The following is a 136,081-nucleotide window of genomic DNA, read 5'->3' as shown; positions in this document are numbered from 1 at the left end:
GATATTTTTGCTTTTTCTAAACAAAATGTTGCATTTTGAAGAGATAGAATAAAACGCCTGGTGCTATTTACATTTCTCTCCCACATTTTCCCCTGGCTCTGCTTACTGAATTTGACCTAAATCCACAAATCATTTCAGTTTCCATCTTCTCAGCCCATCACAATCTGTCCAAAACACTTCAACTGTCCCTGATCCAGACTTCCAATTTTAGGACCAAGCAATTGCAGTCTTGCTTGGCCACCCTGTCACCCAGGGGTAACTCTAATGTTAATAAAATCCACTGAGAAATAAAACAATATCTTTGCCAACAAAAGTGAGTTTGCAACAGATTTAGCCAATTGGAAAAGTTTCTTTCCCCTTTCCCTCAGGAAACATGAGAGGAAGTGGGCAGGTGATTTAAAAGGTATTAGCAGAAATTAATTAAATTGCTAAATTATTCTGGAATACCTGTGGAATTACGTGTTACATCTCTGCTGGTTCCTTTAAAATACATGTGATTAGCATCAGTGCAATTAACTCCCAAGTATCTAATAACATTCTGCTGCTCTTTTAGGTAATTAATTTATAAGCCTTTGTTTTATAGTTCTTCCCCAGAACTGAGCAGAGGTTTTCTTCAGGGAAACCTCTGGCATGGTGCTGTGAACCCTGGAGGGTGGGACATGCCAATTGAGGCAGTGCCTGGCATCAGACTGAACCCTGATGCAGAGATCTTTTATCCTGGGGATAAAATCAGTGATCTGGTGGGTTACTCTGATGGGTTGGGTGTATTTTTGTTCTGTTTCACCCCGGTAGCTAGCCCTGCATCCTTGCCTTATACTGGAATACATTAATATTCCCTTGAGCCTGAGCTGTTGCCAAGGTTGTTTGGGGTGTCTGGCTGTGCTCCCTGAAGGCAGCTTGCATGGGAAGGGAATATTGCTTTATCCACCTGGTCCCATAACTTCCAAGAAGGTTTAGGAGTCCCCACAAGTTTTTCTTGAGGTTGCAAGACCCTGCTTTCTACTGCTGACGTGAGGTTTTTCTGTGGAGTGGGGTGTCCCTGTGTGGAAGGGCTGCATTAGGAGCTGGAGCAGGAGCAGAGGTCCTGGAGGTGATGCTCACCTGGGATGCACCACATCATTCCCAAAAAGCCACAGGTGCTCGAAGCCCACTCTGGTGAAGGGAGAGGGAAGAGGCTTTTCTCATCTTCTGCTGCTCGTCATCGCGTTCTGCCTCAGCAACACAGCCCTTTCTCTTCAAAGCCACCTTGAAGCAGGAATGACGAGCTGGCGTCTCCTCAGCAGCTGCCAGAGGAAGGCTGGGGAGCAGGAAGGAGTGAGCTGGCTGGGAAAGGCAGAGAGCCAGAGCAGCCAGCAAAGCCCCTGGGGCATGGTGACAGCACAGCAAGGGCAGCACTGCAGCTGTTCTGCCCGCTGCTTGCTGAGGGTGATGCCTCTTCCCCAAAATCCAGCCCTGCCAGCACAGACAAGACTCTTGGGAGCCATGGAACCAGAAGGAGGGTTGGCACAGTGGCTGGGCAGGGTGGCTGGCTCCCAGCCTGGCTGGTTGTTAGGGGAAGGTGATATTTTGCTGTGGGCAATGAGAACTAAAGGAAACAATTAAAACTAAATAGGCTGGAACCGACCAATTTTTCAGCTTTCTGCTGAGAAGGAAAAGAGCTCCTTTGTGAACAGTGAAATCCTCCTGGCAAGCTGTAGAATCCCACCTGATGAAGCAAAAGCTGCACAATTACAATGCAGAAGGGATCCCTGTGCTCCAGTGGAAAATCCACGGGGGTGTTGTCCCTTGCTGCCATCAGAACCAGGCCACGAGCACAAGGCAGCCGTGCCCTTGGCAGGGGAGGCTGGTGGTGCTTTGGGGACAAGGCTGGTGCTGTCCTACCTATTACCAGCCCACTGGTCAGTGCTGAGGCTGCTCCTCCTTCCAAGTGACAACCCCTGGAGGAGCCAGGTCCACGCTGTAGCTTGCAGGGCACATCAGAGTCGTGGCACCCTCTGGAGATGCAAGCCCCGAGCCCCCTGAGCCTTCCTGTCAGGCTGGTCCCAAGGGTCAGCAAACTGGCCAGTCCTGCAGAGGCACAGAGGAGCTGATATTGCCTGCTGGGCAGTGGCAAAGGGCTGGGCTGTACCCACTCGTGTCCCAGGCATTGTGGCACTGCAAAACAGGAGCTCCCAAGTGGAGCAAAGTGCGCCATGCAGGCTGTTAGAATGCATCTAGCCCAGACAAGCCCACCTGGGTCCTGTCCTGCTGTGCAAAATTTGGGCAAAGTGGCAGCAAGGGGCTTGAACTGCTGCATGCCAGACACTGTCTGTGAAAAGAGCCCAGACCCAGCTCCCGTGCCCCAACAGCCTCGTGGTGCCTGCAGTACCTCCTCGCTGCCTTGGGCTGAACCACAGGTTTTTACCCTCCTGGAGGTCGCATGCAGCCCACGGCAGCCCAAGCCTCTTGCTGCTGCATTCAGCTGTGTGCTGGGGGGTGCTGAGTGGGGCTCGAGCTTGTAGCTTTTCTTTCCCAAGGTCCTGGCACCCCCCACATGTCCTGCTTGTCCTCACCTCCTTTTGGCAGGTGAAAATCTCTGATGCTGCAGCCTCTGTGCAAGGCTGGAGGTGGGTTCAGTCACTGAGCTGAAAGCACCCCACGGTTCTGCTGCCAGATTCTCCATGTGAGCACGGCTCTGGTGACTTTGCAGGGCCCAAAAGGGCTTGGAAGGATTTGGGAGAAGAAATCCACCCACCAGGGCCATGCAGCATGAGGATGGACTCTCTGCAGTGCCACCCAGTGCAGCTCCATGCACTGTCCCCTGGAACCATACATAAATAAGGATTTTTTTTTTCCTTTGGATCGGTCTGGGTTAATTTGATGAGCAGAGACAGACTAAACTTTCATGCCAATAACTGTTTTCTTCCTGCCTGCCCTATATTTGCTTCACTTTTATAGCTCAGGCCAATGCTGCAATAGAAAACACAGGGCAGGTGTCGAGAGCACCTCGACAGCAATTCCCATCCTCCTAAATTCCTCCTGCCCAGGAACTGTGGCAAAAGTTTGAGTTTCACACCAATTTAATCCTAACTGAATGCTCTGAATTCTTCAGTTGTGTCTAGTTTTTAGGTCTGGCATCCTTGAAGAACAATATCCATTTAAATTGCTGATTTGGGCTTGCTCATTTAATTTCATCTTAATAAAGATTTTATGTGGCTTTGACATATTCAGAGTCTCGAGTGTATTGACACGGCAGCCTGAAGAAGCATTATGACCATAATGGCTCAAAAAGCATTAAAAAGACCCTGGCAAGGTTTATTGATTGCCCTCTTTTACAGCTGCTTGAACACAAAGACCAGTCATAGGCAAGAGCGAATACTGTGTTTTGTTTTTATGTGAGCTTCCCGATGTTACAACAGAAGGCAATTGCAAACAAATGTCTGCAAGCTCTTCATCAAGACATGAAGAAGCAGCAGTCATGTTGCTGGAATGTTGTTTGGAGGGCGATTTTAAAGGAAAAGTCCTGCAGATAGCAGAAAAGTCACCTCCAAGGAAGGAATGTCAAAGTGTAAATAAATAAGTGGTGAAGATGCCCAGGTCCTCCCCACTGGTGTATCCCAGAGGAAAAGTCCTCGTGCCTCACTGGGGACTTGCTGTAGCATGTTGATGGAAAGGATAAATCATCTGCCAACCTCTGTCCTCAGAGCTGTGGGTTTCTCCATGGAGTCTTCCCAGCTAATTTACCCCAATGTCTGTGTGAAAACACAAATGCATTGTGGGCATTATATGCTGAGTGCAACAAAGATAAAAATTAGTAGAATGATCCATTGGCAAGGTAGGAATGTGCTCGAGATGGGAGAGCAGAATAATTATCTCCTCATGGCCAACATTTGCATACTGAGATGCACCCAAGAGGCCCTTGCACAGCCACCTGCCCAATTTCTGATGGGAGGATTTTTTTAAAGACAGTTTGCTAATTGCAACCCATTTCCTCCAGCCCAGGCAGGGGTGCCTTCTGTTCAACGGAGCCGTGCACCGAGGAAGAAAACAGCTGCACCAATGAGCAGCAGCTCTGCCTGTGTGGCCAGGAGATGTGCTGCTGGGTGGTGCCAGGCTGGCTCTGCCCTCTGCAGCGTGCAGCTGCACGAGCCAGAACTTGGCTTCTGGGTAAGGCACAGGGAAGGAGCAAAAAGCTTCCTGGTGTCCCAGGAAGCAAGGGAACAAAACACATCCAGTGGTGACTGGTGCAGACTGAGGTCGAAGGAAGGACCTTCCTTCTCCACCCTTGAAGAGATGTTGCGACGACATCAAATCAATTCCGTGCCATGAAGCCAGCAGACACGAGGTCTGCAGGGTTCTGCAGCCACAAATACATTTTCTAGTGCCTTTCCATGGCTGTAGGTGAGTCATCACCCTTTTCTTGCTCTCCAGGGCTCCCCTGCTTCTTCAAATCTGCCGTGAAACAGCAACTCATCACTCACGGGGCTGAGGATGCTGAGAACCAGAGCACAGCACCTTGAGCATGACAGACACATCCTCCTGCACCCCAGGTGGGCCAGGCCAGCAGGCAGCTAAAAACCCAGCATCTCAGCTCCCAGGGCTGCTCACATGAAGCTGGCTCTGCCCAGCAGAATAAGTACCTCAAGCAGAAAAAGGCACTGTTTCCCTTTCCTGTGCTGGTGCCAGGGAGAACTTAGTATTCAAAAACTGTTTTCGGATGTTTCACTTCACAGCTGGTGAATGAACTCTGAGAACTCAATAAACCTCTTTGTGAGGCATCATCTCTGATTAATCTCTCAAATGAGGCTGGCACCTGGAATTGCATAAATCTTTACCTGCACATTGTAGGAAACAGGGGAATGGGCCATCATCAGAAAGTGTGTTATAATGGGAGAGTCCCAAACAGCAAATAAAGAAGAAAGACTTGTAAAAATTTCCCCTTGATCTCCTCCTGGCAAGAGGACATCAACTTTTGGAGGAGATGCCTCCTTGGAGGAAGAGATGTTAGGAGGAGCAAGGGCAGCACAAGGGCTTTCAGCAGCCTGCAGGTGTTCCGGGGGCACCGCCTTTCCATCGGGCATCTCAGGAAATGTCTGAAAATTTTAAATGGTGCTGCCAGCTCAGGAGCAAACTGCTTCACAAGAACCGCCAGCTGCAGATCCCTGCCTGATCCCAACTAGCTGTTCTGGACACGATGTGGTTTGTGCCTCATCCTTCTCCTGGCAGTAAGCTGGACTGGCTGTGCTGGAGCACGTGAACCTCCAGCATGTGCCATCGCACTCCTACGAGTGGGACACAGCCACCAAAGCCACCTCCCTGAGGCAAGACAGCTCTGAAAAATGGTTGGAAAGGAGAGATGATTTAGCAAGTCTTGAACAGCTTGATGTAGAAATAGCATCCAGAGTGTTCTCCCTTGCAGGGGATTTTGAAATTTATTTGGGCATCCTTTGCTTTGGTGCAACAGATGGTAGGGAGGCATGGTGGCCTGGAATACTAATGCTTCCTCCAGCATCCATGTCCTCAGAGCAACTGGCAGCTCCTTGGTTTTGGTGAGCCTCATGCAGCCTCATCTATCTCGTGTCGCTGTTGAGGCAGGGACGGGAATAATGAGACTCCAAGTTCAGAAGGCAAAGAATGAGCGTTTATTCAAAGTACATCTCTCTTTTATAGAGAACACAGTGAAGACTAATTTCATTGGTCTTAAAATAAAAACATTTCACCCATTGGTACACTGGACTTAGGTCAGTGTGGTAGAACATATCTATAAACAATATGAATGGAAAACAAGGTAACAGATGGTTTACATTCCTCTCGGACTTTTTCCCAGACTTAGCCTGGCAGAAATCTTTCTCCATTTCTCTCTGACTGAACTGAGAATATCCACAATCCTGGGACCTGGCTCTTCCTACATTAGCTAGGAATTAAAATCTGTGGCTCTGCCCACAGTGGCCCCCTCAGGGGTGGGGCATTTTGCATCAGGAAAGCTTCAGGGCAAAGGCTGGGGCTGGGAAGCAGGGATGTGGTTATGGCAGGGATACCACCCACTTTGCTCAAATGGGAAAGTTAGGAAAAAATAAAAATGCAGTGAAGCAAATCTGTTCTGTGACTGTAACCACCACCATCCTCTGGAAAGGGTATTCAGCCCAGATTTTAAGACTTGTCTTTTATTGATGCCTAATGTTCCATAACCAGTGTCCAACGAGGAGCAATTAAGCATTTCCTTAGATAAAATGTATGTCTTCAGGCGATAACCAGGCAAAGGATCTTCTACTGCTATGTCAAGATGTGGCTTTGTACCATGGAACTGAATGCATCATAAAAATCCCTCTGCTGCCCTGCAAGGGCTGCTTTCTCCCCGTTCCTGGAATGTTGCAGCAGTTCCCTGCATGCTGGAGCTGGGGAGCATTGCCTGCCTCAACTTCCCAGCTCCCAGCTGGCTGGTGAGCAGTGCTGAGCTCAGCCTGCCGTGGTGCTTCTGACAGCTCCACCTGGCAGGCCGCGGGCCCTTCAGGAAGGACGCAATTACACAGCTGCACAGTTTAATAACACGAGCCCCAGCAATCACACAGGTAAATCTAATGGCTCCCACTCAGAGACCTGCTGGCCGAGCTGCAATGTTTGATGGGGATGCTGAGTAGCACGCCAGTCTTTCTCAGATCCAGGGAGGCCTATAAAAGCCAGCAGGATGTGGACCAGCATTTCAGCCCCCTCCAGGGCTGCGTAGGGAGGAGCTGGCCTGATGCTGCCATGGATCTTTGCCCTCTCAAGCATGATGCTGTCAGCAGGCCAGGTGTTTTCTGCTGGGAAGACAATGCAATCAGTCTGGTGGCTCGTGCCATCCCTGCTTTGGCCTGCTGGGACTTCTGAGCATTGCTTCCCTGGCTGGCTCTGTCTGGCATGCTCATCTCTCTCATGCTTCACACCTCTGTCAGGCACTTCCCAGGGGCTCTGCCTGATGGAGCTCTTCCTTTATTTTTCTTACAAGTAGAAAATTACATCTATACTAGTAAGTGCAAAGAACACGAGTGCTGTGCGGCTCAGGGTTTCAAAGGCAGCGTGTAGTCATGGCTGCTGTGCCTGTGCCATCCTAACACTCACTCCTTGATTCTTTGTGTTAAGAAGGGCAGCACCAAGGCTCAGGGCACCTTGACTTGCAAGAGGAGGGGCGTGCTTCAATGGCTGGCTCTGCTCTTCTTCCCTGGGTTCACGTGGGATCCTGGAAATGCTGCCAATGCCCACAGTCAGCTAAAATCTGGAGGCTTGTGGAGACAGCAGCAGCAGTGCTGGGAATGCCCTGGCTGCAGCAGGTCTCCTTGCTTCCAAACCCAACCTTTCCAAAGGACATACCTTGGGAATTTGCCTTGGTCAGAATCAACCTTAAGACAGGTTTCTGCTTCTTCTTCTTTTTCCCTGACATCCCACTGAACACTACCCAGTGGCCCTTATCACTTTTCCAGTCTGGAGGAAATCCTGCCCTTCTTCTTCTTAAGCCTTGCCATGATGACCCTTTAATCCCTCCTTTCCTGGGCTGAGCATCTTGCTATACCCATCTCCTTCAGCCCCAGCTTTTGCAAACACATGCCAAGGAGCACAACAGCTCCAGGAGGGGTGGGACGAACCCAGCCCAGTTTTCAGGAGCACGGGAACAAGCTTGGCACTTAATGTGCTGTAGCCCCAAGTAGGATTTAGCAAAAGATCTACCTGTAATTGTCAGTGCCTAAAGGAATATTAAATATGTCCTTTAACTGGTTTCTGAAGGACTTGTACTATTTTAATAAGCATCTCAAGAAAGAAAAGCTCTCTGTGAAGCATTAGCTCTGAGATCCAAAAGCAATCTCACTAGCATACAATATCAAGTTTGATTGACAAGGCCAATACCCATAAACCATGCTGATTGACACTAATTAGCCTGCCAGCCTTTAATTGCTTCTGATCATGTTCTACAACACTCTGATTAAAAAAATTAGTCCTATGCAAAAAAATCAATGCAGCAGGGGGTGGTTTGAGATCTCGGCTGAGTCCTGAGACTTCACGCTGCCTCTGTTCACAGAGCATGGACACATCATTTCAAAGGGACATCAAGGAGAAGGCAGGGAAGAACCCTGTTAGAACAAACCCCTCCTGCTCGGGGCAGGTTTTCTTTGGAGGATCCCAAATGCAGGAAGAAGGGGAGAGCAGCTAAGCAGGCAAGGTGAGGCCAAGCCAGCGGTCTGAGCTGCAGCATTATGGGCAGCAGGAGCGGGGGGGCAGGCAGGACTGAGCTGAGGAGCTGAGGGGATGATGGCCAGGCTGTCCCTTGTCCCCTTGGCCACGCATAGCCTTGATTCCCCACAAGCCCTGCTCTGAGACTGGAGCTGGATCTCTTGCCACAGAAAGACAGGACCACACTTGGCAGAGGAGCCTTCTTTTCACCGAGTCCTCCTGATCCCCGTGGATCCCATGTCCCTGCAGCTGCCCCTCATGCCCGTGGGAGTGCACACCCACTGTGCCATCTTCTGATCCTCAGAGAGCCTGCAACCTCCCGTCAGGCTTGGAACACCAACCATGGCCAGGACCGAGCCATGTTTTTCTCTCCTGTCTCTTCTTTCTTCCCATGTGACTGCCTTGGCAAGCGCATCCTGCCCTGCTCGCAGGGTGGGTGTGGGGGCAGGCTCCAGCCCCCGCTGTCCCCTCCTGCTGCTGCCCACCTCCCCACCTGGCATTTCTGGGGTGTGGCAGCTGCAGGACCCAGGAAATGCCTTCCCTATGCTACTGCTCTCACTCCCCTCGGATAACTTTCAGGAAGCCTCTGTTTTTCACATCCCCCAGAGGCGCAGGGCAGCAGGATGAGCTCCTGTGGGCTGCTCAGCTGGGGACAGTGGGTTTGGTCCTGAGGACAGCACAGCATGGGGCAAATGCTGGTCCATCCCACACTCACATGCAAGCTGTGAGTGTCCTCCCTGTTCTTTTCTGCTTTCCTTCTCTGCCACTCTTGGTTTTGCCCAGCCTGGATCCACTGAGGGCGTTGGTGAGCAGCAAGAATCAAGAGTGGAGGGCAATAGGAGATGGACACCAGTGCTGAAGAGCAGCCTTGTTCAGGAAAGAGGGGATGAAAACATCCCAATGGATGAGTGTCTGAGGGGAACCCCTCCTTGCGAAGCCAAGGACATCCCACGGGTTCATCACCTCTCTCCTGACCTCCTTTTGATGCCTACAATCAGAGCTGAGGAGCTTTGTGAAAAACACTGTTCCCATGGCAGCCAGCAGCAGCTCCCAGACCAATAAAAGCCAAGATATGATCACACTCTATTAGTTTGATAATATCATTTATAGTTGACTTAGAACTGCATCCTATCTAATTAAAAGGGAGCTGCTTGTGAAAAGCACAAGAGCAGAAAAAGGCAGAGAGGATCCTTGCCCTGAGCTCCGTGCCTGTGCAGATGTCTTGTCAGTGAATGGCTTTTTATTTCCTGTTCCACATTGGAGCTAATTTCATCCATCACCAGAACCAATGTGACTCATGCCCCCAGCAAGAGACAGATGCAATAAGTGAGCACCGAGAGGGAGGGGGAAGCGCTGCTCTCCAGAGCCAGTGTCATCTGGAGCTCCTCTCTTCCTTAATTACACTCCTCTGTCTCCTGGGCTTTTCAGGGACTCCTGTTTCTGCAAAGTCAGGGAAAAGCAGGAGCAAAACCACAAAATCCAGCCCAAATCCTCCTCCTCTTCCTCACTGCAAGCAGGCAAGCAGAGGGAGGATGGTACAGGGCTGGCTCAGCACTCTGCTTGAAAGTGTTCAGCTGGAGGCATAGGAGAGGGCATGGATTCCTCACAGAGATATATCTTCTTGGCAAACCATCAATTCTTGTGCAAAACAAAATGCCACATTTTCTCTTACAGTCGTAATGTCAGAAATCCCCAGAATGCCCCCAAATTAGGAGAGGAAAACGAGAACTTGTGTGCTCGAATAAGTAAGGGCTGACGGTGTGCTATTTTCCACCTGTGGCCTGCATTTTTGAGGCAGTTCTCAGCTGCTGGAGCAGTCTGGATGGTGTGTTTGCTCCCTGAACTGACAGTGAACAGAGCCCACATCAGTGTGTGGCCTGGCGAATAACCATCCACCCCTCCCTAGATCGTGGTTGGTCTCCTCTGCTGGAGCTGGCAAGGAGCTAAAACACATCTGGGAGCTACCTGAAGCTTGCCTTAGCTGGGAAGGCAGATGAGAATCTCCTGAATTTCACAGCAGGACTCTGCACATCTTTGTGAGTGTGGAGCAGCCCAGCTGCCCTACTACAAAAGTCATCCTGGGCAAGAGCACTGCTGCTTTCACAGGCAACTGATTGCCAGAGCTGGAGAGGGGCGGGAAAAGATTTGGAGGATGCAGGTGATGGTGATGAGGGAAATGCAGCGAGGGAGGTCCCTGGCAGTTCATGGCCCCACGGAGCCACTGCAGCCGCCGTGGCCGTGGCCTTCCTGTGAGGGGAAGGAGGGACAGCAGGACATGGAGCCTGCTCGGGTCCCACCACCTAGCACTGGTGCTGGGGGTGTTTGTGAGACTGGGGACATCACCGGCTCCTCAGCTGTTTAGGTGCTCTTGGAAGATTTGCCCGCTGTCCCTGGGCAAAGGCACTGAAAGAACTTCCAGCCTGAAGGGTCCAGAGCTGCTGTGGCTGAGTTCCCTCTTGCATCCCAGAGCATCTCCAGAGAATTTCTGATGCTGTGCAGCACCGGCAAGGAGCTCCTGCCCGTGCTCCCCGCTGCCAGTCCAGGAGAACCCCTCTGGCCAGCAGCATTCACAGCACAAGCTGCTGTCCCAGCCTGCCCCTGAGGGTTTGCAAAGGCCTGGCAGCACTAATCACAGCTATCTGAGAATTCCAAGGGAATACAAGCTGCTGCTTTTCTTCAAGATGTGATTGCTGGAGCACTTTCCAAGGAGAAAGCTATGCAGAATGCTGAAGGCAGAAGGGCAGCTTGCTCAGGGACTCACTCACGGGAGAGGGGAAACAGCAAACCCTCTTGTCCAGTGTCCACCCTGTGCAGGGACCTGTGCAGACCACAGTCCCTGCAGCCTGGGCACAAGCTCTTCCCTGTTCACCCCCAGGCTGCTCCCAGAGCAGGGGGATTTCCTCTGAGCAGGGCTTTCCCCAGATAAGTCAAGGAGTGCAGCGTCCTGCTGTCTGTCCTTCAAGGTTATCACCAGCGTCTCACAGCATCATTGCCCGGCTGCTCCTGCTGCACCTGCCCTTACAGGTGAGATTTTCTGGGCCATCAAAGCATGCAGGGCTGGCCAGGAGTCCTCATTTAGAGAGTAGAGATCCGCTTGCCTTTCAGAGAGTGATAATGGAGCTGTGAAATTTCATCTGCTTTATTCTGTAGGCAGCCTCCAGCACACTGGTGTTCCCCCAGACTGCCAAGTTGTCTGTTCTCACACCACACTAGCTGTGCTTGCTGCAGGCTCTCACCTCTCCGTGTGAGCGCCAGCATCTCCCTGGTGGCTGCAGGATCTGCTCCTCAAAAGTCAAGCTGCCTGCCCTCAGTGCTCACACAAAATCCAGATTTCTAGGTGCTAAATCCTATTCTTGTAGGCTTTGCACTTCCTGAAATTCAGGTCCCAGTGAGCCTTTCCCTGTCAGAAAGATGCTACTGGCAGCCTCTGGCTTGTTCCCCACTGAGGAGCTTGGGGACCAGCTCCCAGCAGAGCTGCACAGCCCTTGGCACAGGGACTTTGCCACAGCACCCTTCCCTGCTTGCCTGGGCTGGGGCTTCTCACTCGAAACCCAGAACTTCGATGTTGCATTAAAATTCTTCTTCATTGCACATTCCATCTCATCTGTGGAGGACCTCTTATCAAGACTCAGGGCCACCTCTCCATTTCGTTTGAGTCCATCACCAGACTTCGTCTTACAGTTTCCAACTGGCTTTCAGCACGGTGCTGCCACTGTCCTGCCAGGAAGCAGAGCCGCAGGAGCTGCCTCCCAGGAAAGCTGGACTGGCTGTGTCACACCCCGGGCAGGCTGCACGTGGCGGGGAGGTTGCATTCTCCAAGCCTGCTGCTCTTGCACGCCGCCTCTGCTGGCTCCATCCTGACACTTTCAGGGGACTCGCCGAGATCCTGGCTCATACCAGGAACAGACCCAGAGTTATTGCAGCTCTGTCCCTACCAGTTGCTTTCCCTGGAGCCTGGTGGCAGCTCTGCTGATGGGGCAGAGGCCAATGATGCCTTAAGTTCAAGCTTTCATATTTTCCAGATTCTGTACTGCGTTAGTTAATAACTCTGGACTGCATATAAAGTGTTGGCGAGTTCTCCTCACAGCTCAGGCACACAAAACAATCCTTTTCACAAAACAATCCTTTTCCAGCCCAGAACCAAGGACACCGCTGCAGCTTCAGCCCAAAAAGTGCAAACAACAGGGAATTGAGGAGAGCAGACTGGGAGGATGGGACTGCATCACCTGGAGCTGGAATTGGACAATGAACCCCAAGATGGAAATGGACCAAAACTTATAAAAGCGTGAAAACTCATGACCTGGGGTCCATCTTGGCTGTAACCACAGCCGGGCTCTTGTACTGCCCAAGGTGTATCCTTTGAAGGCCTTTTAATAAATCCCTCTTTATTCCTTTAACTCTGCCCAGGCTCTGGTCTAGGTAGGCTCTTTAGGCATCACCACAGGTGGGATTTTGCAGCTTGTGGCTGGTCTCTGCTGCTACGTTCCCCTGTCAAACACTGACACGAGGAGCACAGTCAATAACTGGAGCTGATGAACTGCTTAAAGCAAAGACTCTTACCCCATGTTAACACACAGCACCAGGATGCAGGAAAATTAGGCAAACTCATGAAGCAGAAGCCAAATTATCTCCAAATGGGTTTTCTTTCCAGAGGTGTCAGTCACATTTCAAATTATTTTCCCTAGCTGGGGATGATGAGGGAAGACATCTGGGATAAAGGTGCCTTCTGCTGCTGTCATGCAGAGCAGCTGTGTGACAGCCTCTCCACCTGACAGGCCTGAAGAATCAGAAAATTTCTCTGTAAAATCAGCTTTCACAGTGATGTCCCTGGGAGCCGAGGATGACAGGCTGGCAAGGAGCAAGTAGCCATGGCAGGATGAAAGCCAGCAAGGGGCAGAGCAGCTGGAAAAGCCCGTGAGAGCAGCCGGGCCAGTGGTCCATGTGCTTTAATGGAAAATGAATTCCAGTCCATACATTTAAACAAAAAATGAATCCTGTCAAACCCTGTGTGTTTTTCCCACCTAGTTACAAGGTTGATGGATAAAAGTAAACGTGGTGATATTGCACATAGGCACCTGTCATAGTATCACCCACCGGCCTCATTAATACCCAAAGGTGTGCAGGCGTGCAGTTTATAGTCTGAAATTGTCTCACAGAGGGATATCAAAGTGCCTGGGAATGGAAAACCTTCACCCAGTGGTGGTAATTCTGTGGCACCCCTCAGACAGCAGTCTTCTGTTGCATTATTTTCTTATTGAGATGATTCAAAGAGAGCAGGAATGGGTTTATTTAAATAATAAGCAGGCAGGGCTGGGAGCTGCTCTGCAAAGCTCCACACTTACCTCCCCCTCGAGCTGCTGCCTGCAGCACCCATTGCTCAGCCAGCAGGATGCTGCAGGTCAGGCTATGCTGCAGGGCAATGCTCTTCCCCTAAAGTCCCCTCTGGCCTGGAGAGCTCTGACACAACCTCTGAACTGCAAATCAAAGCAGCAGCATCAAAGGAGACAGCAGTGGGGAAGAAGGAAGCCTTCAAAGGCTGCTGGGCACGGTGCCAAAGAGAATCTATTTTTCATTACTTCCTCCTGCCCGTTGCACTGGGCTCTCCCTGCCGGAGGCATGCAGTGAGCGAGGGCCATGCGTGCTGCCACTGGAGCCAGCAAAGCTGGAGAGCAAGAGATGCTACCCAGGGCCAAGGACCCGTGAGGAGTTAAGCCCATAGAAATAAGAGGTCCCTGAACTTCCCTGGAGAGTGAAGGCTCTGGGCAGCTGGGGTGCTCCTGCCTCCTCCAGCTGTGCCTTGGGGGCAGCCGCTCCTGCCCGTGGTGGGATGATCCCTGCAGCATCCAGCCCTGACAAAGCAGAGGCAGCAGAGCTTTTCACCAGTCACACCAGGAGGCATTTTCCCTTGGGAATTACTCCTGACAGGCAGCTTGCTTCCTTTGGATGCACATGTGCTGCTTCTGTTCTTCCTCCTGCCACCCTGGCTGTGGTCTGCACCTGCTCAGGATTTCCTCACATTTATGGGCTGCTTCTGAGATTGGTCACCCTCTGCCACATAATTCCTCCGAAAATCCCACTCAGGACCAAACTCAGATGTGAGACCAAAAGCATCCAAGCCAGGGTTCAAGATGCTCTTGAACAATCCTGCCCAAGAAGCCGTCACCCTCATCAAATGGGGTGAATAAAATGATTGCATCTGCAAAGTTATTGCAGAAGAACCCAGCTGCTTTGCCTTTTCAATATCTATGACCCTTTTTATTTGTGAATGCTCAAAAATAACAGCTTATGCTCACGTTGGTGGAAAGGAAATGCATCACGTCTGTTTAAGAGCAGAAAATAAGGAGGGACTCTTCCTGCCATATGGAAAAACTCCTTTTATTGACTGTATAATAATTGCACAGACTTGCAGTCTGCAGATAATTTGCAGAAGACAAGGTGCTCTCACTAAGGATAAAAACTCATCAAAAATAAACCTCTTTTGCCAGAAAAATATTTAATTTGGCTTTGGGTCAGGGTTTCAAGCTCATGCGAAGTGGCTTTGCGAATCACCCCCCACACACATGGCACCACCTTTCTGATGAGCACAATGAATGTATGCATCTCCAGGATTCAAAGGAATTCACTGTTTGCAACATCAAGACATTTCCTGACAGTTTTTCAGCTGAAGCACAGAGGTTCTTTGTAAATGCTTGATCTCTCAGAGCACAAGGGCATTTTGCTAAGCCCCGTGATTTCTTTTTGGATGTCCACCATGCATCCATGGGCCAACAGCTGAGAACACACCTGGGGGTGATAACTGGCAGTGCATTTATGGAGAAGGCAGCTTCAAGTGCTCCAGAAGATGGAGACCACGCAGTCTAGACATGTCTACCTTGGGCCAAAGGCAGCTGGGAGCTGGTCTGTGTGCCAGGACCTTGCTGGGCCAGCCTGGACAATCCCTCACCAATGTCCTGCTTTGTTTCATATGTAGATTTGTTTCATATATAGATTTCTTTAAGGAATAAGCAGGCATTCATGCAGCATCCTGGCACCACAACATGCAGCATTCTGATGTGCCAGGGTGAGGGGTCCTGCTGAGGGCAGGCTGTTCCTCGTGTGTGCTGCTGGCCCTGTATTGTAAACGCAGGTGGACCCGGTGGGAGGAAATGCTGATGTGTGACTGCAGTTCAGAAGGCTGAATGATTTCTTTATTATAACCATGCTATAATACATTAATATACTATTTAAAGAAGATACTAAAGCTACAAACCTACTTGTTCTAACTACCATATCTAACTAACTCTCAACTGGTGATCCTCTCTGAGAGGGCAGCCACAGGTGGATTGGATTGGCCACCAGGCTCAAACAATCCTCACCAGAATCCACTCAAGCAATCACCCCAGGTGAACAATTCTCCAAACACATTCCACGTGCGAAAAATGAGGAGCAGAAATAGAAATTGTTTTCTCTTTCTTTCCTCTGTGCTGCTCTATGAAAAATCCTGAAAGAAAGAAGAATGTCCCTGCGACAGCCCTGCATCCTCCACTGCTCAGCTTCCACCCACCAACACCAGCCCTGATTTCCCCAAGGCCCCCACCAGCCAGCGGCTGTTTCCTTCCTCTTCTGCTTCCAAATCAGTGTGAAGCAGAAAGCAGCAGGAAAGATTTCCATTTGAACGCTTCGAGGCTGATTACACTGGAAAAGTAACTGGGAATAGGGCAAACATAATCACAGGTAGCAGTGTGAGCATCATTAAATCAGGCACTGAAAAAGCAGCCTCTTCCAAAAAACTCTAATTCCTGCCTTTTGCCAGGCTGGTGAGGTATTTATAGCACCTCGTTTGGTATTAAAATCCCTGCAGATGCCATCCACGGAGCAGCACTCGGACTTGGCACCTGATTAATGGCAACCTGTCACAGGTGTCACCCCTCCTGGCCTGGCAGGCAGGGCTCAGCCCTCCTGCTCTGCAGAGGGGAGGCACCTCAGAGCTTCTCCCCAGAGCTGGCAGTTTGTTTATGTGTTCCCTGGGAAGGGAAATTCTGGGGAGGCAACAAGCTTACAGGAGAACAAAGCAAAGGCTTTCTTCATCATGGCAAGGAAAAGCCCTTACACACGGAGGTTGTCAAAAGGATGGCCTGAATTATTTAGGGGGAGTTCTGTGATGCCTTCACAGAGTGCAGCAAACTGCTGTATCTACAAGGTGTGTGGGAAGCAGCTGCTCTGGCATCTGACACTGAACATCAGGAGAGGGCCCAGACTGGAATTGCTGGTTTTACAGCATTAATTGAGGATGCTGCCCCAAGCATCCCCCAGCAGATACCCTCTGCTTGGATCTGTGCTTCTCCGTGAGATACACTACAACATCAGCCTGCTCCAGGGAAAGACAAGCCTAACGAGCAGGTGGAAGGGTGCAGGGGCAGCACAAGAACTCCTTGGATGAGGCTGGTGGGCTCAGTAGTTACATGGATTTATTTTTCAGATGTGTCCTTTCGCAGGGATGCACCAGCATGGCCAGGGTACAGGAACGCCTCTGCTCCTGGGTTTGGGTGGGTTCAGTTCACTTGAGTATTTCAGACCTTCCTTTTCTTTTCTAAATGTATGCTAAACCCTCAGCAGATAGGATCTCTCCTACTTCAGCATTTTCATGTAAGCTTAATTCTTGATGTTACTAGAAGCTGGTGTTCTCTCAGAGTTGCCATAGCTACTGATGCATGCGTTTTTGATTTCACACGCGAATGACTGTCCCAACCTCTTGTTTGTGGAATAAACTATGTAACCCTGAAAGCAACATGAAATATTAAAGCACTTACAGTTCAGAAAGCAGACATTATGAATCCGCAATTGGAATTAATTGCATTATCAAGCCTGGATTAAAATAATCCAAGCCTCTAGGTCAACCAAGAGATGAGGACAGCCCCCAAACCAGATTGTCAGGGGATGCGCCAGGTCTGAGAGGCAGTGTGTTGTTGTGGGGAGTGTCAGCCTGTCCCCACACACCAAGATTACCCAGGCAGTGCTTCCAGCTTTGCCGCTGCATGAAATGATGGAGAGATTTGGCAGCCTGGCATCAGAGGGACAGGTGCAGAAGCTGTGCCCTGGAGCAGGCTATCCTGAAGAGCAACATCACTATGTGAGGGACCAACCCCACTTGCAATATTTTCTTCCTGCCCCAAGGAAAGAGGAGAAGCAGATGTTCTGGATAGCACTAGATAGCACCCAGAGTGGCGTGGGGATGGGTGAAGCAATGTCCATGCAGCAAAGCCCAGCCCTGCAGCCTGGCTCTTGAGTGTCCTAGTGGCCTCCGTAGCTCTGACTCCCACCTGGAAGGCTGATAAGGCCCTCCTACCACCCAAAGCTGCCATCTCTGCCTGCTCCCACAGCACAGCCATGCCCTGGGGACTGCCAGAAGTTCTCATCCATCCCTGTGCTAGCCCTGCTAGCCCCAATCCTGATAGTGGCTCTGTCCTCAGAGAGGTCACAGGTCAGGAAGGTGCCCCTGTCAGAGGCATTTTCTTCACCTGAAGACACATGGGGTCGGTGAGCAGTGGGTGACAGGCCAGAACTGCCTTTCCCTATGCCCGTGCTGATACAACTCATTACACACTTGACTGGCTTGAGACTAAATTATAATAAATGCATAATAAAATATTTCCTTTTCCAGCATGCAAATTTCAATTTCCACCATGGGGTGGAAGTGCAGCATTCCCCTGCCAATGCCAAGCTCTGCCAACAGTGTCTCTTTCCCCTGGCACTGAGGGGCCATTGCCTTGTCCTGCAGCACCCCTGTGTCCCTGGCAGCTCCCAGGGATCCCATTCTCCCGGGCACGGCAGCTCGTGCTGGAACCCACTGTGGTGTGCTGACCTTGGCTGGCTGGCAATTAAAATAGATTTAGATAGTCACAATTAAAACAAACACCGATTAAAGCCGAGGCAGGCTGGGCAGCAGCAGCAGTGTCCTGCCCTTGACACTCCTGCTGGGTCTGTGTGCACGTGTCACGCAGGGAGCTGGGCCAGCACTGCCCCCTCCATGTGTTGGACAAGAATCCACCCCCCCTGGCAGGACAGAGCCTGCCAGCCTTGGGCCGGAATCCTGACCCAGAGCCCAAATGCAAGTGACCCTTCCAAAGGCTGGCCTGTCCCTGGCACACACCCTGTCCCTTTCCACCACTTGGGAGCACGGCCGAGCTCTGTCTGGGAGAAGTTTCATTCTCTGTCCCATGGATGCAGGGTTACTTTTAGCCCCCTCTCAGCTCTGGCAGATGCCAGCTTTGGCAGGAGATCTTTGCCGTGTCCCAGTGCCAGGCTAAGCTGGGGTACATCCCTCTGGGTGGCACTGCTGGAGGCTGGGATAACCAGCAGCTCTCTTGGGCTGCAGCTGCACATGTGCTGGGCAGGGTCCCTTTGGGAGAGCCCCAGCTCCGAGCCAGGCCACTCCTCTTGCCATCTTGGCCACTGTGGGCTGGGCAGGACGCAGGGAGAGCAGCAGGGAGGCTCCTTCCAAAGGCTCCCTCACTCAGTGCCAGGCAGACAGCAAAGGGAGGTGACGGCGGGCACTGGACCCTGGGGGCTTTGGCACGCCAGGGCAAGGGGAGTGCCCTATGCCCGGTGGATGCTGCTTGTGCTGGAGCCCTCATCCTGCTCTTGGGCCAAGGCAGCAGGGAAGTCAGGGGTTCCTTACCCTGGTGGGTGCAGCGAGGTGCAGTGGGGAGGAGGTTCATCCTGGAGCCAGCTGTTCTCTGCAGCTCCTGCAGTGGGGAATCCCCAGGGGATCCTGAGGATTCTTCTTTCTGTCAAGGAGCTCTCCACAGCCAGGCCAGTTGCTCATCACACTCCACTGTGTGCTCACCCCAGGCTGGCTGCTGTCAGCTCCCAACCCACACCTCCCTCTGTGGGCTGTCAGCACTGGGAGGGGCACGCGATGAACCCATGGCTAACCAGTGTCTGGGCACAAGGGCCCCCCTGCTACACCTGGGGGGCTACAACTGCCAGGTCCCTGCATCCAGGAGGTTTCCAGCTTGCTTTTCCCTGGTACTGAGCCCCTTGGACAAATAGGGTTGCAATAGGTTGAGATGAGGAGGAGAGGATAGGATGGGAATCACAGACAGACAGACAGACAAGCAATAGGCACACAGTGCACTGAGTGCTGTTTTCTGTAGGAAGCCAGGATAAAATCACTTCTGCCAAGCTGTGATCACGTTGCTCTGTGTCCCAAATCCTGACTCCAAGGAAATTAGCCCTTCAACCACCTTTACACCAAAGAGTGACTTAAGGAGCTCAGTTTGTCTCGCTTATTAAAGAGCTGGGTAAAGAATAAACATGTCCACACTCTTTAAGCACCTGTCCATGGAGACGATGTATGACATTAAATACGTTTTCGCAGGAGATGATGAAGACAGCACAGTGTCCAGCACAGAAAACTCAGCAAATTTCAAGCAGAAAATGCAATGACCATTTTGCTTGCAGGAGCAGCTGACTGTCCAGGGGATTACCAAGACCTGATGGGCTCGGTGCCACTCATAGTAGGGTCACCCACAAATTGTTGGCATCCTCTGGATGAGCAGGGAAACCCTCTCACCCAGACATATGCAGGTGCCTGAATGAGAAAGCCTTCACAAATCCTTCTTGCCCCAAATCTGCATGTGAGCACAGAAGGGCTGCCCTGAGCAGGGGATGGTGGATGGACAGGTCTTGGGAGAACACGAGCACTGCGTGGAGCAGGAGGACAATCTGTGAATGAAGACAAGAGATAAAAGAACCAAAACTAGAGAAGGAGGCTGAGCAGGAGTCCTTTAGAAAAGGCACAGGAGAGTGTGTATTCTGGGCAGGCTTTGACAGTGTGCTCTATAATGGGCATATTCCCAAGAAATACACTGAAATAATGGCTTTCCTCATCCCTGCTGTGGACACCAGTGTATGCTTTGAGTTGTCCCATCATTGCCACTTCCAGTTCTTCAGCTTCCCTCTGAATTGCAGCCTTACCTTATCTTTCTAAGTACAATAGAAGAAAGAAATTGTGAAAGGAGGAAAGCAACTAATAATATTAATGTTTTTATTAAGTTGTTGAAAAGGCAAAACTGATGTAGTTCCTTAGCACAGCATATGCTCAGAAAAGACACAGAGCAAGGATGTGGAAATACGTGATGGCCACAGCACCCTCATGTGATGGCGTGGAGCTGGCCATGTCTCGCAGGTCCTGGCTCCTGGCTCCTATCTTTGTGGAAACCCAGAGGTCCACAACACCAAAGGACCCTGAAGGAGATGTAAAGCAGCATATAGAATCATAGGAAGGCTTGGGTTGGGAGGGAACTTAAAGATCATCCAGTTCAAACTCCCCTGCCATGGGCAGGGACACCTTCCACTACACCAGGTTGCTCCAAGCCCCGTCCAACCTGGCTTTGGACACTTCCAGGGATGCAAGGGCATCCACAGCTTCCCTGGAGAACCAGCACCAGGGCCTCCCCACCTCCACAGGGAAGAATTCCTTTCTAACATCTGACCTGAATCTCTCCTCTCTTGGAAGTGACACATTTTGTGAGACAGCCCAAGATGCACCAGGTACTTGGTGCTCCCGCCAGCCACAGCCATGAGGCTTTGCAGATCAGGGTGGGGGTTCAGGTTTCTGAGCTGCTCTCACAGGGCCCTGGGGATGGTGGTGAGCATCAAAAGCATTCAGACACCTTTTCTGTTCCATACCCTGGGAGCCTGCACTCCTGGCTATCTGCCTGGAGCAGCAACTCAGTCCAGAGATTCCTCAGTAATCTGGGGAGGTGTTTACTTTACTGCTTCATATTATGTATTTGCATACATCCAATTTACATTTCCCATCATTGAGCTGCCTCAGTAATTGGGCAGCTGGTCTCAGAAATGCTGATTTACTGCACTGCTGATGACATAATATGTGCTTGTGCTTGCAAGAGGCAGCCAGAAAAATCCCTCTCCCCTGAACTGAATCCCACTATTGATTGTTTCTATTGCATTCATATCACCATGAGCTGCTTCCTTCGTCAGCACATTTGATACACTGGCAAGAATGTGCCCATGCAGGTCTTTTGCCACAAACTGAGTTTCCTGCATGGGACATGTACATCTCCCCTCTCTTGGCACTCTTGCAAGGGAATAACAATCCCTGACCACTGGGAACAGGAACAAGACTGCAGAGAGTGCAAACAGTGAATATCACCTTGAGATGTTTATGGTTGTGTTGGGTTTTGCTCTGCCAACGCCTCCCGGGCTGGGAATAAATTCCTGCTGCCTCTGCAAAACTCACGGAATGGTTTGGGTTGGAAGGGACCTTAAAGATCATCTTGTTCCAACCCTCCTGCCATGGGCAGGGACACCTTCCATTAGGTCAGGTTGCTCAGAGCGCCAGCCAACCTGGCCTTGAACACTTCCAGGCATGGCTCATCTCACCCTGTCCATCACCAGATCTGGCCTGGTAGCAAAGCAACGGGTTTTGCGTGGCTGCTGAACTCTGAGCATCAAATGTCACCAGCACTGGCAGCAGTAGAGATGCCCAAGCTGCCCACCCCATATCAGCAGAGCTGACTCAAGGAGGACGATGTGCAGGACAAATGGAAATGGCAACAAAGCGTTCCCACTGCAGAGCAGGAGCACTGCAAGCCAGCTTCCCACACGGCCAACTGTCTCCTGTGCTTTTTACGTTTGGTTTCTGTCCAGCCTGAAATAAGAGCAGTCTCCACAGGGAGGCATTTGTCTCTGCCCAAGAGGACTTGCAAGCAAGGTCAGCCTGGACTGCTGCTGCAGCATGACTTGATGCTGCCTTGCTCTGGAGAAGGGCATGAATACCCTGTCCCTAAACATTCATCCACATTCCCTTTCAGCCTCCTGAAGCACAGCAAAGGAATCAGCTGCAGTACACACTCAACAAAAGTAAAAAGAGCAAGAATACAATTTTGCTTGTAGACAAAATTGTATTTTTACAATTTTACAAAATTATTATTACAGCCTGAATGAATATTTTTTTCCCTGTAGCTGGTAATTCCTGTAATTTCTCATTTCTTAAAGGAAAGCTTTCTCTTTGAAAGCAGAAATGACAAGTGCTGGTGCTAGGTCCACGCTGTGCTTCAGAGGCTTGCACATCCCTGGCACAGCAAAGAGCTCCTACTGGGGGGACACGGAGTCACTTTGCATCACCCACCAGCTTGGGGCATCCAGCAGCACAGGGCAAGGAGCTTTGAAAATTTCTGTGCAGTCCTTATGTACTGTCACTTACAAGACCCTCTTTTTCCAGCACTACACAACACAATGGATTCATACATTCCCCTCCATGTGTATTTTTGGGTAGCAGAAAACAGGCACCAGGAGGATAAATGCAAGTGAGCGAACAACAAGGAGAATGTCACAAAAAATGAAAAAAATGAAATGCGCTGGAAGAGAACAATTGCAAACAGCAATCTGAGTCTGCCTGGAGGGGACTGGGGAGCAGATCTGCACCTCTCTGATGGGAGCAGCCCCACGCCAATGAGTCCCAATCCCCAACTCCACACAGCAGGTGGGCTCGAGCAGATTAAAATGCCAGTCTCCCCACTTCACCCATGCTAATTTTCTCCTGTCTCTTAGTAACTGGTTGGTACAGGTTATGTTAATATGGATTTATATTCTCCAAAGAGCAGAAAATTAAAGGAAATTATGAATCAATTTACATTTCATCTGATTCATAAACCTACACACTCTACAAAATGAGTTGATTTGAGATAATTAAGGTTAAGAATGTCCTCATCACCTCTTCAATACTCCTACTAGATGCACTGCATCTTCCCTGTCTACTCCTGTTCTCTTTAGCATTTCAAATTACATGTCCTCTATTGTTTTTTTCCAAGATACTGCAAATTTACCAGGCAATTAAATAGTGATATGTAATAATAATAATAATAATAACAGCAAAGCCAATAAGGATGGCAGCAGGCTGTGTTTGCAGCAGGAGGAGTAGAATGCAGAAGGGAGGGAGACAGATGGGGAATTCCTGCTTAGATACAGTCCTGGCAGAGCAGCCCCAGCACATGCAGTTTGGGAATCAGGTTATTTATCAGCCCTGTGACGTGTGAAAGCGGGGCATAGCAGTGGGACTCCTCTGCAGGCAGGCTTTGCCCGCAGCTTCAAACCCTCCCCAGCCAGCAGCCCCTGACTTCAGCAAACATCTTCCCCAGAGAGCAGGTGGAGGCCTCATCCTAGAAACATTCAAGATCAGACTGGACAGAGTTCTGAGCAACCTGCTGTAGTTGAAGATGTCTTTTCTCATTGCAAGGGGATTAGACTAGATGGCTTTTAAAGGTCCCTTCCAACCCAAACCATCCTGGGATTCTGTGATCTGCATTTCCCTAGCAGACATCCATGCTCTGCTGTCAGAATTCCTTCTGCAGAGCTGTGAGGACAGTCATTCCAATCCTCTTAAGGATTTCTCATTAAGGTAATTTTTTTCCCAGCAGGTTTTACTGTCAGGATGATACATTTAAATCAGCTCCACCACAGCTGACTCACATGTGAATAGCAGAACCCACTCACCACGCAGAAATTTTAAGTGGAAATAGAGAAGGGACTTTTCCATCACCTCAGAACTGGGAGGCCATCTGTGTGGGAAGGTGACCCGGCTGAGTCTGAGGCCCCACAGAGCAAATGTGTGGCAATTTTCTTCGCCTATTGAAGGTAAAAGAGGGAGAATGGCAGTTCTTGTGGTTGTATTTTTTGGCAATGGGATGACGTGCTCCAGTATGTGCTTGCTTCCATTGCTGCTTTTTATTGGCAATTATAGATTTGTCAGTGATTACAGTAATTCTCCTCATTGGGAAATAAACATCAGCCACATGCAGCTCTGTGGTGGCAGCAGTATTTCTCTCCAACATACAAGTCCTTTCTGTCCAGATTGTTCCAGCCATAAAGCAGAAGGAAAATGTCATGTACCTCCAATACTGCTTCCAAGGCTCTCCAGGGAGTGAGATGTGTCTTTCTCCACCCGATCTCAGAAAAGCATTATGGCAGGGATTTGCAGGCAGGAAATTCCCCAGTTCCCTGCTTGGAGTCAGGATGCAGCAGGCAGAAGGGTTCCTGAGGAGCAGGGCCCGTTGCCACGAGGAGGCAGTGCTTGATGCCAGCTGAAGGGCTCTGCAGCACTTCCAAGGGAGCAGAAGGGCTCTGCAGGCACCAACGTTACATAGAAGTGAATCGTGTCTTTCCTTGGCTTGGCTTGGCTTGCTGAACCCTTCGGTGCTTTGCAAGGGGCTGGGTTGGATTGGAGTGATGCAGAAGCTCAGCTTCCTCCTCTGTGCACTGACCCAGCTTCACCCACTGCCAGCCAGAGCATTTGCTCCACAGTGGATCGCCCTGTGGCTGGTGGCTAGCTCTCTGACATCTCTGGGAGGACAAGGATTTGTGTCTTCCTCCTCAGAAACGGGCCCGCAGGCATGCCAGTCTGCACATGCTTGGCAGGGCAAGGCAGCCACGTCCTGGCCTACTTCAGGAGGAACAAGGCCAGGAGATGAAGGGGACTTGCTACCCTCCTCTGCTTGGTGCTGGCAAGGCTGCATCTGAAACAGAGCTGGTTTGGGTCCCTGCCCCCAGGTCAGGAGAAACCTGGAGAAACCAAAGGCAACTAAAATGGTCAGGGCCAGATGCAGGACTGGTGATAGCCCTGTCCTGAGCCAGGGGCTGGACTGGGGCCAAACAGCCAACTTCAGTGATTCTGGGGTTCAACACACAAAGCCTTCCCTGGAGGGGAAGGACCGTGATGTCTTTGGGGAGACAAGCACGTCGCCTCTTGTCATGCTGCGGAGACAAGCTGAAGATACTGAACCCCTGTGAGCAGCAGCCTGGATTTCAGCCCTGCCAAACTGACTCAGCTGCATTTGAATGGCGAGACAAATGTCCAGGGGGATGTCAGAGCCTGGGAAATGCAGAGCAATTACAGCAGCCCTGCTGACGAGGCAAGCCTGTGGCTGGGGAGAGCAGCTCCGCTCTTCTCTTCCTGCCTTGCAGTCCGTGTTGTGCCTTGGGAAACATTGCTAATATTCCTCCTCTTCCTCCCTGCAGTGAGGACCGGCAGCCTGGATCCCACTTGTTGACACAGCTGTAAATCACTCTTGACAAGTTTTACAGTGACTCAAGGGCAGCAAGGAATCAGCAAAGAACGGATGTTGTTCCTAACAAAACTGAGTGCGTGGCCAGGTGCTTCCCCCACGGCCACCTGCGCCCAGCTCCTGGGAACACGTGTCCACCACGGCCAGAAAGGTCACTGACCCCGCTCAGAGGTAAAATGCCAAATCCCAGCTGACATTTAACTTACACTCCTCTTACTGAGTGTGCTGCAACAGGCAGCGGAGGCTGCTGCGGGCAGGCTGTGCCAGCCAGGCACAGGGAGCCGCCGGCACTCCTGCAGCTGGGCTCTGCTCCGTGGATGTTGGAGACTGGGAGTGCTGCCATCCCCAGGAGCTAATGGCCACAGGCAGCACAAGTCCTGCTTGAACCTCCCCTGCAAGCTGCGGCCCTCCACTGCAGGGAGGGATCATCCCCTGGGTGCTGCTGGCTGGCAGGGGCTCCCACCCAGGCATCCTGCAGAACAGCCTGTCTCTCATGCCAGGCTGCCAGCAAAGCAAGGGCTGAGGTTTCTCCTGGCAAAGGGGCTGGAGGTGGAGCCACAGCTGGCTGTGCCAGTAATTCCCTTGGGGGGGCTGCAGGTTACTTCTCTCCTAAATAAAACCATGGGGTTCAATCAGCCCCACAGCCCAGTAGCCTGGATGGCACATGCCCCTCTGCTCCCTGCTCCAGTCCTCAATGGCACATCCAGAGCGCACAGTGAGCAGCCCAGAGTGGGTCCTGGGGACCTACAGCCAGGAGGGTCTCTGACATCCCCCTCCAGCAGCACCAAATCTGGCACTTGCCTACCAGGCTGCCCGGCTCTTACTGCCCGTGCCTGAAGCCACCCATTCCCACTGGCCTCGGGGCAGGGCTTTTCACCAGCTGCAGGAGGTTGTGGAAGGATTTGTTCTGCCTTGATTTGCATGTTCTGCTCTGCACACCCCTGGGGCTTGGGTGCTCAGTGTGCTCCCAGCAGGACTGTGCCAGCTGGAGAGGCAGGCAGGGCTGTTTGCATGGATAGTAGGAGACATGATGGGAGGGAATAGCAAGCTGTCATCCCCGTCATCTTGTGGCCAAGGTAACGGTGGGAAGTGGGTTCGCCTTGTTGAATCCCTCTTCAGATGAAAAACAGCGAGCATCAAGCTGCTCTTGTTCACAGATTCCTCCTGTTCGGTTTCTAATACAACGATCCAATTTGCTCAACACAGCTGCAGTTTTTGGGCTCCTTCCAGCTTCCGTGTGTGATACAGTAACGCTGGCTGCTGCACAGAAATGAGCTGTCCCCTTCCCCTTGCAGTGCTCCCTGAACACACCGTCCCCCACGCCCCAGGAATGGGTACACACAGGAATCTTCCCTTTCCTTTGAAGGATTTGCTGCCCATGGCACTGAGTTTGAAGAGTGCAGACCAGAGAGGGGATGCCCACACTGACACTGTGCAGTCACATCATCCCCTTTTTTACCCACAGCTCTTTCCCAAGGCGCTGGGACCTCTCCCTTGCACAGAGGTAGTTTGGTCCCTGAACTCTTCTGCTGCAAGATTAAGATGTGTGGCAAAGAAGCAGAGCGGTCCAGATGGAGTGGCTCCGGGACCTGCTTGCCCAGGTGCAGAGGCAGCAGAGATCCCTACATCAGCTGGAGGGGGCACCAAACACTCCCTGGGCTGCTCCACTTCTCTGCATCATCCCAGTCCTGCAGGAGAGGAGGCTAACATGGAAGGGGATGCCCCCATCCTCCCTACAGGGCTCTGTGCAGACAGCTCAGAGCTTACTCTTCTTACCTGCGGATTTTCTCCCCCTGAGCGGCAGCGTGGGTCAGCAGAGCCCCCTGCTCACGCCATACCGCCTGTGGGTGGGATTCCTTTCCCATCCCTGCCCAGAGCCCTACTCTGACATGGCTTCCAGGGGGAAGCCAGCGTGCTTGGGTATCCAACCATCTTCCCTCTGCTTCGGCAGCAACCCTCCAAAATACAGCCTTGCCCTGGGAGGGGCCTGCCAGGCTTCCCGGGTGCTGTGGGAGCTGTGGGGCTGTGAAAGCCACGGGAGGGCTGCCAGGCCCTGCCCATGGGGCTCAGCACCCACAGCTGGACACGTGCTGCGGCGGTTCTGGGGCTGCTCTGGCAGTCAGACCCCTCTGACAGCCCCCATCCCGCTGAGCAGCCCTGGGAGGGGATGTATCCCCCCTCATCTATATCCTCCCACAGCAGGACAGCAACCTCTGCACCTCGTCCTGTCCGTGCCAGGCCCCAGGAGTGGAGCTCGGGTTAGGGTGCAGACTGACCCGTGCAGAGGGGGCACGCAGGGGGCAGAGCAAACCCTGCTCCTCTGCTGCCAGGGCCAGGCAGGCACAGGGCCCTGCCACTGCCCAGGGGTGGCTGATGCCACCCAAGGGTCATTCCTGCTGTGCTGGCAGCGAGAGCAGAGCGGGGCAGGAAGGGGAGCAGGCAGGGGCACTGTGCTCATGCAGCTCCGGTCAGCTTCTTGAAAATGTTGTCCTACTTATTTAATCTTTGGGAAAGATGCTTGATGGGTTTTATAAAGTGTCTGAGTGCGGTTTATGCTCTTGTGTTGCAGGAAATTAAATGCCTTTTGGTTGTCTCTGAGGGTAGTAAAGAAAGAGTTCAGGAGCCTTATTGGGCTTCATTTCCATTTCTCTCCATGTTGATGGAATACTAAATAACTTCATCTTGGTGGACTTGAAGTATCTGTCATTTCCTTATCTGCAGGACAAGCCACAGTATAGAGTATTACAAGACCAAAATGGAAAAATCATCTTACTCATTTTCCCATTTACTTTATTTTTCACTTTTTTTCCCCTACCCATCATCCTGCAATTGTAAACAACTTGGGCAGCTGAAATACTGCTTCTCTCCAGTTCCACTGCCTTGACTCCAGTCCCTGAGACTCCCTGTAGAAATCCAGACACGCAGTGGCTCCCACAAGTTCTTATGCTGGGCTTACAGTTCTCAATTAGAAGTCTCCAGGAAAAAGTGCATCACATTTCATCTTCATTCTGGGCTCAGAAGAGCTTTTCTCCCATGCATTTTGGATCTTTTCCTCTCAACAGAGCAGCCTGAGGAGAGCCAGGCACAAAGCAAGTGCAGGATGAAGCCTCCCAGTGACTGAACCTGCCTTTAAACTGGCCCCTTAATTCTTCTCCTGATTTGTTGCACCCAGGAAGGCTCTGAGCTCTCAGGACTCCAGGAAACGGAAAGAAAGGGAATAATTGACCTCCAGTGAGGAAAGGCAGCTTTCTCTTGGGCTGCTGTCTGACTCTACACCCCTGCTTGTACCATGACTTCTCAGGGCTACTGAGCAGGTAGTCGGGGTTAGTGAGAGGTGGGTGGAACTCAGGTCAGGGAACAAAGCTCCTGGGAAGCAGGAGGGGGCTGTTCCTCCTTTTCCTAAAACCAGCACAAAAAGCCACTTGCTGACTTACTGTAAGAAATGGAATTTATGCTTCTTCGACATTTTTGTTTCCATGGGACATTCCTCTTTCATATTCTGTGTATTAAAATATATTTCAAATGATTGTTATGTCACAGGGAAATGGCACAGCTATTTTCATAATGATCTGATTTATAGATTCATAAGCTTTAGGGCCAGAAAGGACTATTATGATCTGCAGAGCTGTGGCCAGAGTCACTTGCCTGATGATTCCCTGCTTCAAGCCCAGCGTTTCTGGCCAAGTGACAATCCATCTTCGCAGAGAGAAACCCTGTCAGAACCAGAAAGCACCAAATGCTGGAGAATTCACATCACCTGCAGACACCCCACAGCTGTGTGGAGTGCTTGGCAGCTGTCCCCAGCTGCCCCCAAAGCTCCACTATGGCCAGCTCCCAGCTCACTCTCCTTTAACACAGAGCTCTGTTCATACCAGGGCAGAAACCCTGCTTCAGCCGTTTCCTTGCAGAAGTCTGGAGCAGTTTCAGAGGCAGGCTGGGCCGGGGCTTGGCTGTGGCTCTGATTCAGTTGGCAGCTGCCATTGGGCCAGGAACATGCACAGGCTCCCCTCCTCACCCTGTCCATCACCTGCCTCGTCCCCACAGGCCTGAGCCTGTCACATCTAGGGCAGCACAGTCAGACATCACAGACTCTGCCAGAGTCCCTGAGCATTTCATTTATTTTCCTTTCCTTTGAGCAGAAATGCCTGGGCGTGGGACGTGGGGTCTTTGCAGAGGTTGCTGCTCCAGCCCTGGGGGTTGTGAGGACACTGAGGAATTTCCCTGATGTGAGTTGTCCGTCTGCTACCTCCAAACCTCCATGGAATTTTAGAAGTGAAGTGGGCAAAGATCAACTCATTCCCCACATCCTGGGGCTGCACTGGAGCCACCAGCCCCAGTGCCAAGTCCCTTGGACTCGCTGAAGCAGCTGCAGGCCGCTGTGGCACCATGAACTGTTTCACCTGCACGCACAGCGGGGCACCAGGAATTAAGTGGACTCCAGTTTTATTGTCAGGGTTCATTAGGTTAATTAATACTGTGGACACACTCTGTTAATCAGCTTTGCAATGGGAGAGTGATTTCAGCAGGAGTCGAGGAGCTGCTCAGAAGCCGCTCTGCTAATGGTGCTAAATCCAATTTCATGCAAGGGCACGGTGCAGGGAGATGATTAATGGGTTTCATGTCTCCCCAGCTGTGGGCACTGTCCCCAGGTCCCCTGAAGCCAGAGGGACCAGGTCGTTGCTGGCTTTGCAGAGCCCCCTTTGCTACTTGAAACAATGTCAGGATATGGGCAAGGAAGAGAAGAAGTTTTTCAGTACTGGTATCTGCATCCCAGTGCCAGGCAGGGCCAGCCCAGCTACTCAGGTGAGCTCAGTCGGGCACCTGGAAGTGCCAGCCCCCCATTCCCACTGAGCTTCCAGCCAGCAGGGAGATGCTGATTCTGACAGCAGAGAGCACTCCAGCACAGCACTGAGGCAGGGCATGTTTTCAGGGACTGGTAACAAATTTACCACGCAAATATAATGCTGGATTCAAAGGTCTAATGGCATTTGGAAAGGATTTGCATTTTCATATGTCTGAAAGGAAGATTAGAAACACCACCTTCAAAAAAGCTCTCATGGGCTATTCCCTCCTCCTTGGAACATAAAAAGTGACTTTGAAATATGAAACAGCATTGACTGCAAATAAGTTGAAATAAAAGTACTCGTTATGTGACCCAAAGGATTTCCTGGTGGGGAAAGCTATCACCTGAACAAGTAGGAGGATGTGATGGTGCTGGCTTGGAGCCTGGGCTGCCTGCAGAGCAGTGACACAGCTGTCCCCGTGACAAGGGATGGCCCCAGGCTGCTGAGCTCAAGCACCAGGAGGGAGGGTGATGGGAAATAAGTGTCTTTTTCCACATGGCATGAGAAGGAGGAGAGGAGAGGAGAGGTGGGCATCAGTGCTTGCTGCAGCTAGGCACATCGATTGAAGGGCCATAAAGGTGCTGGTGAAGGGCTGGTGCTGGGGATAGAAACCCTGAGAACTTCATCCCAATAGGTAAGGGGCATGTTTACTGGTATTCAGTGGGTTTAGAGTGGGCGATAGGGAGAAAACTCATCCCCATCCTCTGACTTTTGCAGGGACTCTGTGCACATCAGATAATTCTGATGTTGTTCTTTGATGAGATCATGTCTTTGGCTGGTAAAGGTAACAGCACAGATACAGTGAAACACTTTGGTTTTCCTGGCATTTGAGTTGGGTCAGCCTGGCACTGTGATTTTAAAAGTTATCAGGAAAAGACACATTATGTGAATTAAAATGTGGCTGACAGGCTCACTTTTAGAAGGCAGCTGAGCCAGAAGCCCTCAGCTGACAGCATTTGTGGGGTCAGGGCTTGGCATTTCTGTCAGTGACATCACTGCTGGCAGCATTCATCCCTTGATGAGGATGGGCAGAGTGGACAGGGCTGAGCTTTGCAGGCTGTGCCAAGCACAGGGGCCCGAGCACAGGGACAGAGGCCTCCCCTTCCCTGGGCTCAGCCAACGTCATTCCCATCTCCTCCATGTACAGCCCGTGCTGCTGGGCTGGCTGGCATGGTGGCATCAGTGGGGTTCCTCCAGGGTGTTCCTGTCCTTGTGCCGGGGAGTCCAAGCAGCTGCACACTGGCATTTCCCCCCGTCACCACAGAGACTCGGGCCACGGCGCTGTTCTGGAGGCACAAACACATCCGCGTGCGCTTGTCCTACAGGCAGTCGTTTCAGCCTCTGTTCGGGCTGCAGAAGCACCTTGTAGCACTGGAATCGTGTGCTCTGATATTTGTTCGAGTGCAGGATTATTTTCCATTGATTTCAGGCTAATCACACAAAGAAAAGCAACATCTGCTGAGTGAATGGGCTCCCAAGGAGAATTAACTGCTCTCACACACAAAAGAATGGGAAAGAGTTGAACCAGCAAGATTCTCTTTAGCAAGAAGAACATTTATTTTTAGCGCCTCGTGTGGCCCAATCCCTCCCTCCCTCCTTTCTGCCAGCACCAGTTGGAAGTGGGAAAATACCACTGGCACTGGCTTTTCTTCTTCCTCCCCATTATCCCCATCCTCACATCCTGACCCCCTCACTGACTGAGCCACTCAGGATAAAATGTAGTTTCTAGCAGGCCATCCAACTGCAGAGCACATAAACCTATTCACCAGTAAAATGAGAGCAACTGAGATGATTTGAATCCATGCCAGGGTTCCCCATAACACACAAGTCAGCTGCACAAAGGTGGAGTGGGGAGCCTGGGTAATAAAATGGAAGCAGTGGAGAAAAGTATCCTAACAAGAGTGTGGTAATTAGGATTGGACTGCTTGTTTCCCTTCCCAGGAAGAGGCAAGCCATAAATCAGGGAGGCATCTGCCGTGCAGGATCCAAGGGCTCTCAAAGCAGTAGGAAAAAGCCATCCATCACTGTTAGCAGAAGGAGGATTCGAGTTTAAATTACAGATACTCGAACTATGCATTTGCAATTATTTGGAAACAAAGTTTTCCTTAATTTCTTCCCTGACTCTGGGAGGGGGCTGAGCCAGCTACAGTGGGGTTCAGCTGACACCTAATCAGGCCCTAAAAGGAGCAGAAAGGAAAAATTAGGTGGGGACCCCAGGGCTCTGGGGTGTAGCTGCTGCCCTCCCCCTGAGCCCCTGCACCCGCTCTCACCCTCCTTGCCGCCTTCTCTTTGTGGGCATTTTTCCACAGTACGTTTCCAAAATAACCTGGTCCTTGAAACCGAGAGAGGGACAATCTCGAGAGCTTTCTTCCCGCTGAACACTCCCTCTGGCACGTGTCCCATCCCACTGACCTCTGTGTGCTTCCCTGCCTGCAGGGAAGCAGCTCCTGCATGCCCAAGGAAAGCAGGCTCCTTCCCCACACCAGGCACCTGCTCACAGCCCAGGGCAAATCCCTGCCCCCTGATTTTGGACAGATGCCGGTCCCTGGGTGCTATCTTCAGCTAAGGCTGTGAAAATGGTTCCAATTGTATCCTAGCTCCCATCTCCTCCTGTGAGGCTTGGTTATCCCCCTGTGCCCACCCCGCAGCCTGCTGCCACATACCTGTTCCTGACTCTTACCCCACTGGCACGCCCAGCACATTGCCACATCTCTTCCCATACCTCCAACCATCCATGTGTCCATTTGTCCTGGCAGCAGCAAGCACCTGAGCCCCCAGGCACTCACCTGAGCTGCTCATCCCTCCTTTCCCCGGTGTCCAGGTGCAACGGAATTATGCAAATTCCACAGGACTATTAACTGTGCTGCTTTAATTCTCCCCTGGTATTTACAGTCATTGGGATTTGGGAGCTGATATATATTATTGTTTCATCTGAATAGATCTCCAGGCAAGAAAGTTGAGCTGCAAGCACAGAAATGTTCATTGCCCAGATACGAGAGGTCCCTTAAGAGAATATATCAGAGCTACAGCATTAGCATATAAAATATGTGGGAGTGGGAGTGAAATATTGCCTTTGCTGGCCAGCACCTACCAACGGGAAGGGCAGTGGGAGAAAGGCAGAGCTGGGAGAGGTTTCCCAGCTGGGGGTAGGGATTGGCACATGTCCCCAGGAGTGCATACGAGTGCCACGCTAGGGGTTTGCTGCGGACTCTGCCCCAGCACGGGGAGTGTTCCCGGGAATGCTGCACCCATCGGCAGGGCACCTGCCTGTACCGCAGGCACCCTGTGTTCTGCGCCCCTGGGGCATTTCCGCATGCCCTTGCCCCGGGAAAGGTGTGCAACCACTCCCACCGAGCCAGAAGGATCCTGCCCCAGCCCGCTGGGCTCCACAGGGGTGTCCCAGCCCTCGCCTCATCTCCCTCCTAAGTGACCATGTGTCAATCCCCGGATAAATGCAGGCTTGTGGCAGAATTCATCATTCTGGCAGTTTATAAGGCAATTAAAGAAGGGGCCACGTGTCTGATTATACAGCAAATAAGCCTTGGCGAATTACAAACGTATCAAAGGTAGTTCCAATTAACTGCAGTGATCCATGGGAGAGAGCAAACAGGATATTGCCTCCTCCTCTGGTTGGTGTTCTGCACTTGGGAACTGAGCAGTAACACGTGTGAAGATCGACAGCTGCATTCCCACATGAAGAATGCCAAGTATTGTATTTATTTATCAGCCAAAAGTGGGGGATTGCTACCAGAAGCCTGAACAGCTAGGCACTGCAATTAACATATTATTTGAATATGGCTACATGCTTGCCACACAAATGAAGATGTTCTTCTTGCTCCTTAGAAGCTGAGAAAAACCATATTCCTTTTTATCTCTGCTGCAACATAAAAGCCATGGACAACATCGCATCCTCAGGACTGGGATCGCAGGGACAAGATTAGCCTGGAACTTCTGGTGCCTTGAGCACTTCCTGCAGAGATGGGAGGTCTTGCTGTACAAATTCCTCCACCTAGAGACAAAAACAACCTCAAGACTTTTCTTTCTGCAGTGATTCCATCTTCAGAACAGCATTGTGACAAAGCGGGAATGAAGTTCAGATGATGTCGTGCCCCTGGAGTGGCTGCACATGCCAGCCCATGGCACCAGGCTCTCACTGCAAGGAGCATCTGTTTTTGCAGTTACTGATTAGTTCACTGACAATTACTACAGCTGATAAAGCTGGGAACGGTCAAGAGTGATGATTATGCAGAGTGTGTTTCCCATAACACCATATAGGGGTGTTTAATGGGCCAGTGAGATAAGAGCAAGAGGAATGTTGAATGGGATGGCTCCCGTAAGGCTGTGAGATGTTCAGGGGATGTGGACACTGCTCCAGCTTGCTGTGGGAATACTCCTGCTCCATATGTGGAACCCTGTGGGAAGTTCCTAGGGATGGGCTCCCACTGCCACCAGCTCCCTGCCATGGCAGTGGGACTCTGGGTGCCCCAAACCTTCCAGGCTCTCACAGCTGTCCTGCAGGCTATGGTGGGGCTGGTAGCAAGCAGTGTTAATTTTAGCCAGCACCTGCTCTGCTGCAGGGAGTGTATTTATTTCAGAAGCACCAAGTGTTTGTTTTTCTGAAACAAAAATGTTTCAAGACTTGGGGTTTGTGGAGAACTTCCAAAGACTTGGGATAATTTCAAATGGAAAGGAAACCATGGTGCAAAGATTCAAAATGTCTATGAAGACAAAATCTGAGTTTTCAGGTGGTTTGATTAGGTAGTCTGTCTGCACCCCACTGGGTATCAAAGATGCGTCTGTATTTTCAAAACCAGCTCTGAAGCTGTTTCCAGGCCCACCTCTAAAATAAATAAATGCCTACATAAGTGTGTGCCTGCTGAGAATGAGCTCTGCCAGCTCATCAGAATGAAATGTCAGCAAATGCCAGCAAGTTCCTGACCTTAATTCCATCAGGCTTGCTTTCCTCCCCTTTCTGAAGTTATTTGCTTCCTTTCCAGACCTTGCTATTTAGATGTTGATCACCATGTTTTAACGGGCAGAAAAGGCTGATGGTGCACACCTCGCTTGGTGCTTCTGCCACCTGGGGCTGTGCGAGTGACTGGAGGGTGACTCCCAGCCCGAGCCCACCACGGGCTCACAGGTGGTGGCAAGCTTTGGGATGCCCTGATGCCACACATGTGGCTGTAGTGCGCTCTCTGATTACAGGGCCATGATCCTAAAAGAATTTGCCACTGTAGGATTTTGTGGAAGGACATCAAAGCAATGGGGAGTGCCGACCTGTGAGCTGGATCCCACCATTGCTGTGTGACTGCCTGCCTAAGGGCCAATTTGCTTTATGAATTACTGTGCAGAGCTGCAAAGTCTGCCATGCCCTGTGATGTTTCCCATTCCCACCTGCATCCAGCACAGCAAAAAATATTTGCGTTCCTGGCCAAAAGCGAGGAGTTATTTCTCTGGGAGGAGGAACCTCCTAGGCACAAGCAGTGTGTGGGGTATGTTCCCTGAAGCCACTGTGCTGTGCTGCATGAATGACAGTACATTAAATCCCTTGTTTGGAGAACACAGGCAGCAAGGGAAGGGGGTACCAGCCTCCTGGGGCTGGGGTATGTGCTCACCATTGCCGCCTTTGAGGGCAGCTATCTTCTCCTCCCACAATGCTGTGGCACAGGAGTTGTGGGGAAAGTTTTGGGGAAGGTTGCAGCTTCATTGTGCTGGCACCAACAGTGTTGGAAGTACAAAGTGCTCTGCAAACATTGCATTTTAGGTTAGATAAAAGAGGTTCCTGCTATAGACTGTGAATATTACAGGAATATGTAGGACTTTCTGGTGGAAAAATGTGGTATGTTCACCGTGGTTTTTTATAAGTGTGAGACTAGGTGGTGCAGGCTGACACTCACAGGCCAGGTCGCATTTATAACATATTTGTACAATATGATCTCTTTTCTAGCTCTGAGACCTGCCAAGACTTTGGGATGCTTTTGGACAAACTCAAACCACCCTGACCAGCTCTTTTGGGTCCTTTGCTGCTAGGGTGTGTGGCTCACTGCAGACCAAGGCACAGGCGTGTTCCCAGGTGGGACGACGATCATCTCTCCCCGCTGCACCCCATGACACCCCAGATGCTGCTGCTGGGGGGCTCACGGCTGGAGACAGCCCCTCAGCGGGAACACCACGACCCGGGTTTTATCTTCTGATCGCGTCAGCTCCGCTAGAACATCCTCTCGACTTCACAGGATGCCAAAGGCAGCCTGTGAATGGCAGGTGGGGCTGGTTTCCCCGGGGCTCTGGTGCAGAGCAAGGGGGGAACAGCCTACACACACGCACACCCCGAACGCTGGGGAGAGGCTGAAGAAGGCGATCGCCTCCGACCAGTTTGGGTTTTCCGTGCCGCATTTCTCGGCCTTCCCAGGAGATGGCAGGCCAGCCTTACAAATCCACGTCCCGCAGCTCCCGGGAGAGCCGGCACCGGCACCGAGCCGTCGTTCCCGCCCGCTGCCGCCGGCGCCGCGGGGCTGCTCGGAGGGGTCACGGCTGAGTTCGTGGAAATGCCCCAGCCGTGGCTCAGGGTCGCAGAGCCGTGTCCCCTGCCATCCGAACCCCGGCCCTGGTGGGGTCCCCTCGGGCTCGGGGGACACCTCAGCCTACGAACGGCGGGCGCAGACGGGCGAGCCCCGGTCCCGCCACCGGGTGGGGACAGACGGGGATGCGACAACGAGCAAACCGGTTACACAACCTCGACGGGTTATTCCAGGGCTTCTAATTATTGATTTTGAATGGGAGGAGACAGGTTCTGGACTTGTAGGCCAAACACGAGTGTGAGAGTTAATTTGGCTCCCTGGCCTTCCCGGATCTCCTGTACCTTGCGGTGCTGGGGAGCTCAGCTCGACACGCTGGGCTCGGCAGCCCGGAAAGGCTCTTCCAGCAAGAGACGGTGGTTTGCCAGGGAGGTGTAAGGTCACTGATCGAAGCGGGGAAAGAAAAAGATAAAAAAGAGACCCCGCTGATTTTTGTAACACAACGAGAAGGTGGAATCACGTGAAGTGTCCTAAGCTGCCTGTGCGAATGGCTGGAGCCCTGCCTGATGCAGTGAGTATCCCCCGGTCACACTGGGGCATCAGGCAGGTGGGTTTGGGACAAAGCGGTCGCAGCAGAGCTGCTGTCCCCCACGCTTTTGTTTCCCATGCCTGTGGTGCAAAAGACCAACTAGTAACTGCAGGGGGAGGCTTGTCCTTTGGTCCAACCCCAATATTTTAAGAGCTGGCTCCAGGCACTGCAGCAGGCAGTGAGAACAGCCACTACACTGTGGGAGAAACCAGAGGAGCAGGCTATGGACTGCCGAGGGCATCTGCAAGGAACTCCAGTGCTGCCAGGCAAACCCACTGGGACTGCCTGGAAGGAGCTGGTTTGTTCCCCAGGCTCTGAAGGCTTTCCATCAAATGCCCATGCCTGCACCTGGGGGAACACCTCCCCGAGGGCACCCTTCACTGGAGAGATGCTTGCAAGCCTTCCCACACGGGATTCAGTTCTTCCCCAAATCCACGGGGCTTTGCAGGCTGTGGAAATTCTACAGTCTGCAAGGATGTGTGTCTGTAATTAAATTTAGCACAGGAACAGGCCTCCAGAGAGGCTATGGGATCTCTGTCCCTGGGGATACTTGCAATATGCCGACACAGCCCTAAGCTGCTGCTCTAGTCTCAAAGTTGAAACTTACCCTGCTTGGAGCAGGCGTTGGACGAGAGACTCTCCGGGGACTTATGTGGTGTCTGTATCATTCCCAGCACCTGTGACTTCCATGCTGTCAGCCAAACCTTTGCTAAACAGAAATCTTCAGCAAGAACCATGGAGCAGATCCAGGCTCAAGAATGTTCCAGCACCAGCTTCTGCCTGTCCTAGGCTGAAGTGAGTTCAAGCAGATGTTCAGTTCTCTGCACCGTTTTCCCCCATGGATCCCTGCAGGTGCAGTCACAACTGCAACACACAGCACTGATCCCCTGCCCTCTCCCGAAACCAGGAGTAAAAGGTTTCAAGAGCCCAGGGCTTGCTCGTGTCTTGATTTCAGTGGGAAATCATCCCTTGATTCACTTGTCCAAGCACTGACACCTCTGTGAAATCCCACCCTGGGCCTGGCACGGGGAAACCGGCAGCACAACAGCTGTTCACATACACCTCTCATGGCACGATGGAGCACAGGGATTTCTCAGCTTGTCATGTAATTGTCTGTGCCCAGACTGTCAGCCGAGCCTCTGGGGGTGGGGGGAAGCCCACTCCGTTTTGAGTGGGCTTTTTCAGATGTGGCTGAAGTGTTGTGGCTGGCACTGAACTGTCTTATAAACTCAAAGGAAGCTTCACCACATCGATTCAGGCTGAAAAATCAATGGCCCTGGATCTGTTCTGCCTGGGGAAGGATCAACAATCAGTGCTGCTCTTTGCACTACAGTCATTTGGAACCCAGAGGGAAGCGGGCTCTGGCTGTAGGAGCCCTACCTGAGAGTACACTGCGTGTGGGGGTAAGGGATGCAACAGCCTGGACTTGAGGTCAGATCTATGTGAGCTGCTCCCTGGACAGCTGGAAAGAAGCTCTGGGCTGCTTTTGGTGGGTGGGAAGCTTATTCACAGCTTTCGGGACTGTGGTAAGTGGAAGACTTCGGGTCTGGTCTCAAGAGCTGGCCTTTCTTTAAGTGCAAGACAGAGAGTTTCCACTTCCAACGTGTTTGGTTTCCACCGTGTTCGGCGTTGAGACAAAGCTCTGCGTGCGGAGTTGCTTGGCGCGGCTCCCCAGCCCGGAGGAGTGCGCCCCGGCTCCCAGCAGCGGCCTTGCCACGTGCTGCCCGAGGGGGCGGCGGGCGCTGCCCAGCCTCCCCGAGCCGTTCCCGAGGCATCGTTTCCCATTATCCCTTCTTTGGTTTTCCATGTATTTGAAGTTTGACGGCGGGGCGCAAGCCCGGCCCCGCGCACTGGGTGTCAGCCGCTGCCGGCCGCGGAGGGGGCGCGCAGCCTCCGCCGCCCGCTCGCTCCGGGGCCGGGGCCGGGGCCGGGGCCGGGGCCGGGGCCGGGGCCGGGGCCGGGGCCGGGGCCGGGGCGCGGAGCCTCCGCCCCCGCCCCGCTCGCTCCGCGCGGGCGCGTCCCCGCCCCGGGGCCGGGCGGGGCGGGCCGGCGGCGGCGGCAGGGCCGGGCGCGCTGCAGGGCTGCCCGGCCGCGGGGCCGCCATGCCCGCCAAGTCCAAGTACAACCTGGTGGACGACCGGCACGACCTCCGCATCCCCCTGCACAACGAGGACGCCTTCCAGCACGGCATCTGCTTCGAGGCCAAGGTGGGCGGCGGGCGCGGGGGAGCCGCGGGGGTCGCTGCCCGGTGCTGCACCCCGACGCTCCGGGATGCCCGGTTTTCCAGCTCTCTTTTGGCATAGCTTTCTGCTTTCCCCGGAGCCCTTCCCCTTGGCGTTGCCTGGTCTCCCCTAAACTCAGCTGCGGAGTCGGGCGAGGCTTCCCGCCTGTCCGGTAGGGATGCCCAGACTGGTGGGATGGGTCAGGCTGGAGTGGGGTCACCCTCCTGCTTCACCCCAGCATCCCTCCCTGGCCCTGCATCCCTCCAGGGCTCCGCGTGGCGTTGCTCGGGGCCGCTGGCCCCCAAAGCGGGGTCCGTGTGCATCTTCCCAGGCAGGGAGGAGCAGAGGGCTCGGCTCGGGCTGTGCTCTGCGGCTCCAGCGCTGTGGGCAGTGCCGGAGCGCCGCTGGGATGGGGCGCGGGTGGTTGGGGTCTGCAGGATGCCTCGGACCCTGGCGCTCCTCTGCTGTGAGCGGCCGGATGAACTAACTGTGTGCCGTGTGCGGTGCAGGCGGTCAGGGACACACACCCGAAATAAACGCTTGCTATTTCTCTTTATGCATATAAACCGTCCTTGCTAGTGGATTTGGCACGGAGTGCTCCTAGCTTTTCATCTTTTCTTTTCCGTTGGGACTTTTCATTCTCTCGCTCCACGTCGGCTGTGGCTTCCCGCAGGCTGGCGCTTGCCACCTCGCAGCAGGCTGGCAAAAGCCAAGCTACCAAGCAAGGCACGCTGGCCAGCAGGAAATTGGCAAGGAGCTGGCCAGGAGATTTGGAAAAGGGAAACATAAAATTCTGCCCCGTTTTCTTCTCTTGAGGAATACGGCTATCATGCTGACGGAGGTACTCAAGTGAGGTTTTCTTAGGAGAAAAGCCTGGTGTAAAACCGTTTTGAGCGGCAGGAAGGCAAGCGTCTGTCACACATTGTTGTCTTCGGAGAACATGTGCTGTCAGGGGAAGAAAATTTGGCATCTAATTGTGTGCGATGCCCTCGGGGCAAAGGCTGCGGCTCGTAGGAAGGTGTCAAAGTGCTATTTTCCGCCTTTTCTCGGGGCCGGGAGGGTTCCTCTGCAGAGGCCATCACCTGCCCGATGGCAGGCACTGTGCTGCAGAGAGCAAAGCAGTTGTTTATGGAGCAAACTTAAACCTGCCTTGCAACTATTTCCTGGGAAAGGCTGTTCAAGCTCAACTTTGCAGCCTTTTGCTCCTGGGTGATCGGAGCCGATTGCTGTTTTACTGCCAGCACCTTCTCACCCCTCACCTGCGGGGAGGCTGCAAAGCATCTCACCTTCTAAATCCTGTGTGCCTCTTCCATGCCAGCTTCGGGTGACCCGGCTTGGAGGCTGGGCAGTGGGACGGGGCGTCAGCAGCCCCTGGGTGTGCTCATGGCTCATCTCTGCTCCACGCTGCTGGTCTGGCTGCGTTAATGCAGTGCTGCATATTAGCCTTTGTTAGCTCCTCTTTCTCTTATTTGGTATCCGGTGGCACGCGCAAATGCCAAACACAATCCGTACGAAACCCAGCTTCCGAATTCCTGGGTTTCTCCAGCAGCCCTTGATGCCAGATTCAGAATGCAGATGGCTCAGGCAATTACTTTATCCTTTTATTAGATTGCTCGAGATTAATTAAATGCTTACATTCCTTTACTTCCTTTTATCCCCAAGAATCCCAAGCGCTTACACCGGCACAGCTCTTGTTACAGCCAGGCACCCAGCACGAGTCACAAAAATGTGGAACTCTGATTTAGAGCAGAACTTTGGGGGAAGATTAAACCAAAAGAATGCTTGTCTGTGATGTCGGGACTCGAGAGGCTGTCTCCTCAAATCCTCCTGGGATAGCTGATAAGTGTGGGCAGCGGGGATCCCGGTGTTACAGCTCAGCACTGGACCAGTGCTCTCTGCTCCAGCAGCCTGAGATTCCTGACGGGCTTGCTTGGGGCTCACTGCAGGGGGCTAGTGTGGGCCTGAGGCAGTGAGTGCTGATTTATTGCTTTAATTTTTAATTGTATTTTTACACTTGGACCTGCTGCTGTCTTTAAGTGGCACATGTGGTGGATGTAGTGCATGTTTTGGTCCATCAGTAGCAGCTGGCATCAGTGCTGCTGTCCTCCTTGTTCCTCTCCTGAGGGAGTCTTGGCATCCTGGGTGACTGGGTGGCCACAGGCAGTCAGAATTTGAACCTTTGTCAAGCAGAGGATGATGGACTTGGTGTGAGGCGAGCGGTGCTGTCGCTTGAGCTGTGATGCCATTGGGAGGCTTGTGCCTCTTGTCCCCACTGGAGCCACTTGCAGCCATATGTGCTGGCACAGGGTCGCCGAGTCAGAGCAAAGTGTCCCCTAAGGATTATGTTAATCCATTTTCTGGAGCTAAATCAAAAAGATGGAAAATCCCACTCCATCTTCTTAGGAACAGTAATGCATTTCACACTTTTGGATCTGTTTTCGTTGGCCACTTCTCTTGGCACCAAACCCTGCTGTATCCCAGAGATGCCTTGGTCAGGCTGCAGGGAATCAGAGGAGCTGGCTACAAGGGGAGGCAGGATGTTTGTTTTCTTCTGTGTCTTGCAGTCTGAATTGTTGATTAAAATCAAAAGCCTGGCCTCTTGGGTTAGCTGAAACGTTTGGATGAAAGAACTGGGAGCTGCAGCATGGTGCAGGGGAATGGGCAGAAACTCCCAGTTGTGCAGTGGTTTTCTGGTTAAATGAATGGGGATGTAGAGAGGAAAGACCTTCTGTTCTCCTCCACCTCCACGAGAAGGAGACGGATGTGAGCTTACTCCTTATCTTCCCAAAGCCCTGGTGCTGCAGGACAAAACCCAAGGGCCACCTTGTGCAACACCAGCAATTCTGTGTATTCAGAAATTATGACTCAAGCTACTCCCAGGCCTCCAGAGAGAGCAGCAGGCAGAGGGAATGGAGTGGGGTGGTGGAGCCTGGCACTGGACTGCCAGACCCTCATCTGCTGGAGTGCTGGCTGCTGCTGGGATTGCTCAGGGAAGTCATTATTGTCCCTCTCCTGGGAGCTGGTGCTGGGCTGGGCTGGAGTTTCCCTCCTGCTCCAGAGGTCTTGTGTTCCAGAGCCAGGTCCCACCTACTGAATGCCCATTATTTGGAAACAGCTGTTAATCCTTCAGTCCCATTAATCCCTTCACAGTGCCTTGATGTACATGGTTTCCAAAGAAGGGGCAGGTGGGTGTGAGGACCCTCTCTGCTGGTCCCCCCTGTGCAGGCAAGGGGAGAAGTGGCTGCCCAAACACATCTCAATCCTTGGTGGACCCAGTGCCTGTGGTCTGGGACTGACAGGTGCCTGGGCATCCCATGTGCTGAAACCTTCTGTTCCTGATACCAGACTTGCTCACAGGTAAGGGTGGGACTGGAAGTTCGGGAGGGTTGCTGTTCCTCTGTGCAGCAGGTGGGGTTTTTGTGTTTGGCTGGTGGGGTGGGTTTTTTTCGCTTAAGTGGTCTTGGTAACCAGGCACTTTCTCTCATTTTTGTCAGTGCTTTTCTCCGCTTCTGTGCGTGGGAAACTCAAGTTGAACTGAGCATCTGCTGCTGTCTATGTTTGGAGATGGGACATGGAGGAGACTTAAGTCTGATCCCTTATGTCCCTTCCTCTGAACCTCTCCAGCCCACCTGCCTGCCACCTTCCAGGGGCTGCGAGCGCTGGCAGGCACTGCCAGTTGCTCCAAAGCAAAATCATTTATCGGGAAAATGATTATAGCCTCAGGTGAACACTAAACAGGGAGTACATGTGTGTTTCCACTCGTGTGTATATTTTTATGTACATAGGGGCTGCAAATAACAGCACTGGAATTGAACTGAATTGCAGGCAGCCCTGATCGAGGTTTCGGTTCCCCTCCACTGCTTCAGGCTCCCTTCCCAGCAAGGGTCCCTTTCCTGGAGGGCTGGGAACCCAGAGACAGGTTGTGTGATGCTCTGCACCAGTTTGGCTGGCTGGGAGAGAGTTGGCAGCTCTCTCTGGGGGCTGTTTGTACTGGCAGCTCTGATGTGCTCTGTAGGGGCTGCTCAGCCCAGAGCAAAGCTGCAGTGAGCCTGAGCCCGGGATTGCTCGCCCCAGGCTATAAATAACCTTCCCAATTCTACAAAGGTTCTCGTCTGAAACAGTGGCATATTTCTGCCATACTTGTTTAATCGGTTCATAGGCTGCTTAGTGGAGCTCTTAGCAAAGAAAACTCCGTCTGGCTCTGGCAAAGCCGTGTGTGCCCAGGCTGTGGGTCCCAGGCACGTGGGCTCTGCAGATGCCCAGAGGTCCCACGGGAGCAGCAGCGGGGCTGGGATGCTGCCAGCCCTGCTTTCTGCAGTGCTCTGGGCTTGCACATCCCTGGTGTAGCTGGGCGGAGGTGCGCGAAGCTCAGGCCCAGTGTGGGGGCAGCCTGCCTGGGTGGGGATGGACACATGGCAAGAGGACAGTCCTGCTTCGCTGGCCTGGAAAACCTTCATCCCTCAGCACCTGCTGGGCCTGGGCCCTGCTGGCTCTGCTGCAGCGTCATCTGCAGCACAGGTGTGTCCCCTTTTCAGGTGAGCCCTGTTTTGGCTGGTGGGAGGGGAGAGTGGGTGTGGCGAGTGTCCTGGAGCCCCCAGAGCTCTGTGTTTCTGGCCCTGGAGCCTCGGGGCAGCTCCTAAGCTGGGCAAGTGCTGCTGGGACCAGCAGACTCATGGGCACTGGTGTCCTTAAGGGCTCTGCCTGCCTGCTCTGAGGTCCCTGTTGTGTCAGTGCCCATTGTCCAGCTCCGAAACACTGCCTCAGGCTCCCTGGCTGCCCGGGCTGGATGTGTTGTCCTCGGGGTGCAGAGCCCTGCTCAGGGGGGAACTGGGCAAGGCTGAGGTGCCCAGCTTGGCAGAGCACCCATCTGCTGGACTCGGAATAGAAGCCGGGGCCTTTTTCCGTTAAAGTCGGCCGGCATTGTGAATTTTCCATCCCCTTTGGCCTCTGAGCCTGCACCACCACAATCTGAGTAAACTTCCCCCTTTCCACCCGGCAAGGCAGGGTGTTCCTGAGGTGCAGGGCAGAGCATGCCAGCCCAGATCCTTGGCTCCCTGGGCTGAGGCCACGCATGGGCAACTGGAGAGCAGGAACAGTGGGACAGCCTGGGAATGGATTTCTCCCTGCTTTCCCTGACAGCAGCAGCCTGGGGAGAAACCCTTATCAGACAGACTCTAGACAGACTGGGTGTTCCCCGGGTGCTGGAGAAATAAGGAGGTTTCAGACTGGTGCCCAAGCACTTTGTCCCTTTGTGGCACAGCCACATGTGGCAGGGTCAATGTCCCAGTACCTGGTGCAGCCTCACACCACCCTGGACTCTGTAGAAATCTGGAGACCCTTGTGCCCCGCATCTGGTGTCTCCCATCTGGCTGCTGGTACCTCTGGTAACCCCTCCCTAACCCGGGGGCAGGGCCCCTTGCCCGGACAGAGCTCTCCTGGCCCTGAAGGTGGCCTGGGGCTGGCGCCAGCGTGTCCCTCCACCCTACTGCCTGCCTGCAGCTCCTGTAAAGAAGCGGTGGCTCCTCATGTGTGGCGGGGTCTCTGGCTCAGGGTGGCTCTGGAAGCTGGAAAGGGGCAGCCAGCCAATGCAGGCTCCCCTGTAAGCCAGGGATGATTCAGCCCTGACCTTTGCACGCAGTACTGGGCTGTCGGAGCAGCAGGAAGGCAGCATCTCCTCCCCAGGAAGGCTTTGGCTGCCCACCTCTGCCCACCACCGATCTCATCAACACCCCTTCCAAGGTGTCCCCTGGCAGTGATGCGATTGGCCTTCAGTTTTCCGAAAATATCTGCCACCTGCTGTCACAGAAAAAGCAACTTCTCAAGAAAAATCGTTTCTGACAGAGCAGAAAACGAGCAGTATTCAACAGCCTCGAGGAAAAATGAGAAACTGAGTGACTTGTGCAAACAGTGCTTTGGCAAAGTGCTCCCCTTTGTTTTCTGTTTAAAAAACAAATTTAGTTTTTTCCCTGGCATTTCCCAGAACTGGGCAGATCTTTTGTAAGCCGTGGGCAGAGGGTGCAGTGGTGTAGGCCGTATGCAGGGGCCCCTGTCCACCGAGAGCCTGTTTGCATGGGGAGAGGACAGCAAACAGAGTCCCTGTGGCTGCTGAGAAGCCTGATGGGTGCTGCCACCTCCCACGGCAAGGGGAGGGACTGCCCTTTGGGGCCCTGGAAGGATGGATGGACGGCTGGATCCCAACACGGGGATCAGGAGCAGCGGGGCATATGAAGGACCAAAAGCACCCTACAAAAGAGGTGCTTAGTGCTGGCATCACAGCCTTGAGCAGCGCTGGCCGTTGGCAGTGTGAGGGCTGCCTTGGTGGGGCTGCCTGGGCGCCAGGGACCCCCTTGGCTGCTCATTCACCCAGCGGGTGGCCTTTCTTCCCCTAATTGGACTGGGGAGGAGGAGGCTGCCCAGGACAGCCCGTGGGGATTTGTGGCTCCCTGATCCCACTTGGCTCTTGGGTGTGGGTAGGGGACTCCGGTTCTGTCCCTCTGTCCCTTGGCAGGGTGGTGGGGCCATGGATCTGGAGGCCATTATTTGGAAAAGCCACATCCTTTCCAAAGTACACATGTTCTCCCCCTTGGTTTGCGGGGCTTGGGGAGGGCGAGTTCTTTCACGGGTTTATTTTCTTTGTCAGCTCTTTTGCACAGCTTTATTTTCTTCCCTTTTGTCTCAGGCACCTTCCTTTCTCCTTCCTGCCTCTTTTTGCTGTGGGGTCAGCTCGCTGGCATGGATGCTGGCCTGAGCCTTGGGAGCCAGGACAATGGCCCCTGCAGTGGCTGGGACCACCGCTGTGTGCCTGGCACCTCGCTGGGGGCACGTGTGTGTTAAAGGAAGGCAAAAATCTGTGCTGGGAGTGCCCATGCTTGGGGGTCTCTGAGCTCCTGCCCTGGCAGAGAGGGAGCTCAGTCTCAGGGGTGGGGTGAATGGGAAGTATTGCACTGTGGAAGCTCTGGCTGCTTTGCTTATCCTTGTCTTTGCCTCACCTGCTTGTTCCCACACCTATTCCCATAATTGAAATTGGTGCTGTGAGTAGGAGGGCTGGAGGAGAGTGGAGCAGGAGCAGCCCTTGTTGCCTGCAAATTACTGCTGAATATGGGTGGCTTCTCAGACCATCCCCCCAGCTCGCCTGGAAAGTTGTTTAGCTGGAAGACCAACCCCCAAGTCCACATTTTGGGGGGGATATTCACCACATTGTGGAGGGTTACTCTTCTGCAGCACACTTGTCACATGTGATTTCTGCCCTGAAGGCAAAAATAATCTGGAGAGACTTTGTCCATCTGCTGAGTTGTGTGAAATGTGTAAAAAATACCTGCCTCCGGAGTGGAGGGAGAGTGGGGTGTTTTTGGAGCTGTGAGCGTGGTCATTGTGTGCAGTGAGCCCACGCTGGGGTGGATGTGCTGTGGGCTCTGGTGGGAGCACCCATGGGCTGTGGGATACAGCAGGATGCTCTGGAAACCAGGCTGGGGAGCCAAGGTGGATCCTGCAGGCTTTGTGACCCATGTCCCTCGGTTTGGGTACATGTGGACATGAGCTGAGTACAGAAAGGACAGCATCAAGACAGCCCTACTGCTGATGCTGATTCTCAGGAGGCCAATCCAAAAGGTGGTGCCTGGCCCAAGGTGGTGTCTGGTTGTGCTTGCAGGGCACCCCGGCCCTGCCAGCCTCGCACACTCAGTTGTGGCTGGGAGGTTGTGCTGAGCAGCCAGGGATGGCTGGAGTTGGCATGGCTGGAATTCCTGTGGCCATGGGAGCCAGCTCTCCTGCCCAGCTGGCACTGCCTGCCTTGTCCTTGGCCATGGCTGTGTTCTGCACCTGCCTGGCCAAGGAGAGCACAGGGGAAGGAAAGGGATTTCCAGGCAGTGACCTCATGCAGCTGGGAATTGCTGGAGGAAGATGGGCTTCCTCTGGCTGCAAAAGTTTGCTCTTCTCATATAGGATAAGAATCCTACTTCCCCAGGTGGTCCCTGGCAGAAAAGTGATGTGGGAAGGCTTAGTGGGGAAGTACAACAGGGATGTTTGCCTGGCAGAGCAGGATGAGGAAAGGCTTCTTCCTTAGGTGCTGCATGGTGACTGCAGGTTCAGGGCTCCAGCTGCCTCTGCCCTCCTCCTCAGCTCCTGCTTTTTCCTGATGGTTTCCAGGCCTTACCTCAGAAAAGGCAATGTACTGATGTCTGAGATGCCTCTCTCAGATGACCTGCCCCTTTGAAGAGGTGGCAGACTCTGTGCAGGGGATGTGACAGGGAACTGCTCGGAGCTGTGTGCTCTCAGCGGGGTGGTGAGGGGCTGGGTGTCCTGGGCTGTAATTCCCAGTTACGTAAGGCTGCCCTGCTCTGCACAGCCTGCATGGCACGTGATGGACACGCCAGCTGTTTGGGGTTATTTTTATATCCTCTCTCTGCACATCTCCTCTCCGACTGCCCCATGCTGGTCACTGGACACTGCCTCTGTGTCCCCCCAGGCAGGAGCTGCGTGTCTGGGGATGGCCTGGCTGAGCTGCCGGGTTGGCTGCAGGGTCTTAGCAAGGAGGGCTCTCAGAAACACGGGGCTCCCTGAGCTTCTGTCCCAGAGGGCCCTCTGGGACAGCTCACACGCAGAGCCCACGCGTGGTTGTGCATCCCCTGCACTGTGCCATCCCTCCTTAGCGGTGGCAATCCCAGTGCAGGGGAGCTGGAAGTCTCTCAGCGTTGCTGGGAGAGAAATAAGCCCTCTCAGCAGCCTCTGCCTGAGCACTTGTTCAGACACTTAGGCACCCATGTCGGTGCTGCTGCTGGGAACCAGCCACCTGGGCTTCCATGGTGTCAGCAGAGGTTGTGGCCGTATTCCCAGGAACACGTAGCCAGGCCTGCTGGGTTTGGTGCCCGTGCTGTGCTGCCGAGGGTTACGTCAGCCCTTGTGTCGAGATGAAGCGTGGGAGCACAGAGGGCCAGTAAATAGGCTCAAAACGCTTTTCTTCTAACTACACGTTTTTAGCGCTCAGCATTGACTCTTCATTGCTTGTCTGTTTTCTGATCCTTCTTCAGAATCTGCCCTCTTCCATTTTATTTTTAAAAAGGTTTTTGTTCCGCGTCTCTCCGTGCTGGGTCGCAGTGGCGCTGCCTTTGGTCCTCTTTGAATAGCAAAGCGGCTCCTTTATTCCGGAGGCTTGGCCTGGAGGCTCAGCATTCCTGCAAAAACAGCCACGGGTTTGGCAGGGCTGCAATTAAATAATGGAGGGCCTGTCACAGGACAGGTTGGTCTGGCTATTTTAGGGATATTCCAATATCCAGGTCTGTAATAGATGACTCACTGCAGCCAAGGGGATATTTGCTTATACCTGTGTGCTTTGATCATGGCCTAGATGAGCGAGTCCTGCTGGCCTGACAGCTGAAGTTATTTTATTGCTAGAAAAAGGGTTTTTGACTACTTGCAGTGGTGTGATGAGGGAACAGCTTCGTGGCTGGAGGCATGCAAGCATTCAGGCGCAGCAGGCAAATTGCTGCTCGTTCCCCACAAGTGACCCTGGGTTCCCTCTGTGGATACCAGTGAGGCCCTGGTGGGACCATGGGGTTTCCAGGGCTGTAGGAACTGGACTAATCTCCTTTCTTTCCTTGCAGTACATCGGGAGCCTGGATGTGCCGCGGCCAAACAGCCGCGTGGAGATCGTGACGGCCATGCGGCGCATCAGGGTGAGTGTGGCCAGGCTGCTCCTTCCCCTTCCCCATCCCAGGCCTGGCCTTCTCCTCCATCTGCACCTGCAGCTTTGTCTTGCATGAGTCCCGTCCTCCGGTGTATTCATAACTCTGTTTTTCACTGTCCCTGTCTCCTCTGCCCTCTCGGTGTCGCCTGGGCACGGTGCCCGCAGGCTGAGAGTGGCACAGAGTCCTGTTTGCAGCACGGCTGCCCCCGTGGTACCCGGGCACCCCGCGCGCCGTGGCCGCAGCCGAGCAGCAGCGGGGCTGTGTGTGCGCTCACGGCGCTGCGCTGCGGAGGCAGGGACGGGCTGGAAGGTGGATGTGGCGCCCGATGGCAACTGTAGCGTGCCCGTGGTTGGGAGCATTTCCTCATTTGTCAGTGCCAATAACAAAGTAACAACAAGTTACTTGTGCAAGAGGTTCCTTAGGGTTTTACTGCTTGTGTAAGAGGTTCAGCAGCGTGAAAATTCAGGTGCTGCCTGGATGCGGCAGCAGGTTGGTGCTAGATGGCAGTGTGCAAGGTGAAGTGCAGAATTACAAGCTCTGGGGCTGGCCAGCAGTGAGCTTGTTTCAGGGTGAGTAGGTCAGGGGGTATGATCTGGTGATGAAGTCATCTGGCTTCCCAAAGCACTTGCAGCCAGGATATGGGACACCCTTGCTGTATAATGCTTGGCCCATAGCCAAGAGAGGAGCTTTTCTTCTGCTCCCCAGCCTCTGGCCAGCACAAGTGCAAGGTGTTCAGAGGGGGCTGGGAGGGGAGCAAAGCATGCACCCCATAACTCGCTGAAAGGGGTGAAAAAGGCAGGAGCTTGACTGCTCTTCAGCAGGGGACAGCCCTTGGGGCCCAGCTGGCCCTGGGTGTGGTGTCTGCAGGCACAGGTGGTTTGGTCTGTCCTTGGGCCACAGCAAGGAGTGTGCCCTGTCCTCCAGAGATGGCTCTCCCCTGGGAATAACACCCTGAACTGGAAGGGCCTGAAGGCACTTGCAGGGACATTGGGTAAGGGATGAGCTGTCTTTCTGCTGGTCTCATGGGATCACATAAGCACCAAAGCTGCTCCTGTCGCTCAGCAGCTGCACCAGAGCTCTGCTCCTCTCAACCCCTCATGCAGACTCTTGCTATAATCTCATGTTCTCTTTCACCAGAGGAGGAGAAGAGGATCGTATCCCAAGATAAGGAGTATCACAGTTAAAGGACAGACATTTTGAGGCTCTTCTAGTTCAAACTTTCAGGCTGTAAATAGTTTGTGGCCTTTACTCAACATCTTTCCTACCTGCTCTCCTGTCCTCTCCTTGGGGGTTAATGTTGTGACTGGGGCATGAGATGGGAAGGCCTTTATGGCATTAAGTTTGCTCACCTTGTGTCCAGACAGTTTGGGACAGAACAACTATTATGTCATCAAGAGCTCTCATAAGCAGCAGTTTCCTTCGTTGCCTTTCAAGATAAGACTTTTGAACAAATGCACCTCCAGCCCCAAAATCACAGAATTCCACCTTGGTGTGGAAGGACTGGCACAACTTCAAGGGTTTAAGTAAACCCTGGGGGAAAAATAAGAACACCAGAATGTCCTTGTTGACCAGTATAAATAAACTTAAGCACAGTCTAGAAATTTCATAGGTACAGCTCTGAGTGGCAGTGAAAGGACACAGAATAGGGTAAAATAATGGTTTCTCGTGCTGAATGATGTGTTTGAAGCATGTGCTCAGGCTTTCTTTACCTAGTGTAAGACAGGAGAGATGCAAGTCATGAAAGGCAATGACTTTGCAGATCAGATCTGCCAGAGATACTTCGAATGTCTGTTTATTTGTCAGGGGGTGCTTTTTGTGAGTGGGATGCCAGGATGGTTGGATGGATGGCTGTCTACATGCAAAGCCCTCCCCTGGTGTGCTGTGCTTTGCCATGGCTGTGTGCCTGGCAGCAGGAGAGACCACAGCATTGCTGAGGACAGTTGTGGCCAGGCTGGGTGCCGGGGGCTCCTTTCAGTTTGGCTGGAGCTGAAGTAATGCATGTTCTCCTTACAGAGCACAGCTACCCTTCGGCTTTAAGGCATAAAAGAATCCCATAATACTGGCATGGGGAAACCAGAGGAAGAAAAAAGTTTATTTAGGCACAGAAAGCAAGCAGTGGGAGATCAAGTGCAAGCAGCAGCAGTTTTGTGTGTAGGGTGTGAAGCAGCTGCTGACCCTGAGGTTTGTGTGGTTTTTAATGCAGTCCCTGGTTTAGGGGCAAGGTGCTCTGTCTCAGTTTGTTGCAAGTTCGTCACTGCTGATGAAGGTGGGGGACCCTCACCATCCCCTCTGCTGCCTCAACTCCCCTTTCTCATTGCTGCCTTCGCCATAGCTGCTCTCTGGGCTTTGCCTCTATTTACTAAGCGATTTAAAGAATGACCCTGCAAAGAAGTGAGGATGCTGTCTGCCCAAGAGTGGGGATCCCAATGGGGAGAATGCCCTGGAAGCCCCCTGTGACTGCCTGTGCTGGTCTGGGAGCAGGGAGGGGCTGGGACAGCAGCAGCACTGCCTTCCTTCTACTCCCCCACACTGGGGCCTGGCGAGTGCTGGCTTCCTGTTTAGATGGAGACCTGACCCTCTGGGGGCACAGAGGAGGACAGTGCATAGCTGACATTGCTGGGATGCCTGTCCCAGGCAGGCCCACCCTGCAGAGCAGAGCCATGGCTGTGGGCAGGACAGCTCCACCTGAGCAAGAGGGGTAGGTTAAGCCCAAAGCTGGGCTTAACCTTTTGTGGGTCAGGGGTGAGAGGAACTTTAAACAGGGGGTTTGTGTTGCAGACCACCCCCACGGATGCCATCCCCTTCTCCCCATTGCTGAAGGGCTGGTGATGCCATGGCCGTCCTCATGGTCCTGGCCGGAGGGAGTTTCTGTCCAGAAGCAGGAGAATGTGGAGAATTCCCGGGATTCTCACAGCTCAGGATGAGGAGGGAAGGGGAGGTGCTCAGCTGACTGTCTCTGCTTTTCCTTCCTGCATGGGCTGGGCTTGCTGGGAACACAGCCCTCTCTGCACTGCACCTTGGTGTAAATCCCTGACCCTGAAATGACTCGGTGGAATGGGACATTAGCCATGCTGAAGGTGCACTTGGAGAGCAATTTTGTGAGCATCTGCTGCAGCTTTCTTCCAAACCCTACATGTGTCCTGCAGACAGGTATGTCTGCATACATATCTGTATGTGGCCATGTTATGTATGGGCACATACATAATAAATACAGTAGACCAGGGCTTGTTTCCTGGGCAAGCAGGGGGGCTTCTGTTGGTACAACTGGCTCCTGTCTCCTGCTCACCCCAAACAGGGTGACACAGTCCACGTTGCTTCATGCCCTGAACTGCTGGAGTAGGTTGGCTTTCCAAATGCCCCTTGGCTCCCCTGGATGCAAGATACAAGGAACTGATCTGTAAGTCCAGGAAGTCACCTGAGCATCCAGAAATCCCAAACCAAGAGTGGTGTGTCTTCCCAACCCTAAGGATTATGAGCTGTTGCAGATTTCAGTTGAAAGTACCTGAGCAGGTGGCAAGATATCTTTTTCCTTCCCCTCCCGTCCCAGTGAGCTCATGGGCCCTAAAGGACAATAACAACTGTATATTTTTTGCATTGTCATGATGTAAATTCATGCAAGTGCCTTCCTCTCCATGCCCCTGGCATGTCTCCAGGGCAGCCAGTGCTGCCTGGCTGGGGCTTGGTGCTGTGGTTCTAGAGAATTTGGAATCAGCCCTTTTGGATTGCCAAGTGCAGCTTTGATCCAGGTTTTCTTTGGAGCCAGAAAGGATGAGAACCTATATAGGCATTTCTTAAAAACCGTGGAAGTCTTCTGCAAGGCTGTTTCTGGAAAGTGTCCAGCTGAGTTTTGCAGGCTGAAAACAGGGAGGCATTCCAAGCACTTGAAAATCTTTCTTCTCTACACCTCCTACTCTGTCAGGTACATCTGATTTTGTGGGACTTCTGCTGCTTTGCGTAGCTGAGCTCAATTTTAGCGAATTGGCACAATTGCTGAATTTCTACAAGCTTGTGTAAAGCAAGATTTCACATCCTCTGCAGGCCACAGGTGCAGATGGACTGGTGTAAAAATTGATGTGTGTAGCCAGTTACTGGTGTAGAGCTCCTGGTGTAACTCTGAGCTCATTTAATTAGAATATTTCTCAGCTATCCCTGCTCCTGCCATGGTGAGTTTTTAAAAGCATGAGGCCATTTACAGTGATGCCTTCCTTTTTTTTTTTTTTTCTTCTTTTCTCTCCCTGTCTCTCTTCTGCAAAAAGGAGCAGGATTTGGGAGCAAGCTGGCCCTGCATGCCTGGGGCAGCCCACCTCTGTCTGTCTGTGAGGACCAGCACAGTGGGAAGTGGGCTGGCCAGGAGATGCTCAGGTTTTGGCCATCTGAAGAGCACAGCCTGCTTCCTGCCAAGTCATGGCACTTGGTGCAAGGTGAATTATTGACAAGCTAATGACTTGATGTGGTTATCCAAGATGAACAAGATTATGTTGTATTAGATCTGGGAGGAACTGAAAGGATGTCTGTAATAATTTCAGTTGCTCTTGCAGTGCTCTGACAGGCACAGTAAAGGGGTGAAGCCTTCTGGGCATGCTTGTATTTCTCCTGGCATCACCAGTGTCATCATGAAATAATGGCTGGTGTGGTATTGCTACCAGCATGGCGTGAAATAGGCCAGGGTCTCATCCTGTGGTTAGTATTTAATCAAAAAGCTAGTTAAATTAGTACCCAGATTGATTGGAGCAGCCTTTTGGCCAAGACTGCCCATGTTTCAGGAGAGTTGGCCAAAGCGTGGTGACTCTGCCTGCCTTTGTGCCATGGCCAGGGCAGGGCGAGTGCTTTCCAGTGGAGCTGTGGGCTCCAGTGGAGCAGTGAGTAGTGAGTTACAATGCACACACAGTAAAATGAGGAGGTCAGGGAGGTAAATGACTCTGTGTGGCAGAAGACAGGCATCTGGCCTGTTGAAGAGGTGGAAGTGTGAGCCATTAATGCTGGAAAGCAAGGCCTGAGCCCTGGGGTAAGGCAGCGAGGGATGGAGCATGGGACACTGCTTGCTGGAGATGCTTTGGAAAGGCACCGAGGGCACTGAGACAGCAAGCCCTGCCTGTGTGGCTGTCTCCTGAGCGTGCTGGCTCATGCAGGAATGACTGGGCTCAGCCAGACATGTGACCCCATGGGTGCTGAGGACATGAGGAACAGGCATGCTCCTGGCCCCTGCTAGCTGCCTGCATAAATTAGTCGTGATAAGCTTATCGCCTTTCAGCTTCCAGCAATGTCCAAGAGTTCTCTGCCAAACCTGCGACAGCAGCGTGTCCCTCGTGGCCAGGCCCCAAAATAGGGTGGGGTGGCCAGGCTGGGGCAGGAAAGAGCAGGGGGTTCCCAGCTGGATGGACAGCATGGTCGTGGAGCCAGTGAAGATGAAGGAAACCGTAACCAGGTGAGGCGGCGTGGTTTGGGAAAGCTCCTGAGCCAGGAGGCGCAGCCATGTGTGGTCTTCCTGCATGTCCTGCGTCCTGGAGGAGCTCAGCTCTTCTGCCAGGGCTCTGGCAGGACTCATCGGCTGGCACTGGGCGTGCCAGCACAGGCAGCAGTGTTCCTGGTGGGTGATGCTGGCCTGGAGCCAGCCCAGTGCCTTGGAGAGGACTGGAAGCCAAGTAGGCACCAAGCCCAGGGCAGGACTGGATCTGCTGGCAAAAAGCTGGGAGGCAGCAGTGCCTTCTGTCCTCTCTGGCCTGTCACACATCCTTGCCCTCCGTGTGCTTGGGCTGGACTCTGCTCCTTCTCCGGGAGCCTGGGGTGTCTCCCTGTGATTCATCTCCCTCTCTGCCTGGGGGCTTTTCCCTCCGTGCTCCCACTGAATCACTTTGCTGCCTTGCCATGCCACTGTCTGAGCCATCAGCAAACGTCCACAGGGAGCTCAGGGGAGAGGTGGGGGATGGTGTCTGCCAGCCTCCCTGATCGTGGCAGAGGGCAGACCTCTGCTGTCACTCCTTCCCAGCTAGGGAATGCTCTGCTGGCTCCCACCCCTCTCTAAGTTCATGGCCAGCATGTAAAGCCATTACACCAACGCCCATCCTCTGTGTGTCCTTGTGCTTCCTCCTCTTCCTCCTGCTTCCCACTCGTTCTTCCCCCGAAATGGTCCTTCCAGCATGTTTGAAGGACTGCTCTGGTGGGTTGCACTAGCTGTGGGGCACAGCATGCAGGCCAGGTAGCCCTGGCTTTCCTGGCTCCTGCCTGTGTTGCACAGATGGTTCTGGCAGGGCAGCAGGCTGAGCCCAGTGTCAGGGCTCAGCTGCACAAGAAGCAGGGGAATGTGGAGCTGCAAACCCTGCTCCTGGAGCCCAGGCACACGTGGAGTCTGTGGGACTGCAGATGCCACGGGAGCTGCCAATGGGGCTCTCCTGCTCCGGCTTTTCCTCTTGCCTAGAAAGAAAGGATTTGTTGCACGCTCTGCTTCCCAGGCATGAATGGATTCAAGGTGTCGAGGTGAGGTCTGCAGCTTGTTCTGGGAGATGTGGGGTCGTGTTAGCACTGGTGATTGCTGTTTCTGAGGGTTCGAAGAGTTCCTACTCCTCATCCTTGGATAGCCTTCTGCAAGATGACAGAGCTTCCTTTGATGGGCTGAGCCTCAGGCTTGCATAAACCTCTGCTGAAGGTGTTGTTACTGTGGGAAAGGGCTGTGTTCAGTGTCACTACCTGCCACACACCCAGCTCAGTGCACAGCAGCCCCACCACTGTCACCAAGAGGGGACAGTCTCTACTGCTGCTGGCAGGTTGCTGGTGACGATAGCCATCTGCACTTCCCTTTGCATTTTGGAGTAAATTTCTAACAGTGCCTAGGAATAAGCTCCTGGCTACCTGAGAGGCTGTTGATAAGAAAAAATAGGTTTGAGAGAGGTGTGCTGAGGTTTGGCTGATTTCAGGCTCTCCCTGAGTTTGTCTCTCCTCTCACCCTTGGCATTGCTTTTATTTGGAGGTTTTTTCCCTTCTTATTTACTACAACATGGAATTTCCATGTTTTTTTTAATAAATCAGTGCTTTCATCAATTTTCTGCCGTCATGGCAATATTTTACTCTTGGGATGGAATGGGACCAAATGCTCCCAGGTGCTGAGTGCTGATGCTGCTTGGGCCTGAGCAGGGGAGATGCAGGCAGCCGTATTCTGGGCAGCCAGATCTTCCAGCCGGGCTTGAGTGTGTCCAGAGACAATAGCTCACTCGTGCTCCATGGCTAAAGGGAGAAATAACCTCCGAAAAAGAGACCAAAGAGTTACTAAAGCTCACAAGCAGGAGTCAAGCAATATTTGGTATCCATTTTATGGGTGAGAACCTAAGATGCAGGGAGGCTGTGACTTGTCAGACACCTTCAGAGGGAGACATCTCTGTGCAGGGAACCGGGCTGAATTAAAGTCAAACCAAACTGAAGTCAGCTTTGAATGCCACTCTTGTGTATGATCCTTTCTGCTCTTGTGCTTCCCTGCTGCTCCTCAAAGGACAAGGACCCTTTAATTTAATCTGTTGTGGTGTTCTTTGCTGCATCACCTCAGAAGAGAGACAAAAGCCTGGGGCTGCAGCCTTCCAAAAAAATGCCACATGCCCCAGTTTCTTCCCTGCTAAAATTAATTCTTGGTGGTTTTGGCTTGGTGCAGCAGGAAGGTGTTCCAAGGGACGCTGTGCCCCGGGGAGGCGCAGAGTCAGAGCCTGCCCCGCTTCCTGCAGCAAGGTGAGAGGGATTTTGGGTGTCACTGCAGCAAGCTGAGAGGGATTTTGGGTGTCACGGGTGTTCCTGCCCTGGGCGGGAGCAGAGGAAAGCAGCTGGTTAAAAGGAGAGGTTGCAAAATCTATTGTGTGAGCTGGTCTGTGGAATGGGAGTTTAATCAGGGAGTGGGAGGAAAGGATGTATCTATTCTGGAGCAGCAGTGGAGCAAGCACTGCCCAGAACAAGGGAAAGGAGCCAAGCACTCTTTCCATCCCAGCAGAGGAGGCTGGAGCCTACAGAGCATGCTGAAATCCCTGGACATTCCCTGCCTCCTCCTGCCTGCTCCTTATCACCTCACAGGGCTGCTGCTGCTCCACGTGGCACTGTGGCCGTGGCTACGCCGGTGTCTCTGCAGACCATAGTTGGTAGGTGATCTGCTTCAACTGGGATTTTTGGAAGGCACAGACTTTCCCATCTGGAGTAAAGTGTACCCAGGGCAAAGACTCTAGACAAAGAATTTTCAGAGTAGAAAATGTTTCCTTCTGAGCCAGTCTTCCCTGATGCAGCACGAGGATCCCAGTGATTCTTAATTTGTCGCTTGCTTGTCAGCAGTGGGAATGTAACGTGATAGGGAAAAATCCCCAACCAAACCAGTTCCCCATGTAATGGGCTTGTATATGGAAACTGCTGATCTGTTCCAGCAGAAGCTGCAGAAGCCAGCCTGAAGTGTGTATTTGCCACAGGAAACTTCAGATGAGATGGCTAAATTTCAGCTTAATTCTTTAAGAGGAAACAGCCAGACCTCTGATGTTTGAGTGTTGTTGTTGGATTGCAGTAGTGATATGCATCTGAGAGAGCCATCTCTTTCTTTTTGTCTCCAAGGCCTTCAGTTTTGTTTTAGCATTTTGCTCCAATGACATTTTCTTATTCCCTCTTAACATGATGGATGGGACTGGTCTGGACTCCTTCAAACATTCCCTGATCCTTGGGAACTTGGGGGACGTGTGTGTATTTCCAGCACAAAAAGCACATCTGTGCTGACCTCTAGTTACGTGCTAAGAAATGCACATTATCTAAAAGGAGAAGAGAAATCCAGAATAATTGGCCAAAGCAGTTGGTGAGTGTGACTTGGGGTGCAGGTCCCTTTGAGCTCTCTGTGAAAAAGACCTGTCTTTCTGTGGTTTGAGTTGATCCAACTCCTAGCTGGCTGATTTTGTGCATTTGCTTAAAGTCAGAGCCTTTGATGTGAGGAAGCTCTTCCCAAGTCCCAAGTCTGGGCTGCGGAGAAGTGCCCACCGAGCCTGCTCTGTGGATAAGCCAAATACGGAGAATTTGTTTTAACCTCTGGGATGTAGGGGTCTGGGGAAACTGCCTCATGTTCTTGTTGATTTTTTTCTGAACTGTTTTCTGTTTCTTCTTTGAAGCCTACGATAAAGCAGAGGATGTTCTGTATGAATGGATTGTATTGGTAGTGATTTCAGTGGTGCCATGGTTTGAGATAATGTCACCTTTCTGTTTTGCTGCACATTGCCCAGGACCACGTGTCTTCATAGTGCCCTTTGAACTAGGATGACACCTTGCAATGCCTCCAGGGTCTTTTTAGGATACATTTCTGCATCTTGGCAGATGCAGCTTCTGTTCCTTTTTCCTGTGAGAGGCTGCTTGGCCAATGCCATATAAAATCATCCTGAAATTAGTAGATGCCAGATTCCTGTACACTTGGCCTGGATAGCAAATACTCTTTTTTTTTTTTTTTCCAGCCCTGCATAGATGTGAGCATTGCTGTGCTCTCCTCACTGGGGCTTCCTGGAAGCACAGTGGCATTCTGTCCTATGTTTCTCATTGCTTCATCTGGGGCTCTGCTGCTGAGGTGGATTTCAAAACCTCATTTCTAACTCCACCTAAAACCTTGATACTTTTATTACTTGGACATTTTTTCTGTGATTCTGTCTAATTCACTCTAAAGGACATTATTCTTGTTGCCTTTAACATGTAGAATTTGGTGAATGGGTTTTAATACCTGCATTAGTTATTGTGAAGGAACTGTGAAGCAAGAGTGATATGAATAATTGCCTCTTTTCTCCTGTTACAACCCAGAAACATTGTTGAGCACTGCCAGCATCTTAAGAGCCCCACAGGGCTGGCTTGTTTCTGATGCACCAAGCGTTTAATGCTGCTGCTCATTCATTCTTTATGAATTGTCTGAATTTCATAATTGCTGATTTAGTTACAGTATTACCAGCCTGCCTTCCTTGGCGTGTCACTGCTTCTCTGCCTGGCTATTCTCATTTGCCTTCTCAACTGATCTTACTCAAGCTTTTTATGCAACAGTGGGAGAGCAGCTCTGTGGTGAGCAGTAAAACAGAATACCAAAATAAATCCTGTATTTCACAACTTGGGGCATAAATATCACCATGCTGCGATTTGGCTCGCTTTGCTGAGCTGACACCTTTCTGAAGTGCTGTGTGGGTATCTTCTTAGGCTGCCCCTTGCTTTGTCACCTGCCCTCAGGGTAGATTTGGGGTGACTTTGTGCTCCTCTGCGGTATCAGCCCACGTGGGCAAGGATTACCTCAGCTGCCGTGAGGCAGGGTCTGTCTTTGAAAGGATGCATTTGGGGGAGAGAGCTAATTTTGAACACAGGAATTCTGTTTTCCTTCTCAGATGGAGGGAGGAGCTGGGCTGGACATTGCCAGTACTACTTGGTCCTGGGGTCCTCTGAGGCATCAGGACTGGCTGGTGCCAGAGAGGGACAGGAGTTTATCAGGGGTTACTGTAAAGGGGCATGACTGAACTGCTGCAAATGGCAGTGCTGCTCTTTAAGCCAAGCTTGTTCCAGCACAGGGGTTCAAACCCACTCTGGGCTGGAAAAACAGAAGCCATTTCCAGGCTCTTGTAGTTCCTCACCTTCTTCAAAGGGTGGTTGCGCCAAAGAGCTTGTGCTGCCTCTGCCTGCATAGGTCAAACCAATGCATGTCTAATTAAAAATACCACAAATTCCAGTCAGATGCGGGCTTTCCAAGGAATGCACTTCTGCTTATTCTAGCAGCAGGTGGTAAATATTAAAACGTGCACAGCTCATTTCTTGTGTTCTCCCTCCGGGGCTGTGAAAAGCAGTGCGAGAGCAGTGCCTGCAGATGCACACAGAGCCCGTCCTTGTTTGCCTGGGCTGCAGGAAGCAGCTCAGAGCCCGGCTGTTATTTCTGTAACCAGTTTGACCAGTATCCCACACGCACCCACATACCGGTCCTTCGCACCCTGGCGTGGTCACCAGAGATGGCAGCATGTGAAGGCAGGGAAGAGCTTGCCACCTCCCACGCGGGTCCAGCCCATGCTGTTGTCACTTCCTTGGATTTCTGAAAGGAGATTGGAGATGTTTCCAAGGCTGGGGTACAGTGTGTTGCAGGGTCTCCACCGACCTTCATGCCTGGCTGAGAGGTGCTGTTTTTCCCAGTCTGTAAGCACTGCTCCCACTCAGAGTTGTCACTGAATTTCTCCTCCCAGGCTGGAGGAGAAATTATATGGCTAGGCTGGAGTCCCCAGCTTTCTTTCATAAGCTTGGTATTAGTCAAGCCCCATGGAGTGAACAGTAACACTTGCACAAGGACCTTGGTGGCTTTGGTGAGCAGGTGGTGGAACTGGGATGTAGCTGGGAAGTGTGCTTCTGCTCCAGGACCTGCATCCCTCATGACACAGTGCTGCTGCTGACTCCCCCGTGGGCTTCCGTGGCACACAGCAAGCTGCTGGTGTGCCTCAGGCCTCCTTTGAACCTCTGATTTAAGGGTGTTTAAAAAAAAAATGCACAGAGAGGTGTGGAATGCCTGAGGTATGAAATCTTGCAAATGGAAGTCTTCAAAAGAAGGAGTTAGCATAAGTTGTTGCCTGTTAACTTTCTCCATTTAACCCTGTGACTGATATTGATTTAATTCTTACCAGTTCTGATTTCTCTGAGCTTCCTGTGAAGCTGCTTCTCCTGCAGATGGCTCGTGAGTGTGTCCCAGTTTGCCACCTCAACTTGTGAAATTCGGAGGTAGTGAGGGGAGGCTGGAGGAAGCGGATGGAGGCAGCTCTCTGGGAGGAAATAGCAAACTGAGCAGAAGGCAATTATTATGAAGCATTTGATGTTATTGGAAAACATATTTTGTGTGATAGATGGGTATGCTGCAATCCTGGGGTAGTTTTGAAGCAGCAACCTTAACTTCGCTCTACTGCTCTCACAACACGGGTATTTTTAGCCTAATTCCCATTTATAACCATCAGTACACACAACCATTGCAGACGGTTACCAAAATTAAACCTGAAGTTGGATGGGAAAATAGGCACTGACCTTGTCAATGCAAACCAAAATCACATCTATTTCAGACAAACACATGTACCTCAGAGCTGCATTTCCCATATGTGCAAATGCAAACTCCAAGGAACTGTGGAAGAGTTTTAAAAAGCATCATTAAGCCCAAGAACAAGCATCCAGTTCTTCATTATTCTTCCCCACTTCCAAATTACCGTGGCATTAAATTTAAGTCCAGCTCATGCCAAAACCACCAGCAGTGGGGTGTAGGCAGGAGGACAGGGGAAATTTAATCCTGAGGAATAGTTTAAACCCAAACTATCACAATAGCAGAGGTGTCCAGCATGTTTGGCCATGCAGTCTGCCAATGGAATGGCTGAGAACCTTCATCCTGGCCCCAGATATCTCCATGTTTCTGTGCCCCACAGTGGGACCCATCTCTGCTCCAAGTGTGAGTGCCGTAGGCTGGTTTTGTCCTCAGATTTGGTGGCAGGAGCAGGGAGCCCAAGCAAAATGACCACACTGAGGAGATCCCCAAATTTCCCTGTTTTTCTTATCTTTTTGTATCCCAGCTCCTGGAGGGAGCAGGGAGGTGCTGCTGGCATCCCATGGCAAGCACCCTGCTCATGTGTGGAGCATGGGCATAGTCGTGGCCAGATTTACAGATGCTCAGAGGAATTGGGGTGCAATGGGATCCCGCAGTGAAGGGCATGGGAGTCCTCAGACACAGGCAGCAGCGCAGCACTTTGGTAGGATGGCTCTTAGCAGTGTTTTAAAAATGGCTTTCATTCTGTTTATTGCTGATCACATTAGTAGGCTAAGCAGGTATTTCAGTGTGCTCCCCTTCAACAAGCCTGAGTCCCCTGAGGGCATAAAGTGCAGCCCAGAGCAGCGGACTGTCAGGTACTCTGGAGCCTTGTTCAGAAATGTCTTTTGGATGAAGCTGTCTGCCCTCCTGGGAGGTGCCCTGCTTTCCAGCCATTTCATCCCCTCACACCTGCTGCTGCTTCCCCAGCAGGGCTGGAGGAGCCATGGGCAGGCTGGCAGGTGCCTTTCTGTTCTGGGGGCAGCAGGCTGCAGCAGCAGGGAGTGATGGATGCTGCATGGCTGGGGACCCTCTGGCAGGACTCTGGCTCTCTGCCGTCCTACCCTTCTGACCCTGGGCTCTGGGCAGAGCCAGTGCTGCCTCTGCTCCCTGCCCAGCTGGCTGCTGGACACCACACAGTATTACACTCGCATGGTTGTGACTCTTACGACCTGCGAGACTGCTTCTGGCCAGGTTAGATCCGTCTGCTACTTTTTAAATCCAAAGCTGTATCTAAAATCATTCCCTTCTCTCCAGTGTTGTTTTCTTTCAGTTATCTGAAAGGCACACTTCTCCTCCAGTTAACCAGAAGGAAAAAGGAAGGCAAGAGGTGTTCTGGCTGCAGTCTGCTCCTGGTGCTTTGGCAGGACCCTGGCACCGAGCTTGGGCTGTTGGTTACCACACCAAGGGCTCGAGGGAAGCTGGTGCTGCTTTCCTGCTCCTCTTGCTTTCCCTGCCCAACCCCAGGGTGGCTTGGCACCCCTAGCCAGGATAAAAGGGCCTTTTCCTCGCAGGTTCCTGTTCCCACACAGCCCACCAGTGGCTTCTGAGTCATTCCAGGGCACTGGGGCTGCTGCCATTTCTTTGTGTGGTTCAGTAAAGCGAAATCCTCCTGCCCTGTGCGGAGCTGTGTTTGCCGTTCCTCCCAATTATGGCTGTTAGGATCCCAGCAAGGTTTCTCAGGCTTCCCTCCTGGGCAGCTCCTGGACGGTTCTGAGGTTGCTGTCATTCCCATGTTTTCAGCAGCAGGAATTGTGAGGCATGTGCCTCCCCCAGCCGTTAATTCCTGGCGCTGTGGAGCCCGTGCCCATTGAACTCGATCCTGGCTGTCATTTTGTAATGAGTTAATTCTTCATCAAGAGCACAGCACCGCTCCTCCCCCCGAGTGCTGGGAAAGCAGCGCTGGTCCGGCACGTCTGTCATTAGCCCGGGCTGACCTGGGGTTAAAATCTAACTCGGGAGGTATTTTATTAGCTGTTCTGTGAGCTGCTGTGGCAGCCAGCTGCAGGAGGAGCTGGGGGGCAGGCCAGGGGCAGAGGAGCTCGGAGCTGAGGATGCTCCCAGCAGGTCCTGCCCAGCCAGCCCCCTGCATTCGGCACAGCCGCCTCAGGGGGACCCGGCTTCGCTCACAGCTCCGTGTCCTCTCTGCATAAACACGCAGAGGTACAGCCTTCTGGCAGAAATTACATCCTCTTCTGTGCTCTTTCTTATGGCCGATTTTCATCTCCTGCCTCCCAGGCTAGCAGAGCAGCATTGAGTTTTGTGGCAATTACTTTTTCCCTGTTAACTGAATTCTCAAAACACTGTTCTCTCCCCAGTACAAGGTACAAGCTTGTAACCTTTTTCCTTTTTTTGTGTGTGTTTTTTGTGGTTTTTTTTTTCTTTTTTTTTTTTTTTTTTGTTTTTTTGAGGAGGGGGTTAGAGGGTGTATGAGAACAGGGGCAGCTTGATGCACTTAGAGCAACTTCCTTTAAAAAATACTCTGTTTATTTGTATTCTCTTGCCACAATGTGACCATAAAGCATTCGTGATACATTCCCTTACTTACAGACAGTGCTAGTGGGCAGACTTAAATTGTCTTTGAAGGAGCACCTCCCTGCTCCCTCCAGGAGCTGGGATACAAAAAGATAAGAAAAACAGGGAAATTTGGGGATCTCCTCAGTGTGGTCATTTTGCTTGGGCTCCCTGCTCCTGCCACCAAATCTGAGGACAAATTTATTTGTATTCTCCTGCCACAATGTGACCATAAAGCATTCCTGATACATTCCCTTACTTACAGACAGTGCTAGTGGGCAGACTTAAATTGTACCTGAGGCAGTTTTAGATGGGCTGGAATCAAATGAGGGCATTTTTATTCAGGTTAACATTTTTCAGATGCTTGTGAATGTGGGGGGATGATGGATCTAGAAAGACATCATCTCTCCTCCTCAGAGTCTGAGTTGCCTGACCTTGCGTGCAGTGTGTGGTTACAAGTTTTCTCACACTTCTGCTGTGTGGACTCAGCCCGATAAGGATGGGTAGCATCTTTCTAGGGATGCTGAGTTTTCCCTGCTTTTCACACATACCCATCGCTCTCGGATTCATACATAACTTTACTCCAAGCTGACAAGGTTACATGTGCTCTCTATTAAGCAACATATGTTAACTCAGTTCTCCAGAAAGGGCAATTTTAATACTCTGCCAGTAGGAGTGCGTTGCGCAATGATGCATACACCAGCTGGCTTCTTTTCCTTCCAAAGTTCTTTGAATACTCAACTCTGCACAAAAGACAGATGTTGAAAATAGACTCCCACTAACCTGAGGTCAATGGGAAGGCTCCTGTGCTCTGATGGAGTAGATGTTTCTCTTCCATTTGAAAAGATGAATGTGTTTTTTTTTGTGAGCGGGGTAAAATTAAGGGATAATCTTTGTTCACTTGGTTGGATTTTTTGAGTGATCTTGTACTTCTTTTGCTTTACTGAAACCACCTTTGATTTTCTTCTCAAATAGTTGCGAGGGTTTTTAACTGATGTATCTCAGATGTCCATTTTCAGTCTTTCCTCAAAAATGTTAATGCAGCTCTTAGAGCTTCAGTGGGAGACCAACTGTGGAGCTGTGCAAATCCGGGAACAGATGATTTTGTTGTTTCCTTTTCTATTTTCTGTGTATTTCCCTGAAATTAATTCTTCTCTTTCTTCTGGCATTGCCACATTGCTATAAACAAGAATTGATATAAGCTTGTAGTATTATTACAAGTATTTAAAGGTCCAGAAACATATCCAAGATGGGCAAAATGGCTGGGTTGAAAGCTAAGAAAGCTCTTCTGTTACGGCATTTAATTGGTTATAAGTAGTACAGTGAAATCCTGCATGGTGTGCAGCCAAAGGGGATCATGGGAATGCTGTGCAAATCCTCTTTCCTTTCTTGATTTCAAGCTGGATAATTATTTCTGTATCAGTTCTTTATTAAGCCGTAGGCTAGGATTCAGCTATCCAAGATGGAGCCATGGGTGGGTGAGCTTATCACGTATGAAATGTGGTTTCTCTCCTGAGGCAGTCGCCAAATCCCAGCGCAGTGCCCAGCGAGCGTGGGGTGAATTACTGCCACCCAGCTCCCTGCACCCAAACGTTCCTATTGCACATCTTTGGGAATGCAGGATATGCTCCCAGCGAGGACTGGGTGGCAGTGGAAACATGTGGGTTTCCTTTTCCTGTGGGTCAGCCAGTGCCCGCTTGTTTGGGTGCAGCAGCAGTGGCTGTGGATGTGCAGACCATCTCAGAGACCCTTCGGTGGCATTTCCAACCCTGCTATCATCACCTCTGCTCTCCTCCCAGCGGCAAGAACAGCTAAATCCTAAGGCTTTGCAACCCTCTTAAGCTTTGTCTCTTTGTTTTGCAGCAGAAGGAGGAATGTTAACAACATGGGCAGGCACAGCAGATCTCTGTGCTGGGGCAGAGTAGTCGTCAAGAACAACTCCAAGCCAAGGAGGTTCTGATCAGTTGTACAGAGATGTTCTTCAATGGCCCCGTTAAGTAAAGGGTTTTAGTTTCACCCCTTGCAGTCTCTGTGGCTCTGCTCTCCCTCAGAGGAACTGCACAAAGCTGACACTTCCTTAGAGCAAATTAGGAAGCCCCTCAAAATCATGGATGGCATCTCCTGGCCAGTGGGACCCAGCATGCTTTCCCTGCAGAGCCCCTGGATGTGAGAGGCAGCTGGGCTGAATTGCTGTCCTGTTGAATGCTCCTCCTGGCTGATTTGTTACCAAATGATGGTTGGTGTTGCATTAGAGCCCCACTGGGCTGGAGTTCATTAGCGTTCTGCTGCCTGGAGCCCGTCCCAGAGCCACTGGGCTTGCTGGGCTGATTGCTCTGCTGACCTCTGGGTGGGCTGGGATGGGCAGCAGCTCTCTAAGCACGCGGCTCAGGCTTGCAAAGGAGCTTGCCTCTCCAGTTGGCATCAGGATAAAGGCCTGGATTTATGGAAGGGCTTTACAAATCTGTCTGTTTGGTCCTTCTGAGAATTTGACTTCTTTGCTTCCAGTGGGTTTTGCTGGAGTTTTGCCGTGACCCAGGCACAAGGGGGTTTTGGCTTCAGCACGGCAGAGGCTCAGCAGCTCTTCCCACAGCACTCCCCAGTGCCAGGCTCAGGGCGAGCCCAGTCAGAATCCTTTGCCTGCAGCCAGGGATTGTGGAAGGCTCTCCAAGGAGCTCTACATGATTCTGTCCCTGAAATGTGCCAGAGCTGGGTAGCATCTTTGCTGAAACCTCTTGGCTTGTCTGCATTGCTGTCCTGGGGCTGTTACTCGCTCAAAAAAACATACTAAAAATAGCCTGTCTTACCCTGAGATATTTTTCTCTCTTCCAAGCCCACATCAGCTGCACTTGGGGTAGCCCAGAGTAGAAACCCCACAGCACCAGGAGCTCTAAAATACAACTGGATGTGTGTAATCAGTGATTGTTAAACCAATAAATCAGACATCAGCACCCAAGGTGTCATGCAGTCACCCTGGATGCTGCGGAGAGCTTCCAGATCAGCCTGCAGCTCCTGGAAAATCACATGCAGAGCCTCAGAAAGGACTGGGATAATTACTGCAAGGTAGTCAGGCCAAAGCTCACCTTTTCAGGGCTAAATCAAGACATTTCTTTAGTGTTAGGTGCCAGGCACCAGTGTAGTGTCCTGACAAGACACAAAGAAGGGGCTCTTGAATGCAGTTTCATCTCTGCTGTAATGATGGGGATGCCACTTGGAAGCCTACACCGGTGGGTTCTTTGGTGAGACCCTTCTCCATGAGGAATAAGCCATGCAAGCAGCATATGGGGATGTGCTGGGGGCTTTGAGGCTGACCAAAGCCACGGTGGGAGCCTGACCTCAGTTTTCTCCAGCCCGTCACCATGGCTTCAGCCCCAGTGTGGGTGGGCTTGCCTGGTCAGTGCTTGGGGAGGGCGGAGCTGCATTCCCCTGCAGTGTTTCCCAAGCCTTCTGAATCTCCCTTCCCCTTCAGCCATTTTAAATGGCTTTGAGGAATTGCACTTTCAGGTCTTTTATCATTTGATCACAGGTCAGGGCCAGCAGCTTTTCCTGCCTGCTGGCTCTGGCTGCCAGAGCTGATGCATCACGCGGTGCTGGAAATGTCACAGCGAGGCTGGCACGGGCTGCAGGCAGGGCACCGCTCCCTCTGCAGAGACACTGCCGAAATGGTGAGAGGATAAATCAAATCCTCTGCCTCAAGCAGGCGAGGGGCAGGATGCAGGGCTTTATCTGGGCACAGAGGGTCTGTGCTCATGGCTGTGCACAGCTCCCTGCAAGTGGGACCAGCATATCAGGTGCCTGGTGTGGCTGTACCTGTGGCAAACCAGTCACGGGAATCCTCAAAAGTCCCACAGCAGGATCAGCCCAAATGGCTTCTTTAGCCTACTCCTCTGCGAGCCTTCTCCCCACTTGTAACACTCTGAATGCCAAAGTGGGTGGAATCTCATTCTCTCCCCAGGCCAGAGCAGAGTTTTGTGTTTAGTCACTGATCTTCGGAAGTTCCTGTTGGGATTTTTTCCTGTCCGGTAACTTCTAATTGAGGTGGGTAATTGCATTATCCCATCTCCCCTGAAAGGGTTCACTGAATCCTCAGCAATCAACTTCAGTTTTATACTGAGCCCAAAAATACCCAACTCAAAATGGCATTTCACTTTCCAGAGCTCAGCAATGGCCACAAGCCAGCAGGGCAAGCACAGCCGGGCTGCGGATCCTTGGAGGCGTGGTGGTCCCTCTCTGGGGAGGCACAGCCCTTCAGAAGGGCAGACCAAGTGTCTTTGAAACACAAGCTAACATTCCCAGCAGCATCCTGTACTGGGTAAAGCATTATCCACATCCAGGGGCTGGATTGCTTCGGTGTGTGCTCCTCCAGATGCTGGGCGCAGGGACACTGCAGGGCAAAAAGACCCCTTGTCCTGTCCTAGCATGGATGTATAGGTTGATGTGGGATCAGGAGAACCTGCCCCTGTCCCTCTTGCCCCTTCCTGTCGGGGCCTCTTCATCCCTCCCTGGGGCTGTCCTGGCACAGGAAGGCTAATTCAGGTGTTTTCTTCCGTCTCCCGCAGTATGAGTTTAAAGCCAAGAATATCAAGAAGAAGAAAGTGAATCTCATCGTGTCAGTGGACGGCGTGAAGGTCATTCTGAAGAAGAAGAAGAAGGTAGGCAGCACTGGTCCCTGGGGGAGCAGTGCCTCAGCAGCAGAACCCCTCCCCTCCTGGTGCAAGGACCTTGCAGCATCCTTGAACTTCTGGGAAACTCTGGTGGGCTGGAAGAGGGAGGCATGGGCTGGGGTCAGCCTTGTGTGAGTCATGTTCCTGCAGGGTGGCTGAGGCAGTCCTGCTGTGGTGCGGAAGGGGCTCGGGGGGCCCTGTGGGAGGTGATGTGGGATGTGGCTGGTCCTCAACAGGACCCGACCCTGGCCAAAGGGTTGCAGGGGAGCAGCAGCAGAGCTATGACAAGAGCTTCCCAAGTATGTCCCTGGACTCTCTCTCTGCCCTGTCCTTGTTCTCAAGGACAGCATCTGACGTACTCATTTTCAGCTTCTTTCATTGCAGAAAAAAGAATGGGCCTGGGACGAGAACAAAATGCTCGTTATGCATGATCCCATCTACAGGTAAGGCTGTTGGGTGAGGGGACAGAGGCTTGCGTGGCTCTGCCGTGCTCCTTACCCACACCACATCAGCACCCTGCTGGGCACTGGAGAGCCGCCACCATCCTGCGGAGGGCAGCTCATGGAGCTTCCCGAAGCCTCCAGCTCTCCTCCTCCATCTTCTTCCCAAAAGCCAAGAGCAGGGGCTGTCTGTCCCAGGGAGGCCAAACTGGAGCGAGAGAGGCCCCCAGCCATGCTGGGGCTGGGGAGGGGTGGCAGGCACCTGGGCAAGGCATCCTGGGCAAGGCTCTGTGAGCAGGCCAGGAGTGGAGTTTGCTCTTCTCCATCCCTGGAGGGCTCCTGGGCCACTGATGCTGTCCCTGGGGGCTGAGCAGAGAAGTCATGTGCTGCCTTTGCAAAATGTTTGCTGCTGTTGAATCAGCAGGCAAATTTTCCCAGCTGAGGTAAAACCACTGCCAAAAAAATTTCTGATGGGCTTTAGCAGGGGTGTGCTGCAGAGGTTGGGCATCTGCAGCACCCATGCCATGGGAAGCATTGGTTGTGGCCTTGGCAGTCTCCTGGGCATGTGGGTAATGTGTATGCTTATATCCTCCATTCCATTCTGTCCTTGCAGGATATTCTATGTATCTCATGACTCCCAGGACCTAAAGATCTTTAGCTACATTGCCAGGGATGGGTCTAGCAATGTCTTCAGGTGCAACGTCTTCAAGTCCAAGAAGAAGGTAAAGGTGCCAGGATGCACATCTCGTCCTGGTGTACTCTGGGTGGATCAGCTGGGGCAGGACCCCATGGATCTGAGACCCTGAGGCAGCACAGAGACCCCTGAGAGCTGTGCCTGCCGGGGGGGGTCACCATGCAGAGGCAGCCCAGCTGAAGCTACGTCTCCCCTCCCCTCCCCGGCAGAGCCAAGCCATGCGCATCGTGCGGACAGTGGGGCAGGCGTTCGAGGTGTGCCACAAGCTGAGCCTGCAGCACACCCAGCAAAACGCCGACGGCCAGGAGGACGCAGACAGCGAGAGGAACGGAGATGACCTGGACGTCCCAGGTATTCCCCAAAGGTGGAGGTGTGGGGGTGGCGTGGGGCCCCCAGAGCCTGGCAGATGTGGTTCACGGAGGCACTGTCTTCCCATACTGCCCCTTGATGGCTGGCACCTCTGGGCAATGGATTTGCACAGCAATCTGGCCTGCTGTGCTGCAGGCTCAAGCTGGGATCTGGCCCAGCAAGGAACCTTCTCTAGGTGTTAGCCATGATCCTCTCAGACATCCCCCTTGCTGAGAGCCCATTAGCAGTGCCCGGGGCTCTGCTCTGTGCTTGGCTGCACACGCTGCAAACATTCCCTCACGTTCCCTCGCTGCTTCCGCACAAGGGGCCCCAAGCACATACCTTCCTCGTGTCCTCTCTGCAATTCCCAGAATGGACATAGCTGTGTTTGTGCTCTCCCATCAATCTGTCCGGGCTGCAGGCAGGCTGCAGACCCTGCTCCTTCTCAGCCCTGTGGGTAGAGGCTTCAGGGATGCCTGGCTGGGGGGCTGCTGGTCCAGCCCCATCACCCTGAGCTGTGCAGGGTCCCAGGGAGCAGCCTTGCTCCTTGGCACCGGTACCTGTGCTGGAGGGGAGGCAGAAGTTCTATATGAGGCTAGTCAAACCCTTCCAGTGCCAGGTGGGACACTGGCAGGTCCCGCTGCCTGTCTGTGTGTGGATTCCCTGCCCTGCCCTGCCCTGTCCTGCTCTGCCATGCTGTGGGCTGGATCCCCCGCATCCCAGCCTGCCTGCCTGGGCTGGGCTGTGGTTTCCTGCTTGCCTCTGTAACCAGTGCTGTCCTGATGACCTAATCATTGGGCTGCCCTGGACCGGTCATTGTTTGGTTTTCCTCCACACAATGTCCCGGCCACAATATGCAGCTCCCTGGGGAATTCAGAACATCTGTTTTTTGTTATTCTTTCCCTTAATCTCTTGTTTACCTTTCTTCAGCTTTATCTGTGTTTTCTGTTCTTGGTGGCCCGTTTGTCCCACATCAGGGCTTTTGGCAGCCGTTGCCCAGGTTTGGTGTGTGGGGCTGGATGTGTTTTTAGCTGCAAGCCTCCTCCCAAGCAGCAGCAGGAAGAGCAACCATGTCTCTCTGTACCTGCTTCCCGCCAGGGCCGGAGGGTGGGTGGCACGGGGGTGGTGAGGACCCACGGTGGGTATCGCTGCCCACGCCACGGGAGAACTCCAGGGGCAGGCAGGCCGTGCCCTGCCCTGACCCTGCTCCCGCAGCCTGTCGCCTCTCCGGCGTGGAGAGAGCGGCTACCTCCGCCGAGGAGACCGACATCGACGCCGTGGAGCTGCCGCTGCCTGGAGCCGACATCCTGGACTTCAGCCGCGGCGTCACCGACCTCGATGCTGTGGGCAAGGAGGTGGGTGCCACACCGAGCCCAGGGTCCCTGCCCTTCACTCTCAGGGGGTGGCACCGCCCCAGCCCCACAACTCTGACTGCATCCTGAGGGCCCAGGGGTCGGGAGGGATTGTGCAGCATTCCTCAGCTTCCAGATCAAAGCCATCTGCCGCTGCAGGGCTGCCCTTTGGCTGGGGCCCAGGGGAGAGCTATGTGCAGCCACACGGAAAGGGTTTGGGGCAGAGCTGATAGGGACTTTTTTTCCACCAAAACCACAAAAATAGAGCACTTGTTTGGTACAGTGGAAATTCCCATGGGAAGTGTCAGCCTTTTTGAGAATTTTCTACAAAAGTAAGTGGGTTGTTGTTGAAACTGAAAAAGTACTGTTTTCAAAGGTTGTGAGCACCCTCAGCAAAGTGTGCATTAGCTGTGAGTGCAGCTGCTTCTTTTCTGGGTATTTAGCGTGGCTGCTCTGTGCCAAAGCTCATGTGTGCCTGGTGGCTTTCTGAGGTGAGTGCCAGGGGATCACATCTTCAACACTGGTGTTTTGCAGAGCTGCCTCCATCCCGAAGATATCCTGACAGCATCACCCAAGATGCTGCTGCCCTCGTCTGCCCAGCTGCCCGACCTGGGAACACCCCTCTCTGCCCACCACCAGATGCAGCTTCTTCAGCAGCTCCTGCAGCAGCAGCAGCAGCAGACACAAGTGGCCGTGGCACAGGTTCGCCCCTCCATTCTTTCCCAGGGGCAGTGGCAGGGCTGGGGTACACTACTGAGCCCCTTGGTGCTGCTGGAGTCTCCTGCCTGGAGGCAGCGTTGAAGGCAGGCAGCTCCATGGGGAGGGAGCTCCATGCGGTGCTTGCCACCAGGTGTCTGGGGCCTTTGGCCCCTGTCTGCTCGCCAGTGCCCTGCCCTGGTGACTGGTGTGCCTGGACTGTGCAGCTGGCAGCTCGTTCTCCATGCAGCTGTTTCTCATTGGAGCAGCTCTGGCCGCTTTATCCGACTCATTACCTGAGATTTACTTGTTCCCTGACCCTGCTCTGAGCTCACTGCAATTCATCAGCTTTTTTCATGGCCCAAGCGATGGGCTCCAGCAGCCTTTCTGTGCTGCCCCATGGCTTTGCTCCTCTCGCATCAGTAGATCAGTATTTGTTGATCAGTTCTGGCTGAGCTGCTGCCTCCAGAGCCCACATGCCTTTTGGGATCACAGACTGCCAAGTTGCTTTCCCCTCTGGAAGAGGGACCTGCATTATTGGGGAATCCTTTGTGTCCGTCCAAGTATAGTGTTGATCACAATCCAAAAGGCTCCATGGTGCCTGCTTAAAGTGTAAAATATTGCACCCTTGCTCTTGGTCTGGCTTGGCAGAAAGCTGTAAATCCCAGTCCTTTGCCTGGTCTCCTGTCACTCCCAGGCTCGCTGTGCTTTAGCTCGGCTCTGCCAAGGACACTGCTGTGCCACCTTGCTGGCCACATTTGGGCAGCAGCTCCCTGCCTCCCAGTACCCATCTGTGGGGGCAGGTGGCCCCCAGCTGGGCAGATCCAGGGGCCCTGCAGCTGCAGCAGCAGCTCACAGCTTGGCAGGTAGAGAGAGCTTCCTCTTCTTCCTCAAGGTCACTTTCTGGGCCACAGTAAAATAGCCTTTTGTGTTTGGTGGGGCTATTTTTGTTTTTGGGTTATTTTTGGTTTTGAATTTTTTTTGTTTGATTTTTTTGTTTTGTTTTGTTTTTTTTTGTTTGGTTGTAAATCCATGCTTTCCTGGTTCCAGTCCTTGCTGGAGCAGTTGTAGGAGCGTTGGGTGGGTGCCAGGATGGGTTGCTGAGCCAAAGTGGCCCCCAGGTCACTACTGTTGCCTGTGCAGTGTATGTTTCTGGGGTTCTCCCTGCTCGAATGCAGATCAGAGAGCTGCCCTGGGCAGGAGCTCTCAGCTGTCTGCCCTCGGGGGCATGCTTCTAGGGACACAGATGTTTGCACAGAGGTACTTGTGCTGAAATCAGTGGTGGTCTTGCCTGTGGGCTCCCCGCAGGCATTACTTCCCAGAGCCAGGCTAAGCAGTCAGCTCGTACCCCAGAGCCAGCCCCCTCAGCAGCACCCTGTCATCTGTGGTGCTCCAGCCCCTGCTTGCGACAGAGGCCACTGGTTGGGCCCTGTTTGTGGGAAAGCTGCTCAAAAAGACAGCTTTTCCAGGGTCAGCTCCACTACACAGCTGTGCCCTCACGCACCTGCAGCACCATCCGCTCAGTCAAGCGCGTCTCCTCTGCTGCATCCATCTGGCTCCTCCTGGGCTGCCCTTTCCATGCACATCTGCAGCTCACACATACCACTGACAGTTCGGCCAATGCTGCCCGCCTAGCCTTGAGCTTTTCCATCAGGGAGGCCAGGGGACAATGTGCTGAGTCCTGGTGTGACACCACCCACATGCTCCCCATCACATCTGCAGTACCTGCAGGGAGTGGCTGCTTCATCACACCATGGGTTGGGATGCTGGTGAGCCCTGGGAGATGAGCAGGGATGGCCAAAGTTGAAGCCCTCAAGCCTCGAGTAGCATCTGCCGTGCTCACCCGCTGTATCCTGTCCAGGTCCACCTGCTGAAGGACCAGCTGGCAGCAGAAGCAGCGGCACGGCTGGAGGCCCAGGCTCGTGTGCACCAGCTCCTGCTCCAGAACAAGGACTTGCTGCAGCACATCTCACTCCTGGTCAAACAGGTGCAGGAGCTGGAGCTGAAGCTGGCGGGGAACACGACCAGTAAGCACTGCCGCCCATTCCTCTCCCCTCGCAGCTAGCCAGGGCTATGGGGGACATGCATGCGGGTATTTTGCTGGGGGGTTTTTGTGCACTTCCAGTTACTTTGTTCAGAAGGATATTTGTGCCTGCCTGGCTTGTGTGTGTGCAGCAGGGTGCTTGCGTGCAGCATGGGAAGGGGCTTGGGGAGGGCTGTATGGACAGGTAGTCACCTACCTCCATCAGCTGTATGTCCACTTTCCCCAGTGGCTGCATGCTCCAGGCCAGCTCCATACCTGCCCAAGAGCCCTGTTTGACCTTCCTCTCCAACAGATGTGGCCATCAGCTCTTTGCAGGAGCTGGGCTTGTCCTGGAGAATTGGCCCTTTGTTGGGCAGCAGCAGCTCCTGGCATTAGTGACGCCAAATAAGCCCCTCAAAACAGCAAGAGTGGAGAGGTTGATGCCCAAATGACCCAGACTGTCCTCCTCTGGCCGGTGTGCAGCCAGCCGTGGTGGCCAGGGGATGCCCAGGCAAACTGGGCCTCTTAGCCGTGCTCTTCTTTTGCAGCAGGCTCCCAGGACAGTCTGCTGGAGATCACCTTCCGCTCCAACGTCCTCCCCGTCCTCTGCGACCCGACCACCCCGCAGCCTGAGGACACCCACCCGCCACCGCTGGGCCCCAGCTCGGCTTTCCCCAGCACCATGGGCAGCCCCATAGGTAGGAACGACTGTCTGGTGAAGCTGGAGTGCTACCGCTTTCTGCCGGACTCGGGGCCGCCCGCCCCGGAGCCAGCCCTGGGCAGCCTGGAGCTCATCAAGTTCCGCGAGTCGGGCATCGCCTCCGAGTACGAGTCCAACACGGACGAGAGCGAGGAGCGCGACTCCTGGTCCCAGGAGGAACCCCCGCGCCTGCTCCACGTCCAGCCCAGGCAGGACCTGGGCGACAGCCTGGAGGACGAGATCGCGGTGTAGGGGTCAGCAGGAGGTGGTGCAGAGCAGCCAGGACCTGGTGGAGCTGGGAAGGACCCTGGCCGCAGCCCCATGGCCCTGGCAGGGACGGGACAGCCCAGAGGGAGAGGGGGCAGAGGAGGGAGCAGGAGGATTCCAGCACCCAGTCGGGAGTGTCTGGAGGTGAGGCTGGAGCCGTGCCCAGGGCCTGCGCCGGGCGTGCTGTGCTCCGGCGCATGTGGGCTTGTGTGCTGAGCTGCAGCATCTCTCCTTTGCAGCAGACAGAGCTGACAGCTCCTTGTGCTCCCCCCTGGCCCTGTCTCCCTTCAAACTGTGTGTCAAGGTCAGGCAGGGGTAAGGGAGTTCTGCTGGATTAACCTCTGCTGCTGCTGGGGAAAGCAGAGGAAGGGTTTTGCTGGGGGAATGGGAGAGCAGTCTAGGGCGGTGAGCAGGGACAAGAGGGACTGAGAAGGCAGCTCCGAGGTCGTGAGCAAGGACAGAGCAGCTGGTCTGGCTGTCTGTGTGGTAGGCAGGGTGGGGGACAAGTACAGGGCCATGCTAACATGGTGACAGTGCACTGTCAGAGTGGGTCTGTGAGTGAGAAGTGAAGCATTGAGGGACAGTGGGGATGAGCCTGGAAAGGATTTGAAGGGGTGAGATGAGATTGCACAGGCTGGCCAGGTGCAGGTAGTGGTTGGCAGGGGGATGTGGCACTTTCAGGACAAGGGTTATCTGTGCCAAGGCAGGTGGAGGGCTTCCGGGCAGAGCCCACTCCTCTGCCAGGCTGTGGAGCAGAGAGGAAGGCACAGCACAGTGTGGAGCAGGGAGCCAGGGCATGCAGCATCAAGCTGTGGAGTGTCCTCCTCCTCATCTAATCATTTGGCTCCTTGGCACAGCTGCCAGGTTTCAAAGCCTTTTTCATGCTCTCAAGGCACATTTTCAAGCACTTCTGATCACCACAAACTGCCTGCTTTGCTTTATAGACAAACCCTCCCATTTCCAAGCAGTTGTTTTGCCCCAGACCAAGGCTGGGAGCTGCAGTGCTGGCATTGGCAACTTCAGGGATGAGCACACTTCCAGCCTTCAATGGGGAGTAAACTGCTGGTGTCTGCAGGGGTGCTTCTTCACACCTCTGGTTTGCACCCTCTGGAAAAGTGAATCCAGGATCTCAGGGGCTCCCCACCAGCCCTCGAAACACTTATGGCTGAAAGCCATCTGTGGGGCCCTCCAAGGGATCCAGACCTTGTTCCTTTCCTGCAAACACTTTTGTCACCTGCCTGGTGCTGAGCCTCTAAGAGGCCAAGATTGGAAGGGGTATGAACCAAAGTCCTGATGTCCACCCTGCTTCATGTGGAAGCACTTGATGAGGTGGGGATTTGGCACAGTTGTCTTCCTCCCCATCCCCCCTCCTATCCTGCTTCTGCTTTGCTTTGTTGCTTCCTTGCTGCTCTCACCTTCACCAGCTCTGTCTCTGCTCAATCTGTCTGCAACTAACCCCTGGCTGACACCACCTCTTGCTCTCCTCCAGGGCTTAGCCTGGCTGCTGAGGAAAGTCCATCGCTTCTCTCTGCCCTGGTCCCCTTGGGACTGAGCTGCTGAGGAGTGTGTGGATTAGACCCCGGGGGTCAGCACGAGCTGTGCTATGCACCTTCCACCACGTGACGGGACTGGGTGGACTTAAGGAGCTACGAGGGTCTAATGGGAAGGAAAGAAGGACATGTTTCAGTGTCCCCAGCAGTGCCCTGGTGTCCAGGGGAGCTGGGCACCAGCCACAGAGCAGGCAGAGTGGGAGAGGGTGCTGTTTGGTTACGTGGTGCTCCTGTCCTCTAGGCACCACTGCCTCCAAATGCCCTGTCCCACATGGCTGTGGGGACAGCTGTGTGCCAGCCCCTCTGCTGGGGACCCGACATGCCACTGCCAGCTCGCAGCAGTTGAAGGTGAAAGCAAGGGGTGCAAGGTTGGTCCAGCTAGGAGGAAGAAGTGGGCATGACAGCACGCACAAGGCATGGCACTTACAGGGTAGGGATGGTAGAGCTTGGACAGGGGTTTCCACGTGGGCAGAGAGATCGTTCAGGGGAAAGAACAGCAGGAGCTCAGTTGTACACACAGGGCAGATGAAGGGAGAGCCTAAGAGGAGCAAGAGCAGGCCAGAGGTCTCTTCCAGGCCGGGCTGCCTCAGGAAGCAGGTGGAGGGAGCCATCTCCTGAGCCACCGCTCCAGTCCATCCCTGCTGCACACACAGAGCTCAGGCCGTGTCCCGTGAGGGGCTGGCAGGACCAGATGTGGCCTCGGGCTCCTGCCCCATGCTCTGCCCACAGGGGACAGGGGCAGGTGCCCCACAGGCCGAGGGGGTGCTGCTGGGGCTGGGTGGGATCCTGCCAGCCTCATGCTGCACCATGGGTGTACACGTGTAAATGACCCTTCCTAAGTCAGCGCTGCCTCCAAGACTCCTCTCTAGCCTCTCACTTTTGTTATGGACCTTGACAGGGGTTTTATAGCTATATTTTTTGTCCTTTCTTTTCCTACAACTGTCGTATTACTAACTGTTGACTCAATCTATCTGGGAAGCCAATCTGTCAATGTAAGTGCACTTAACCCTTGGGTGTTGTCATTAGTCAACTGGCTTTTGCTAAATAAATCTTTCTATTTCTCAAGGCTTTCTGTTGTCTCTTTCTTCTCACTGACTCTCTCTTTCTGTACTTCCTTCCCTCTCCATGCTGGGTGCCAGCACCAGCAGTGGCATCCTCTGGCCTTGCAGAGACCCCCTCCAACCTAAGCTTCCTCTCCTGTGGGACCCCTGCTTGTGGTGCTAGCCACAGGATGCCCACGAGAGTAAGGTGCCCAGAATATTGCTGGGAGTAGAGGTGTTTCAGTCTTGCCCTTCAGCCACTGCACTGCTTGTCTCAGGGCTGCTGATCCAACAGCTGGAGGGTGCCAGGGGCTTCCTGGCATCTGCAGAGCTCCCCACAGAGATGCTAATCCACATTTCCAGAGGCTCGGGCAATTTTTGGCAGCTGGAGAAGGAAAAATAGGGAAGAGCCTCTCTTAAAGGATGGCAGAAGTGTTGTGTAGGCAAAAGCAGCGCACAGGCAGGAGCTGACTGCTCCTGAAACAATTCATTCTGCTGCTGGCAGGAGTGATGGAGCAGTGCCCTCCAGTGGCAGCCGCCTGGCTGCTGGGGCTGCTCGGACACCCCGGGAGCTGCAGCCTCCTGTGCCTTGAGCTCCTGCTCCCCGAGGACCTCAGGCCTGCCGTAGAACCCCTTGCAGCTGTAGCCCTCCTGGGAGCTGTGCTGGATCTGGGTCTTGAGCAGCCACGGTGTGGGGAAGATGGGGCAGCACAACATGCACTGGTAGCCACGCTGGAGCACAGGCTGGCACTTGGAAGCAGTGAGTTTGTCCTGGACCATAATGCTGGCTCTGCTGCTAGCCAGCATCTCCTTCTCAGGGGCTGGAAGTCATCTGAGGAGCCAGAAGAGAGCTCTCCAAGAGGTTAGCAGGCTGCTCACACTCCCGAGAGCTGGTGTCCAGGCTGGAGGAGAGGCTGTCCAGGCACTGCTGGGTGGCTCTCTTGGTGCAGATGAATAGCTGTAGGATGAACCCCAGGGCTGGTAGATGCTGCAGGTGCAGGCAGGAAGCTCGCTGTTTAGCAGGACTTTGGGGCCACAAAATGCAGAGGAAAGGACCTGCAGTGACCTGGGGGGTCCCTGTAAGAGTCCAGCCCACCATGAGGTTGGAGCAGTGCTGGGAACCCTTCTTCTCTGGGAAGGGTTCCATGGGATGTGGAGGTGGTTGTCTCTGTCCCAGTACGTGCCTCCGGGATGCAGAGGTAGAGTTGGGCAGAGGATGCTGATGGACAGCAAGGCCCCAGTACAGCACCAGGCTCACCCAGGAACTAGCTGGAGCCATCACACGGACCCACTCTGACATGGAGACAGCCACAGGGGTTTGAGATCCTGGGAGCAGCCCCCATAGCTTCAAAGGCTCTTGCTGGGAAGACATGGTGGAGAAGCCAGTGTAGCTCAGAGGTGGGGTTTGATTGCAGAGCCCTTTCCTCTGCAAGCACCTGCTGCCATCCACCACAGAGACCCAGCCTGGGCTGAGCTGGGGGAGCCATGGTGGGGTGGGCAGTGCAGAGCCCATGCCGTGGGTGTCCCGAGAGAAGGCCCTGTGGCTTTACCAGGGTGTGGCTGACAAGGGACCTCCATGTGAGTCCCATCTCTTCAGGCAGCATGACATATCTGAGCAGGGTGTTGGCAGCACGCCTCACCTGGCAGTGTGGAAGGGACAGGCCTCTTCCCTTGCCGTTCCCCTGGTAAATGCTCGCTCGCTCTCTCTTTTTCCACAACCTGCTTCCCAAGTCGCTTGGTGTCAGGTAAGAGAAGCTCTCTGTGTGTTGGCAGTGCCAGCGTGGGGCCCTGGGCTCACTGCTACCGTCTCTTGCCCCACACTGGTCCCCTGTGCATGCACTGCCCTGTGCTCACATCCTCTCTGTTCCCTCCAGTGGACCAAAGCATGTTTGAGAACGCCAGCGCCAGCACGGCACCCACGCCACGGGCACAGCACATCCCTGCCACGGTGGGCACCCTGGCCCAGCCCTGCCGGCCCGCTGGCAGCCAGCACCTCCGCAACCTGGGCAAGGCCGTGGGCGCCAAGGTGAATGACCTCCTGCGCCGCAAGGAGCCGGCCAGCCTGCCCGCCGTGGGAGCCATGGAGGTGAATGCCAGCGCGGGCGCTGTGCTGGGCACAGGACAGCCGGCTGCTGAGGACGGGTGAGTGTCCCTGCAGTGTGCACCCCCTGCCAGGGCCATTGGGACAGGCTGGAGAGCCCCAGCATGGGGCTGTAGGCAACTGTCCCTCTGTGCTTGCAGGGCCGTGGGGCTGGATGCCTTTCCCCGGCTGGAACCGCCGCCCCCCATCACCAAGAAGCGGACACCACGCGCCCTGAAGACCCCCCAGGACATGCTCATTGCTCCACAGCCGGAGGGGACCAGCACAAGGAGTGGCACTGAGGAGCCTTCCGAACCACCCACAGCTCACTCTGAGCCCACAGAGGAGCAGCCGGGGATGGGGGACCCATCTCCTCCAGAATGCCCTGGTGTCCTCAGTGTGATGGGTACCCCAGAGCCCAGCGGGGACCAGCCTACCAGTGCCTTACCCGTGCCTGACCTCATCCATAAGGGCAGCCAGGAGAGCCAGTGGCAAGTGGGTGAGAGGGCCACTGAGATGTCACCCAGCACAGAGAAGCCCTCATGGAGACCGGGGCTGGAGCACGAGCCACCAGGGAGCACAGGGTGGCCAGAGCCACGTACCCCTGGCTGGGAGGTGGAGGGGGCCCATCCCGACTTACTGTCCTTTGAGTAGCAGTGGGTAGCTGTGACAGGGGTGCCATGGGGGCTGGCTCTCCCAGACTTGTCTCTCACTGCCACTTGCCTTTTTTGGGGTGATTATTTTGGAAAGGGGGAAGACTCAGAGTAGGAGCCATCATTGCCTGGTATGGGCTCTGGGGAGCCATGACAACCTGCTTCTCCCCAAATTCCCAGGAGGGGCACAGCCTGTCCTGCCATGGCTGCTGCAGCCCTATTCTGTCCCCTATTCACCCTGGTAAGTGCCAGGCTCCTGTCCTGCTACAGTGGCACTGCCGCCCTGTGTGCAGCCGGGAGCCTTGCTGAACTGGGAACCCAGGGGGTGTGTGGGGGTAGAAGTGCCAGCCTGCCCCAAACCCCATTGGCTCTGCTGGAGCGAGCATCCTGTGAGCATCCCACAAGCACTAAACACTTCCCCATGTCTGCACTGGCTGCCTTGGTCCAGAGGATTTCCCAGCTAATACTATGTGCTTGCTGAGATACCCCATGCTGGGGTACCAGCAGGCTCAGCCAGCTCTAGTGCCAGTGAGCCAGGACAGCAGATGTGTCCAGGGCCTTCTCCAGGTGCTGACCTGGTGGTGTCACTCTGCTGAGGGCCATCTCCTTGCAGTGGAGCCCCAGATGCAGGAGAACTGGGCTCTGTCAGGGCGCAGGGCTGGGCACCTGGGACTGCACAGCTGCTAGCCGGTGGGCTCTGGCAGGGAGCTGAGCTCTCTGTGAGACCCCCTTCCAGCTCCTGCTTGTTTCCTGGTCTCGTCCCAGCCACCATGGACAACTGTCCAGGCAGGCAGCCCTCTCTGTGTGAGTCAGTGTCACAGCTCCCCTTTATCTCCTGGGACAGTGGTCTCTGCGAGACTGGGACACACGAAGCCACGTGTCCTCGGATACTGCTGTATGATGTTTCGCCATGGATTACAGGAGGGGTTAGCCAGCCTGGCGACATCTATGCCAATGCAAGGCAGCAGCTGTGAGATGGAACTTTTTGCTTAGAGCTTTTATGTACAACCTCACCACAAAGGTGGTTTTCAGAGGAAAAGCTCTAAAGCCCCAGGCTGGGTTGGAGGAACCCAGGAGCTCATGGATGGGCCTGCTCACAGCTCCTTCTGGGCCACACAGGGTGTTTGGGCTGAAGAAATGTCTTCCCCCGCCCAAAGCCACGCTATCCCAGTGAAGGAAGGAAGCTGTGAGCATGGATCCGATTGCCCTGGGAGCAGCCACCCATGTCCTTGCCGTTGGTGTGGTGGTGGCACGGGGGCCCCGCAGCTCTCCACTCTGGGAAAGCCCTGCTCAAGAGTGAAGGGATGCAGAGTTGCACAGAGCAACTCCGTGCTGAGGTGTCACACACCCTGTGAGAATGCGATCACGCTGTGCATGGCCACCTCCACCCTCGGACACAGGGGGTGTGTGTGCTGCCCAGATCTGCACTGCAATGTAGGTGTCGATGGAAACCAGGACTGGTAGCCCCTCTCTGAAGAACCAGCATCTTCAATCGCTGTCATCCCAAGGGAGCCTTCCCCTTGAGCGTTGTCACTCACAGCTGTTCCAGTCCCTCTATTTATGTTGCCAGGGTGCGTATGTGTGGTTTGGGACAAGAGATGCAGATTGCACAATAAACTTTTTTTTCCTTTTGTACCCACTGATGTGTGGCATTCCCTTGATGGGAGAGGACACCCTGCACGACCCTGGCGCCGTCCTGGTGGGGAGCCAGGGGGCGGAGGGGGAGCTTGGTGGTGTCCAGACTGGGTGGAGAACGTGGCTGCCCTGCTCTGCTCGGCACCACTGGGCGGTGGCTGGGCTGAGGGCGCTGGAGCCCGCCTGTGCCCAGGCACAGGGCACCGGATGCCGCGGGTGCTGCGGTGATGGGAGCCCGCCGGTGCCCGGGCTGAGGGGACAGAACTCCGGGGCTATTGAGGGTACTGGAGCCCGCCGGTGCCCGGGCTGAGGGGACAGAACTCCGAGGCTATTGAGGGTACTGGAGCCCGCCGGTGCCCGGGCTGAGGGGACAGAACTCCGAGGCTATTGAGGGTACTGGAGCCCGCCGGTGCCCGGGCTGAGGGGACAGAACTGCGAGGCTAGTGAGGGTACTGGAGCCCGCCGGTGCCCGGGCTGAGGGGACAGAACTCCGGGGCTATTGAGGGTACTGGAGCCCGCCGGTGCCCGGGCTGAGGGGACAGAACTCCGAGGCTAGTGAGGGTACTGGAGCCCGCCGGTGCCCGGGCTGAGGGGACAGAACTCCGGGGCTATTGAGGGTACTGGAGCCCGCCGGTGCCCGGGCTGAGGGGACAGAACTCCGGGGCTATTGAGGGTACTGGAGCCCGCCGGTGCCCGGGCTGAGGGGACAGAACTCCGAGGCTATTGAGGGTACTGGAGCCCGCCGGTGCCCGGGCTGAGGGGACAGAACTCCGAGGCTAGTGAGGGTACTGGAGCCCGCCGGTGCCCGGGCTGAGGGCGTGCGACCCCCGGGCTTGCTGAGGGCGCTGGAGCCCGCCCGCACCGGGGCAGCGGGCCCCGGCCCCGGGGCACCGAGGGCCCCGCCCCGCCGGGGGCGGTGCCGCCGCCGTGCCGCCCCGTTTCCGGTGTCATGGCGGCCGGAGCGCGGCGGAGGCAGGGGCCGGGGCCGGGGCCGATGCCGGGGCAGCGGCGGGGCGGCGGCGGGACGGCGATGTGAGGCGGGACGGCGCCATGTCGGGGTGCGCGTGGGGCGCGGCGCCGCCGCTGCTGGAGGCGCTGGGCCGGCTGTGGGAGGTGCAGACGCCGCTGGGCAGCGGCTCCTCGGCCTCGGTGTACCGGGTGCGCTGCTGCGGGGACCCTCGGGCTCCCCCCGGCGCCGTCAAGGAGTTCGTGCCGCCCCCGGGGCCGCGGCCCGGGCCCGCTCGCCGCCCCGGCGCCCGCCCGCCCGCCGCCGACTGCGCCGAGTACGGGTTCCGCAAGGAGCGCGCCGCGCTGGAGCAGCTCCGCGGGCACCGCAACATCGGTAACGGCACCCCTGCACCGCACCCCGCAGCCTCGGCAGCCCTGCCCCCGTCCCCCGATCCCCACACACCCCTGCTCGGGCACCCTCTGTCCCTAGAGCACCCCCAGGGCAATCTCCCCCGGCCAAACTGGTGTCTCCAGACCGCCCTCCCAGCCAGGGAGGGGAGCTCCCAGCTGCTTTGGGAATACAGGCAGCCTCACTCCCAAACGCATCCCCAGGCCAGTGTGCCCCTCACATTGGCACCCCTGGGTGGGCAGATTTGAGGGCCTCTAGCCTGGACACCCCAAAGCAGCTTCCCTGCCCTGGGTGCTCCTGGGTACCCCACCCCTTCCCTGGGTGGGAGCTCTGCAGGTGACATCCCCAGGGTGGGCAGGAGGCATGGGCAGAGCGGGTCCCGGCAGGCAGGGCACCCCCGAGTCCTCCTTTGGGCAGGGTGCCAGAGCCCCAGCAAGGACTGGGTTCCCTGCGGGACAGCCGTGGGACTGTGTTCCCACTGTGCTACAGCTCCAGGGCTGCCTTCGTGGGTGGGAATGAGCAGGGGAAGGGAGGAAGCCTGTGTGTCAGAGATGATTGCTGGAAGTACCAAAGTTCACCCACCACTGATACTTTTTGTCGGCTGAGAAATGCTTTGTGAAATGCTTTTTAATGCCATAGTGTGCCTGGACACCCAGACAGCACATGGGTTCCCACTCTGCAAAGTTTGTCTGTCACGGGGTGAGATTGACGTGTCTCTAAAGAGCGGCACTGTGTCCAGTTTGTCTGCTGGGATGTGCTCATCCATGTCCCAGAGACTGTCCTTCTGAGCAGGAGCACTCAGCCCTGTCACGTTAGCACAGCCTGGGGAGTGTTGTGAGACCAGCCTGTCCTCTGAAGCTTGTAGGGGTGACATGGCTGCTTTTCCCTTGCTTCTTCCTTCCTCCCTGGTTCTCCATCTCTCTGATCACCACCCGTTGCAAAACATCTGAGCTGCCTGCCACAGCTTTTGTGGTGTGGAGCAGTGGAAGGTGCTGGCTGCGTGCTCATTACCGATGCCTGTCCCTGTGTCTCGTTGTAGTGACACTCTATGGCGTGTTCACCAACCACTACTCTGCCAATGGCCCGTCTCGCTGTCTGCTGCTGGAGCTGCTGGACATCAGCGTGTCCGAGCTGCTGCTGCACTCCAGCAACCAGGGCTGCTCCATGTGGATGATCCAGCACTGCGCCCGAGATGTCCTGGAAGCCCTGGCTTTCCTGCACCACAAAGGCTATGTGCACGCAGACCTCAAGCCACGCAACATCCTGTGGAGCGCAGAAGAGGAGTGCTTTAAGCTCATTGACTTTGGACTTAGCTTCAAAGAGGGGAATCAGGTTTGGAATGTGCTACTCTTGAGGCAAGATGGCTCTGTGTTGAGTTGTGTGGCTCTGTGATGTTTCCCAAGTGACTTGATCAGAACAGGAGCTGAGCTGGTGCTGAGGGTTAACTGGAAAGGCTGATATGATGTCTGCCCCAGACAGTGAAACTGTTACCATTCTGCTTGCATGTCTCTGGTTTCTGTTGATGTCTTAGCCTTTGTGCTACAAATTCCAATGTAAATGATGCATTGAGAAAAGTGGTGTCTCAGCTTCCTGGAACGTTTGCTAGTTTTTATGTGGTCAGACGAGTGGGAGCATCCAGAAATGTAGAATTCCCTTTTATCATCCTTTATCGTGTGTCGTAGTAATCCAGGCTTTGCCATCAGCCTCCCTAGCCAAGTGTGTTATCTCTGGCAGTGTCCTTGTGCTTGCCTTTACTTTCACCCTATCTTCAGCAGCCTCCCTTCCTTGGGAAGTCTGGATGTTTCTTTCCCACACGTATCAAAAGTCCGTGATCTGGTCCTGGTGGGCAGTGTCTGTTCTTTACTGACACAGACAATCTCTGCCTGTTCTACTCTTTGTCCCATGTGCTGGTCTCCTGCTCAGTCTTCTTGCTGCCGCTTTTGTTTTGGTGATACTGAATTCTTTGTCCTTGCCCATTTTATTCTCTTCCATGGCTTTTGATGGAAGCAGAGAGCCTCAGGAGGTTCTGCTGTTGGCTTGATAGATCTTCCTTTCATTCCTCCCTCTCTCAGTAGCGGCCTGTGAGGAGTCTCAGTAAAGCTTTTCCATCAGGTAACCTTGTAGCACACTTGCCTTTAATCACTGGGTGATAGATGTTAATTTTTTGTGTGCCTTCCTGCAGTGTCCTGGTTTGTCCCTATTCTACGCACTTTACCTGCTTAGCAGTTTTAAATTTACATACTTTTATACTGGTTCACCTGGTATTGACAGCACAGCCCACTGATTGTGAATAATAGAGGGTTGTGTGGGTGACCTATCACTGAATTCTTTGGTACAGGAGTTGTTTTTAATGTTTGGACTTCTTGACTCCCCCGTGTTGTCTTCAGCTCTCCCACATTCTTGGCTGAGTGTCTGGTGGTAATCTGTTGCTGTCTATGAGCAAAATACATGCTCCTGGTGTCCTGTGTCTAATGCAGGTATTTTTATTTAATTCAGGTCTGTGTTTTGCTGCTTGCTGTGTGATTTGCCTCATAATAGTTGATGGGGTGTTTTATTTGCTTCCATGATTTCTTCCAATTTGCTTTCTTTGGGCTGAGTTTCCTTTGCCCTTTCTCAAAAACACACTGGTTATATGGGTGAACCTTCTGACCTTGCTCTGAATGTGCACCAGGTACCAGTGTCCCGTCCTCACCCCTGCCTTGGGCCGCAGCCTGCATGCATAATTTCCTTATCTGAGTCAAAGACCATGCTATTTTATTTATGACAGCCCTGCCAAGCTTATCCTTAGACAAATTTTCCCACCACTGCTGTTTAACAGGGAATGGTTGTACACAGAGCAAGGTCTCAACCACTTACAGCTCTCAAAATGCTTTAGGTGGTAGGAGTGAAATTCCCTCTTGCTCTTTTTGCTGGTGCCATTGATCACAGTGTTTTCTCTATCTCTAAACGTTTGGGAGGCTGCCAAGTTGCTGCTATTGCCATGCTGGAGGTTCTGTTCCCTACTGATAGGAAGAGGGACAAGATTGAGCAGTTTGTGTATAATTTTTAAGTTCATAAACCACTTTTGAGCTCTGTTGCTGGAAGATGTCTTCTGTAAACTTTATTTTCAGTCAGAGAACCACATAATCTTGGTCTGAATATATTCTCATGGTAAGAATTCCTAATCCTATGCCTTATCCAGGAGGAAGTAGGCTTGCATATTCTTCTGTCATTCCTTGTGTTGCATCACTGTGTCTAAAATGAGCCCCCACATGTTAAAAAGACCCAGCATGCAGTTTGTCTTAGGACACAGAAGACTTGGCTGGACAAAGCTACAGCTGACTGACCAGGTATTGCCTGAAAGCTGGAGACTGGCCTGGAGCCTTCAGAGCAGCCCCTCCAGCCAGTACTTGTGTGATTCTATAATTCCCTAATTTCTTTGGAGCAGGCAGCGTGTGGGCATTTCCTCTCGCTGTGCCAGCCACGGCAGCTGAGCAGGTACTGATTGTGCAGCAGTTGAGGCTTCAAGGGGAGATGGAAGAGGTGCATGGGAAGTGCCTTTGATGATTTCCTTGTCTGAGCATTTAGCTGCCTGCTTCCAGAGAAGATCGCTGGACCAATGGCAGCAGCTCCTGATGCTCACTGCTCAGACAGGGCTGTCTGTGCTCTCAGGCAGCCGATGTGGGAGCGTATTGTGGGTGTGCAACCCTCATTCCAAAATTTCTGGCATCATCTGCATGTAGGAGAGGTTAAAGGGCCACTCCACAGGGACATCCAGCCCCTTCCTCCCAGCAGTGCTGTGTTTCAGAGCTCAGATGTTAGTGCTGTTTTGCTGGAAGATGTTTTTCTTCCAGACAGTCCTGGTTTTCCCTCAGCACAGCAGTATAGGGAGCTGAACTGCCTGCCTTGCACAACTGGCTTTACAGTAGTATTTTGGGGACCTCCTCTTTGAAGGATATCAGAACTGATGTAAGGATAGAGTGGAGAACCTGAGTGTGGAAAATCAACTTTCCGTGTGTTTGGTCTCCTGTAGGATGTGAAATATATTCAAACAGACGGGTATCGGGCTCCAGAGGCAGAACTGCAGAACTGCCTGGCGCAGGCAGGGCTCCAGAGTGAGACTGAGTGTACCTCTGCTGTGGATCTGTGGAGTCTGGGAATCGTTTTACTGGAAATGTTCTCAGGAATGAAACTGAAACATACAGTCCAATCTCAGGAATGGAAGGTGAGATAGTTCTTGCTTGCACCAAATGAATCCTTCTGCTTCTTGTTCATAATCTGGATTTGTGAGGTAGCACCTGGCAACTAGGTAGTGTTTCCAGGGTGTTTATCTAATCCTCTTGTCTTGAGAATTAAGATTCCTGAGCCTTAAAGACCCACCTGCCCTATGGGACTGGCTTGCCTGAATGCTACTTGTGTTCAGGTTACTGAAATAGGAGTATTCCAGGAGTCTCTGTTTGGAGCCTGTGCCTTGCCTAGATTTGGTAGGCAAGCTGTGCTGGCTGTAGTTGTGACCTAGGAAGAAGAACAAAATCAATGGCTGATGTCTGTCAGCTAGTTCAGCAGCACAATGGCAGAGGAATTATTTGCTGGGTATAGTTTAATGTTAACTGTAATTTGGGGATCTTCTTGTAAGTCTGTATCCTGAGAAAACTAGAGGAAAGCTCTGTATTGTGAGCCTGGAACCTGACTGTCCTCTGTTCTGTGTGAAATAACTTTTTGTGCTCCTCTTCCCAGAAAGAGTATCCTTTCAGCATCAGAATCTCCACAGCAACAGAAAAGTTACTTGCATGTGGAAATTTCCAGTTTTTGCTGGCAAATGGGAAAAAGTTGATTTGATGTGAGCCTTCTGGTTTAACATGTGAGGCTTGGGCATTGGGGTTCTCTCACAAAACCCCAGAGAACCACAGCTCTCTGCATCCACTCTGGAAAATGATAGGATATTGCAAGCTTTGCACAGTCTGGTTTTTACCTCCCTAATCACTGTTCCTTTTTCTTTCCAGACAAACAGTTCTGCCATCATTGATCGCATATTTGCCAGCGAGGGGGTGGTTAATTCAGCCATTCCAGCTTATCACCTCAGAGACCTTATCAAAAGGTACTGTAGCATATTTGATAACTGTTGCTTAAATATGTGCTCTGTAAAGTCAAGCCTTGCTCTTAGCAACTTAGAGCCTACAGCTAACACTTCTTTTTTTTTAATTTTTTTAATCTCCTATGCTGGTAACAAGTGCAAGCATTAGCTTTTAGATGTTTCAGTTCCTCTGATTTTGGCACAATTTGGAGTAAGCACATAGAGAATGTCAGTGATCATGATGTTGATCATTTGCTGTTTCAGTGCTTTGCACTTGCAGCCGAGAGATTGTATTTTGAGAAAGCTGCAGACTTTGCTGCTTTTGGGGATTGTATCATAAAAATGAGGGAAGAGGCAGAAAGTGCTGCTCTCCTCTGCTGCCAAGATTCAAAGGCACTTTTGCAACTCTCCTGAGGAGTCTGCTGGGGGGGTTGTTTTCACTGTCTTGTGACTGTGCTCTGAGGCTACAGAGGGAAGAAAACACAACTTGGCACAAATAGCATTGGGAGCCCTGGTAAAGCCAAGTTAGGGATATTCTCAGGCAAGCTCTGGGTTATTACCTGCTTTGAATCCCATTTGTGAAAAGATGTGGGAGCACCTTGGAGTGTGATCGCTCTCATGAGACTGCATGTATGCCTGAGATGTGGGATGAATGGCCTGAGGATGTGGAGCTGGAACATGCTGTGCTCCTTGTAGACTTGTAAGTGAGCAATTTTCATTACTTGGTGCTGAGAGACATCAAGAAGGAAAGCCTGCTCTGCCATCTACCCAAAATGCTTTCAGGGGATCCTTCTGGTGTGCTTCAGCTGCAAATTGCAAGATGTACTTCCCACTCTTTTCCTTGTACCATAACCACCCCGAAGATAGGGTGTTCCTTTATGCTAGCTTCCAGCCTGAGTGGAATGTGTCAGTGCAGGAATGTCACATGCATGAACATAAAGGTATCTTCTCTTACAGCATGCTTCATTGTGACCAAGGAAAGCGAGCCTCTGCTGAGAAGGCTTTATGCAGCCCATTCTTCAGCATTCCCTTCGGTAAGCTGTGGCTGTGGCCCCTGCTCAGGACTCTGACAGCATGTGTTGGAAGCAGCACAGAGGGCAGTTAACTGTTGTTTCTTGGTCTGGCCTCGTCGCTGCTTCTCTGTGGCACTTGCCAGCTCTCCATGGTGCCACAGGAGGGAGGTCAGAGTGATGCCTGTGCTCTCAGTGCTGCCCTACTCCTCCGGCCCCACAGGCTGTCACTTTTTCCTAGCTGGACTCTGATTAACCTCTGCCCTCAAGAGCGTAGTGGCAGCAGCATTCATCTGAGGGCACAGAAATAACCAGGAAATTTACCTAACATTCTGACTGTTGAGGTGCTTTTGAAGAGTGCAGTGCTATTTATGGTGAATGGATGGGTTTTCTTACACCAGCTGTTTCCCAGTTCAGAAATCTCCAGGAACGTGAGCACCTTGGGCATGGGCTGATGGTGGCATCTGCTGCTGCCTCTGTACACGTGCTTTGTGGTGGCAGCCTGTTTCTGCAGTGACTGGCCTGCAGTAACCTGCGTGGCAGATCATGGATGTCACTGTCACTGTCATCTAGTGCTGTCCCTTTGATTTAATAAAATAGTGGTGTTTCCTCAAGACTTCCCCATGTGCGTTGCAGGCAGTTAGCAAAGGTGGGCTGTTTAGGCTTGTGTCCCTCCTTGTTTTCTTTTCCAAATACAACTGAGTAACATTCTCCAGAGCTTGTCTGCTTTCAAGAGCACCAGTGAGGAGCTGTGCATTCAGGTTTTCTGAAGCATAAATTAATGCTTCAGGCTGAGCTAGCATTTCCCCTTGGATCTTAGCCCTGCTTTTCTTAAGCTCCTTGGTGCACCTTGCAGCCAAGATTATTAAGTATAGCTTCTTATAGATACTGATATTTCTGTATGTCAGGCAAAGGTTAACAAACTCATTCCTGTTTTCTAACTTCACATGTGTCTTAGAAGCTGGGGCTGTTCTAATCAAAGCTGCCTTCCGTGGCTGAACCTTGCAGCCAGTACTGCTTTAGAGCAGAGGGAATTGTACATTGGCTGTGCTTTCTGGGCTGGTTTTAAACACACAGACCTCTAACTGTACCGAGGAAGGTGCTTCTGTGGTTAGTGCTTGGAGTTTATATAACAGCTTCCATTTTTCTTAGTTCTCTTTGCTGCTTCTTTTCTTGCACATATGCTTGTCTGCACAAAGAAGCATTTACTGCTGCTTTCCCGGCAAGTCAGAAAATGACCTGTCATTGCCTTTCACTTGGACACAGCTTTTCTGTTTAGAGCAAAGACAGCTGAGAATAGCTTTCCTTGTCATATACAGCTAACTCTTGACTTTCCAGTTCATCAAGTTCTTTCCTGTGTTGTCAGTGTGGTTGGCGTCACCTGGCATTTGCAGAGGAGCTGGGCAGAAAGTACCTCCTAGGGCAGAGGGGGATTGCCAGAAATGTGTTTGTCACTTGAGTACAAGAAGACCAGGTGTCTCAGTTCCAGGGGTTGGTTTGTCTCCCTCTCTGGAAAAAGACATATGAAGATGAAGGACAGATTTACTTTAGTGTCTGTCTTTTCTCCCAGGCAGCTAGTGACAGGACTAGAAGAAAAAGCCTCAGGTTCCACCAGAGGAGATTTAGATTGGTTGTTAGGAAAAATTTCTTCAGCGAAAGCGTTGTCAAACATTGGAACAGGCTGCCCAGAGAAGTGATGGAGTCACTATGCCCATTAAAAGATGTGTAGATGTGGCACATCTGGGGACATTGTTTAGCAATGGGCTTGGCCATGCCAGGTTGGAGTTCATAATTTAAAAGGTCTTTTCCAGCCTAAACGATTCTATGATTCTGCAAATAAAAGGAGTAGCATATAAGACCATGGTGACACTTAAATGTCCTTTCAGTCTTCGGTTCATCTGACGTGTCTTGGTTGCCAATAGTCCTATGGGAGAATAGTTCTAGAGGCACACCAGGAGCTGGATCATGCCTGGTTATCTGAAGACAGCACCTTTCTTCAAAGGACTGCCCCTGAGAGCTGTCTGGGAATCATCTGTACTGATAAGGCCTTTCACACTCTGAGCTTTTCCTAAGGGCTCTTCCATGATAGGCAGGAAATTTACAGCATCTGTGCTTGCCTTGCATCTCTTCTTGCACTGTAAGATCAACATCTGACTGTGCCTGGCAGAGATGTCAGCTCCCTCGCAGGCATTGTGTGCTTAGCTGGGAAGAGTATTTCCTAGAAAATAACAGCTCACTTACAGGCATGGTCAGAAGGCTCAGACTGGAGAAATGAAGCCATTTCCCTTTTCTCTCCCCTCTCAATGTAAAGTGGCAGAGCTGTGAGGTCCTGCTGTTACGTTCAGTTGCTGTAACTGCCAGAAAAAAATAAACACATCAGCACTCTCCAAGTACTGCAAGTTGGGTGCCCAGATCTTAAATTCATTAATGGCCTGTCACTAGTGTACAGGAACATAAAATAAAGCTTTTTTTCCTGCAGAAGTGACACTGTCCCTGTGGCTTTGGGTTTCTAGAGGGCTGATTATCCTCAAAATGTGACTCTCATAGCTTGTCATAAGCCTTTTCTCCTTGGCTGTTGTCTTCTCCCGCAGTGGCATCTGTGCTACCCTGCTCCAGGATGGCCTGGAGCCGCTTGTTTTCTAGAGCCAAGTGCCCCATGTCCAGCACCCAAAGGGTTTTATTTCTGCTTCTGTGAAGTCCTTCAAGGATCACTGCTCACACACCTTGTGACCATGCCTGATTCTACAGCATTGCATTGTTTAGGAAGCTTAAGTATGGTGGTCTTCAAAACAGTGGATTGCAGTTGGATTTTGAGGGGAGGAGGGTTTATGTGGTGTGAGCTAAAAGATACTCTAAGGAGATCTGAGGCCTGTGCCTTACTACAGCTGAAGAATTGGAATTAGGGAAGCTGGCCAGCCTGTTTTTAGCTTGTCTGGGAGCAGTGGCAGGAGAGGCAGTTGCAGAGTATTCCTTTGATCTTCTCACATCTTCATATATATATGGGGTAGTTTGTTCAACTAGCATAGTTCTTGAGGTCACATCAGTTTTTGAGACTGGGCTAAGTAGACACAATTCTAGCTTTAATTTGAAAAGCAATTTCAGATGCTAGCCTCAGAATAACTGCAGAGTGCACTGAACCCTTTGGAAGAGTCTCTCAGTACACAGGTAAAGATAAGATGGAAATGGAGAAATCAGACTATAAATACAGTTAATAGTGGAGAGAAACAAAACTGTACTGCCAAGAGCAGTAAGTGCTTGAGTATCACAATGCATATTGAGTCAGCTTCCTGTTTGCTTGCTCCTTTGACATTGACTTTGTTTCTTTAATTCTGTGGGTGTCAAACAGCTCCCCATATTGAAGACTTGGTGATGCTCCCCACACCTGTGCTGAGGCTGCTAAATGTTCTAAGTGATGCTTCTCTGCAGTGTGAAGAAGAGTATGAAGGTTGGTGCAATTCCCATATAGCAATATTGTCTTACAGACTTTGTTTTCGGTGGCTCTGGGGAATGTGAGAGCAAGCAGGTGAGCAATTAATAGGCACAGAGCTGCCCAGCTGAGCTTTGGTTGCAAGGGGTCAACTGCACCAGCAGAGAATAGACTGAGATTGAGAGAGAAAGCAGAGCTTGTAGGGAATTCTTGAAGAATCCCAGATTAAAAAAAAAAAAAAAAAAAAAAAGAATAATTTTTTTTCTTTGGTTAGATGCCTGCCAAATTCACAATGTGTTTGTGGCTCTGAGCTTCTGCTGGATATGTACAGCACAGATCCTTAAAAACTTGCTAATGAACTTTCCCAAGATCTCAGCAGAGAACTAAAATTTCTCACTGGAGTTCCTAAAGCGTGGTGGATGGCAGGCATAGTGGTGGGATTTGCATTTCTGCGTGCTGTGAAATCCATGAGTGGCACAAACGAGAGCACTCTGGGGACACGAGTTGAAAGGCCGAGTTCTGCTCACAGAAAGAAAGGTTTGTGCCAGCTCCTTCAGTTCCCCTCCTCCAAGTGCCGTAGCAGGCACTCCTAAATCCCCAGTGTTTTAGCTACTGGAACCTGCTGCTGGAGGTTCATTGCCTGCAGGTCTCTGTTACTGAGCCTCAGTTCAGACACTTCCATCTCATTATGTGGCCTTTAACCAGTGTCAGCTTCTGCTCCGTCACCCCATGCTTGTTTATTTTAAATGGAGAGGAAAGGAATATTTGTTGTCCAGCTGTTCTTGATGTGTTCATCTCGCCTTCGCTTGTTTCTTGGCTCACCATAGTTTGCAAAGTGAAAGACAACCAGCTCTTTCCCTTCCCAGATATCCTGGAAGACATAAGGGAGGAGTGTCAGAAATACGGACCCGTGGTTTCCTTGCTTATTCCTAAGGAGAATCCTGGTAAAGGCCAAGTAAGTGAATGGGGGGAAGAAGCTGCGTGTTCCTGTGTACACTCCATGTGCTGCAGGACTGCTGCTCAGTGCCTGGAAATCTGGCTGATGGCAGTGCTAAAAATAAATGGCTGTTTGGAAGGACAGCACAGGTTCCTTCCTGGTTATGTAAGGTTACCTAACCTGGGAGGTGCCCAATCAGCTTTAGCATGAATGGAAGGAATGAAGAGGAGAAGCCAGTGGGTGGGAGAGAAATTGTTCAGGGTATAGACCACCAGCATACTTTCTCCCACCTTACTAAATGGAGGAGCAGGAGAAGAAATCCCAGTTTAGAGATTCAACTCTTAGCTCCAGTGCTCTCTGCTCAACCAAGGATGGAGGGGAAAAATTTGTTTAGGAATGGTTTCCCCCATTGCAGAGGTGGGAGGGCGCAAGTGGCATGGTGCACTGGAAGTCCTACTTCTCCTCTCTCTCTTTCAGGTCTTTGTTGAATATGCAAATGCTGGTGATTCCAAAGCTGCCCAAAAAATGCTGACTGGAAAGATTTTTGATGGCAAGTTTGTTGTGGCTACGTTTTACCCACTGAGTGCCTATAAGAGAGGATATCTGTACCAAAACTTGCTGTAGGCAGTAGCAACAATCCAGAGAGTTGACTTGCTCCTCTTCCTCACATGTTTTAAAATTGAATGTGCAGAAGAGCTTCCTAGCCCTGCTTCTGAGTCATCTGTGAAGGAGAGGTGCAAAGGACTTGAATGGGCTTTGAAACTTTACTGCTGCTTTGTGATGTGCTGAGGAGGCCGGGACCTTTCAGCCTTGCTTGTGTGTGTGCTGTGCTTGCTCATTTACAGGGAGTGTGGCTCTGCCCGGGGGCATCTGGGGGCGGGAGTGTGGACAGGGGGAGCCCTGGAGGCCAAGCAGATCCTGGCAAGGGTTTCTCAGTGATTTGAAGCGAGACCAAAGTCTTGGCCTTAGCGCCGGGCTTGTCTCCGGGGAGAGGATTTCTTTGTTAAGCTTTCCTATAACCAAATCCTCCTCTCCAGGGTTGGAGGAGGAGGAAGGCTTGCCTGCTTTTTGTTGATACCTGTTATAAATAAAGAAGCAGAAACACCATACTCTCTAAACCAGACCAGGAGGACTTTTGAGTCTTCTCCTCACATAGAGCAGAGAGAGGCAATGAAATTGGATCTGCTGAGCCTGTGGATTTACCCTGTCCTTGTGACCTGAGCAGAGCCATGCAGCTGATGCTGGGCTGGGCAGTGACGTGTGGATGATGCTGCCTGTGGGGAGCTGAGCTTGCTTGTATGCCTGGGGTGGGCTGGGACTGATGGTGGAGATCTGGTCAGAGCAGTGCCAGCCTCAGTCCCAACACAACCTGTAAGCACTTTGTAGCCTGAGTAGATGTGAAAACCCTGCCGTATGGATTCATCTTTCTAGCACATACCCTGTGCTGGCACTGATGCTCCCTAGCTCTGATGCCAAATTATCTGTGATATGTAAGCGTCTTTCGGTGATATTTTTGGAAAGGAGTGCTACAGCACACAGTATTCTTTGTGTCACAGCAGGACCCCTGCCTAAGGAGTCTTATAAGAACAAATATTTGTCTGTTGTAGGTCCCACGCTTGCTTTTCTGTGTTGTGCGTTTTGGTTTTGCATTAACCCATTCAGACTTGTAGATTAGAAGCACTGACACTTTTGGTCCTTCAAAGGTTACAAAAAGGGCTTGAGGCAATCTGAGATCCTGTAGGGAAAGGGCTTAATCAGTCATCAGACTGGACTGGCCAGGAGAAGGTCTTTCACAGTGTCAGGGACAACAGCCACATGCCTTTGGGGAAGACACTGTGGTGAGCAGCATCACTTCCCCCCAGAGCACGCTCTGCTCCCGTGGCTTCAGTCAGCTGCTGCCATGGGGAAGGCAGAGTCTGTTTCCCAGGGATTTCCAAACCCGTGCACCCGGCAGAGCCTCTCCCTCCGGGGTGGGCACTCTGCTCCTGATGGGCACAGTGTGAAACAGTCCTGTTTAGAGAGTCACCAGTGTATTCTGGCTTGTAGTCTTGGTCCCAGTTTTAGTGAGGAGGAAAGCCCTCCTGAATTCTTTTCTCCAGATGAAATACTTGCGGACAGCTGCCTGAACCATCCCTGACCATCCCTGGAATAATACCTGAATTACCGTGCAGTTTACTGTTTGCATCTTGCTGATGCTGGACTTGATGGAATCCTACACTTAAAAAGTTCCTCTTGATTTTTTGCCCTGTGTGTGGTGTGTCAGGAGAGCCAATGTCTGTAGCATTTCATGAGTCTGAGTTGCTCTCTGTGCTGGTGTATAGTGCTGTCTACTGTGGCCCTTACCAAACTCCCTCAGAAAGGACCAATCTGAATTCTTCTGTTGCCTTTGAGATGGTGGGCTTGCCAGGGAAAAGGAAAAAAAAATAAAATCCCACAATGAGTTTTAAGGTGTGATTTGCTGATCAGATTTTTCTGGGAACGATGCTGCTTTGGTGTACGTAGCTGTTCAGCAGCCTTTGCATAGGTGGGGTGTGTGATTCATTGCTTTTAATTTAACTGTCCTTTGAGTGAAGCACCTTTTAGTGTCTGGGAGGAATTGAATGGTAACTGGGTGAGGGTTTTTCCTGTGTGGAGAGCAGTGTTTAAAGTATGGTTGGGTCTTGGCTGACCTCCTCAGCTCTGCACTACTGCTATCCCTGCGAGTTGAGCCAGGGGTCAAAGCGCTTTGGTCCAGACATGCACGTGTTGAATGCCACCATGTCAGCAGCACTGAGCTGGCAGGAGCAGCCCAAAGCTCCTGCTCTGCTAAGTGCCAGCCCAGGTGGGGCCACAGGGCGCTCCCTGGGTGCAGAGTGTGAGGTCTGTCACCTACAGCAACACTGGGACAGGGAGATGCTGGGATGCAGGTATGCAACTTAAATGTGTTCAAAGTTCTCACATGCACTTGTCTAGGATTGTGAGCTCCTCTGTCATCTTTCAAGCATGACTTTTTCAGTCACAATTCTTTCAACTAAAGATAGAGCTGTGCCAGGACTGATCTTCAGAGAGGATCTACAGCTTGTTCCTGCAGCATGGCAGCTCTTCCACCAGCGTTGGGCTGGGGTTTTGTTTAGCTTCTTTTAACAGGGGCTAAATAGATCCTCATGATGCAAACTCCTGCTACCAGACATTTTTCTCCAGATGTTCATTGACCAGGCTTGAGCACTGAGTTGGGTAAAAAAACCCAAAGCTGCTTTTCTTTATATTCCTCCTGACAAGAGTTGAAGATGTTGATCTCTGTCCTGTCACTGGATCCACCCTTGTGCAGGCTGTGGGGTACAGGGAGGTTTAGAAGCATTGTATTTTTACTCCTCACGCTCTGCCTTCAAAGACCTTTTTCTATCAAGATGAAGCTCACTCTGGTGTCTCGGTGACCTGTTGGTGTCTTGGCATAAGTTTTAGCACTGCTAAAACCTTTGAGTTCCTTAACTCTAGATTGTATCTGAAGTGTGCATGTTAATTCAGTCCAAGGTGCCTGTTGTGGTGTGTCTGGGATGGGCCTGGCTTTCCTCATCTTCAGATTACTGCTTGCTTGAGGTGCACAAGTGTTGAGGCTTTCCACTCAGATGCTCGCTGGGTTCCTGGCCTGTGCCAATAACCCTCAGCGTGGCACCGACCTACACAGTCCTACCCTAGTTGTAGGGTAACTAGTGTTTAAATCACTGGCCAAAGCACAGGTCAGCTCCAATCTTAGCTGTATTCCTAATTTTGTTCCGACTGCTCTTCAGCCTCGTAACAACATAGCCTGAGCACCGTGCTGTAGCCAGGTTCTTTCCAGAGGGCTCAGTACACTTCCTGCTGCTGTGCCAGATCCTGTAAGCTCGTGCCTCCCTTCAGGTTAGATGTCAGTTGTGGTATCCCATCACGCACCATTGCTGAGCAGATGTGTGCTTGATACAGGTGATTAATAAACGATGCTTCAGTACGAGGTGGTTGTCCAGCGTGCCCTTCTTGTGGGACACCGAAATGTCATGTAGCTGAGCAAGTTCTCTGTCACCAAGCACCAGCGCCTCGGTTTTGGGGGACAGGACTGTGACCCGGCCACAGCAGCCTTGGTGTTTGTGCTTGGAGACCGTGGCTGTCAGAACTCCTTGCAGTTTCAGTGAGGGGTGGTCGTAGCTTGGAGGCGGGGAACCGTGGGATGGAGGGGGCTGTTAACATTATTATTGGGCTTTAACGAAGCAAGTTTATCTAAGGAGGGGGATTTCACCACAGCTGTTGGCTCAGCAGCAGGACATCTTCCCTTTTCTTCTGTGGTTGACAGGGGCTACGCAAAGTAAAGTACCATCGAGTTCCCCCTCCCTGCGAGGATTTCCACAGTGTGCTGCCTCCACTTGCTTCCCCACTCCACTCCACCCCCCTTAGCATGTGTCTGTATGGGAAATCGTCTTGGAATATGTTTCAATTCATGCCAACTGCACTCCATCCAGGGAGCAGTAACTGTGATTTACCCTGTAATTTCCGTACTGTTATAACTCCTGTTAAGACACTAATAAAAATCTTCACATTCCTCTAATTGTACTCCCAGTTAGCTGTCCACAGCGTCCCCGGGCAACCTCCCCAGCCCCACAGGCCGGGGTGGCCTCTGCGTGGCCGGAGCCCACCGTGTCCCCTCCCGGTCACTCGGGGCTGCGCTTCCTGCGGCAGCACCGCTTACTCACGCCCCACCGGGGCTCGTCCCACCCTGGCGCTGGCCTGAGGGTTCCCGGAATGATGCTATCCACAGGCGAACCGCCTGGTACCGCAGAGTCCGCCCGGGAGAGCTGCGGGTTGCACAACGCCCGGGGCCGCTGCCGGCGGCACGCGTGGGCCGAGGCGGCCACGGGTGAGCAGTTTTCTGGCTGCAGCCCGCTCTGACACTGGCCCGTCCCGGCTCCGAGCCTGGCAGAGCTCCAGCGGCGTTTGGGCTCAGGCTGTGGCTCCTGGGGGTGCCCTGCGCAGGGCCGGCGGCTGGACTCGGTGTCCCTGAGGGTCCCTTCCAATCCAGCACATCCCGTCGCTCTGGGATACCACTCCACCCCGATGACGGCACGAGCGGTGGTGCGTGTGTCATCGCTGCTGACGCCTCAAGGCTCCCGGGCCTGGCCGGGCCGGCCCCTCCTCCGCAGGGCCCTCGCCGGCTCCTTTTGGGGTGGATTTGGGGTTTTTCCCTCCCCTCCCGCCGCCCCCGATCCCGCCGGGGCCGCGCGCTGACGTGGCGCGCGTTGCCATGGCAGCCAGCGGCGCGCGCCCCCACCGGCACCGCAGCGGCCGCTCCGATTGGCGGGGGTGCCGCCCCTCCCCCGGCGCCCATTGGGCGAGCGGCGCGCACCACGTGGCACGGGCCCCGGCCATTGGCCGGCGGGAGGCTATAAGGGGCGGCGGGGGGCGGCGGCGGCGGGCGGGATGGAGGCGGCCGGCGCTGAGGGGGATGCCGCGGCGGCGGAGCTGCGGGCGCGGCTGGCGGCGGGCGGGCAGGACCATGTGCTGCGCTTCTGGCCCGAGCTAGACGGCGCGGCCCGCCGGGCGCTGGCGGCCGAGCTGTGCCACATGGACGTGGCCGAGATCAACCGCTTCTTCCGCCGCGCCCGCGGGGACGGCGGCGGGGCGGCGGCGGCGGCGGCGGCGGCGGGGCTGGACGCGCGCATGGAGCCGGTGCCGCGGGACGTGCTGGGCAGCGCCTCCCGCGACCGCGGGCTGGTGCCGCGCTGGGAGAGCCGCGGTAGGTGCGCGGGGCGGCGGGGCGCGGCGCGGAGCCGGCGCGGCGGGCCCCATGCGTGTCTGCTCCCCCAGGGCTGGCGGAGATCGCGGGGAGCCGTGTGGCCGCGCTGCTGCTGGCCGGCGGGCAGGGCACCCGCCTCGGCGTCCCCTACCCCAAGGGCATGTGCGACGTGGGGCTGCCGTCCCGCAAGACCCTCTTCCACCTCCAGGCCCAGCGCCTGCGGCGGCTGCAGCAGATGGCGGAGGAGCAGCACGGCGCTCCCTGCCACATCCCCTGGTGAGCCCCGGCCTCGGGGGCACAGAGCTCGTGGGGTGGTGTCGGCAGGGTCCGGCTGGCACTGCTGGGTCAGGGTCCTGTAGATTGGCATAGCCCTCTGGGTGGCAGCGGCCCGCGGTCCGCTGGGTTGGTGCCGTTCCCTTTGGCAGCCCGAGGTTAGCCTGGATTGCTGCGGTTCCCCCTTGCAGCCCCTGGGTTGATGCAGTAGCCCCTCTCGATGTCAACGCCTTGCAATGGGCGTAGCCGCTTAGAGCGAGTGGTTCAAGGCTCAGGGTGGCACTGGCAGGTCCCACGTTGTCAGACCACGGCTCTTTGGGAAAGGTTTTCATGTCCCCATGCAGGGTGGGAGGTGGGGAGATGAGCTGCTGGGGTGCTTTATAGGCAAGGCAAGAGCTGGCCACCGCAGCTGGGTATCCCATGCACGGTGTCGTATGGTTGTGGAGACACGTGTTGCAAGGAAGGGTGAAACCCTTCATTGGCTTGTCAAAATGTTGGTACCACTGCAGATCAGATCCTCCTAAGTGTGGGAGGGGGAAAAGCATGTCCTGGGTGTTCCCCACATTTGGGATGAGTGGTGTGAGACCCTGCCTCTCCTCCCTGCTCATTGTGTGTCTTCTGCTCTGCAACAGGTACATTATGACAAGTGGCCGCACTATGGAGTCCACCAAGGAGTTCTTCCAGAAACATCGGTACTTTGGCTTGAAGAAGGAGAACGTCATCTTCTTCCAGCAGGGCATGCTGCCTGCCCTGGGATTCGATGGGAAAATCCTGCTGGAGGAGAAGGGCAAGATTGCTATGGCACCAGGTTGGTGGCCAGGAGCTGACAGGAGAGGTGGCCAGGGGTGAGACATGGTGCTGAGGAGCAGCTTTTGGAGCTGCAGTCTTCACTGTGAGCTGGCCCATGACTGACTCAGGCTGGGAGGTGTCTGTGTCTGCCCTGGCAGGGAGGACCAGGGTGGGGTATGGCTGGGCTGATGACCCTCCACATCAGCCCATGGGGAAGGAGGATGAGCGTGGGTGGCTGACGGACAGTCGGGCGTTCCCTCTGCAGATGGCAACGGGGGCCTGTACCGGGCCCTGGGCTCACACGGCATCATGGACGACATGGAGCGGAGAGGGGTGCGGAGTGTCCATGTCTACTGTGTGGACAACATCCTGGTGAAGGTGGCTGACCCCAGGTTCATCGGGTTCTGCTTGGAGAAGGGAGCAGACTGCGGGGCCAAGGTACGGTTTTGGGAGTAGGCAGGCACTGCTTCTGCAGAGCTGGATGGGGTCTGTGCTGCTCCTTGCCTGGCTTCTCTGACTTTTCACCCTTCATTTGCTGGCTTGCCACAGCCAGGAGGGATAGCTAAGTACCTGGAGCTCACTGGTGAAGTTACACATGGTGCCACAGTCCTGCCTGCCCGTGGCATCCTGGAGGATGCCTGGCACGGCTCTTCTGCCTTGCACAGGAATATGGCACCAACAGGCCCAGGGCTCAGAGGTCCCCCTGGGGTCAAGAGGCTGCTTGAGAGCCCTTTGTAGCTGCCTGGCACACACCCAGATGCTGGGCAGCTCTTTTCTGGGTGGCTGTGGCTAGCACAGGCAGACAGGATTCTTGCCATAAGCTGCCAGGTGTCCCCAGCCTGACATCCTGGGCACCAGACCAGGACATGGTGGGTGCAGCTGACACTGAACCCAGCCCCATGCCTTTTGGATAGGACATTGCACACTTAAAGCTTTACTTAAAGACTGGCTTGACAGCCAAAGGTTTTGTTTGCATTGGGCTCGGCTCTGGCAAACAGGTGAAAGGACTTACTGGTCTTGCAGCTTTCAGAGGGTAAGCTGAGAAAAGGAAAGCAGTTTCTCCTCCTGGCCTGCATGAAAGAAAGAGGAAATAAACCTTAGCATACAGAAAGGAGAAAGCCCTGCATCCCTGTGTGCCACCGCTCTGTGGTGACAGCGGTGGGTAGGGATTTGCTGGGGTATCTCAGATGGAGGTGTATGAGGTGTAAGGAGGAGAGGAAGGTCAGGGGGATGGCTCTGCTGAGCCAGCAACCTTCTGATTGTGAATAGCAAGCTGGCTAAAAATACCCGTGCCTGCTGCCAGCTGCATGTTAGCTTGGTGCCACATCCTGCTGTGCCCTCTGGGTGTGCCTGCCACCTGTCACCCGCCCCTGCCATCGCAGCCTCCTCTAATCCCCACTGCCAGAAGCACCCGGGAGGGAAGGGCTCCAGCATCCCCATCCCTGCACCATCCCAGCAGAGGAAGAAGCCTTTCTAAATAGGGCCCGCTGTTTTCAAGGGAGTGTGTTTGAAGTGTGGGCTTTGGGTGCCTTTCCCTGACACTGCTTCCTTTGGCCAGGTGGTGGAGAAGACCAACCCCACGGAGCCGGTGGGCGTGGTGTGCCGGGTGGATGGCGTGTACCAGGTGGTGGAGTACAGCGAGATCTCCCTGGCCACTGCCCAGCAGCGGGGCCCGGACGGGCGGCTGCTCTTCAACGCGGGCAACATCGCCAATCACTACTTCACCACTGCCTTCCTGAAAGATGTGGTCAAGTAAGGTCCTGCTGGAGTGCTGGAACAGGAATGCTGGTGCTGGAGTGCTGCTGCCGAGCAGAGCTGGCTGTGCCTTGCCTGCTGCTGAGTGAGCTTCAGGCGTGCTGGGATGAGGCCCCTGCACAGCCGGTCTGACCCCCACCTGTCTGCACAGCCCCTTCCTTGAGATAAGGGTTCTCTGGGCCATATCTGGATGCTGCTTCCAGAGTGCAGACATGTGGGGCTGTCTCTCCTGGCTGCTGTGGGGATGAGTAGCCCTTACTTTGGGGCAGCTGGGGGCAGAGCAGGGCAGCCATCCTGCTGCAGCCGTGTCTGAGCTGGGGATGTGGCTTGCTCGGACAAGTGACATCTCTTTCTTGGCCCGTTGCAGCACTTATGAGCCACAACTGCAGCACCATGTGGCTGAGAAGAAGATCCCACATGTGGACATCACTACAGGGCAGCTAATCCAACCCGAGAAGCCCAATGGGATTAAGATGGAGAAGTTCGTCTTCGACATCTTCCAGTTTTCCAAGTGAGTCCTTTGCTCTCCGCGGGGTCCAGGATGGCTGCTGGCTCTCCCTGGGAAAGCTCTGAGAGCCTCTGGGGTCGTGCCAGGGTGCGCCCACTGGCGATGCCCCAGGATCAGGATAGGATGGCAGCTGGAGGCATGGGTGTCGCATGCCTCTTGCTGGGCTGAGCCCTGCTCCTGTGCCAGAGGAACATCTGCTGACCCTACAGGCCGGGCCCTCCTCTCCCTACCGCACGGCTGTGAAAACAGCCCGTGGGTGTAGGCTGGGGGAGGGCTGTGGGCCCAGCTCAGCCACCCTGGCAAGGGAAGCAGTCACAGTTTCCAAACCTGACCCTCCCATGCTCTGTTCCCCCAGGAAGTTTGTGGTGTACGAGGTGCTGCGTGAGGATGAGTTCTCTCCCCTGAAGAACGCAGACAGCCAGAATGGCAAGGACAACCCCACCACAGCCCGACATGCCTTGATGTCCCTGCACCACTGCTGGGTTCTCAATGCAGGGGGGCACTTTGTGGACGAAAATGGCACACGCATCCCTGCCATCCCTCGGTGAGTTGCTTCTCCTGTCACTTCTGCTCCTTTTTGGACTGGATATTAAGCACAAGGCAATCTCGGCACTGATAACAGTGTCACAGAAGCAGCCAGCTATGGGTCCCCTCTCCTGGGTGATCTGTGGAGCAGAGCTGGGTGTGAGTTGTGTGGTGACAACAGGAGTGGTGCTCAGTCAGCAACAGCTTTCCTTCTCAATTCAGCACCTATGAACTGAATCCTCCCAGCCTCCTCTGCAGGGAGGAGGTGGCTCCCTAAAGACAGAGCATGCCAGCAGATCCATGCAGCAGCCAGGCTGGCATCAATGCATCCCTCAACCACAAGACGTCCCGCTGCCCTCTTTAGGGATCAGTAGATCCAGACTTGTTTTTCCCCCCTTGCTAACCCTTGTTTGTTCCCGTGTAGCGTCACAAACGGAAGGTCAGCTGCCAGCCCAGCAGATGGCAATGACAAGTAACTATCCATGTCCCAGGTGCATGGTGGCGGGGCTGCGCTTAGGGACTAACGGGCTGCAGGCAGAGCGTGCCAGGCTAACGGGGCTGGGGGGCGCATGTGGGCCGTGGGGCATGTCACCCCTGGGGACAGGGGATGCCGCTTCTCACGGTGGCGGGCGCAGGCAGCTCTGCTCCCTGCTGGGCTCCTTTCCGCAGGGATGACTGGATGGGGCTCATGCTGTTGGTCCGGGTGCAGGATGGCAGCAGCCTGACGCTGACTGCACGCAGCCCCTAAAGGTCACCCCGCAGGTAGGATGCTGTTGTAAACGCCCTGGCACGTCCTTTGATGCCACTCCCCTGTTTAGCACAGCACAGCGTGGACTGGTCCTGGCCGGTCCCAGAGCTGGGGATGGCTGCCATCTCCCGATGTCCGCCAGGCGTCCAGGCAGACCGAAACGGGATTAAAAACATGAAGCAAATGTCAGGCAGGCTTTGATGTAGCACGTGTGAATCTGGGGGCAGCAGCCAGCTGGGCTTTGTGTGACTCCAGCTCTTGAGTTTGGAAGATCCAAAGTGTGACACCAGGAAAAGCCCCTGGCTCAGTGCTTGAAAGTTTACGGGAATACACGGGGAAGTTTTAACTCTTCCGTTATGTTCTGTAGGCACAAGCGTGCTGGGACTTGGAGCTGGTGAGTGTAAATGACTCACAAAGTAAGCAATCTTGTTCCCTTCCCCTCTTTCAGAAGCTTTACCATCAGGTACTTTCTGGTGGAATACAGCTGTTTTATCTGTTTTAATTCCAGACTCCAGGTGTTTTCAGGTTTATGACTAAGCCATCACACTAGTTAACATGCAGGGGAAAGGCTGCACCTTGTCCCACATTTACCCTTCGTTACCAGTTAATGTCAATTGTTTTAAAAAACTATTATCTTGAATCTAGCACTCAAGGTAAATACCAGTGTGGGGTTGGGATGGGTGAGTTTTATTTACTGACACCTGTGACAGGAGGGGACTGAGTGAGTGCATGGCAGAGGAAGGAGCTTCGGCCTGGGTGAAGGGAGCATTGTCACGGCTGGCATCCTGCCGTGCCTGCTTGGCTGCTGTGGCCAGTGGCTGGGAAGGGGCACCCTGGGGTGCTGTTGCCATGTCTGTTTGTTCAGTCCACACAGCTGCACCCCCAGATTTACATGCCAGCTGGATCCAGGGATCATCCAAGCGTGTCTTTCAAAGGCTGGTGGCAGCAGGAGCAGGGTCAGGGACCCCGCACAGGCCCCTGCCCAGCAGTGCTGCTGCAGTGGGCAGCACTGGTGTGGCTCTGACATTTTCCTCACCAGATGCAGCTCACAGGCAGAAGAGAGGAGCCAAGATAGTTGATCTAACAGGCAAAGGCAGGAGGAGCAGACAGTGCTGCAGGGAGTGTTTCTGAGTGAGCAGAAGGGCTTACCCTGTGTCCTCAGGTTGTGCTTTAAGCAAGAGAGGGCTTAAAGCAAGACCTCTTGCTTTATGGGAAGGTGCTCTGTGAGTGCATCTCACATCAGCCCAGGGCTGCAGGAGGAGGAGGAATGGGTGACTCGTTTCCATGCAGCATCAAAAATAGCGGGGCTGGGGGCACAGGCATTGCTGTAGTTACATACGTGGAAAGGCACCATAAAAGCCCCATCTAAAGCTCTTTTCCCTTTCAGTTGCTGGTGGTATCTAAACTTTAGCTGGCAGCTCTGTGGAGAGCACGCAAGGCTTAACTAACCCAGGGCAGCTCTGCACTGGTGGGGTCTGTGTGGGCCCCAAACAGCCCTGACCCTCTGCCTGGCCTCGGCAGATGTTGGGCCCTATCTGTGTCCCCCCGGGCTGTACCTGACTCTCCTGACTGTATATTTTTCACTGCAGCTTGAAGGATGCAAACGACCTGCCAGTCCAGTGTGAAATTTCTCCCCTTGTCTCCTACGGAGGAGAAGTGAGTACTGGCTCTGCAGAGCTCGGGGCCCCTTGCGGGTGGACTGGGCTGGCAGGGCACCCGTGCGAGGGCATAAGCCACCAAAGTGACTGTGATTCACCGGGGAGCTTTCTGGGGCAGCGCCCCCCAGGTTGGCAGCACAGGAGGGGAGCAGCTCAGCACAGCAGGTGATGTGCAGTGTGTTCCTAATGAGCCACTTCTCATTTCCCCAGGGTCTGGAGAAGTACGTGAAGGACCGAGAGTTTCGCACACCTCTGATCATTGACGAGGATGGGATCCACGAGCTGGTGAAGAACGGGATGTAGTGGCAGCGTGGTGCCCAGGCAGGGCTGCCCATCCCGCCAGGAACTGGGGCACATGAAGGTTGATAGCTGGGCCTAGCAGGGACTGCTCCTGCTTGCTCCAGCCATGTGCAGAGGAGGATTTCACCCACTCGGTTGTTGGCATGTTGTATGCTTGTATTTATATTTTAATTTAAAAACCAAACACTTACAGATTCCCCTGCCACAAAGCACAGCTGTGGTGCTGCCCTTCGCACTCCAGGCTGTGGGCATTTATTTTTAAACATGTGTATAGCAATAGTCATTGTACATGCAGAGAGAGGATTTTTATGATATGGGGCTGGGTTTAATCTAGAATTTTTATTTTTCTTAAATCTACATGACTTTTTTTTTAACAGGGTCCTTGCCATTGCCCATGTCCTCCCTTTTGGTCATCCTTTGTATATTAGACCACTGGAAGCACCCAATTAAACTCTGAGTCAGTCCTGTTTGTCTTCTGGTGGTGTTGAGTGACAATGACTTTGCACCAAGAGGCTCATGGAATAGAGAGCCAACCGCATCATGCCAAGTGCTCTGTTCAGTGCAGCAAGGGTGGCTGTCTGGGGTGGCTGCAGACAGGGCCTCTAGCCTGTAGTGCTCATTTGGGGTGTTCCTGGAGGAAGCAGAGAGTTGCAGCCTCCTCTTAAATTTCTGCAAACAGTGGCAAGCCTTGAGCAGGTAGGAACAGGCAGGTGTGTTGCACTGTTGGAGTGCTCAGGGTGAAATCAGTCTGGCACTGAGCCCTCCACCAGTGCCATGTGCCCTCTGCTTTTCCTGGAGGGGCCCTTTGGCTCCTGCATGAGCCCACTGCCGAGGAGTGTGGCATCCTGATTGCCTAGGGCAGAGCAGCTGTGCTGCCTCCGCTCCTGTTTGGGAAGAAGGGTGTAGAGCTTGGCCAGCTCCTCTCCTGATCCTGATGTGGTCACAGCCTCACTGCCCCATGGCCGCCTGGGGAGGGATTTTCCCTTGCGGGCCTGGGAATGGGACCCAAACCACTCTGGGGGAAGTCACCATGTGCCCCCCAGGTGCAAAGGTGGCTGCTGGGCATACCAGGCTCAGCCAAGCCCTTGGTTCCCCAGGCACTGTGCCTGGGCCACCAGGGCGGTGTGGGGGGTCCCGGCCGGTGCTGCGTCTCCTGCTGGCTGGGCTGTGTGTGGCCGAGCCCTTGGCTTTTTGGCTTTGCAGACCACCACCTTTGCATTAGGTCCTGGGACAGAGCGCCAGGGTGCTGGCTGCTGCCAAGTTACTTGAGCAGCAATTCCAGGTAGCAGGAGGGGAGTGGAGCAGAGCTGGCTGGTGTTTGTGCTGGTGTGCACATAGGGCAGCCTGTGCTTCTCCCTGCCAGCTGAGCTGGGGCAGCACATGGGGCACTGCTCAGACCTGCTCCCTGCCAGCCCAGGGGAAGCTGTGCCCTGCCTCGGTCACCCTGGACGGTGCTGCCTCAGCTGGTGCTGCAGCTCCTCTCTGGTGGCAGTGACAAGGATCACCAGTGTCTGCTGGGAGCAGTGGGTGGCTTCCCCTGCCTGTGATTCAGTTGGTTTGTCTGGAGACTTCATGCTGCCAAAGAGGTTTAGGAGCAAGGCTACAGCCCTGGGGCTTTGGGGTGTCTAGTTGGACAGGAAAGCTTTTTAGGGAGTTGGTGGCCTGCTGCCAGGGGTGCTGTTTACTTCCCATAATGTAAGCATGAAATTCAACACAGCCAAAACAGTCTAACATTTTTTTTTTTAAAAGTTCTTTAATTGTGGTTTTTAATGTTGCACGAAAATTAACGTGAGCCCATTATTATTAGTACTAGCAGTATTAGTATTATTAGTATTGGTATTATTTTCTCCCTGTCTCGCTGTGTAGCCAGTGGCCGCCGTGCCAGGCTAGTGCCTGGAAATGATGTCAAACCACCAGCTCTGCGTGCAGCTTGGGGAGCTGGAGCACCGAGCCTGTGCCCTGAGCCAGGTTGGTCCTTTGGCTGCTGTCCTGGCCACGTGTGCCCGTGCAGGAGACCCAAATCATTTCCCCAGGGGCCTGGAGAGGGGTAGCCCATGTGGGACCCTCTAGGCCAGCTCTGGGGTCTTGTGGAGTGTGTCCATCACCCGCATTTTGGGGGTGTCCTAACCAGCCCCACAGTGCAGGAGGAGGGTCCTGGACGTGTGTGCCACGGCCACGGGGCAAGCGCTGCAAAGTGAAACGTTGCCTATTGCTTTAAGTTCCCTTGCTGGCCACGGGGACTTTTTTATTTTTTTCTCTTGCGCTATGAATGGGTTTTGCTGTAAATTATAGCTCTGCGCACATTCCCTCGGGCCGAGGAAAATAACCTCTGCCGAAACGCCAGCCCGGATCGCTGACTGGCTCCCCTTCTCCGCTCCCTAATTGAAACCAAATGTGCAAGATGTAGGATTGTGGGATTTCTGGCCGGCTCCCAGGAATCCGCAGAATGCGAGCGAGCTCCCAGAGGCATCTTGCATCAGCCCGGGGAAGTTCGCTCCTCACCTGGCTCCCCCGGCCCGGGCGAGGGGCGAGGAGCCCACCCGCCCTCCGCCGCAGCCCCACTCCGGTGAGTCACTCTCGGCTGCGTGGGGACGTGCGTGACCCTCCAAGGCTTGGGATTTTGGGGGGGTACGGGTCAAGTGTGCTCTACGGCAGAGCCCAGGCAGCGGGGCTGGGGTGGAGGTCTGCCTGGGAAGGGTCTGGGGCAGCGGCAGGGCACTGTCCTCACTCGGGGAGGTGACAATTGACCCTTTTTGCCAGCTGACCCCACAGTGCCCGTGTTTCCCCCCGTGCCTGGTGCCAGGCCAGCGTTTCCTGGTGTCCCTCCTCAGCTCCCGCCTGTGTGTCTGTTGGCAGAGTTGGCGGCAGTGCTGGTCAGCCAGGGAGGCCCTGCTGTCCCCAGGGTCCCCTAGCCAGGCAAAAGGTCACACTGGGAAAGGGAGCACAAGGCCACTGCCCTGGTGCTCGTGAGCATCGTGCCCCAGTGCTGGTGCTGGGAGCCCACTGGTGCTGCCAGCCCTGGGTGGCGTAGGGGCGATGCTGCGGAGCCCTGCTGGCGGCGGGGCGAGGCCGTGGCACGGAGCGTGGAGCAGGGCCCGGAGCTTTTGGCTGCCGGGGAGCGCTTGCAGGATGCAGCACCCGCAGGATGGTGTCCCCAGGCCCCCAGCCGTGCTCCTGGCAGGTCTCGCCAGGGCAGCTGGAGCCACGGGGACGTGCTGCCTGCTCCTCGCACCCCGGAGAGCCGCGATGGCCCGGGCTGAGCCAGCGAGCCCGTGGCTGGGGAGGCGCTGGCTGCTGCAGGAAATGGGGCTGCATCCAGCCCAGAAAAAGTCTAAAATGGCATTTTTGGAAGGGAGGAGGACTACGGGTCCCGGCATGCTGCACTGTGCTCCCGCCAAGGCTGCTGGCAGCATGGCATGCTGGGGGCTGTAGTGCCAGCTGGGGCAGGGAACCTGAACCCCCTTATCCAAACACTCTTGGCCAGGCTCACAGTGAGCCTGTCATCACTCAGGGACATTCTCTGAGTGGCCTTGACCTGTCTCACCCAGCAGGATGGCAACCCCAGCCCCGTATGAGGACTAGGGCTCTGCAACAGGAGCCCTTGAAGTCCTGGCAGACTTGTGTCCTGGACCTGGTGTGCACAAAGGGTGCAGGCTGCTGCCATCCAGCCCCCCCCAAGGATGATGCTCCTCGAGTGCCAGCAAAGGTGGCAGTGCCCACCTGGGAAGCAAGCTGGGGACCTCGCCCAGCTGGGGACCTCACTTGGAACGGGCTGACAGCAAGAGGGACCATGGCTCGGGTGGGGGTTGTCTCTTAACAAAAGCAGATTTAGTTTCTCCCCCAGTTGTTTCCCTTGGTTATTTCAGTAGAATAAGGAAGGAGGGAAATAAGAAGGGAAAACAACAGAAAAGCAGCAGCCAAGGGAAACGCAAAGCCCAGGCGATGCCAGGGAGGAGCTCCAAAAACTGCCTGCACTAAAACTTTCCAGTGATTGAAAATTTTCAGCAAACGTTTTCAGTCAAAACATGGCAAAGCCATCCCGGGCTGGTGGAACAAAACTGATTTCCAGCTGGGCTGCCAGTACTGCCCCTGTGCTTGACCATGTGTCCCTTAGCCCTCAGCCTTGTGGCCTGAGTCACTGTCCCCGCACTGACCCCCAGCCCCACACCCCTGAGGAGCGATGAGCACTCCCCAGTGGGACGTGGGGGTGATTTCCCTGTACTAGGCTACATGTAAATGCATTCCCTGCAGGAGATTACAGCATGTGCTATCCTGATGCTTAAAGAGTTTACTCAGCCTGAAAGAATAGTGGGGGAAAATATCCCTGGATACTTTTTGGAATGCAGAAGGAAATTAAGATTGTAGTGTTGGAGGGGGAACTGGCCGTCATCAAACGCAGGAGCCTCTTGCGTGTGCCTCTGGGCAATGCAGCTGAAATTCCCAGTTACAGCTGAGTTAGTTGCAACCTAGCTACAGTTTCCCAGCTGGGAATAGGGGAAAAAAAGCAACCACATATGTGCTTTTGGGAAAAAAAAAAAAGAAAAAGAAAGGAAAATTAGAAAAAAGGGGGGAAATAATCCCAAGTGCAGGTATTTACTTGTGCTTCCTGCAGAGATTTTGGTGTTTGGCAGAGTCCCCCAGAAATCCAGCAGGGTGCTGTGGGGTGTGGAAAGCTTCTTGCAGAGTGCAAGTGGCAGCTCCTGGGGTTTTGCTCTCCTGGTCTCGCTCCTGCCATGGCAAGCCCCAGCTGTGGCGGTGACCAGGGCCATATCCAGCACCTCTGAGCTGGCTTTGTGGGACGTGGGCAGCTGGTTTGGGTGTGTTTAGCCTTTCTCTTGGTGGTGAGGACAAGGCCGTGGCGTGATGCAGGGACACAACCACGCATTCACCTGCAGTATCAGTGGTGTTGGGCTGGTTCAAGGATGTGCCAGCCAGGACAGACATCCCTGGTGCAGTGGGCTTGGCTGGGATTTACCCCAGCAGCTACGCCGTTTGGCCAGGAGCTGTGGTCCCTTTAACCCCCAGGTTAGAAGGTTGCTCTCTCAAAGGTTAATGTGCATTTAACCTAGATTAAAACAGCCTTTTTTAATAGAAAGAGAACTGATTGTATCTGGTGCTGGTGTGAAAGTGTCCTCTTGGCAGATAAGGGGAGCTCAGGGAGCCTGGGGCAGAGCTGGTGACATTTAGGGGTGTCCCTGGTGCTTCTCCCAGCATGGTGCCACATGCCGTGGTGGTCACCCAGAGGTGTGTGGGAGCTGCTCAGGCTCTGGGGGCTCCTGGCAGCTGAGGGCTGGTGAGGGCCAAGGCGACGGCTATGGTGACACCCGCAAGGGCAGGCACATCCTGGGGAGGTCCCCTCGTACCCTCTGAAGAGAAGCCCCAGCAGCACCAGTCCTTTTTCTCCCCATGCTGTGTACCCAGGACCCCAGGTCCCCTCCAGCCCCATCCCATGCTCCCCTCGAGGCAGAGGATGCAAGCTGGCTCCCATTCCCTTTGTCACACTTTCTGTGTCACGCGTGGCCCTGGCATCCACTCTGCCATGGGCAGCTATCACAGTAAATGCCCCGTAAATCTCGGGTGATTATCTGCTCTCGGAGCCAGCAGGCAGGAAACCGCTCTGGCACCCTGCTATTATTGTCTTATGTGATGGGGTTGTGCAACTTCTTCTTTCAAAGGCAGCCAAGGGTGGGCGGCCAGGCCAGAGCCTTTGTGCCCTGCGGTGGAGGCAGCCAGTGCTGGCACTGGGCAGAGCCCAGGGAGCTTCCCGCGGGTCCCGCGGCCATTCCATGTGGATGTGGCACACCATGGCTCCCAGGGGTGGTGTCTGGGATCCCTGAGACCACCACCACCACCGATCTGAGGCTTGGGGCTCTGTTCCTCCTCCGAGGCTGCGGTGGGGATGTGGGGTCTGGTGCAGGAGAAGTGCTCCCCGCTCAGCTGGCTGGCCCGAGCAGGGCTGGTGTTTGCCCCCTGCTCGGCTGCCTCTGCGTGACGAGCCCTGGTTCTGTCTCCACAGGACCGCCGACATGCCGGCCACCCCCAGACCGGCCCTGCTGCCACCACCGCTGCTGCCACTGCTGCCGCTGCTGCCGCTGCTGCCACTGCTGCACGTCCCACATGCTGCCAGAGCCCAGGTCAACCCCGGTAAGTCAGACAGGGACCAGGTGGCTGCAGGTGCCATAATGTCACTGCGCTGGTCTCTGCTCCTGCCAGATGGCCAAGTTCGGGCTCACGTCGTCTCCATCATCTCTGGGATTTTCTCAGCTCTGGGAGCAGTATGTGATGGCCCCCAAGCCTGCGCCTGCCTGGTCACTCTGCTGTCCTGCACCTCACTTGGGCACCTGCAGTGACCTTCAGAGCCCCTCCCCAGCGTGCCACAGGTGCTCTCCGGCCCCTGGCACTGGCAGGGTGCTGGACATGGCAAAGCACACAGCCCTGGGCTCTGGGTGGGGCCCGTGCCCATGGGGGCTCACTGAGTCTGGAGGCTGCCAGCTGCCAAGCTATTGTTTTCTCTGCTGGGCTGTGCCTTCTCTGGCAGTTTTGCAGCAAACCAAGGCTGCCTTTGGTGAAGTAGCTTGACTGGGTGCCTGGCTTCTGCTCAGAAACCACAACACTGTGCCAGCCAGCAGCACCAGTGTGTTTAGATGGCTGTTCCGGCAGGGCTCAGCCCCATCCTGTGCTGCAGGAAAGGACAGAGCCCAGGTTTTCCCAGGGTTTCCCCAGAGAGTGCCTTTAACAAGTCCCTTCAAAGGCTTCTTCGGTCTGTGGGAGGAGTTAGCTGGGTCTTCCCTGGAGGTTGCACGGTGCTTATTTAGGGAGGCAATCCTCTTTCTCCTGCAGACATTTATGGCTGGCAGAATTGGATTTGCCTGGCCAGGATTGTTATTACCAAGACAAAAACACAGGAATGGCTCCATGTTTGGCAAGAATTAAATGGAAATTCAGCGGGAGCTGTGCTGTGCAGAGCATCACGAGTGGGAGAGCAGGAGACAAGAGATGCTCCCACTGTGCCAATGCTCTCGATGAAGGTGCGCACATCCCTCTGCCTGGTGCAGGATATGGTCCCTGTGTGTGGTGTCCCGGGGATGGTGACACAATGGGACATGGGTTCTTTGTGGGTACAGTGCCAGGCGAGCCAGGGGCTGTAGGGTAGGAGGTGGTCCAGGCACAGTGTCCTGCCCAGTCCTTGCCACCTCAGTGTGGGTGTTTGCTCGGGGTGGTGTGTGGCGGGACCGTGGTGGGCTGGAGCCAGCAGCCAGACAGTAAACATGGCCAAACAAGCCGCCCTTTCAGCAGTGCTCTTGGCAGCCAGGCGTGAAAAAATAACTCCTGTGAAGCAGTGAGGATGCAGTGCCGAGGGAGTCGGCTGCCACTCGGGGGTGCAGCCCGCCTGCCACCACGGGTACTTTTCCACTTGCGGCCCAGCCAGGAGCAGGGCTGGTGGTGGGAGCTGAGGGGTCATCAGGGAGGACGAGTGCCTGTCTTGGTTACTTGTTCCCCCAGGCAGGGACAGGGAGCAGCTGGGCAGCACAGCACAGTTGCTGCTGGTGAGGCTTCTGAGCAAGTGGTCTCTGGAGTGAGCCCTCTGGAGCATGGGGACAGCAGTGCCAGCTCACAGGCTCTCCACCGCAGCCAAGATCCTTGCCAGCAAGGCTGAGGAGATCCCTGGGAACAGGGCCCGGCGTGCCCATCAGCCCTTGGAGCCACCTCCCCTTCTTCCCACTTCACTTGAAGCTGGGCTGGCATCTGCTTCTGGCCAGAGGCTTCACTGGGAAGGTGCCTGCTTTGGCAGGACTGTCCCCTCCTTGCTTTGTCCTCTCTTTGTAAGCCAGAGGGATGGAGAGTGCTGCCCTGGGGCACAGTGGATGTGCCCCAGCCCAGGCCATTTCCACGGAGGGATTCCCTCCTGCTCAGCGCCCTGCCGGTGTCATTGCAGCGGTGTGTCGGTACCCCTTGGGAATGTCGGGTGGGCACATCCCTGACGAGGACATCTCAGCCTCCAGCCACTGGTCTGACTCCACGGCTGCCAAGTATGGACGGTGAGTGTGGGCCTCCTGCAATAGCCACAGCAGGGTCTGGGCTGGCATGGAGGGAGAAGGGGGACATGGGGCTGGCCTCGGCCACGTGCAAACAGCTCCTCCACTCTGGGCTCGCAGCCTGGACTCGGAGGAGGGCGATGGAGCCTGGTGTCCCAAGACCCCAGTGGAGCCAAATGACCTGAAGGAGTTCCTGCAGATTGACCTGCAAGCCCTGCACTTCATCACACTGGTGGGCACCCAGGGGCGCCACGCCAAGGGCCACGGCAATGAGTTTGCCCCCATGTATAAAATCAACTACAGCCGGGATGGCACCCGCTGGATCTCTTGGAGGAACCGGCACGGGAAGCAGGTGAGGTGGGAGCTGCACTGGATGGTGGGTGAGGAGGCTCCCCTGCCCATCCCCACCGTGCTTCTCTCTCCAGGCGCTGGATGGAAACACCAACACCTACGACATCGTCCTCAAGGACCTGGAGCCGCCCCTCATCGCCCGCTTTGTCCGCTTCATCCCCGTCACTGACCACTCCATGAACGTCTGCCTGCGCGTGGAGCTGTACGGCTGTGCCTGGCTGGGTGGGTGGTGTGGTCCCGTGCCTGTCCCCATGTCCCCAGCGCCCATCCTGGGGTGCTGGCCATCCCAGTGGGGGCTGTCTGTCCTGCAGCACCGGGATTGGCGGGGTGTGCACGCACTCACCCTTCCCTCCCTGCAGATGGGCTGGTGTCCTACAACGCGCCGGTCGGGCAGCAGCTCATCCTTCCTGGGGGCACCATCATCTACCTGAATGACTCCGTGTACGACGGGGCCTTCGGGTACAGGTGAGGACTGGGTCCCATGCTGGGGAGCGGGCGAGGAGCATGTTTCTTCCCTGCATTTTCAGGCTGATCCTCAGCAGAGCAAATGCTTGCGGTGTCCTTGAGGTGGGGGACATGGCCAGCCTGGGAAGGGGGTCAGTGTGATGGGGGAAGCAGCTCCAGCCCTTCCCTTGGATTTGCTCTAGCTGCACCGCATGTTCAGCGCCTCACAGCCCTTTCCAGAGAGGACATCAGGAACAAAATCCCCCCCAAGTGTCCTGGGGCCTGTGAGGAGCTGCCAGGGGGTGCTGGGTGGTGCAGGTTTGTGGGGCTGGCAAGAGTCACTCTTTCTGTCCCTTTGCACATGCCAGCATGACAGAGGGCCTGGGCCAGCTGACGGACGGGGTGTCGGGGCTGGATGACTTCACACAGACCCACGAGTACCACGTCTGGCCAGGCTACGACTACGTGGGCTGGCGCAACGAGAGCACGGCTGGCGGCTACGTGGAGATCACCTTCGAGTTCGACCGCATCAGGAACTTCACTGCCATGAAGGTCCTCACCCCCCCCTCCCTGTCACCCTCCCTGTGCCCCTCGGTGGCCGAGCTGACAGGCTGCCCCACAGGTCCACTGCAACAACATGTTCGCCAAAGGTGTGAAGATCTTCAAGGAGGTGCAGTGCTACTTCCGTGCCGATGCCAGCGAGTGGGAGCCCAGCGCGGTCTCCTCGGTGCTGGTGCTGGATGATGTGAACCCCAGCGCCCGTTTCGTCACCGTGCCTCTGCTCCACCGCATGGCCAGTGCCATCAAGTGCCAGTACTACTTCGCTGACACCTGGATGATGTTCAGTGAGATCACCTTCCAGTCAGGTACCCATCGCCATGAGCCCCGTGGGGACCAGTTTCTCCTGGGTGGGAGGCTCAAGGAGGTAGCGGGGCTGTGGAGCATCCACACCCCCGCTCTGATGTTCTCTGCTCCCTGGCCAGATGCAGCCATGTACAACAACTCAGTGCCCAACGCCGAGGCACCCGTGGTCCCCACCACTTATGGTAAGCATGTCACTCTGTGCGGGGTGGGCACTGTGCCCCATCCCACAGCGGAAAGGGGCAAGGGATCTCCCCACGCCCCGCTGTGACCAGCCCTCTCTGTCCCCTTCTCCTGCTAGACCCTACGCTCAAGGTAGACGACAGCAACACGCGCATCCTGATTGGGTGCCTGGTGGCCATCATCTTCATCCTGGTGGCCATCATTGTCATCATACTGTGGCGGCAGTTCTGGCAGAAGATGCTGGAGAAGGTGGGCAAGCATGGTGTGGCCGGTGAGGTCATTCTGGGCAGGTTCTTCTGGGGCCTCAGCACGGAGAAAACAGACTCCAATGAAAGGGCTGATGCTCCCTTCCCCTCCTCAGAAAGGCTGTGCTGTTCACCCATCTCCCAAGCAAGGGGACTTAGCTGAGCAGGGTGGTGACTTTGGGACTTGCCTGTTTGTCCATCCCTCTGTCCTGAAGCTGATCTGGGGAACAGGAGCCTGGTTGTGGAAGGTTCTCACCACAGCCACCATCTAAACAAGGTCACTCGGAGAACTGATGAAGCCAAACCCTTTTCCATAGAGGCAGACAAGAGAAAGGGGGGAACATGCGGACAAACCCAGGCAGGGGTTGCAGCTTAGGGACAAGGCACTAGAGAGGAGGCTTGGGCACATCCCTGGTACCATCCTGCCCGTGCTGTGGGGAACCCTACCTCTCTCCTCCCTTGCCCTGCTGTCACAGGCATCACGGAGGATGCTGGATGATGAAATGACCGTCAGCCTCTCCCTGCCCAGCGAATCCAGCATGTTCAACCACAACCGCTCCTCCTCCCCCAGCGAGCAGGAGTCCAGCTCCACCTACGACCGCATCTTCCCCCTGGGACCCGACTACCAGGAGCCCTCCCGCCTGATCCGCAAGCTGCCTGAGTTCACCTCGGGGGAGGAGGACACAGGTGAGAGCCAGGATGCCATTCACTGAGCCTGCTGCAGCCCCCTCTCTCCAGCCCCAGCTTTTGGCCACTCTCCAAACATTTTGTCACAGAGGGGAGAGGTCACACAAGTCCCCATGCAACCCACATGAAGGTCACACAAAGCGTGTGACTGAGAGCCATCACCAACGTCTACTGCCAGACTAAACTGTGTCCCGTATCATCCTTGGGATGTTCTGGCACCTCTTCCAGATCCTGCCTGATCTGGAGGTGAGGCATTGATCTCCGCTCCTCTGGTGCTTAGGGCTTGGTTGGTGTGTTTGCCATTGGTGGGGAAGGAGTGGAGCAGCCTGCGCTGCCTGCAGGAATGCAGCCCTGCAGGGGCTCTGGGGCAGAAGGGACAGAGTGTGAGTGGCCACCAGGGAGCAGAGGGTGCAGGGCAGGACACCCATGGCAGGGCTGGCCCCGCTGTGTCCCCCCAGGCTGCAGCTGCCCCACCAAGCCATCCCAGGCCAGCGTCCCCGAGGGCGTCCCGCACTACGCCGAGGCCGACATTGTGAACCTGCAGGGTGTGACAGGGGGCAACACCTACTCAGTGCCAGCCCTCACCATGGACCTGCTCGCTGGCAAGGATGTGGCCGTCGAGGAGTTCCCCAGGAAGCTGCTGACCTTCAAGGAGAAGCTGGGGGAAGGCCAGTTTGGGGAGGTGAGTGGGAACTGGGCCTGCTCCGAGCAGGGCTCAGGCAAAGCTCTTCCCAGCTCGCAGGGGCTGTGGAAGGCTGTCAGTCAGCAGAGGTAATGGCTGCCCCTTGCTCCCCCAGGTTCACCTCTGTGAAGTGGAGGGGATGGAGAAGTTCACAGGGAAGGACTTTGCCCTGGAGGGCTTGGATGGCAGCTCTGACCGGCCCGTGCTGGTGGCTGTGAAGATGCTGCGGGCAGATGCCAACAAGAATGCCAGGTAGGGACTGAGGGGGGCACACACCCCAGCACTGCCCCCGTGCAGAGCCTCACCAGGAGAGCTGGGATGCTTGGAAAACATTCCCTGTCTCCATCAGCCGTATGCTCAGCATGCAGCTGCAAGGACCACACACCTGAGCTCTGCGGGGATGCTGGGCTGTCACATGTCAGGATCCTTGGTCCTAACCAGCTCCCCGAGCCCACTCTGCAGCTCATCTTCTGCAGTCCCAGGGGACGGGACCCACAGGTCCCTCAGGAGGTTTGGGTGGGCGAGTGGCACTCTTGGCCAGTCTGTGCTCACCTCTGTGCCCCTCTGGGTCTGTCTATCCCATCCGTGTGGTTTCTGTTCCGGAAAGGAATGATTTTCTGAAGGAAATCAAGATCATGTCGCGGCTGAAGGACCCCAACATCATCCGGCTGCTGGCGGTGTGCATCACAGATGACCCCCTGTGCATGATCACCGAGTACATGGAGAATGGGGACCTCAACCAGTTCCTGTCCCGCCAGCAGGCAGGCGGCCCTGCTGCTGCCCACGCACCCACCGTCAGGTAGGGCTGCCTGGGAGAGCAGGGGCAGGCAGTGCTGCTTGCTCCTGGGACACCCTGCCTGGAGCCGTGCACCTTCTGGCTGTTGTCCTTCCTTCCTCTTCCTTCTGCTCATTCGTCCCGTGTGCCCCTGACAGTGACCTGCGGTTCATGGCCACCCAGATCGCCTCGGGCATGAAGTACCTCTCATCCCTCAACTTCGTGCACCGAGACCTGGCCACGCGCAACTGCCTGGTGGGGAAGCACTACACCATCAAGATCGCCGACTTTGGGATGAGCAGGAACCTCTACAGTGGGGACTACTACCGCATCCAAGGCCGGGCGGTGCTCCCCATCCGCTGGATGTCCTGGGAGAGCATCTTGCTGGTACACGGGGCCTGGGCTCCTCTGATGGACACTGACGTGGCTCTGGGGATGCTCACTGCCCTGTTTCCTTGGGCCGGGGGGTGCAGGAGGGATGGCGAGGTCTCTGCTCACTGCAGCCCAGATTTAGGGTGAAGCATGGGGAAAGCGGGAGTGGTGGCAGCTTTTCGAGGCAGGCTGGGAGGACTATGGTGATTTTTGATGTCCCAGTGCAGGACATCCTTTAAGCAGAATGCTTGGCATTTTATCCTGGCCATGGTCAGGCCTGGAAGAGGGAGCAGTGTTGGCTTTTACCTTTGCCAGGAGCTGGGTCCTTGGCAAGCCCCAGAGCAGTCACTGCCAGCCAGATCTGGAGCTCACCAGACTCTGGCCCCAGGCAGAAAGCAGGTCTGTGGGGCCAAGCACCTCTCTGGGACCAGATCTGGATGCTGAAGCATCCAGAACGAGGTTTTGATCACCGAGCACCTACAGCTTCTGGAGCAGGATGGGGTAAAGCCCATGCCTGACCCTGCTCTGCTCCCTCTGGCCAGGGCAAGTTCACAACGGCCAGTGACGTGTGGGCATTCGGAGTGACACTGTGGGAGACCTTCACGCTCTGCCGGGAGCAGCCCTACTCCCAGATGTCTGACGAGCAGGTCATTGAGAACACCGGCGAGTTCTTCCGGGACCAGGGCCGGCAGGTAGGGGCGGGACGGGATGGACGGGACAAGAGGACCAGTGGTGCACCTAGGGCATTAGGGGCCTGGGGAGAGACTTCAAGGTGCTGTGAGGCAGCTATGGGTCAGGAACTCCTCCAGGAAGGAATCCTGGTGAAGGGCTCATCATGGCAAATGCTGCACTTTATGCAGCCCAAGGCACTGCTTGCTCACTGACCCCACTGCAGCACTTAGGGTCTGGGGGACAGAGGCAGGTGTCCCCATCTGGGGGTCACCTTGCCTCTGGGCACATGGCAGCACAGCCCCCACCCCGGGCCACGGAGAGATGGGGCATCCTGAGAAATGGGGCTCTCCAGGAGCAGTTTGCTCATTGGTTTCTGTGGCAACAATTCTCTCTTCGCTATTTCTGCCTTTTGTTTTGCAGACCTACCTTCCGCAGCCCATGCTATGCCCTGACTCAGTCTATAAGCTAATGCTCAGCTGCTGGAAACGGGACACTAAAGATCGTCCCTCCTTCCAAGATATCCATCGCCTTCTCCAGGACTCAGCCAGTGAAGAATGACCCTTGGCTCCCGCCTATCCTGGTCCCCATCCTTCCCTGTTCCCAGAGGAGCCCCAGATGCAAACAGAAGCCACTTCACAAGGACTTAGCCATAAACCCCGAGCAGCTGCTCGTGTTCTCATTGTGCAGTGAGGCCTCAGAGGAGACCCCCAAGGACAGCAGAGCCCCGCAGCGTGGGACGGCTCAGACCTCCCTCTTCCCCGCAGACCTGAGCCCGGCAGCAGCGCGAGCTCAGGGAGGGTTATTTATTGGTGCAGCGTGTTCCTGGTGATAAGGACTGGGACAGAGCGGCTTCTCTTCCCCGGCTGAAGGGGATGAACTTCAGCTGGACTTTCTCCGTGAGGAAGCTCGGCCCACATGCAGGGCTGGCGCCTGGGGAAGGGATGTGTGCAGGTGTGTGCCCGCTGGAGCAGGGACAGACCGGCAGCCACCACCGGCTTCAGGAGGAGCTGGGAGCTGCCTCCAGGTCTCAGTGGGCTGTGCAATCGCGGGGTGAAAGCAAAGACTCCACGGACATCTGGGGCTTTGGACATCCACATGGAGAGGCAGGAAGCGCCCTCCCTGCTGGCCAGCCCCAGCTGCACAGGGAGAAGACTGGGGGCGCTCCCGGCACCTCACCCAGCTGCTGGAGTGTGCAGCCCGGGAGGAGTGGGCATCCTGTGCCGAGGGGACATTCCCTCATCGACCACAGCCACTCCAGGGCAGCTCAACTGCCCAAGAAATGCATTTTGGATGCCCCACGGGTGGTGCATGGCAGCTGGCAGCAGGATGCTAGCACCTTTTAGTTCCATGGGGAAATCTCCAGGTCCTCCTCCCCCAGGGTTAACCCACATCTTCATCTGCCAGGAGAGGAATGCATGTAGCAGAGTTTCATTGGCAGCTGCCTGCTGCCCATGCCTGCAACAACCCCACGGGCATGGAGCAGGGCGCTCCGGCTCTCCCTGGTTCTCAGCCTGGGATCACAGTCCAGCTGAAGCACCTGAGCTGGGCTCTGCCACCCTGAACATCCCACAGCATTCTGGCACCCGTCCATCCTCCCGAAGCAGCCAGCATCCTGCGCAAACCGGGCAGGTGCCAAAGTCATGTGCCTTGGCAGGTTACCCACCACGCCGCAAACTCGGACCCTCCTGTGGCTGGACAGGAGGAACTGTGGACCTGAGGGTCCACGGACCCCTCCACACTTTTGTACGCGCTAGTTCAGCACCAGCAGGCGCACGTGGCACAGTTCCCGGTATCCCGTGGCTAAGGCATGTGTATATTCAGTAGATGCACCTATGTGTAGGGGCAAACCCGCTGAAGAGACACTCAGTATGTGATCTGGCTGCATGGTTTCCTTGTGGCGCTTCTGCAGGCAGCTCAGCTCGCCTGCCCTGGGGGCACCCCGGGGCTGGGGGGCTCTGCGGCTGCACTGTGTGCCTGGGATGCGGTGTGGAACACAGGCAGCAGCCTGAGAGCTGCAGCGAGGATGATCAAGAGAGCAGCTGGCTGACCCACACTAGCTGTCCATCCCAGCGGGTGGGAGGGAGGCAGGTAATGCTCTGAGGCTTAGCATCCATGTCAGGCCATGTCCAGCAGCAGGGCCGGGCAGGACCGTGAGTCTGGGAGAGGGGGGGCAGGGATGGTGGGCTGAGCCCCGCAGGAGACTGGCTGGTCTCCTGCGTGCTCCTACTGGCTTTGGCAGAGGATGTCTCATCCCTGCCGAGCGTGTCACGACGAGGCTTTGTCCCTGTCACGGAACTGGTGCCCCTCTGCTTGTCCCCTCGGATGGCCTCCGTGCTCAGGGGGCGTTGCGGCCCAGCCCAGCCGTGCCTCAGCAGGCCGGGTGAGGCACGGCTGCAGACACTCTGCACGATCTGCATGACCCCGCATTCAGCAACACGCCGGGGGCTCTGGGGGCAGCTGCGGGCTCCGGTGTGTCCATCCCTGCTCCAGCCGGGACCCTGCCAGGAGCAGGGCTGCCGGGAGGTCTCGGGGGGCTCCGCGCACCCACACCTCCCCGCCGTGGCGGCACGAGGGAACGGCGACCTGCGGGCATTTCTGCCTTCCGCGGTGGCAAAGGATGGCAGGGCTGAGCAGGGCGGGGCACGACGGGCTCCTGGGACGGGACGGGACGGGACGGGACGGGAAGGGACGGGAGGGGACAGCGGGCACATCCGGGGCTCTCCGCGGAGGGGGCGGGCCCTGCGCGGAATGGGCGTGGCCAGCGCGCCGGGCACTTTCGCTCGGGGGCGTGGCCACGGGGGCGCGTCACTGTGGCCCCGCCCCCTGCGCTCGGCTCACCATCACGCCACCGGCGACGCGGGCCCCGCCCCCCTGCCGCCCGCCGATTGGCTGCGGGGCCGGGCGGGGCGGGGCCGGGCGCGGGCAGCGCTTATAGGGCGGGAGCGGCGGGCGCGGGGCAGCGATGGAGCGCGTGGTGCTGGTGACCGGGGCCAGCGGGTGAGCGGCGCCGCGGGCCGGGAGGGGCGGGCGGGCCGGGCCGGGCTGGGCTCGGCTCGGCTCGGCTCGGCTCTCTCTGACACCGTCCCGTTGCAGCGGTGTGGGGCTGGCGCTGTGCCAGCGGCTGCTGGAGGAGGATGGCCGCATCCACCTCTGCATCGCCTGCCGCAACGAGCAGAAGAGCGAAGCCACGCGGGACCTCATCCTGGCCGCCCACCCCGCCGCCCAGGTGTCCACCGTGGAGGTGGACCTGGGTAACCTGGCCTCCATCCTGCGGGCCGCCCGTGAGCTCCGCTGCAGGTATGGATGGGGTCTGCCCCCCATCAGCCGCCCCCTGCCCGCGCTCCACCCCGGCGGACACCTCTGACCCCGCTCCAACCCCGCTCCCGTGCTCTTCTCCACGCAGGTTTCAGCGCCTGGACTTTGTCTACCTCAACGCGGGGATCATGCCCAACCCGCACGTGAACTTCAAGGCTCTCTGGCACGGTCTCCTCACCGGGTAGGAGATGTTGCCGGGGGTTCCAGTCCCCCCGCTTGTGGGAAGCTCGGGGTGCTGGCATCGTCGCCGTGTGCTCTTGGGTGCCGAGCCGAAGAGCCTGGCTCCCTCCCTGCTGGGAGACAGAGCCCGTCCCTGGGGGATGCACTCTCTCGTGGGGTGGGTTTGTCGGCTGAGTGCTGGGGCATCAAGGCCACTTCTGCTCCCGGCTGTGAGGCCTGCTGGCGGCATGGTAGGGCAAGAGGCCACCCAAAGCTTGTAGCCCCTGCCGCTGCGCGAGAAATGCTGCTCTGTTGGACTCTGGGTCTCCTTACTGTTGTTGTGATGCCAGCGTGGGGTTCTGTAGCTGTTCATGGCTGTGGATCACAGTATTTTGTGAAGCTCGTGGCCTTGGTGTGAGCACTGCTGTTCTATAGGAGGCTGAGCTGAGGAGCACAGTGACTTGTGTGAGTCTAACAGAAGTGTTGGGGTGTGGAGCACTGGTGCCCGACTGGTTTCCTTTCCTGCGTTAGGCATGGCCCAAGGGCTTGGCTCAGTCCTGGAGCTTGATTAAATATCTGAGTGTAAAATGAGGGAAGGAGTTGTTTTTAACAGTAGTTTACCATGAGAAATTGAAGGAAGGGACAAGTCTTCTCCGGTTTAGTCAGTATTGAGGCACTTGCAAATAAAGGGCCTGGGACACTCTCTAGACCTTTCTCATCTATTTTTTTTATGGTTTAATATTGCCCTTGAAGGTGAAGCTGTGTGGAGCCTGTGAGATGGGGGCTACTGCTGAAGGGCTGAAGTGAGGGAGTGGTGGATTCCTCCTGGCAGTGTTCCTCACTATCTCCTGTTCTTGGCTTCCAGGAAGGTGCTCCACATGCTGACCACTGCGGAAGGCATCATGACCCAGACGGACAGGCTGAATGGAGATGGGCTTCAGGAGGTGTTTGCTACCAACCTCTTTGGACACTTTATGCTGGTGAGGCTTCGTATGAAGACTGAACCCTCAGTCTGATGTTTGATGTGGGTAGCGATGGGTCTGGGCAGTACGGATCTCACGGGTTCAGATGCTGATGGAGGCTGCAGCTTGACAGATAAAGAATGACAGGGCAAAGGCCTTGAAGTGTGTTTAAATAGCAATAAACGGTGATTTTTATTGCAAGAGTTTATTTAGTTTTGAGGTTACTCTAGTGAGCCAGCAGACAGAAGTCAATCATATGTAGTTCTCCATCCAGGATAAATGCTAAGGCTTGGCTGTATTAAATTCTGAGGTGCTCAACTGAGCTGTCCAGCAGAAGGATAGCTGCTCATACAAGTGTCTGCTTTTGGCTAGTCTAGGAAAAGCTGGCTGAGAGAAGTTCACAGCCTTAGGTGCTGTAAAGTTATACCCTAAGACTGGGAAACTGCTGTGTTAAATAAGTTAACAATTCTTTTTCCAGGTTCGCCAGCTTCAGTCTCTACTCTGTGGTAATGAGAAGCCCTCACGACTCATCTGGACCTCCTCCAGCAATGCCAGGGAGTCTGCCTTCAGCCTCTCTGACTATCAGCATGCCAAGGGGCAGGAATCATACAGTTCCTCTAAATATGCTACTGACCTGACAAGTGTGGTTCTGAACAGGAAATTTAATGGCCAGGTGATGATGGGGTTTGTGTTGCTGCAGAAACCTAATGAGCTGCTACTGTTTGTAATTATCATGACGTTGTTGTTACCTAGTTGCATTCATTCACTCATAGCAATCTGATGCGTTCCTTAATGCACAGGTAAGAACTAAACATGGCTGAGGTTGAACTGGTGTTAGGGGGTAGAGAATCTGCCAGAGAGATTGCCAGATTCTGGAGTTCTTCTCAGAAAAACTTCCCAAAGCGGGAGATTTTTGGAGTGGTTCTTACCTTGCAAGCTCTTCTCTTTAGATCAGAACTGGTGTTAAAGAGCAAAGAGCCTCTGCTTTTTTCAGGTGTCCCTGCCTGTCAGCACAGGGCTGCTCTGGCAGCGCTGCCTGCAAGCACTGGAGCTGGAAGCTGTGCTGGTGGTTCTGTGCTGCTGCTCAGGTTTGCCAGTGATCTGTACAAGCAACCTGCCTTCCCTGTCATGGGGGATTGATGGGTTGTGTTGGCAGCTGCAGCCCTGGTCCAGCAGTGGTGGTTGTGTCATTCTCAAACGCTTCTGGAGAAAATGGTTTAGTCCCAAAAGGCTGAGCTCTTCTGTATTAAAGAAGAGGTAGTCTTTGGTCTGAGTGGGCCGTAATTTGTGGGATATCTGCTGTGGCTGCTGAGCTGCATGGAGATTGCACCAGGAGGCTGCATTTTCTACCCTGGAGGTTTGTAATGGGCATGGATCTAACACAAACCTTTCCAGTCTGGACCTCTGAAAAGTCACTGTGTCTAATTGCTCTCTGCTCTGGTACTGAGTGGAGTATCCCTGTCTGATGTCTGTTCACGCCCTCTCTTGCTGAGGAGGTCTGGGAGGGAAGGAGCATGACCCATTCTTTTAACTGTGGTGTAATTGCACACTGACTTGGTTTCTTTTCTGCAGGGTCTGTATTCCAGTGTAGTTTGTCCTGGGCTCGTTATGTCCAACATGACATACAGAATTTTGCCTGTTTTTCTGTGGAAGCTGCTAATGCCCATCATGTGGTTGGTGAGTGGATGTCCTGGCTGGTTTTGGGCTGTGACACACTTCACTGCAAGTGATGTACAGCACACTTCTGGCTCCTTGCTGCCTGTGTTCATATTGATTTCTTCCTTCTGTTGGGCTGGGCAGGCTGGACTTTCTGTAAACCTTCCCCTTCTCATCTTGGGGCCCCAGTTTCCAAGCTGAGTTTGTCCAAGCTGAGTTTGGAGGTTTGGTGCTGGACACTTCAGAGGGGCAGGGTTCAGCCCTTCAGCTACAGCAGTGTTTGTCAAGGCTCCCCTTGGAAGGTTTGCTAGTTCTGTTTGGGATTGTGAAACACCATTGCTTGCTGGCAGCAGAGCTCAGGACGTGGCCTCAACTTGGCCCCGTGCTTTGAGATGCTGTTCATTTCTAGGGCAACCTGGTTTTCAGTGTTGTTCTTTCCATTCCTCTAGAAGGCAGTGTTGTTTTCTTTCCAACCCTATGGAAAGCAAAGCTTCCTGCTCTCTACTGCCTCTCCCCCTGCTTCCCCAGAAGCTCCCTTGCCTTTGTTCCTCTGGCCTTCAGCTTTCCAGGTTCTGTGCCCTGCAGCCTGCCTGTTCTGACCCTTGATGCACTTGCCTTTCATCTTAAGCTGCCCCAATTGCAGCAGCTGATCCTGATGGATCGCATTTCTCCTGGCAGCAGAGAGGCAATGCCTTCTCAGTTGTCCTCAAAGCTGGCAGTCCTGCAGATCCCCTCTGCCTCCTGCCATTCCTGCCCTTGAGACCCTTCCAGAAGAGGCACCTGCAAGGTGTGTGTGGCCTGTTGCTCCTGCCTTGGGGTGAACTCTGTGTGGAGTGACACTTTTTGGGGGGCTCCAGAAAGCAGTTTGTGGTGATAAAGGGATGCTTTAGTCAGTGTGCAATGTTACCTATTGCCCAGTTTGAGAAGCATTTGTGCCTCTAGTAGATTATCTGGAGTGTTTGGGCTGCTCAGGGTTTGCCAACAAATGTTGGACCACAGCACAAATTCTGCCATGTCCTTCTTTTCCCCTCAGATCCGATTTTTTGCCAAAACTTATACTCTGACACCCTATAATGGAGCAGAGGCTCACGTAAGTAGTTCACAACTTGATTTTAACATTGCTTCCTTCTGCGTAACTCTTCTGGGGTCTTGTGGCTTGAGCAAAGAGCCTGTCAGCAAGGCTGGTGGGGAGGTGCTGTATTTGACCCCAAATACCACACAGCAATGAGTGTGGGGGACCAGTTGAACCCAGGGCTGATCAGCCACATGGACCAGTTGAACCCAGGGCTGATCAGCCACATGGACCAGCTGAACCCAGGGCTGATCAGCCACATGGACCAGCTGAACCCAGGGCTGATCAGCCACATGGACCAGCTGAACCCAGGGCTGATCAGCCACCTGGTGCTCTATAGCCTTCATCCAGTACCCATAAAATAAATGATTTTGGGAAAACATCCTGACCAGGGAGAATGATGTGCGGCACAGGGGACGGAGGTGGGTGATGGGGGCACAGCGTGTCTCAAGCACTGTGGGAGCAAGTTCAGCCATGCTGGACTGCTTTAGCAGAAACCTCCATTACTCTTGGCTCAGGTAGTTCACATCTGAAGGGAGCCAGCTGAGAACTTGACATACCACCTCTTCCCCTGCTTGGTGGGAGCCCCTGTGGTCTTTTCTCCTGTGTCTGCTGGCAGTCAGGTCCTTGTCCATAGGCGTGGCTGGGGCAGTGTGTGCTGGACTTGTACATCTTTGTGCTGTTCTTCCCAGGTGTGGCTGTTCAAACAGAAGCCAGAGTACCTGGATTCTCTTGTCAAATACCACAGCTGTTCTTCTGGACTGGGGAAGTGCTACGTGGAGCCTCGAAAGGTCAGTGGAGAGGGAGCTTTGTGCTGCAAGGGGCTTGGCTGGGGGCCTGCCATCTGCTTTGTATGGGAGGGCTGGTGCCAGGGGTGTCCTGTGCTTGGAGTGGAAGGAAGATACTTGTTGAATGCTAAAATGTGGGGTTATCTGCAGTGTTTCCTAGAGTAACTCCTGGCTTAGGCTGGAGTCTGGAAGACAATGGAAGTGATGATTGGAAGTGAATGGAAGAACAGGTTAAGTGTGTAATGATACTTCCCCAAAATATGTTCTGGCTTATGCCCTGGTAACAGATGTCTTTAGTTGTCTGTCTGTGAAGGTAGAAGCCCTGGACATGCACCCTGCTTATCCCCAGAGCTGCCCTTGGTGTCTGCACTGGCTGCCACCAAGGTGATGGTCTCACAGTGCTGTTTCCTTGCCTTCCAGATGGATGTGGATGAAGACACTGCTGAGAAACTTTACCAGAAGCTGTTGGAACTGGAGGAGCAGACTCTAGAGAAATACCGTGATCTCTTAGATTAAGCAAAGCTAGTCTCAGTGGGGTGAGAGTCTTGTATCAGTAACATGGGATTTCTTCGTTCTGGTGCTACTTGTGTTGCCAGCTGTTCTGCAGGCACACAGCTTCAGACAAAATCTTCCTTCTCGACAGAAGGTGAACAGTTCCTGAAAATGGAAATGTGAAAACTGAAGAGAAATACTTAGACCTTTTGCTATGGGATTTTTCTTTTGGCATAAAACTGGAGACCTCGAGTAGGCAGAGTCTGTCCTAACACAGTTGCAAAGCGGTGTCTTGCGGAAGCATGACTGAACTGTGTGTGGTTCAGGAACAGCCTCAAAACCTGTGGTTTCCATCTGGCTCAATGCAGTAAAGGCAGCAGTCTGGGGTGCTGCCCTGCATCTTGGCTCTGCTGGTGTTGAGATGGCTCAAACTCATCACCTGTGGCTGATCCTGATGTACTTGAAGGCTCACCTTCAGCAGAGCTGCCCTTACACTTGTTCACCAGGGCTAGGGCTGGCTCTACAGACCTGCTCAACGAGATTGAACCTTACTGGCAGGCAGGGTCTGCACAGCAGCTGAAACCAAGCTCCTGAAGAGCTGGCCTGAGAAGCACACACCTGCCTCAACTGTGAGGACCGATGCCTTGCTGTCTCCTGAGTACGGGCACTTGAGGGTTTTAACCATGGCTGGCTTAAAAGGATGATGTTAACCTGCACTCAGGGCCAGTCTGCTCTGTTTTGAGCAAGAGTGAGAGGTTACCATGTTGTTTTATCTGTTTAACTCTTTTTATATAAATCTATTGTACCAACCATTCTTCCTGTTGTTTATCTGGGGGACCTTCACCAAGTACCTGCCACCAAGTAACTTCAAGTGCTGTAATGAATAAATGACTGAAAATGAGTTGTCCTTGATGCAGTGGTGTTTTTACTCTAATATCCATCTACTTTTGACTTGGAGGCTTGGAAGGGAATTTAATTTCTTGCCTGTGCATACCTGGGAAGTGTGGAGTCTCTCCTCTTTGCCACGGAGGAGCTGTTAACCACCTTTTTGGCTTACTTCTTTAGTTAAGGGAAGACATGAGTGATTTCTGAAGACTCCAGTGTGGTTTTTTGTGCTGAGCACCTCTGGGAAGTCTGAGACTATTTCCCAGCCTTAGGCTCTTGGGAGGTGTCTCTGGTGCTTGCTCACCCTGCTGTGTCACATAATTACTGGTTTAATGCTCCCTGGCAGGGGAGCCCAGGCACTTCCCTGGGGCTGGCTGGGGTCGGGTGATGTTAGAGGGAGGCTGTGCTGCGTGCCCTGGCTGCTGCCTCCTGCCAGGGAGCCTCAGGGCTCTGTGTAGGAAACCAGCACAGAGCTGGCAGTCAGGAGAATCCAGGCTCTTCATGGAGTTGACTTGCAGGGATAGAGATTTAAAGAGTATTGCTTTCATTTTTTAACTTCCTGTTGCCCACTGGTTTTGAGCAGAACTGAGGGGGACTACCAGCAGCAGAGGTGTCTCAGTCTTGAGTTTGGTCTGAGAAGCCCCTCCCAGCTTAGCCTTGTGTGAAGACCTGTGCCCACCAGCACTAGGTTGGGTAGGAATGTACTGGGTTTTGGCCGGGCCGTAGAACAGAATGAGGAGCTGGCCATTGTGGGGTGGTGCTTCCCTCAGCTGTGGCTGTAGCTGTTCAGAGCTGCGAAGCAGATTGGTCTGTGCTTATGTGGGTGTTTACTTAAATGCATTAAAGCCAGTCCCAGCACCAGATCTGGATTCTGTGGCTTTGTTCAGCTGTGTCCTAAAACACCCTGGGACCAAAACCCTCTGTTTCTGGTGGAGTGCCTTCCCTTCTCCACAGGGAGTGTCAGTGGCTGGTTCTCTTCCCCACAGCATCCCGCAGCAGTCCTTGGCTCCTTGTTCTGGAGGAGATGAAGCACATTGCCTTGGTTGGTTTTGGATGAGTACCTTGAGCTTTGCTGTGCTTCTGCCCTGGGCTGTAGCAGGTAACACTCGCCACCTTCACCTTTAGGATTCCCCCCTACCCCAAATGCAGAGGCACTCAGCCATTTGTTATCCCTGCCTCATTTTCTTCTTGGGCTGAGATAAATTAAATAGCAAGTGTTACTCAAAACACAGTCTGACACAATGCTTCTGAGCTGAGTGCACCTTAGTGGGGAATGGGAGGGTCAGGGCTCTTATGCCAAGCTGATCACCTGTACTGCCCTGTGCCAGCTGGCACTGCAGCTCTGCCAGGCTTAGGATTTGAATGCAGTGAGGTCTGGAGATCCTAGAAGATGTAGCTTTGCATAACCTAGCACACTTAAGAAAAATAAATGTTTTCTGATATATGGGTTTGGTGGTTCTGTTGGGATTTTTTTCTTAAAGCTTGGAAAAAAGTGGAAAATTTCTTGGATGGGCAGAGGTTGATGACCAGAGGAAGGACCTTTCAGGTTTTATCTCAAGTGTGGCTGTAGGATGAAGTTGGACATTTAACAGGAAAAGTGGGAATGGGATGGGACAAGTGCTTTTTGCCTATGGAGCATGCAGTGGCTGATGAGGGGAGAGGATGTGTGACCAGTCTTTATCCATGACATTGGTGTCAATAAAGCTGTGAATTTGTTGCTGGTTCATCTTAAAAGCTCTGTAGCCCTCCCTTGAGGATTTGCAGCTCAGGGTTAGAGAAGGTGTGTTTTTCTGTCCTGCTGTGAGCTCAGCCTGCTGCATGGTTTAGCTACCCCTTGGTTGCTGTGGTGGCACTTGGTGCACTGAGATGTGTGTTCCATCCTGGGAGACGCTCATGTGGGATTCAGGAGTAGTGAGGGATCAGCTGCCGCCCATGGTTGTCCTTGGTGTGGGTGCAAAGTGGCCTCTGGAGACCTCGAGCTCAGCTTCCTGTTCAGAGTGACAGGAAGAAGGAGTAAAAGGTGCTAAAGCATGGGCTGAGCCCTGGAGAGTGGAATGACCTGGAAAGATGGCATACCTTGGGGTCCGTGTGTCGGGATGACCCCGAGAGTGTAACAGTCCTCGTTTCCCAGCCCGTGCAGCCAAAGAAGGAGTCTGGATGCGTAGGGTTGGCTTCTCAAGGTTGTTTATTTTCCCTTATCTGTAACATTCTTTCTCTGCCCTGCTGAGCTCTGTCCAGCGGGTGGGCCATGGCATTCTGTCTGCCCTCTAGGGCAGTGTTTATATTTTATACCAAAAACTCCGTGTGCCATGTTTACAATAATGTGCCAACATCTAACATCTATGTTGGACAGTGTGTCTCTACCTTAAACCAACAGAAAAGCGTCACCAAGACATGGAGGACAAGAAGAAGGTCAAGACATGCCCACATCCCTCCATCTTGTCCCCTTGAACCCATTCTAAAAAGCCCCAAAATTCTACTTTTTCACCCTGTGTTAATTCAACTACCACACTACTCAAACCCTTGTGGCCTGTAATTCCTCATACAAAGTTGGCAGCTTTTTCCACGGGCTAAAATCAAAGCCACAGGTGTTCTTGACACTGTGCCAAGGTCTCTGAGCCCCCTGCAAGAGGGGCTTGAGCCATCCAGGGCAGCCAGAGGGATGTCCTGGGTTCTGACAGGCATGACTTGTGATTTCCCACAAGTTTGGTGCTGCATGGAGCTGGAGAGGCACAGGCAGCCCAGGTGTCTCCAGAGGAATGCTCTTCAGTGGGAGGAGGTGCTCCACTGTTCTGCAGCACTTGTCACAGGTCCCTGCTTCTCTACAGGGATTCCTGCCTGCTTTTGTGACCCCCAGGCAGCAGTGTCCATGCCTTTCTGTAGAAAAAGACTTTGTTGTGCTCAACCTCACTTTCCGTCCCTCTCCTCCATGTGGTGAGAAGCTGGATGTATTTGCAGCCGAAGGATGGGGCTGTTTTGTGGGGTGGGAACCATAACCACCTCCCACATTTTGTCTTTTGTCCTGAAAGCACAGGTAGGACCTGGATCCCTGAAACAGGGACTGCCCAAAGGGTGGCTCAGGCGTTGGCTGCTCCCAAAGTTTGGCTGCCCACCCCCCAGCTGGCTGTGAGAAGAACTGGCCATTGCTGTGGATGTGCCAGTCTGCAGGGGAGGATGGCTCCTCATGCTCTGCTCCTGGCTAGCAGATGCCTGTGCATGGAGCTTAATCCCCTTCAGCTGGACCTGACTCCTCTGTGCAATGAAAACAGGCCCTGCCTGGACCACAGGGCCCTGTGGTGCAGGGTGGTGAGAAATTCCAGCTGGGGTAGGGAAGAGCTGGCAGTGGCAGCCATGAATCACTGCTAACACAGGAGCTTGCTCTTTGTGATCCTTGGATATGGAGCTTTCCAGAGAACCTCCAGGGCAGGGCTTCAAGTGTGAAAACTCGTTTTGGTTGCTCTGTGAACCCCTACACAATCAGCTGTGTGATCTGATATCTCACAACTCTGCCTCATCCTGAGCCACTGGTTGTTCACCTTTGTGAGCAAACGCATTGCCTTGCTCCAAACACAGCCTGAGTTCTCCATTGCTTTTCAGCTCAACTGGCTTTCAGCTATGCAGGGCATGGATAACAGGAAGGTGGGTGGGAATTGAGCCCTGGCCAAGGAAGGAGAAAGCTTGAGACTGGTGTGTCAGAACTGAAATCCCGTGGCTGGGTGACCTTTGCCTCTCCAGGAAGGGAAGGGAATGGGATGGAAGAGAACAACAAGGACTGGCATGTCTTTGTATGCAGGTGGATGTAATACAGCCAGGCTGTTTGGAAAGATCCAGGCTTAGCAGATGGCAACTTTGATGTTGAAAGTCTTGGAGGGGAGCTGCCCGGAGTGGGGAGAGGAGACACATAGCTCTGGAGAGCTGGGTGAGAAACAGGGAGAAGCCACTCTGAGAGTGTTGCAGCAGCATGATCTGTCTGGCTGGCAGGAAAGAGACAAGAGGGACCTGGATCTGGGTGGGTTTTGCTGAGAATGGGCAAATTGTAGAGCCAAGATTGCCTCTAGAGTCAGGGAAGATTGTCAGCACTGCTCTGAAAGATGGAGCTGTGCTCAGAGGAGACATCAAAAAGGTAACTGGTGGATGAGTTCAGGAACAACTTGTGAGAAGAATCAGAATGAGTGGTAAATTCCTTGTTAAGCTCGTCAGTCAATGGTCCTGTGTACGAACAGAGCTTGGAGAGGCTGTGATGCTGTAATTAACATTTTTGGCACCGGTGCTCAGCAAGAGGGGTCTGGAAAGGCTGCCCTGCCAGAACTCCTCTGCAGATGCAAGGGTTTGTATCAAACCAAAGTGCTAGCAGGTGAGACGACAGGGCAGGCAGATGACATTCACCTTGAGGCAGAGCAGCTAAGCTGCTCACTGTGCATTCATTTCTCTCTTCAAGCTGCCTCAAGCAGAGCAAACAGGAGCATGGCTGGGTACTCAGCCCGGGCTCAGGCTGTGCAAGGCAGCACAGGTGCTGAACGTGTGTGTAGGACCTTCTTTGGTGAAGGAGAAGCTACTAAAGACAAAGATGGTGTACCATGGAGGCACGGCTCCATACTTGGCCTCCCCTGTGTTTCTGTCTGCCTCAGAAGAAGCTTTGGTCAGCTCAGCTGGGCTTAGTGGGAGTTGTGTCCCTTGGAAGCTTCATGAGTCACCGTGGCTGGCATCGCTCTGGGCAACACATGGCAGGTGCAGCAATATTTATTGTCTTTGTCATCTGAGCAGAAGGTGGCTCATTCTTGGTGAGCCAGCAAAAGCCAAACTGGCTGCGATGGTTTGGATAAGTCACTTCCAAGCAGCAGTGTGTGAAGGCTGTAGGGATGCTGCTCTGTCCTGGCTAGCCTGTAGAGCCCTGGGATGGGTGAGCATGGCCTCCAGGTGCCAGGGGTTTCTTGGTGGCCACTAACACCACTCAGAGCAGAGCAGATCCTCACTCTACCTCCCCACATTCTGCCTGGCAGCAGCTGCCACAGCTTGGGGCTCAGGAGGGCTGCATCTCATCCCTGCCTTGAATTCCTTGAATATCTTTCAGCAGGTCCTGGCTTCCTTGGCTTTGGGCAGCTCTTGTGTTGACTCAGGCTTTTCCTGCTGTGCCCAGTTCATAATAGGCATTCTTGTCTGGGAATGTGGAGGGGAATGTGTTGTCACTTGGGTCTGTGGATGGGAGCAGGCAGAATGCTGTGGGAGGCATGACTCAGGTGCATGTGACAGCAGAAGTGTCAGAGATCAGAAGGGATGGAGGCCAGCTGTGAGGATGGCTCCTCCTCTGGGCCCTGGGCTCGCTGCCAGGCAGTGGCCGAGGGCAGGGTCAGTGAAGTCGGGGAGAGGAGCCCATTGCAGCCTCATGTTTAGGCTGGGAACACTGGAACAAGGTCAGAGAGGTTCGAATGGCAGAAGCAGCTGGTAGCTTGGGCATGGCTCTGTACACAGGCAGTGGGTCACACCTGCAGGTGTTTTCTTACAGCCCATGGTGACGTGGGCCTTGGCGGTCCCTGGTCAAGGATGTCCCTCCTGGGGCAGGAATAGGCAAAGCATTAATAACCTGCCTCTTGGTTCCCTGCAGGGCCACATGGTGCAAGCCATTCTTCTGCTCTCCCTTCGTGCCCTCAGCTGTGAGGGTTCTGTATCCAGGGGTCTTATGTGCTGGCCTTGGGCACCTGAGGGAAGACGTCCATCCTCTTAAGCAGACATCTGCTGTAGGGTGAGCTGTGTCCAAGAGGGACAGTGTGCGGGGTTAGTGTAGCACTTGGGTGCTCAGCCATGGGGTGGGTGCTCTGGCATATACCCTGTCCCACAGAGGGGCTTTGGGGGACCCTTCTGCCATATGCAGAGGGACCCAAAGTCCTGCTGGGACTGAGCTTTGCCTTTCTGAACCCCAGGCATGGGATCAGTGAATCAGCCAGCAGCAGGACAGCCCAGCAGGCAGCTCTAGCTGGGTACAGCCACCTCAGCCTCATGGGCACGAGTGGCTTCCTCCCACCAACATGGTGATGGCCTTTGGCATTTCCATCACCAACAAAGCCCTTCCACTGCTCCTGGTGTCACAGGCACAGTGCTTAATGAGGAGGGACAACAAGGGTGGGACATTCCTGCAGGAGATGTTGCTCCTCCATGCACAGTTATTCTCTGTGCAGTTTGGGAACTGGGTCCAGCTTCTGCTCTTGTCTCTTTTCCCAAACCCAAGGACAACACTGTTGGGGTGCAGAGCAGCAGAGTTGGCAAGGATATAGGGGAGAAGGGGGAGCATGAAGCAGAGGTGGTGGGGTTAGAAGCAGGTGGTATGAAGGTGTCCTCTCCAACACCTCTTGGGCCCCCAAAAGCCTGCAGGATCTTCAGTGAGGTGCAGGCACTGACCATGGCAGAGTGATCTGCTGTTGGTATCCCAGGGCAAACAGAGAGCATGTTGGAACAGGTTCCATAGAGTCATGGAGTTGGAAGGGACCCACAAGGATCATCAAAGCACAACTCCTGGCCCTGCACAGGACACCCCAAGAATCACACTATGTGCCTGAGAGCATTGTCCAAACACTTCTGAAACTCTGGCAGGCATGACCACTTCCCTGGAGAGCCTGTTCCAATGCCCAACCACTCTCTGGGTGAAGACTCTTCCCCTAATATCCAACTTAACCTTGCTGGACACAGCTTTTTGCTGTTCCCTCAGGCTGTATTGCTGGTCACCAGAGAGAAGAGATCGGTGCCCTTCTGCTTCCCCTTGTGAGGAAGCTGTAGACTGCTACGAGGTCTCCCCTCAGTCTCCTCTTCTCCAGGCTGTTCAAGCAAAGTGACCTCCCTGCTCCTCACATGGCTTCACCTCCAGGCCCTTCACCATCCTCCTTTGGACATGACCAGGACTCCCAGCTGATGCTGGGCAGGTTTGGTGACGCTGGCACTGGTGCCATCTCTGGATGTGCTGCCCAGGGCACCTCAGTGGCAGGTGCTGCTGGTATGTGGTGACTGCTGGAGAAACCTGTCCCAGCACATCCCACTCAGTCAATCACCTTCCCTGAATGCTGCTGGTCAGGCTGATGCTCGCAGCTCCCTGCCTGAGGAGCTGAGCTCATTCATTCCCCAGGGACCTGTCAATACTCTCAGTTGTGACACAGGCTGCTGTCAGGGAGAGGTCATGTTTTTATCAGGCCTTGCTAATTCCTATTTTCTCTCCACCTTTTTCCCCTGCCCATGCATCCCTCAGCGAGGTGCTCATGAGGGATTTGATTGCTGCAGGACAAAGGTCAGGTTTCCCAACGTTTATCAGAGCGCTGCTGTGTGAGCTGGGGGTCCAACCACGGTGGCCTGGACACCTCAGAAGCGTTGCTTGGAGTAGGACAGGCTGTCCTGGACCTGGCCCGTGCTCACTCTGCCAGCAGTGCTGAATGTTGACCTCCAGCAGCCTCTGCAGGGGCTGGCTGGGGTGCGCAGGCTCTGCCCGGGTCTCCCTGCACAGTCCCCATACCTCTCGGGGCCATGGTTCAGCTCAGGAGAGAGCAGAGCAGGGTAATAACAAGGGGGAC

At 54.1% G+C, this 136,081-nt stretch overlaps 6 protein-coding genes across 13 annotated transcripts; 5 read left to right on the top strand and 1 right to left on the bottom strand.

The window, feature by feature from the left end:
- Positions 1-39,183: 39,183 nt before the first annotated feature.
- Positions 39,184-80,430, top strand: NOS1AP (nitric oxide synthase 1 adaptor protein). Of its 6 annotated transcripts, none has more exons than XM_068199213.1 (12): positions 39,184-39,405; positions 49,020-49,091; positions 68,232-68,324; positions 68,706-68,779; positions 69,390-69,498; positions 69,680-69,821; positions 71,034-71,173; positions 71,705-71,872; positions 73,728-73,893; positions 74,441-74,587; positions 79,321-79,588; positions 79,688-80,430. In XM_068199213.1, the coding sequence occupies exons 1-12, from the start codon at positions 39,301-39,303 to the stop codon at positions 80,178-80,180; spliced, it is 1,977 nt and encodes a 658-aa protein (XP_068055314.1). In that variant the 5' UTR covers positions 39,184-39,300; the 3' UTR covers positions 80,181-80,430. The 6 variants fall into 6 exon arrangements, with proteins under 6 accessions (XP_068055314.1, XP_068055313.1, XP_068055315.1 ...); XM_068199212.1 differs by having other exon boundaries at positions 39,190-39,405; positions 74,438-74,587; XM_068199214.1 differs by having other exon boundaries at positions 39,195-39,405; positions 68,721-68,779; positions 74,438-74,587.
- Positions 75,765-79,024, bottom strand: SPATA46 (spermatogenesis associated 46). The gene is given in 4 exon segments (XM_068199162.1): positions 75,765-78,265; positions 78,267-78,400; positions 78,403-78,471; positions 78,997-79,024. Coding segments are annotated over 4 exon segments (810 nt in total). The 3' UTR covers positions 75,765-77,686.
- A 2,332-nt stretch (positions 80,431-82,762) lies between the features above and the next one.
- On the top strand, positions 82,763-94,318 carry UHMK1 (U2AF homology motif kinase 1). The gene is made up of 8 exons (XM_068199207.1): positions 82,763-83,156; positions 84,211-84,503; positions 87,184-87,375; positions 88,154-88,248; positions 89,182-89,258; positions 92,581-92,679; positions 93,528-93,616; positions 94,076-94,318. The coding sequence occupies exons 1-8, from the start codon at positions 82,865-82,867 to the stop codon at positions 94,220-94,222; spliced, it is 1,284 nt and encodes a 427-aa protein (XP_068055308.1). The 5' UTR covers positions 82,763-82,864; the 3' UTR covers positions 94,223-94,318.
- Positions 94,319-98,997: 4,679 nt separating this feature from the next.
- Positions 98,998-106,363, top strand: UAP1 (UDP-N-acetylglucosamine pyrophosphorylase 1). Of its 2 annotated transcripts, XM_068199205.1 has the most exons (10): positions 98,998-99,338; positions 99,410-99,614; positions 100,244-100,419; positions 100,666-100,838; positions 101,959-102,152; positions 102,523-102,666; positions 103,019-103,207; positions 103,613-103,660; positions 105,526-105,592; positions 105,805-106,363. In XM_068199205.1, the coding sequence occupies exons 1-10, from the start codon at positions 99,023-99,025 to the stop codon at positions 105,895-105,897; spliced, it is 1,605 nt and encodes a 534-aa protein (XP_068055306.1). In that variant the 5' UTR covers positions 98,998-99,022; the 3' UTR covers positions 105,898-106,363. The 2 variants fall into 2 exon arrangements, with proteins under 2 accessions (XP_068055306.1, XP_068055307.1); XM_068199206.1 differs by lacking the exon at positions 103,613-103,660.
- Positions 106,364-106,497: 134 nt separating this feature from the next.
- DDR2 (discoidin domain receptor tyrosine kinase 2) lies at positions 106,498-121,076 on the top strand. 2 transcript variants are annotated; one of them, XM_068199204.1, is made up of 17 exons: positions 106,498-108,460; positions 111,891-112,038; positions 113,831-113,933; positions 114,051-114,282; positions 114,356-114,503; positions 114,641-114,746; positions 115,094-115,277; positions 115,348-115,591; positions 115,709-115,771; positions 115,888-116,018; positions 116,491-116,701; positions 117,160-117,383; positions 117,499-117,635; positions 117,991-118,182; positions 118,317-118,545; positions 119,073-119,222; positions 119,623-121,076. In XM_068199204.1, the coding sequence occupies exons 1-17, from the start codon at positions 108,341-108,343 to the stop codon at positions 119,758-119,760; spliced, it is 2,760 nt and encodes a 919-aa protein (XP_068055305.1). In that variant the 5' UTR covers positions 106,498-108,340; the 3' UTR covers positions 119,761-121,076. The 2 variants fall into 2 exon arrangements, with proteins under 2 accessions (XP_068055305.1, XP_068055304.1); XM_068199203.1 differs by lacking the exon at positions 106,498-108,460 and having other exon boundaries at positions 110,457-112,038.
- A 999-nt stretch (positions 121,077-122,075) lies between these two features.
- On the top strand, positions 122,076-127,843 carry HSD17B7 (hydroxysteroid 17-beta dehydrogenase 7). Its single transcript, XM_068199219.1, has 9 exons — positions 122,076-122,199; positions 122,296-122,499; positions 122,606-122,698; positions 123,542-123,656; positions 124,117-124,311; positions 125,211-125,315; positions 126,328-126,384; positions 127,059-127,157; positions 127,575-127,843. The coding sequence occupies exons 1-9, from the start codon at positions 122,165-122,167 to the stop codon at positions 127,668-127,670; spliced, it is 999 nt and encodes a 332-aa protein (XP_068055320.1). The 5' UTR covers positions 122,076-122,164; the 3' UTR covers positions 127,671-127,843.
- The last annotated feature ends 8,238 nt before the right edge of the window (positions 127,844-136,081 follow it).

This window comes from Anomalospiza imberbis, chromosome 9, assembly GCF_031753505.1.
Source record: "Anomalospiza imberbis isolate Cuckoo-Finch-1a 21T00152 chromosome 9, ASM3175350v1, whole genome shotgun sequence".
Taxonomy (NCBI): Eukaryota; Metazoa; Chordata; class Aves; order Passeriformes; family Viduidae; genus Anomalospiza; species Anomalospiza imberbis.
Note: the sequence above shows the minus strand (reverse complement) of the source record. Positions and strands in the feature narration are given on the sequence as shown.

What these genes read in the sequence shown, in the direction of transcription:
- NOS1AP (XM_068199212.1), top strand. Translation starts at nt 39,301, where the DNA reads ATGCCCGCCAAGTCCAAGTACAACCTGGTGGACGACCGGCACGACCTC. An exon ending in GCATCTGCTTCGAGGCCAAG is followed by an intron (nt 39,406 to 49,019) that starts GTGGGCGGCGGG and finishes CTTTCCTTGCAG; the next exon opens with TACATCGGGAGCCTGGATGT. An exon ending in ATGCATGATCCCATCTACAG is followed by an intron (nt 68,780 to 69,389) that starts GTAAGGCTGTTG and finishes CTGTCCTTGCAG; the next exon opens with GATATTCTATGTATCTCATG.
- DDR2 (XM_068199204.1), top strand. Translation starts at nt 108,341, where the DNA reads ATGCGAGCGAGCTCCCAGAGGCATCTTGCATCAGCCCGGGGAAGTTCG. An exon ending in TCCGCCGCAGCCCCACTCCG is followed by an intron (nt 108,461 to 111,890) that starts GTGAGTCACTCT and finishes CTGCGTGACGAG; the next exon opens with CCCTGGTTCTGTCTCCACAG. An exon ending in GGGAAGGCCAGTTTGGGGAG is followed by an intron (nt 117,384 to 117,498) that starts GTGAGTGGGAAC and finishes TTGCTCCCCCAG; the next exon opens with GTTCACCTCTGTGAAGTGGA.
- UHMK1 (XM_068199207.1), top strand. Translation starts at nt 82,865, where the DNA reads ATGTCGGGGTGCGCGTGGGGCGCGGCGCCGCCGCTGCTGGAGGCGCTG. An exon ending in CTCAGAGACCTTATCAAAAG is followed by an intron (nt 88,249 to 89,181) that starts GTACTGTAGCAT and finishes CTTCTCTTACAG; the next exon opens with CATGCTTCATTGTGACCAAG. An exon ending in GTGTGAAGAAGAGTATGAAG is followed by an intron (nt 92,680 to 93,527) that starts GTTGGTGCAATT and finishes TTCCCTTCCCAG; the next exon opens with ATATCCTGGAAGACATAAGG.
- UAP1 (XM_068199205.1), top strand. Translation starts at nt 99,023, where the DNA reads ATGGAGGCGGCCGGCGCTGAGGGGGATGCCGCGGCGGCGGAGCTGCGG. An exon ending in TTCCTGAAAGATGTGGTCAA is followed by an intron (nt 102,153 to 102,522) that starts GTAAGGTCCTGC and finishes GGCCCGTTGCAG; the next exon opens with CACTTATGAGCCACAACTGC. An exon ending in GACATCTTCCAGTTTTCCAA is followed by an intron (nt 102,667 to 103,018) that starts GTGAGTCCTTTG and finishes CTGTTCCCCCAG; the next exon opens with GAAGTTTGTGGTGTACGAGG.
- HSD17B7 (XM_068199219.1), top strand. Translation starts at nt 122,165, where the DNA reads ATGGAGCGCGTGGTGCTGGTGACCGGGGCCAGCGG. An exon ending in GCCCGTGAGCTCCGCTGCAG is followed by an intron (nt 122,500 to 122,605) that starts GTATGGATGGGG and finishes TTCTCCACGCAG; the next exon opens with GTTTCAGCGCCTGGACTTTG. An exon ending in ATAATGGAGCAGAGGCTCAC is followed by an intron (nt 126,385 to 127,058) that starts GTAAGTAGTTCA and finishes TGTTCTTCCCAG; the next exon opens with GTGTGGCTGTTCAAACAGAA.